The sequence below is a fragment of the Arvicola amphibius genome, chromosome 2, assembly GCF_903992535.2.
Source record: "Arvicola amphibius chromosome 2, mArvAmp1.2, whole genome shotgun sequence".
Taxonomy (NCBI): domain Eukaryota; kingdom Metazoa; phylum Chordata; class Mammalia; order Rodentia; family Cricetidae; genus Arvicola; species Arvicola amphibius.
In genome coordinates, this window is record NC_052048.2 from 57,726,028 (window position 1) to 57,867,069 (window position 141,042).

Sequence of the window (141,042 nt, forward strand, 5' to 3'; positions counted from 1 at the left end):
GTTCCCCATGCCTTGTAACTGTTTCTCAGGCATTCCTCTTGTCTGTCTTCAAGACCCTGGACTGGTCCGCTTTCAAGGAGGGAAATCGGTCAGTTCCTCTTTAGGAAGACAGCTAGCTTTTCTGAAAACATTTTACTGCGAACACTTTTCAAGCCTTAGACATACATAGTTTTAAAAAGAACTTTGTAGGGGCGTCCAGGCCCCCACACTGAGGGCTCTGTGAGGACAGCTGAAGAAGGAATGGCCGCAGAGGCCGCCTCGCACACCTGCCCAGCCTTGCATCACCCCCTTGGTCCATCTAATTTTTGAAATAAGCCTTTCGTCAGCCAACGATGTTAGGCTAAGATTAAACATTCTAAATCAGGTATCTCAGCAGGCAGAGACACTTGTCACCAAGACTGCTGACCTGAGTTTGAGCCCAGGAACCCACCGGGTAGAAGGACAAACTGGGCTCCTGTAAGTTGTTCTCTGTCCTCTACATGTGTGCCTAACTAAAAACAAAAATTTGTTTTAAATTTTCATATCAGGCCACATCTTCTAGGTGATTTTCTTTCTAACCTAAATAGCCTAGAGCCACAGCAGAGAACTTCTCATTACCAAGCTTGCTCTCCGGCTTCCGGGAGCTCAAGTACACATCATTGTTTTAAATAACTGCACAAGATCACAAGTTGAGCTCGTGGGAGTTAGGGTGTGTCTGGTTAACTGCTCTCACTGGTGTTGATAGGAAACCGGCTTAGTCTCACAGGGAGAAAGAATTTACTATGTAGCCAAATGAGTGCCCACTTCCACCTCGCCCCAGGAACAGAGACTCAGGTTACAGCCAAGGGGGGCGGGGCTCTGCTGTAGGCCTCAAATGCTCTCAGATGGAATTTAGGGGTCAGAACATTCCAATGAGAGTTACTTAACAATCACAAGAATGTTCCATCAATCACAGAAGTGATCAATAAATGGCTGTTTTCCAGGCTGGTGGGGGTGCACACCTTTAATCCCTGCAGAGGCAGGCTGATCTCTGTGAGTTCCGGGCTAGCCAGGTCTACAAAGCAAGTTCCAAGACAGACAGCCAGGACAGTTACACAGAGAAACCCTGTTTTGAAAAGCAAACAAGACAAAACAAAAGTCTGTTTCAAGGGCTGGTATTGCCCACCATAATTTGTTTCTAGCTCTGCAGCAATCCAGCTCTGGTTTGTAGAATGTTTAACATAGGCGTGGCTTCTAGGGACTTAGATTCATTCACACGGGTTCCTGTGAGGGATCCAGGGAGGCTCGGGATGAGCCTGCCGATACCAGGACTGGTAGCACCCTCGTTTGTTTCCTTCTCTTTGGGTGGCTTATTTTTCTAGATTCCTAAAAGTCCCGTGGTATAGAAGACAAGCCATTCCTAAAATATTTGTTTGAATGACTGAATTAATAAGCAGCACATCTCTTGGTTTGCTGACCCTCAAATCTGGTGCAGTTTTTTCAGGGTTTGTGTGTGTGTGTGTGTGTGTGTGTGGTTTGTCCAGCTATTCAGAGTGAAAAAAAGCTGAGGCCAGATTGTTGGAGATTCTAGAGCACAGTGCAAGGGCCTTCAGGTCCAGGGTGCTGGGAGCAACTTGTTTCTAAGGGGTATTTAACACCAGCTGCACAAAAAAACCCCACAGGGGACAAACCACATGCAGGGCCCACAATACTTTCTGCTTGGCACACCAGCTGCACAAAAAAACCCACGTAGGGGACAAACCACATGCAGGGCCCACAATACTTTCTGCTTGGCACACCAGCTGCACAAAAAAATCCACATAGGGGACAAACCACATGCAGGGCCCACAATACTTTCTGCTTGGTCCTCCCATGGCTGGATTACCCTGCAGAATACTACTGTCCAATCTGGTGTTTCAAGGATCCCCCACTCACTCAACTCCAGAGCAGCCTCTGCAAACCCACCCCTGGCCTTCCTGCCTAGTATCTATCTTTCTACTCAACGGGTGGCGCCAGTGACCTTCAGTAGAGCCAGAAGCTAAGAGGGATTATCTTTGACACATTCCTGGCCTGTAGACTGTTCGGGAGAACGACTCTAGACTCCCGCCCCAACTCCGAAGACCCCCTGAACATTCCCTGAGGAGCCAGGCTGCTGGGTGTGCCCCAGCTGCAGCAAACTCCTTAAGGATGGACTGGAGAATGGGGGTGGGGAGGTGGGCGGAGCGGAGACTGCTGGGTCAGTTGTTGCCCGGGCTGCAACAACCCAAACTTGGCTTCGCTCCTGGTGGTTGTCTCTTCCCCGTGTCGGTCTTTCGCTCTTTAGCAGCTACATTCCTGCACAGGACTCTGCGCCCGCCCTCCTTGGGTGCCCGGGCCCGCCTCCGGGGCTTTGTGACATCACAGCTCTTGTGAGAGTGGTTGCCTTGGCATTTTAAACGCAGTCCAGGATCAGAAGACTTGAGAACTCAGTCTGCAGACTGAAACTTCGGAGCGAGCCAGGTGTGCGCGCGGCTGGTGGGTGTGCGCCGGGCCTGGGTGGGGACTCCAGGCGGGGTGGTCATGGGGTGCCGGCCAGAGATCCAGCACCCTTTGCAAGACTCTTTTCCTCTTTTCCACGTCCTTTATGGCAGGCCTAATTTAAGCACTCTTCCCTTGTTGCTGCATTCTTGCTCCAGGGCATGGCGTGGCAGAAGCAGCTCAGAGTGTTAGGAGGCTGGCTATTTCCTCTTCTAAAGGGACTGAGGCAGGGAGGGAATAGCTCAAACTGCAAGTAACCCTGGGCTCCATCCCCAGCCCTTCCTAGCGATGGTTAGGAACTCTGGCTGAGCCTCTGCAGACAGGAAAACTTGTTTCTATTTGAAGAATGCCTAGGACACCGTCAGGGACTCTGACGGGTGGAATACAGGCCTCGTTTTCATGCAGCTTGCATTCTGGGAGAAATGGGCAATAAAAGCCTTTTAAGTGGTAACCACTTGAACCCATAAAGAAGAAAATGTAAGGTCATTACATGCACTGGTGCAGGAAAGGCTCCCACAGTGACATCTGAGCCTGAATTTAAAGAGCGAAGCCTCCACCCCACCCCCACCCCACCCCTAACCTCAGGTGAGAGGCTGCACAGAGGCCCCAGGCTGACCAAAGCTGACCAAATGGGTTCTAAGAACAGGAAGATCCTGGCGGCTGAGCTGTGCCCAGGCTGGGGATAGTGGATCCTACCAAACCTGGATACAGGGTTGTGTTAGGATAGGCAGTGGTAGGCCACATAGCGGAAATGCCAACTATTTTGTCAGGCCCTCAGGGTCAAGGTGGGCTGTGTGGGTTTGGAGACCACCCGCTCACATACGGTGTCTCTCCCCAGGCGAGAATCTCCTTCAGCTAAGGCCAAGTTTTGCTCACCGGTTGGTCCTCAGCCATGGCCTCTGAGGCAGAGTCCTCTGTGCTCCCTCTGAAAGTGGTCAATGACAGTAAGTACTGAGCTGGGTGGGGGCTCCCAGAGGTCAAAAGGAACCCTGGAGCCCGGGTTCGAAATCAACACCATGTATGATTCTTACGGCTGCTGTGATGCAGATCCACCAGGGACTGCATGGTTTAAACAGTAAAAGCCTGTTGCTCAGCTTCGGGGACTGTGAGTGGCAGGAAGATGGACAGGACTGGTGCCTTCTGATGTTTGGGAAAGACTCTGACCCAGGCCTCTCTGCCCTTGGCTTTAAGGGTACTACCCATTTCTGCCTCCACACTTCCGTAGTGTTCCTCCTGTGTGGGTCTGTGCCCCAGTGCCCCTTTTATTAGCACAGCGGACTTGGGCTTATGTCAGAATGTCTTCAACTTTTGCAAACACGTCTGCAATGACTTTATTTACAAGCAAGACCACATTCTAAGGTGCTGTGGAGATACAGACTTGAGTGAGCAGATTTGAAAGAAGACTTTGCAGACGGTTGCGTGTCAGGAGAGAAAACCAGAACAGAAGCAGGTCTCTCCACTTTCTTCTGCTGTGCTTGCTACGTTGAGCCTGGAGGAGGTCCCAGTATGGGTGAAATATCCCTTCTCAGGCCAAGTGACATGTGCGCTATAGGTGCTCACCCGGGGTGGCACCTAGGGAGGCAGTGAGGTGGACAGTGCCATCGTCCCTGTGTTCTCTGCTCCCTTCAGCTTTTAAATCCCAACTTAATGTGTTTTTTTGGCAAGTCCTCCGTGGTTCAAGCTTCAAAAGTGTATTTTTGCTCCCCCACACAGCTATTTGAAAGCCTACCCCCATCTCCCCAGGACGCTGTGGTGATGTGCAGAGACACCTCCAAGCAGAAACTTGTGCCCACAGTGTGTCCTTTCAAGCGCACAATAAAAATGCCCTTCTGCACTCTGCTTTTCCCATGAGCCCACACACTGAGCATTCTCAGGAGGGGTGGTGCATACCTGTAATTCCAGCACTGGGGCAAATCAGGCAAGAGGATCCGGAGTTTGAGGCCAGCCTGGGCTACATACTGAGATCCTGATGTAAAAAGCTATCAAAACAAAAAACAAACAAAAAAAAAAAACCGGAGACATTTCCTACTTTCCAGCAGATTCAGAATCCCACAGTGTGAGCGGAATGTGCTTTATCACCAGCTGCTGACAATGGGACACTTTGTGTATTTTTAAAAAACGAACTATTATGCGTACTTGCTCCCACAGGGATACTTACAGTCTCCCACCCCCATATTCACTATCTCTCTCCTCCTCTCTCTTGTCTGAAAGTATTTAAAAATAAAGGCTGAAATGGATGTCATCTTTCAACACAAAACAGTACAGGAAAACTCCACTATCACAAAAAGATGCCATCCTCCTATAGAGGGACCTGGGGCGGGGTTGTTAAGTTGGAGGCAATCCTGTAGCACTGAGGCAGGTGTTAGCTTGAAAGGCTTGAGGGTTGGGGAGTGTGAAGAAAACCAGGCCAGACCCGGGATTGGCTTGCCTAAGTCAGCTGGGAGGTCAGAGGGAGTCCAGAGCTGACCACACCTTCCTGTAGAGACTGGGAAGGACCACCCCACTGCCTCACAGGACCTCAGCAGCCAGCTAGTATAGGTCCCATTCCAGGGTACACGGTTGAGAATATCTAGCTTAGAACCTGACTCTCATGATAGAGGGTTTTTAACTAAATGGCCAAAATTATTTTCCTGGAAGCCAGGTTGTGGTGCAGGCCCCTATCTCTGTAAAGGGCCTCACTCATGGCCACCAGGCAGGTCAGATGGGCAGACCTCCCCTGGTGGGCAGGGCTGGGAGCAGCAGCTTCGTGAGGCAGTTCAGAGGAACCTGGCTTTCAGAGAGCACACTGCATCTTGGGTGTTGCAACCTGGCTGTCTCAGAAGGTTCACTACTGTAATAAGCACCATGACCAAAAGCAAGCTGGGGAAGAAAGGGTTTGTTCCTCTTACACTTCCAGGTACAGTCCATTGCTGAGGAAAGTCAGGGCAGGAACCTTGAGGCAGGAATTGATGCAGAGGCATGGAGAAGTACTACTTACTGGCTTGACCTTCATGACTTTCTCAACCTGCTTTCTTAGAGCACCCAGAACCACCTTCCTAGAGTGGTATCACCCACAACCCACATCAATAACTAATTCAGAAAATGCCATGTGGGCTGTAAGCTAGATCTTATGAAGCAATTTCTCAATCAAGGTTCCCTCTTCTCAGATGACTCTAGCTTGTGTCAAGTTGACATAAACCTAGTCAAGTCAGCTCACTAACCATCCAAAGTCAGCCTGTAACCACCGATAGACAAAGCTGGCCATCCACATGTGGCTCACAATGCCCTCCTGTCCACATATCCTGTGCGTCGTGGGTAATTGTGAGACCACAGCTGTTTCACACATCGGTACCAGGCCCCTGCTGGTGTCAGCCACGGTGCTGGTGAAAGAGGGGAGATGAGACATAGGTAATGCTTCTGAGTTTTGGGGAGGCAGCAGTAAGCAGCCCTCCCTCTTTGGGGGTACTATTCCTCTACTCTGTTCCTTAAATAGGACAGGAAACCATTCTCCCAGTGTCTGGGCACTGATGGCTCTTGGCTAGTGTTTTTAAAAATAAAATATAAAGTCAGGTGGTGGTGGCACACATCTTTGATCGCAGCACTTGGAAGGCAAAGGCAGGTGGGTCTCTGTAGTGATGGCTTTGGGCAGGCTTGTTTTTCGCCCTGCCCTGCTCCTGGCTGTCGGCTAGCTTGTGCCCCGAAATAACAACACACAAATTGTATTCTTTTAAATACTGCCTGGCCCATTATTTCAGCCTCTTACTCACATCTTGATTAACCCATATCTAATAATCTGTGTAGCACCACGAAATGGTGCCTTACCGGGAAGTTTCTAGCGTATGTCCATCTTGGGCTGGAGCTTCATTGCGTCTGGTTGTAGAGGCAGGGCAATTGTCTGAGCCATCAACCTCACTTCCTTCTTCCTGTTCTGTCTACTCCACCCACCTATTTTCTAACCTATTAGGCCAAGCAGTTTTCTTTATTAATTAACCAATGAAATCAACAGATTGATAGAAGACCCGCCTCCATCAGGTCTCTGTGAGTTTGAGGCCAACCTGGTATATGGGGTCTCTGTCTACTCTGCCCACATTGGAGCCCCCCCACCCCTCTCGGCCCCACCTCCACTGCAGCCTTCTGCTACTGTTGCACCAAGTCTAGAACAGGGCGCATCCTTGTATCTAAATCCAGAAAGGGAATGTGGCATTTTCACCAACTGTGCTTTCCTTCGGCAGTCCCTCATTTGCATGAAGGACTGCCTTGGTTGCACCAATAACAGCTTCCTCTTGACCACCAGGGGGCGCTCTGAGCGCTCAGGAGATTGGGCGGACCCAGAGTGGCTGTGGAGGCCTGTCTGCTGGTGGGTCCTCAGAGACAGGAGTGTGCAGAGCAGAGCCTGGGGCTGTGCAGTGGTGGCAGTGCAAGGGACCTGGGCCAATAGTGTTAACCTTGGTGATCCACAGAACCCATCGCAAAGTTGGGAAATGGTAAAAGACTGAAAATTCTCCCAGGGGTTGTGTGAATGAGCCATGGACATAGACTTTAAGTTGCATTAAAAGACACATAAAATAGACACTCTGAACCAATAAATGCAAAGACAACTGCACAGCTGACTTTGTCATCCAGGTCTACCCTCACTGTTCAAAACAAAACTGTCTCCCCAGCTCCAAGAACCAACATGAAATACCTGTTTATGGAAGAAGCCATGTTTAGACGGACTTTTCTCTCCGACCAGCCAGTTTCCAAATAACCACACTGAGACTTATTACTTATAGCTCAGGTTTGTTACTAGCTAGTAATTCTTAAATTTTAAATTAACTCATATTTCTTATCTACGCTCTGCCATGTTGCTTGTCACCTTTCCCCAGTACAGAAAGTTCATCTCCTACTTCCTCTGCATCTCCTCATGACTTCTGAGACTCCTCCTCCTCTTCATGGTCTCTTTATGTCTGCCAGCCCCACCTAACCTCTACCTGTTCAACTATTGGCCAGTCAGCTTTTTTATTAAGACAATCATAGTGATGTATATTTACACAGTATAAAGAAATATTCCATATTTCGCCCCTTTTGTTTAATTAAAAAGTAAGGTTTTTAACTTTAACATACTAAAACTATATATTAAAAAACAGGTAATATTACACCCTTCTGGGGTCTCTGATGGAGTTAAAAACTAAATAGACTTAAGGTTTTCCTTAGTTATAAGTTAAGGTAAATTAGGTATAAAACTTTAGACTTACAAAGATAAGATAGATAATAGAGTATTTTTTCTGTTTTTGCCAAAACTTGATACCTGCTTTTGTTGTATATAATTTTACTATTTTAAAGTTAAAACCTTTCTTTTTAATTAGACAAAAAAGGGAAATGGCTGTGGAATAATCCTTTTGTACACTGTGAAAATGTGTTGCTCTCATTGTTAATAAAGAGCTGACTGGTCAACAACTAGGCAGGAAGAGGTTAGGCGGGAGAGAAAAACTGAGGATGCTGGGAGGAGGGTGGAGTCACGAGGAGAGAGAGCAGAATGGGAAGTAGGTACTTGAGATGAACGAGCCTCAGGGCAGTGCATAGATTAACAGAAATGGGTTCATTTAAGTTATAAGAGCTGGCTGAAAATGAGTCTACGCTATCGGCTGAACACATATAGTTAATAATAAGTCTCTGTGTTATTTGGGAACAGGCTGGCGGGTCACCAGAATCTGTAACTCTGGTCTCAGAACACAGATTCTGGTGACCTGGAGTGACCCCATTGCCCTGGCTAGACGATACAACTAGTATCATCTGAAGGGAGAGAGCCTCAACTGAGAAAATGCCTCCATAAGATCCCGCTGTAAGGCATTTTCTTAACTAGAGATTGGTAAGTGAGGGCCCAGCCCATTGTGGGTGGTGCTGCTCCTGTACTGGTTGGTGTGGGAGGCCCTTCTGTATGTGTGTTGCTTTTATTGGTTAATGAATAAAGCCACCAACAACTGGTAGTCCTGGGTCCTATAAGAAAGCAGGATGAGCAAGTCAGTAAGCAGCATCCTTCATCCAGGTTCCTGCCCTGTTTAAGTTCCTATTCTGATTTTCTTCCTTAATGTACTATGATGTGGGACTGTGATGAAATAAACCGTTTCCTCCCAAGTTACTTTGGTCATGGTGTTTCATCATAGCAATAGAAACCCTAAGACACCCATTCTGCCATGAAAGTAGCTACATGGACATTTTTGTTTGAGATAGGGTCTTAACTGCCTTGTTACTCTTTGTAGACCAGTCTGTCCCTGAACTCAATGAACCTGCCTGCCTCAGTCTCCCAAGTACTGGGATCAAAAGTGTGTGCCTTTATGCCCAGCTCACATGAAACTTCTATAGTAAAGTGAGTCAGGAATCAGCGCAAGGGACAATAACTCGGGAGAGTGTGTAAAGGTGGTGGGCAGGTGAGCAAGTCTGCTGTCGGCTTCAGTTGTCTTACAGGGCCCATCACCTTAAGCGGGTGGGTGCTAGAATGTTCCTTAGAAACAAAGCTTCAACACAGGGGCTGTTCATCCCGGGCACTGATGACAGTCCCAAAGCAATGCTGGCTCCTGACCCGCATTCATCCCATCTGTCACGGAGGTTGACTGCATTTAGGACAAGCTTTTTCTTATCCTCAAGATTCAGCTATGTTGCAGCATCTTAGTGAAAAAGCAAGAGATGTCTGTGCATGCACAAAATATATTTTGCTTTTTAAAATATTTATTATTTTTATTTATGTATAAGTGTGTTTGTCACATGCATGCAGGTGTCTGGGAGGCCAGGAGAGGGCTTCCCTTGGAGCTGGAGTCACAGGTGGCAAAGAGCAGGGATCACTCTTAACTCTCAAGCTATCTCTACAGCCCTTAAAATGTTTTAATTCTTTGAGAATTTATGAGAATGTATTTTGACCATATTCATCCCAGATTCACCCCTTTCTGCTTCCTCAAATTAATGTACTCTAGAGAAAATTTAAAAAGATTTATTTGTTTGGATATTTTGCTTGCTTGTATGTACATGTGTGTGCCTGGTGCCCTCAGAGGCCAAAGAGGGTGTTGGATCCTTTGGGACTTGAATAGCAGATGGTTGTTAGCCACCATTTGGGTGCTGAGAACCGAATGTGGGTTCTCTGCAAGAGTAGTTGATGCTCTGAACTGCTAAAGCAAATTGCCAGCCCTCAAGTCTTCTTTTAAACCAGAGACACAGGAGATGTATCTATAGAGACTAGAGACACAGGAGATATACCTAGATAAACCAGAGATATAGAGGATATATCCAGATAAAGAGTTACCTAGATCAACTAGAAGGTATATCTAGATAAAGTAAACATACAGGAGATATATCTAGATAAACTAGGAGGTATATGTAGATAAATTAGAGATACAGGAGACATATTTAGATAAGCTAGAGATACAGCACCCTTGTGGGTCTGATGCCAGCTTAGGACACATAGTGAAGACTCTCTCACGGGGAAAATACCTCTGTTGAGCAGAAAGAATGGGTTAGGATGCTTCTCAACCATAAAATTGGAAACTTTTGACAATGTATATGGCTTTCTTTTTCAATTAAGAATGAAGATTTGAAGTACAGTTTTGAATTTTGTTCACTTTGTTGTGTTGTGTTTAGCGTTTAGCTTTTAGTATCTTCTATTTTTTATGACAGGATAATCAAATGTTACTACAGGAAATCTTCCCATAGACTCTAGGAAGTAGTCAGGAGGGAGCTCTGGGGAACACGGGATACTTCACCCCTCATCTGCCCCACCCTTTGCTGCAGTGAGACTGTACTCAGTCCTGTAGTATCCCAGGCTTCAGATTGAGTCTTCCTGTGCTCAGACACATTGCTGGGCCTCCAGGGCTCTGCTCACCCTTACCCTTCCACCTGGGACCATTCAGGCCCGACGTCCTCCATCATCCCTGACTTACCCCCACAGCTCAGTTCTACTCTCTTCTGGTTCCCCTGGCAGGGTTTGGGGCTCCAGGCTGCTGGAGTCCTGGTTGTCTTGGGAGGGACCTGCAAGGCTCTTTGCTGTGGGTGTCGGGTGACAAGGTCAGTAAAGCAGTTGGACCTCAATGCCTGAAGTCACCTGAAGAAAGATATCAACCAGCTTCAGGGAACTTGGCCCTTCACCTTAGGTTTCTTGTAACAGGCCAGGTAGCAAAACCCTTTCCAGGTGGGAGGGGGTGGGGCTTCCCAAGGAATGTGATGTTGACATTTCCATTCCGCCATGGGAGGAGCCAGTGGCACATTGCTTACAGGGAGATATCAAGGGGGCTGAGGGAAGGGAAGGCTTGAAGCAGCTGCCTCCTGCCAGTTTTCAGGGAAGGGATGCTCATGGCTTCATACAGTCTTACTTCTCAGCAAAGCCAGCATCCCCATCTCACTTGTAGACCTGGAGGCTCGGACAGGTGGCTAAGCTGGTGCCCTGAGCATCTGGAACCCAGCACCACCCTTGCTGTGTGTCCACGTCCCTCAGGGCCAGGACGTCATCGCTGTGGCTCTCACCTTGCTTTTGTGTCTCACCAGAAAGCACCCTGGAGTTCATGAACAACAGCTCCTCTTCCTTCCTTGAAGATAAAAAGAAACCTCAAAAGAAAAGCAAAGGTAGTTTCCCCAGCAGGGTGGATGAGGCGAAGCTTGGTCCCATTTCTAGGATGTGACAGGCTGGCCTCCAGGGCGCAGGGTGGAGTGGGACGTGTGGCCCCTTTCCTAGGGTGCGTCAGGTTGGTTTCCAATGTGCAGAGCAGAGGGGCGTGTTAATCTTCCTGTTAGGCAAAACTCAACAGAAACGTGAGGGTTGGCAGTGGGGTAATCAGTGGGCAATGAGTCATATCTGAGCTTCAAAACCCTGAGAAGGCATCCGGGTGACCAGGCCCTAAGTCTGTCTGTCTCACCAGAATTTTCAAATACAAGATTGTCTCATGGTCATGGAAGGGTTGATATGCACAGCCGTGTCTGACTCAAGGCCGGAAGGAACCCAAAAAGAGAAAACTCCCAGACCTTGTTTTCTATTGCTGAAAGAATGAGCCTCTTCCCTCAAAGCAACTAGGGAGAAAGGGCTTATCTTAGCTCCCAGCTCCAGGTCACAGTCCCTCATAGTAGGGGAGCCAAGGCAGTGGGAACTGAAAACTGCCAGTCAAGAGCAGCGAGGAATCAATGCAGGCTTGCAAGCCTGGAGCACAGTGCATCTTCCCCACTCTTGTTCAGTCCGGGTCCCAAACCCAAGGAATGGTGCTGCCCATGATGGGCTGCGTCTTCCCACATCAATTAATTCACTATAAACACGACCCTCTCATTACCTCAGCCTCAGATGGATAGGGCCATCCCAGTGGTCCCATTGAACAGTTCTGGCTCACATTCCATTGACCAAAACTCGGTGTGTCCGTAAGTGTGCAGAGGTCTTTGAAAGCAGACACACCCTTCCTCTCTCCCAGAGCTCTCTAACAGTCTGTACTACACCAGCACTCCTCTTGCCTTCCCCAGCTGTCCTGGACTTTCACACTGGATGGGGACCCGGGGGACCCTGTGTGCCATTCACCCCTCTGACTTCCTGGGCCCCTGGAACTCACACTAGGATCTGAATCAGTGTAGAGGAGAAAGGCATGACCAGCATGAGCCCCGGCTTGGGACCTGCTTCTGGTTCCCTGGATGGATTTCTGCCCATCTCCAGGAGTTGGCCTGGTCTGCACCCCACTTGCTCTACCCATAGGAAACCTGTTCAGTTCTATCACTTTTGGCCAGAGGCTCTGGCTTCCTTTCTCTGGGAATGGAGCCTTGCTGGGATTTTCACACCAGGCCGGAGGCAGATGGGTGAGACAGATGCCAGGCAGGAGACCAGCTCCCCTAAGATTAAACCACAGAGGCAAGTTTACTGGGCTTAAGGACCCAGGAGAAGATTCTGGTGTGGCTGGATTGAAGAACACTCAGTGGTGCTGTATCCCATGAGGAGTAGAAAGTCACAAGGACCCCGAGACGAACTATTTTTTCCTTCTCCAGGGCATGTGACTATAGCTGACCCCTCAAGTAACCCTTTCCACATGTCAGGGGATGTGGATTTCTTCTTGTTCAGAGAGCAGGAGCGGAATAAAGCTATCGCAGTAAGTATCTGGGCCTGGGTCGGCCTCTTCTGAGAAGCTTCCCTGCGCTCTGTTCCTCCTGTCTCAGGTAAATGCTTCCCTCCTCAACCCACTCAGTCCAGAGCGCTCGCTTTCCCTAGGAAGTCAAGAGCAGACCCTGCTTGGCTCTCCCACCATCGTCTCTGACTGGGCCTCAGTCAGGTGGCTTCCCCAGCTGCTCTCTACCTCTCCCACTTTCCCTGTGTGGAATGCCATTCTCGCCCAGCATTCTTCATGTCCTTCAAGGCCTGTCTCACATCTCACAGGTCCCCTCCTCTGGACTTCTCCCCTGCTTGGAATCCCACAGGGAGTGCCCCAACCCCCATCTTACCTGCATCCTAGCTTGTTGCCTCTTGTTTTAGTCATGTGACCTGGATCCAGGGCAGCCCTGGATCCCACAGGCCCAAAACAGAACAGCAGAACAAGCCCAGACAATGCAGTCCACCAACTGTACCCCTCCTTCACCTACTACACCCCTCCAACATCTGCTGCACCCCTCCCCCACCTGTTGCACCCCTCTCCCACCTGCTGCACCCTTCTTCCACTTGCCATACCCCTTCTCCTGTTGCGCCCGTTCTTTGCTGCACCCCTCCCCTACCTGCTGCACCCCTCCTCACTGCTGCACCCTCCTCCACCTACTACCCTCCTCACCGAGTACCACACCTTTGTACTCACCTGAGATTCTTCAGGATTATCAGATAATGGATTGTGGCAGCTGGTGGGTCCCAGCAGAAAACAGACTGATGCTGAGAATCTTTCTGAATGGGGAGACTTCATTGCAAAGCCTACAATGCTAGACAGCACTTGGGCTTGAGAGCTGCTATAGACAGGGAGTGTCTATAGATAGATCATGAGAGCTCCCTGTGGGTAGCACAGAGGATCAGGGCAGTGGAGCCAGCCAGTAAGCTTCCAGCCAGCTGACAGGACATCTCGCAGAGGGAAATACTAGCCTTTTGGAAATAGGTTTAAGTTTCCTAAACCTTTTCTCAGTTTTAGCAATTCTTGGCCTCAGTTAAAGGGGACTTTGGGTGAAGGGACAGGTGATCATCTCTTAGCCATGCTAGTACTGTTTGTTATTTGGCTGCACATTGAACTGGCACCTGTGTTTGGTATAGCTGCCTCTCCCCGGTCCCATCCTCAGGTGGTTATTGTCCTGTTCAACCCTAGAGGGTGTGTGCAAGAGCCCACAGCCTCTCTAAGAGCACCAACAACAGAGTGCTCAGCACAGGTGTATGTGTGAGTGTGTGCGTGTCTCCCTATGTGTGGGCCCCTTCAGCCTCTGGCATTAGATGAGAGGCACTGGAGACATGCATCTGACAAGACCCTGTCACCCCCCACAGGAACGTGAACAAAAGAAGATGCTGAGGGTGCACCAGAAGATGACATATGCATCCAAGGTGTCTGCCAAGCACACTAGCCTGCGCCGGGAGCTGCAGCTAGAAGAGGAGATGGAGGACCAGGAGCTGATGGCTGAGACCCGGCAGCTGCACACCTTCCGCAACAACACTGCCTGGAAGCTGTCCATGACCCAAGGTATAGCACCCCTACCTTGTGCAGGGGCAGGAATAAGGGATGATTAAGAAAGGCCCCCTCTCTCTCTGTGTCTGGCACCACATACCTTGAAGAGCTCTGTCTTGATGGGCCACAGTTCTAGGACATGCTGATCACATGGAGACTGCATGGTCTGCACCAGTAGAGCAAGCTCCGCTTGTAGAGGCTTAGGCCCACCCAACAACCAGCCAATCACAGGCAACGGGCAGTTCAACTACAGTGAGGAGGTCACAACTGAAACTTGACTTCCAGGTCTTGGTCATCTTGGTCACACTGCAGCATTTGATAGGTCATGGCCACCACTGGACTCCTCTCTCTATGCCAACCTCATGAGTTGTGGGGGTGCTATCATAAGAGAGGCCCAAGGCAGATAGTCACCAACCATGTGGAGCCTAGCAATCACCTCTCAGCATCCCAGGGGACAACTTCCTGGAGCCCCCTTGGTATCAGAACCCACAGTGATGTTCAAGTTATATTTATGCCCACCTGTATTCTCTAAGTCATCCATAGATCTATACATTGTAGACTCAATATGCATTCTATGTGGACAGTTGTTTGTAGTGACAAAGGAATTCTGTTTAACTGTTGTGCAAATATGATTCTCTTCCATATACTGATCCATTGGTTGAATCCAAGGAAGCACCACACAGATGTGGGAGGTTGGCTATATGCTGAGGGAGCCTTTTCTCCCCCTTTTTCAGACCCATCATCACTGTAACACCCTGGGTAGACAGCAGGACCCCAGCTTCCTCTGCGGACTGTCTTAGGTACCTAATTCCAGCCTGGGCTCCAGCCTCTCTCCCCTACTCACCTTCTGGGTCTTGTTGCAGATAAGAATATGGAGCCTGAAACATTGACTGACTATATGGAACAGAAGCGAAACATGTTCCTCCTCCAGGTGGGAATGGCTATATCCAGCTGAGGGTCTGTAGCTTGGCTCTAGCCCAGCCAGGTACCTTCATGCTCTGATGGTTCACAGTATACGGTGGCAATGAAGCGAAATGAAATCCAGCGGCTAGAAATGCTGGCAACCCGGGAGGAGAGGAGGCTGGAGAGAGCTGAGAAGTTCCTGGAGAAGGATGCAAACTTGTTTGACGAGTTCCTTAGGGAGAATGACCGCAGCTCAGTGCAGGCCATGCGACTGTGAGCCTTCAGGCCCTTGTGACCTTGCCAGTGAAAACCCACACCCGAACCAGGTCTACTCCAGTCTTACCTGGACCTGAACCTTGAGCCCTAGCCAGGCCCTGATTTCAACCTATGGTCTTTACCCCTAGCTGCACCCCTAGCTCCCCACCTGACTTTTCCCGAGGCCAAGGCAATGGCTTCATCCATTTCTGATTGATCTTTAATGATCCAGTAAATTGGCCTCCTGTTTCCCTAGGGCTGAGAAAGAGACCAAGATCAAGGTGGAGAAGATCATTGAGATCCGGGAACTTACAGCCCAGATCATGGCCATCAAAAGGTAGAGTACAGGGGGCACCTTTCTCTGTCACTTCACTGGACTCAAAGGTCACCTAGGACCACAAAGGCCTCTCAAGGACTCAAACTCTGTGGGAAGCTGTGGCCTGTTTTATGGGTGTTGATGAAGCTGAGACTCAGTGGCTCTCCTGAGGCCACACCATCAGGACACAGGACCATTGTGGTCCAGGCTGAGAGCAGCAGCCTTTATCTCCATGGATGAAGACCCTGTAGGTCACAGAGGGTCACAACTTAGGAAATCCTGACTGTTCTGGCTACTGAAGGGCAGGGTCCCTTCCCAGCTGCTTCTAGCTAGGACTTGGTGGCAGACACTGCCTAACTTTTTGCATTTCTCTCTGAGCCTAGTGAAATCTCCAAATTCGAAGATACTTTGCAGCATTACAAGATTTACAAGGATTTCCTGTACAAGCTGTCACCCAAGGACTGGTTAGAAGAGCAGGAGATGAAGCGCCAAGCTCTTAAAAAGGCCAAGGAGCCTGGGGAGCTCACCAAGGATGGCAGCATGGCCACCTTATTAGGGGAAAAAGGTAGGGCAAAGAGAAGGCTACCCCCCCCCCAAGGGTAGGTCCTGGTAGTGGTTTAGAGAACCTGTACCCAGCTTGAAGGAACCCTGTATGTATGGGGCCCCATCTGGTCCTTCCTTTCATGGCTGGCTCCACACATAGGAGTACCTACTTTGAACCCCCAGGAGCTCACAGTTCGAGCCTTCCCACAGGGACATGGGCTTTCCAGTCAAACCAAGGGCTCTCTCCCCAAGCATTTCTCTGCCTCTTCTTCTGGGCTGGGAGCCTGAATTACCATGGAAAGTCTGGGTCCAGCAATGGTCTGATGGGGTTTTCATTTGCTTCCTGTAGGGTCTAGCAAGAGCAAGACAGCCTTGCTGTGGAAAGGTATGACTGCTCCAGTCCAGAAGGGACCCATACCTCATGCCAGGGGCACATACAAACCTTTCCCTTTTTCCCCCAGAGGTTCAGAGCTTGAAGAAATCCCCAAAGCTTACACGGTCTGGGCATGCCCCATCCAGCACTCAGAGCCTCCCGCAGGTTGGCCAGCTCAGTCAACCAAGCCTGTTCAGTGAGCTGGACTCCAGACTGTGAGTGGTCTCCAGGGGCTGGGGGGAAGCAAAGACCATTAAAGGAGACAGCCAGGATGACAGGGTCACAGGGGAGGGGAAAGAAATTTCATGTGACTCTTGGGGAGGGTGAGGAGAGAGAAACCAGCTGAAGGTCACCCCATAAGGCTGCCCCAGGTGTCTGGTTCTTGCCCTGGGTTGACTGAGGTAGTCAGTAGCCCTAATGTGACAGCACAATAAAGGAGAGTGGAGGGGCTGTTCGTCAATGAAAGACATGTGCCAGGGGCAGGGCAGCTTTTCCTGTTTGTTGACTATCCCAGAAGGCTCAGCAAGGCCCCATATTTCAGAGTCCCAGAATATTGGATGCACAGTAAAAGCCTTGCAATTTGCAATGTAGTCTTGAGCCTGAGCCTAGGATCTGAGCCGAGGTGGTTCCAGGCAACATTATTGGTGGTGTATGGTGTAACAGCATGCACAGTGAAAAGTGCATGTGTGTACTCAGAATCAAGTCTGCCGTGAATGCACAATGCAACATGGGTGAGTGCTGTCCAAAACACTCCAGGTTAATTATACTTTTAATTACTTCTGGTCACTGCATGTCAGGAGACCTTTCACTGCTGCCCAGTTTCCCCCTCACATTTAACTACATATCCCCCCATGGGATTGGGACCCACAGTCTGAGAAGCTGGGAACTGGGTGGGGTGGTGGTGGTGTCCGCCTTTAATCCCAGCACTCAGGAGGCAAAGTCAGGTGGGTTCTGAGTTTGAGGCCAGCCTGGTCTACAGTATGCATTCTAGGACATCCAGGGCTACACAGAAAACCCTGTCTCAAAAAAGAAAACAAAACAAAAAGCGGGGCGCTAGGTGAACACAACTGGATGGACTGTGAACTACACAAGGTCACAGTTGAGAGGACCATATCCCTTTGGAGGTGGACTCAAAGCAGCGGGGCACAGCAGTCTCCTGAAGTTCCTTGAGCCAGTGACTGAGCTGAACTATGCACCTGTGTATCTCCATCTCCACCTCACATCCCTGGGCACCTGTCCCCAGATAACACACCTGTAGCTCCTGGGCAGTCCAGCTGGAATGGGTGGGGTCCACTGGGAAGTGCTGGAAAGCATATGGACGTGGCATCCACGCAGTGTGGTGGCAAAGTAGCCTCTGCATCCCTGTGAGCTGTCTCAGGACAGTCCCTGCCCTGTGTGGTGCTGCTTGCAGTCAGCTGGGAAGAGCTTGGTATGCCCAATGGCTATGAGTGAGGCAGGTAACCAGACCCAATCCAGGTGGCCTCGGAGAGGCACTCAAAACAAATGGTAAGTAGGAAGGTACGTATGATGTAAGTCACTTACAGAAGGTATAGATCAGGGCAGAGTAACCTAGTGGACCAAGAGAAGGTAGTCTTCTTCTAACTGGGGACTCATGGCTGAATTTTGAGTGTTTCTTGACTGTGGGACCTCGATGGGGGCTGGTGCAATATGGGGGAAGGGAGAGGTAGGGAACACGTTCCATACATGTCTTTAGTCCTTTGCACCCCCACCCCCGCCTCTTGCGGCCTAACTGGTCCAGGAGCTCTGATCCCACTGTCTGTCCTCAGGTCAAGCCCTACTGTGCCATCACAAGACGACACTGACAGCGATGGGGAGGTCTGTGGCAGGGCTTTCTCCTCTCTTGCACCCCCATCGAGTACTCTACACTGCTCCACCAGGCCCCGTCCTATACAGCACCATCTCTGCCTGCCCCTCACAGGAGCTGGCACTGTACTTCACTGAGCCCCAACAGCTCTTGGATGTCTTCACACAGTTAGAAGAACAGAACCTGTCCCTGATTCAGAACACGCAGGAGATGGAGGAGACCCTGGATGATCTGAACGTCACTCTGAAAAACACCCAGATCCGCATGTAGGTCGCCATGCTGCCCCCTTGCCACTCTCGCCCCCATTGCACTTCCTTGTATAGGGTCTGGGTAGGTACCACGATCTTGGAGCCACCTTCAGTCAGAAGGCAGCATTGTGGACCTCCCATTCCGCCCTTCTGCCATTAACCCAGGGCCTGGGAAGCCAGCCTTGCCATGTGGAAGGGCCCTCAGGCAGGCATGGTTTGGAAGGGACCAGAAGCTGGCCTTCAAGACACTTCAGCTATGGGGATGAATCAGAGGTCCTCACACCACACCCCTGGCCCCAAGATGTGAGGAGAGAAAGACGTGCTTTGCCAGGGACCTGCAGCATGTGGGTGGGCACCAAGTAGCAGAGGTACAGTTGTTGGGAAGGCACAGGGCCACCTGACTGGCTGGAGTCAGTCTGGGATGGGTGGGGCCTGGGAAGACAGGTCTGTCAAAGTCTGTCTAGCACAGCAAAGGACCAGGGCAATGGAAAGACCCTAGAGAAACCCAAGGTCCTAGATGTAGTCAACAAGGCAGCAGGGGAGGCGGGAGCTGGTCTCACTCCCACCGGGAGCTCACTGGATGCTCAGACTCATAATCCCCATTCCAGTTTCTTCCTCTGCTCATTCCAGAGCCCAAGGGGGCTGAGTATGGAAGGCTGGGCTGGGGTACTGGATGAGGGTATTGTTCAGGCTCATCCACCATGGCCCTAAACTCTGAGCAAATTTTCTGGGTGGGCCCAAGACCTGTAAGGGTCAGGCTGGGCCTCTTCACGGGAACTTGTGCTGGATGGCAGCGACGGCAGAAAGACCCACACACTGGCTAGTAGGAAATGCACGTGCTAGGCAGAAGACATGGTGAGTGATGTGAGGGGCAGGTGACATCAACTGAGAGGGAAGGCAGGAAAGCAGTGTGTGGCCCAGGCTTCTGCTGGGTACAGGGAGCAGCCAGCCACACAGAGGGCCAGCAAAGGCAGCTCAGGCAACAGAAGCAGCCAGGGCATAGGCCTCGACCCAGCTGAGACTTCAATGTCCAGACAGGGAGCCATGTTCCTCAAAACTCACCTTATTTGTCCAATATGGCTGCCTCCAGAATCAAGTGAAACTGCCAGCTATTAGGCAAAACTGCTTTCTGGAACCCTGGCAAGGACTGGAGACACAAGGAGATACTCTGGAGAGAGGCCAGGAACCTCTCAGCATCCCAGAGGATCTGCTCTCCCTCAACACAGCCATCCACACTGCCAGCAGGACACAGGTGACAGACAGCAGCTATCCCCCGGAACACCCACATGTGGTTTCTGAGTCACAGCTCATGAATTCAATTACCCTTTCTTGTGGGGAAAAAAATCAGAAAACAACTTCGGAGAAAGAAAAACAAAGAAATTGAATGGATAATAATTTAGCAAAAGAGCCTTAGATCCAGCTGGGTTAATAGATAATTCTACAAAATATTCAAGGGTTTAAGGGAATGGAGGACCTGTGTTTGATTCTCTTTCATATATTATATCTCAATCACACACACACACACACACCAGGTATCATTGTGGTGTGCATTTATAACTATGGTTTGGGATGGAAGGGACAGAGGATCCCTGGGACTTGCTGCCCAGCAAGCCTAGTTCATTGGCAAGCCCCAGGCAGTGAGAGACCTGTCTCAAAACACACACACACACACACACACACACACACAGAGAGAGAGAGAGAGAGAGAGAGAGAGAGAGAGAGAGGGAGGGAGGGAGGGAGGGAGGAGGGAGGGAGAGGGAGAGGGAGAGGGGGGGGAGAGAGAATACATTCACACAATTCACACATTTAAGGGAGAAATGATGATACTCTTCAGCCATCTCCAAAAGACAGAAGAGGAGGAAGCACTCCTAGCCTCCTATTGAGACCAGCACAGCCTTAATGACAAGCCAGACACAGACAGTTCAGGAGAGAGGGGTCCAGAACAGGGTGTTTTATCACTGTGGCTACAAAGACCTCAAGAAGAAGAAAACAAGTTGAATCCCAACAAGTGTGTAAAACGATACCATGGTTCACAAATTAGGAACAGAAAGGAATTTCAATTTGGTAAACATCACAAAATTCTACAAGCTAATGCTGTTAAGGGCAAGAGACTAGTGGCTTTTCCACTGACATCAGGTGCAAAGGGCGGGTAACTCCTCTTTCCGCACTCCTGGTTGGCAGAGCCTCCACTCTTCTATGCCTATGGTCTCAGGACAGAGCTCTGCCTACTAGGCCATGCCTAGTGGGAGCCAGGTGCTGAGGGAACTGTCTGACCCTGCAGGGACAGGGAGGTCAACCTGCTGAAGCAGTGGATCACCACCATGATGATATCAATCTCCAAGGAGGAGGAGTCAGCAGCAGAGCTGCAGCTCAAAGCCCGCGTTTTCCACTTCGGGGAGTATAAGGGTGACCAGCAGGTAGGGACAGGAGTGTCTCAGAGCAGGGCCCAGGCCCAGCACCTCGGGCCCTGCTCACGCTCTATGTTCTGTGTGCTTGGTGTGGCATGTGCCCCAGGAGTCTGCTCACCTACTCCCTCAGCTGCCTGCACTGCTTCCCAGACTCTCGATAGCAGGGACAAGGGCGGGCCAGGAGCTCAGCATGCTAGCACAGAATGTCATTTACTCACTCAGGTTTTAGCTCTTTCCAGGACTGCCCAGTGCCTTGTGTGGCAGACACCAGGTCAGGGGCCTGACTCCTGCCTGGTCAAGAGCTACTGGGCACTGGCTATGGCCAGGCCTAAGCCTTTTTGTCTGATGCTGCTCAATAATACCCACTCAATACCCACATAGCAGTTGCTACCTGCTTTCTCAGTGTCAGACAGGCTCAAGAGGGGTGAGCTCATCTACCTTGGGCCTCACAGAATGTGGTCCTGTGGGGAGCTGGGGTCAGTGCATGGCTCCCTGGAACAGGGACTGGGTCTCAATGGGCTTGCTGAAGAAGCTGGAGGAAGGGCTGGGATATGAGCTGAGTCAGAGCGTGAACACAGGAGCACTAGAGCTATTCTGGCCAAGAAAAGCAGGTACCATTGCTCCACCCCACTCTCTGAGCCCACACTGTGGCTGTTCCATCCCGGCTGGCAAGCAATGACTGCTGGTGTAGGCAGGCTGTCATGTGAGGGTGAGTGGGGCCTGCAGCCATGCCACACTGCTGGCCGACTGTCCCCAGGACAAGCTTTTGGAGAGCCTGAACCATAAGGTGCTGGATGTGTATCGGAAGTGTGTGGGCATGCAGCAGGAGGCCAACCTGGGCACAGTGCAGATGCTGACTGTGGTGGAGCACCAGCTGGATGAGCTGCTAGAGAATCTGGAAAGAGTGCCCCAGGTTAAGATTGAGCAGGCTGAGAAGGTCAAGGAGAGGGAGCGGCGCATGAGGTGAGCCACTGTGTCCAAACTTCTATGACTGCAGCTCTGGCTTGGGTGCAGGACGGTCGTCAGCATCCACCCTGGAGTTTCTTGACCAGAGAGATAGGCTCAGGTCTCTGTAATGTGAGGCCAGGCCTCTGTGGGTTCCAGAGGGCAGGGGACATGGGACACAACTATCTGCAAAATCTGTCTCTCCCAAGCATGGGGCCATTTCCTCTGAGGTCCCAGCACCTTAAGACTAATGTCCTAGCTAGGTGCCAAGGTGTAGGATTGTGGGCACAGGGACTGAAGACAAAGATGTGGATCTAGGGAAAGGTGCTTCTGGGGTGGGGGGATTGTGGTCTAAACCTTGGGTCATTCTCAAGTATGGCATTTACACCCCCTATCTGCCTTCGCCTGCAAGCTTTGGCTGATTTGTCCACGAATGACAGGAAGGGCAGAGGGGACATTTTCTACATATGGGAAGGCATGGACTGACCTAGAGTCTGATTGGGAAAAGGGGTTTCTCCTAGGCCTGGGCCCCTGTAAGCCACCTCTTGTCTCCAGGCTTCGTGAAGAGAAGGTCAGGATGCAGAAGGAGCTGCAGGAGGAGCGGTTGCAGCGGGCTCGAGCCAGGGCCCAAGCTGAAATAAAAAAGAAGGTGAGCGGTGACCCCAGGGCCACTCTAGGGTGTACCTCCTAGGCTCTCCAGCCTGAGCTCCCAGGCTTCCCTGAGGCAAATGACTTCCCTGAAGAAACAGACAGGTGCTTGCAGTGCCAAGCTGGAGTGGAATAGTCTCCAAAGCCAGGCACTTCTAGTGCCCTGTCCTAGGGCTGTCCTCACTAGGACCAATCTCCCAGATGTGCTATTCACACAGCCCCTGCCAGGTGCAGATGCTCAGCCACAGAACTCGCATCAACACCCAGTCTCCGGGTCCTGTTGCTCTGTCCACCTCGCAAACAGACCCCAGGTCAAGCAACTGCTTGTTAGGCCTGTGTCTTTGGGGTCTGAAGCCCTTGCCCCACAGAAAAAGAACTGTGGCATCCTTGTGCCTTTTTGATGTGACAGCAGAAAATCTGGCCCTGAAAGCAGGCCTGGGGCCAAGCATGGTCCCTGAGAGACAGGGGAGCTGGTGGGCGTCTACGAAACACGGCTGCCCATTTTATTGCTTGGGAAGATGAACACCATTAATAATAAGATAATACAAAACATCCCAGTGTTTAGTTCAGAAAGAAAGCTGAACACATAATTCCCTTCAGAAGATGCAGCTCATTAGGAGAAAGGGCATCCAGGCCATGATCAGGACTTAGATGGCAGGGAGAGCATTAGACAGAAACAGGACAATATATGGAGGTCTAAACCTAACAGGGCCTTAGCAGGAAGGGGAGGCTTTTCCTTCCTGGAGAGGAGCTTTATTAAGAGAAGGGTTTGGGGGCAGAGGGGAAGAGAGAGAGAGAGAACACATGCTGCCATGAGAAGGATGGCAGGGCAGAGGAGTCCCTTCAGAGAGCAGCCTTCAGAGAACTTCCCCAAGCAAATCCAAGAACAGAGGAGATAGCTAAGTTTTGGGAGGCTGGTAGACAGCTTCATATTACATGCTTGAGTTCAACATGTATGTGACAAAGAGCATGGAGGAGCTATGTGTTGGTTAGGACCGTCGGTCAAGGGTTGTTGCTGGACACAAAATGGACAGCTTAACTCAGAAAGAGGGACCACTGCCTTCTACAGGCTGACCCCTCATGTGTTCTGCCACACTGCAGGGTCTCCTGTGGAAGCCCTGAGCTAGGAAATACTTAACTCTTGCCCTTCAGAAAGTGTGCTCCGTGGAGCTGGCATGGTGACTGCTAGGCTGACCCACACTCCAGGTCCCTTTAACCACTGCCACCCTTGAGTGGCTGGTCTGCATGACCAGACTTTGCTGGCCCCTTCCTGAACCCTATGGCAGGGCATGTGGGCAGTACGACATCTACATAGGCAGCATAGGCTCACCATGTTTATTGCCCCCACAGAGAGGCAGGAGATTGGTATGCCGCTCCCGTCCACCCGTCATCAAAATAAAGGAGGTGTCCGAGCACATGATAGTGGACAAGGACAAGGAGGAGATGCTCTTCTTCTTCACCTAGCAGCAGAGCTGGCCAAGGGCTCAGGAAGAGGTCAGTAGTTAGTGAAGGCAGGGACTGCGAGCCTGAGGGACTAACTCCACCTCATGCTCTCCTGTCAGCCTCCTTACAGGAAATAAAACCATGTCTCTCGGGAGTCTGAGTGACCTGTTGAAGGAAGCCAAGAAACCCCTCTTTTGTTACTTCACCCAAAACGTGTTTGAGGGACAGAACACCATCCTGGTTCTCATCAGAGGTAGCTGGGAGAAACGCTCAAAACCTGTCCCCCAGGAGGGCAGGTGTTGTTTGCTCTCGGAGACAAAAGAACTGGTGGCTAGCTGGGCAGAAGGGGCAAGAATCTCAATACCATGCACATACCTTTAATGAAACCAGAGAAAAACCTTTGGTACATGACACACAAACACTTTTATTCATTTGTACTAAGAGTTGAGTGCGTGGCAGCAGGAAGCTCCAGTGCTCAGAACATGACAGCCCATCCTGTCACTTGGCAGACACACCCTGGAGGCTGTGGGAGAAGGAAGCTTCTCTGTGAGGTGGGCTCTGGAGGTAGGTGACAGTGGTACCAGGCTGCCCATGGAGTGGGGAGGGCCCTGATGACAGGTGGGCAAGTCCAGTCCCTACACTTGGGCCTATGATGCAGGAGAGACCTGTGGAAAGAAGCCTTCCCAAGTAGGATTCACAATCCTACTTGAGTAGGGAGCAGCACCTAGGCAGATGGCACCACAGAGCCATCCAGAGAAGACTCATGCCCAAACTCAGGACCCTCCCCAAATCCAAGAAACAAAGCAACTCAGATGGGGCAGAACCAAAACAGTATCTGAATAAGTACACACTCCAAAGGCCTAAGAAAAATGCATTTCTGTGTGACCCTGTATCCAGTCTTCACTAACAAATAAATATGTACAAGGCAATCATCTCCCCCGGGAAGACAGAATCACTGTGAAAACACACAAGGCCAAGGTCACATAATATCCTTATCTTCAACCTCAACCATAAAACACACCTATCATTCCAGCCCTACACATTAACATCCAGCATTCAGAACCTCACTGTAGAGACTGAAGACAAATTACTATTTACCAAGAATTCCAAATACAGAGTTTAGAAAAATGACTTTAAAAGTCTGAACTCTTCATTCCCAAAGTATGAGTCTAGAAAGAGGGTCTACTAGCAGGCCACTGGTGGGTGCCAGGCCACCCCAATTGCCTTTCAGACTAGCTGCCTGTGCAACCTGCCTCAGCCTGAATTTGGCTTCACCATGGCATACAGTGTAGTGAGACCAACACACCCACCAAGACCATCCTAGCAGGTGAGAAGCAGTCTGTCACACAAGATCTCAGAAAAGAACCAAATTTCTAGATGTCTCGGGCAAAATGTTAACACACTACAATAGAAGGCCCTGCCCAGACTTAGTGCAGAGACGCACCTGAGCAGGGAGCCGTGCTCCACCCACTTACTGCAGGAATCTTTTAATGTAACAAGTGCTACCCAGCTCAGGCCCATGGAGACCTGGGAAAGGCTGGAATGCAGACACATGGCATGGACACGGTGTCTATCTCACCGAGGGCAACCTGTGGAGGCAGTTTCAAAGAGTATGGCCCATACTGTCTCTTGCTGGACCAGAATGAAAGCACTTTTCATGCATGTATCCCAAAGTCTCAAAGAATCAGACTGAACTGCTGAGCAAAAGTCACATGAGATCTCCTGGTCCACACCACAATCATCCGAGGTCTTGAAACAGAGCCTGGAACATGTTCTTGTTTGCTCGGGCTGCTGTCACTGAAGGTCCTGCAGGTTGATGGTGCTTCCTGGTGCCTGCATACTCTCCAGCCCAGCAAACCCTCCAGGTGATGGAAGCACCTCCTGCAAAACCAAGCAGAAAAGTGAAGAGGGGTGGGGTAGGAGGAGAAGGAGAAGGCACAGCAAAGACTTATCCCATACTTTGTTCCTTCAGAGAACATTCTTTTGACCCCAGCACAAGGCAGAGACAAGCAGATCTCTGTGAGTTCTAGGCCAGCTACTCAGGGCTACATAGTGAGACCCTGCCTCAAAAACAAAATAAAACAAAACAAAACCAAAAATACCCAAAACAACAACAAAAAATGTGAACTCAGAACCATTATGCTTTCCCAGATTTTTTTCTAGGCTTACTGATGGGTCCATATATATTCAAGCACCCATGTACATTCCTGTAAAACAAAACAAAAACCAAAAAATCGAGATAATATCTGCTTATAGCCTGCAGGCAGTAGGCGGCCCATGCAGAGGGATGGCCATGGGTGGTACCCATCACTCTCCTGCTAGAATCCAGCACTCCTACTTTGGTCTTGTAGGCTTCAAGCTGTAGAGGGCAGGTCTCAGGTCACCAGTAGTTTGTACTTCCCTCCTTTATTGCCTCTTGCTCTCTTCGCCACCACCCCGTATCTTCTTCCTTCCTTTTCTGTGCTTTTTAGAGACAAATTCTTGCTATGTGGCTCAAGTGGCTTCAAATGTGCAGTTTTCCAACCCTTGTCTCCTGGTTAATGGGTATCATCTACATCTATCACGTCTGGCTCAGATTTCCTTTCTTTAGGACTAGTGTTCTGAGGGGCTTAGAACGGTACAAATGACATTTCTGAGGAAGGTCGGCAGTCTGAAAAGTGACTTTCACTCAGACCTAGAGCTGCACTGGTGGCTGCCCACTCTCAGCTTAACCACCCACCGACATAGCACAGCTACTGAACTTATCTGGGTGCATCTCACTCATGGGGAATTTTGAACTGGAGTGTGCAGTGGTCACAGGCACACTACGTTTCACCTGTTCTACAAACAGATACTGCAGTGTCATTCAAGCCTTATTTGAAGCCGTGACCCCATCTTTTCAAAGAAGTTCAAGGTGGCTGGACCTGACCAGCAACCCAGTGCATCTCCAGGACAAGTCTATGGCAGCTGCTAACCCACGCTATAGCCTCCTGACATGGGTAACCTGGGATGGATGTGTTCTACTGAGAAGAGCAAGGACTGTAGGCACCCAGACCTGGAGGACGTAGACAGGCAGATCCACGGTGAAGTAGGGGTGGAAGGCAGAGCGCTGAGGGCTGAGGGCCAGTGGCAAGCCTCCTTCACCTGAGGGGTCATCCTGGGGAGGCAACATCAAGAACTATCACACACTGGTAATCAGAAAGCAGAAGCATTGGCCCCTCCATATCTCTCACTTTGAATCCAGTCCAAAGTTCAGTTTAGTCTGGAATCTTCTGCTGCCTGACTCCCTATGTTTATTATTTATTTCAGCACTCAAAAACTGTTCCATGTCCCAACAGTACCACTCCTCCTATAGTATACTAAATTCTGTGTGGACGCCCTGGTACTTTCTCAAGCCCACGGGAAGGCCTTCTCTCTGTTCCCATCTTACCTATGGGCCAAACAGAGGCCTGAAAGCAGATGACCCAAGATGAGGCTGCCAGGTCCCCAGAAGCAAGTCAGGAAAGAATGGTTTTGCCTTCTCATAATGCATATTCAATCAGAGTTGCCTACCACCCCCAAACTGAGCACTCTGTTCTTAAGCACTCCATCCTCCCACTTCCCCAAGGACCTTCTAAGTGCTGTTTCCATCTCTGACAACAAAACTGAAGCTGAGGGCCAATTAGCTGTCAAAAGACAGATGAAGGAGTTATACCCAGGTGCACACACTTTCCAGTGGGCTCGTTTTCTGCCTGTGGTGGCACTTTTCTTACAACCTCTTCACCCTACACCCTGAGCCCTGGAAGTGCCTCTGCAAGCTGACCTGCACACTGCGGCTATACTACTTTGGGACAAGCCTTCCACCCTTTTCGCTGTCCCTATCTCTAGGAGTCCTTGATCTATCCCACAGTTTCAAGCTGTTCTACCATTGGGTCAAACTAGGAGGAAGGAACATGATTTTCAGCTCATTTCTCCACACAAGCCCAAGTCTCTGCCCACTAAACCCTCACATGTTTCTTTTTTGGTCTAGAACCCTTTCATTGCCTCTTTCCCCAGGCCACTCTTTGCCGCTCCCCCCTACCCCCCCATTTATCTGAGCCCTGCAGGCCCTTTACAGCCTTCTACCCCTGGTCCCACCTCTTTCCTTCATGGTTCTCTCCCAGATGGACCTTGCCTGTCTCTAAGCTCCACCCTCAGTCTCTGACAACTAGATTTGCACTGGCCTACTGGAGTTTCATCTACAGCCCTAAGTGGTGTGCACCATGCAGGTGTGTGCGACTGAGTCAGAATATAGCCAGATCTCTCAGCCTTCAAACCTCTTCCTTCCCCATTCCACCTCCTCAGAGGTCATCTTGGTAGTGCAGGTATGTATGGGGCCGCTGAGTGACTTGGCAGTGAGCTCCCATAGATGGCTGTCAAATAAAGGTCTGTCGAGCCCCCAAAGAGGTGACTCAGCCCTATCTTCAGTGAGCAACAAGAAAGCAGAAAAATCAAAAAGGCCCCACCACTTTCACATGAAAGCCTGTACCAGCTGCTGTGCAGGCAGTGGTGCCCAGAAGCACGGCCAGAGCAGTCTAAAGAGAGTTTATAGGAGAGTCTGGGTAGAGGTGGGGCAACATGAATATCAGCAGCTGTGAGGCTTACATATGGCCAGCATGGGCCGTCTCAGATGCCTCCAGCCTGCATAAAATGATCCCAAGCAGACCTTGGCAAGACAGAGGCACAAGCCATTACACCTCCAAGAGATGTGGGGAAGATGGACCAGGTTGAGGGGACTAGACACAGGGTAACATAGTGCCACAAACCTGATACGTCAGTCCTAACAAAGGCAAGGGCTTGCACAGATGCAGTGAGACAGGCTGGGAAGAAGAGAGAGGCTGGGGTTATTAAGATGGCTGGGACAGGACACAGGACTTGGAGCAGTTTACTGAAAGGGCAGCGGCCACCCCTCCACCATCTTGCCCCTGAAGACCTCAGCATTCACGTGCGTGGTTCCTACCTGCAGAACAGGGATCTGGACACACTGCAGACCAGCTGCAGGGGCTGGTGCTGGCATATTTCCACTGTGTACCATGAGGTTTCCACAGAAACAACTGTGCTGGCCTGAGTGGACATGAGGATGGCTGGCCATGCCACCTTTTATTTTCCCATGAGCAGTCTCAGATGTTCCTAAAACCAAGCAGATAAGAAAAGCACATCTAACAATGCTTCCCTGGCCGGGCTCTGGCCCTGACTGAGGATTTGTGAGGAAGAAGCTTCATGGTTCCCATCATCCTATACAGCTTCACTGACTTGAACATTGTTCCAAAGGAATTTTCATGAGGCAAGAGGTAAAACAGACAAACCAACCAGATTTTAATGGAAAACTTATCAAACCTATTATAATCATTTTGCCTGACAGAACCTGAATCTAGGTGCTCCTTCTCTGAAGGCCATGTCCCTAAACTCCCACAGCTCCTGGCAGGTAGAAAACTCAAAAGCTTTAGTACTCTGCACCCAAAGGTGTGCCATGGCAGCTGGCTTTGCCACCCAGCCTGGCCTTCTAGTTGCAGCAAGATTTCTTTTTCTTTTTTAAACATGGAGGTGGTGGTGGCACGCCTTTAATCTTAGCACTTGGGAGGCAGAGGCAGGCAGATCTCTGTAAGTTTTAGGCCAGCCTGGTAAACAAAGTGAGTTCCAGGACAGCCAGAGTTGTTACACAGAGAAATCCTACCTTGAAAAACCAAACCAAACCAAACTAAAAAAACAATAGCCCTCGGCAAGGCTCACGACTCCTGTGGACCTGCTTACCTCACTCCTGAAGGTCACCAGCACCTTGAGGTGTCCTGAGTATGTTGTACTCATGTTTGTGGCTGGTATGATACCTGGGGCCATAGGCAAAGGGCTTCCCTTTGCTTTTCTCACAGCCCACTTTCTAGGGCGAGGTGGGGGCGCTAAGGAACCATTTCTTAAAGTGCAAATATTAACTAGGTTGATGGACCAGGTGAGGAGAGCCCATGTTATAAGCAGAGACTAAGCTCTCCTCATTGCAGGAAGAGTGGTTCCACTACAGTTTCAACTCATCTGCCAGAGTCTCTGCCAAAATCCCTTGTTTATGCAGTTTTACTGCCTAAGTGCTCCCTCTGTTCATAGCAGATCAGGGTTGGGACTGGGTCTGTCAAAGCAAGAAGCTTCCAGTCACTGCTTCTTGAACATCTATACTATCTTACTCAGCTCCAGAACTATACACGTGAACTTTTATGCTTTTAAATTTCTTATTAACCCAGCATGCTTCTCTGGCATAAAAATAAGGACATAGCTGGTGTGTGCCGTGTGTGTGTGTGTATGTGTGTATTCTACACTGCATGTCCTAAGGTTTGCCTGGGTGTTTTTCAGTGTAGCTGTTACAAGGATAAGAGTGTAAGGAATTCATGTTTCCAGAGTATTCAATCCCAGTCATGCTGGACACCCACCTTGTTAAGCCAGGTGCTCACAGTGGCTTATCCTTTCCTTTGCCAACCTATATGACCTCCTATTTATCCTTCCCAGTGAACTTAAAACTGACAGGTGGATTTTTAACTATTTGGTTGTTGGAATTTGAGATTTTTTTTTAAAAAAAGAAACTGAGGAAAATAAGCCAATAATGTGACTTGAAAGCTTTCTGCCAAAAATCTGGCAGACCTTACCCTGCCTGTCCTTGTCACTGTGGCCCTGGAATGGCTTACTTTTGTCTTGTCATTACCATCTATTTCTCCACTATCTTATTTACTGTTTAACCGAAAAGCAAGGAGCTGAGTGACCCATCATAGTGCCACTCTTTCCCACAGGTGTCTTGAGACTACTCATGCTTTGTACTGAAGCCTTTCCAAGTTCAATGATATCATCATGATAAGCTATCACCATGCTCCTCTCCACCAACCTCTGCAAACCTCCCATCAGAGAGTCAAATACTGCCACGAAGTTGGTTGGATGTCTTTCCTAGATTCTCAGGGAATTGTCTTTGGCTGCTCTCTAATAAAAATTGTGATGGCTTCCCAGCACTAGGGAGTCGGAGGCAGGTGGATCTCTGTGAGTTCGAGGCCAGCCTGGTCTACAAGAGCTAGCTCCAGGAGAGGCTACAAAGCTACAGAGAAACCCTGTCTCAAACAAACAAACAAACAAACAAACAAAATGGCGATGGCCACTATGATTAGGGGGACATCTTGGGTTCTCAGTTAATTAAGGCCTGAAAGACTGTGACAGTTACTGATTGATTGTAGAAACATTATGGTTTTCCGGTCTTTGACATGGTCAATCATGCTGGCAGGCTGCCTAACTAACCAGGAGCCCCTTGAAACTCTAGGCAAGCCTTACCCACTCCTTACAGTCCACTTCAACCAAGGAAGGGCAGACATAGCACATGGCCTATGGGTTCGGGTAATCCTGGGACCAGTCTGCCTTAGATTCTAGTCCTGGTATTGATCCTCATTGGCTATTACTGCTTCATGTTCCAAGATCCTCATCCAGAAATGGAGATAACAGGACATATACCTTTCAGAGTTTTAGAGAGGACTAGGGGTTGGCTAATAGACACAATACAATGACTCAGAACCAGGCCAGGTGCACAGAAAACCTTAGATACGACAACTCTGTCAGGCTTTAATATGAAGGGTATTTTATACATACACTAAAAATAACTATTTGAAATATGCTTCATGGCTGAGTGATCTGTGTGTTTTATTACTCATTAGCAAGTATTTTCTGCATCTTCATTATGTGGTACAATGATACTTCCCCCAGTAAATCTATCATCAAAATGCAGTGGTAGCTGACGGTGCTTCATACCACTAGACCCAGCATTTAAGACAGGATAGTTTGGGACTACATAATGAGACCCTTTACAGTGTACCCTGTTCCCACCACCCCAGCAGTATGGAGACAACAATGGGGACAAGGACAGAAGATTTTCAGCCTTCATGTCCTTAGAGGCTACTACCCAGGCTCCCCCAGAACCTGATCCTGTGATCAGAGAGATGAGGCTCAGGTGGGTGGGAACCAGACAGGCTGCTGTTGTGTGGCAGGAACTATCTCCCTTGTCTGTTTCTTTGCACTGTTCCTCTTCTAGACTCTGGTGACACCATTTTTCTTGCTCCCTTCTCTTTGGTAGGGGGTAGTCCCTTAATGTTACGGTCACTCTGGATGTTTGCTTCTCAATGACTAGTGCCACTGTGCTCAAGTGGCTGCCTGCAATGATGCCTTTAGTTGTGGTTTGGAGAATGAAAGAGCTCAGGCTCAGAACAGAGATGACCAGAGCCCACCCAAGATCATTTACAGACACAGCCTGTAGAGAGCAGCCATTCAACAGTCCTCCAAGGCCAGTGCCTGAAAGAACTTTACCAAACTTAACACACAGAGAAGAGAGACTAGGCATAGCTGGAGCAGAGGCACCTGGCTAATGGACAAACCATGTGGTGACAGTGTAAAGTCTATACTCCACTTTGGTTCCCCAAAGCCACCTCAACTATAGGCCTGCACGTTCTAGGTGTGTGTGTGTGTGTGTGTGTGTGTGTGTGTGGCCCATAAGATGGGCCAAAGCTCCTGCAGCTAAATGACATTCCCATGAAATCCAAACCCAACTAGTGTTTTGCACTTAAACTTCCATGGAATTTTATAGATGTCACTAAATTCGCTCCTAGAAAGAGAAGTGTCAGCAGTGTGACTCCTGGGCTGACAGCAAACCTCTTCCTTCAAGGAGTCCCTTCTTCATTCATGATGGCAGCCAAAGGAGGGGGGGCAGAACCTGTGATACACATGCCCAAAGATACTTGTTTTAAAGTGAAAAGATTACAACGAAGGTAAGATCACTGACTCAAGCCTCAACTCAGCCACATGCACATGGCACAGCTACATAGTTCTCTGGCTATAGACTAGGCTTTGCTGGAACGAGTAGGTCACCCCAGGGCTACCAAAGCAATTGAGTGGAAAGCACATGCCTACCCTGGCTTCTTTCTCCTGCTTCTCTTGAAAGGGAATCACACATCTCTGTGTACTAATGACACCAGAGAGCTTGGGAAAGCTTCACAAGCCACTCAGAAGAAATGCCTACTCTACTGCTTGCTATTTTAATGTAAGTTTTAATTTCAGTTTTTAAAATTACAAAACTGATGTATTCTCAAATACAAAAAGTAGAAATGACCACAGTAAAATATTCAATCTTTCTTCACACCCAGTGTTGGGTGAGACCATCTATGCATGTGCATGTCTTACCTAACTTCTATTTCGATGTATATACACAGATGTCCATCCATACACCCATCGTTCTTATAGACTGACTCACCTAAAACATTCACAAAGTGTACGGTTTTGTTGTCATACATCTGGGTTGTAAATATTTTCTTATCAAAATTTTGGTAGAATAGCAGCTTGCAGATGGGCCCTTTACATGGACTCCTGATATCTTCATAAGCCAGACAGTAAGGTGCAGCTGCACATGTAATCATTACCCGGCTTTGTTATTTTCCTCTTGGAATCATCACCTAATGACCCTGTAGACACCCAGGTCATCTTCAAGAGGGCCTCCTTGGATGCCTATGCAGCCACTCTGGCAGTCTTCTGCAAACACTTGTTCATGGTAGTGCTTGCCACCTTGAGTTCTCATCAGATGTGGCTCTGGTCAAATCCGCTGACAAGAGTGTTTACCATGCCTCTGGTGCCTTGGGCCTCCTGCCAGCACATGTGTAACATGTGAAGAACCGCCTCCTTGCCTAGCCTGCCAAGGTGACCGTGGGACAAAACGGGTCCTTCTGTTACAGCAGGTAGAGCAGAGTGCAGTTAAGTTGCTGGCTGTTGTTACAGCGTTTTCAAAAGCCCTAAACCCTTTGCAATCCACAAAGGGTAGCATTCAGTTGTTAGAAGTACACAGGGTCACTTCTGCCACATGCAAGGATGCACCAGGCCCTGTTTCTGTGTCCTGGACTCCAGTTTGTGACTCTACCCATGATACACCATCATTCTTTCTCTGCTGGGCCATTGTGGTAGACATGTGACAGGCTTGAGCATTTAGTGTAGTCCCTTGCTTTCTTGAGCTTTCTCACCTCATTCTGTCCTCAAGCCTCCTTGGACTTCCAAGTCAGTGTCACCACCTGTGGGATAAGTGTCAGGCCTGTAACACTCCTTTTCCTCACATCCAGTTATAGGAGCCCCTACTTCTAGACAGGTCCCAACTCCCTCTCACTGTTTGGCCACCACTGACCCCTAGACACGTTGGCTTCAGTTGGATGGCCACAGAAATCCCTAGACATTCTTGTTTCCTTCCACGCATGACATTTGTCAGTTTATTGTAAAAAGAGCAGGTGGAATGGCCTTTCAAGACTTCATGTCCCTTTTCGACTGACCCTCGCAGTGAAGACCAGAGATGTGATCATGGCTTATAAAGGGTAACAGCTGGGTCACCTTAGTGCCTCCACTCTCCTTCTGCCTTGTTAGTCTCTAGTGAGGTCAGCCTGACTTCTCTTTGGACAGGCCAACCACACTGCAGTCTCATGCCCTCCCTAGATTGTCTGCCACCTGTTTCCATCCCTGTGGCACCTTCTCATCTCCAGGTTTTATCTTTTCTGATGCCCCTGTCTCCCCTATTGAGAACTGAAGTTCTTCTCAGATCCCTTCCTGGTTCTTTCTTCATTAATTTCATCATTTGATTTACCCAGCCTTTTCTCATCAGGTACTTCCATTCCACTCAATGGATTGGGCATCCACTGTTCCCCTTTCCCTGGTGTACTGGAGGGAGGAAACTACACCACCGGGAACAACCTAATTCTAACTTCCAGCTAACTTCTGTTGTCTTCTCCATGTAGGAGAATGTCTGCCTGCTTGTGAAATTTCCTCCTGCAGGGCTGCTGTGACCCTGCAACCACATTTCTTCACTGCTAACTGCTGCCCCTTAGAGAACTCCAGATGGCAGACATTCTTTAACTGGACATTCAATTATCTCCTTTTGCTAATTTTTTAGCTGAATCTCTTCGGCTTTTCAACAGTGGAGTAGTCTATAAATTATCACATCTCCTCCAAAGAATCCACCTTAGTTCTATTTTTGGTTTATTTTCAAGGCAAAACCAGAAGAACATAAACACCTATGGCAAGAATAGGAAAAAAAAGCTAGGCAGTGGTGGCGCATGCCTTTAATCCCAGCACCTGGGAGGCAGAGGCAGGTGAATCTCTTAATTTGAGGCCAGCCTGGTCTACAGAGCTAGTTCCAAGCCAGGCTCCAAAGTTAAAGAGAAATCCTGTCTTGAAAAACAAAAACAGAAGAGTAAGAATAGGAGTAACTCCCAAATGACCTGGGCACACCTGTGCCCTTGAAGCACAGCACTGAGTGGGTGCTGGCTGCTAGTCTCAAACTCACCATGTAGCTGAGGACAACTTTGAACCTGTCCCCACTTGAGTACTGGTTATGACAGATGTGTGACACCAGTCAGCAGAAATCATCATGAAATTTCTGTTTTCACCAGTGATGCCTAGTAATTTTTTAGGGAATACAACTTAAGATCTATTGAGGGCTGGAGAGATGGCTCAGTGGCTAGGAGCGCTTGCTATACAGCACTCGAGTCCAAGTTTGCATCCCCAGAGCCAACATCAACAACCTGGGCATGGCTGAACATGCCTGTAACCCTAGAAATGACAGGAGGGGAAGGCACAGAAACAGAATTGCTGGGCCTAGCTAGAAGACAAGAGGGCTAGCTCCAGGTTCAGTGAGAGGCCCATCTCAAGGAAATAAGGGAGTGAAAAGTATGGGATTGCTGATGTTCCCTCCTCTGGTCGTGCACAAACATACCTGTTGAGAAAACAGTAGGGCTCTGATTATGATCCACTCAGAGTTTCCAATCCCTGTTTAGTCAGAATATAGTAAATACAAGATGTTCCAGACGCTGTTTAGAACACTTTACCTATTATTTTTAAGGAAGCACCTATGGCCAGTCTGTGTGGTTGACAACCTTTGCTGTTCCTATCCTAGGTAGAGTACGGTAAGTAGCCAATTGCACAATAGACTGATGCATGCACCTTTTCCATGTTATAGTGTTCACATTTGTTTTTCAGAATGCTGTGCTGTTGCAAGTACTATAATGTACTATCACAGTGTGTGTGATATGTTTCTGTTTTCACTGACAGTGCAACTTTTCTTTTGTTGTTTTTCCTTGATTCAAAGTCATCAGAAATGGAAACCAATGGCCTGGATAGCTGTGTGCATTTAAGAACATGCTTTGTTCCACCCAAGTCAAAAGTTCCAACCTGAACAGATGGTTACACAGCACTGGTTGTTACGTGCTTGTTTTCCACCTTGTACATCCTTTTCTTAAGAGGTTGCCTGTGCACACATCTGTACCTATCTTCCAGCCACATCCCTGGTCTATACACAGCAAGAGTCATCAGTAGCTTATACTCCAAGTGTCCTATGGCTACAGTCTCATTTAATCTCCACAAGAGATCCAAATAAGTGTTGCTACTGTTCAAGGTATCAAACTAGATAACTCCATGGCTATCACTTTCTGTTGTATTAGGTATTTTTTTTATTCTACTACCCAACAGCTTAGCAGGCTTTATTTTGGCTTCCAAATGAATTTTACTTTGTAATTTATACAAATGGTTAGAAAACAAAGTCCTGCCAAGATTTTTCCCTATGAAGATGTTAGTTGTAATTTTCTTCATTCCTCATTTCATGTACTATGTCTACAAACATTGGGTACAGATTATAGTCTATCTAGTAAATCAACTTCATTAGCCACATGAATACACACCCTTCACAGCCTCACTGTTTCTGCTGTCTGCACACAAGTTATAAGAGTCATTTTCAGTACTGCTAGGCCTTTACTCATTCTCTCCCTAGGTTTCTACCATATTTCATTTTGCACCTGAGAGCTAAGCTTTCAGAATAAATATTCTTTAATTCTGCTGTGTAACACACGGACAACAACCTCTCCATGCTAACGTTACCCCTGCTTTGGGGTTTGTTATGAGTCACTGTTTGCCTTCCCATACATTTCCCTAAGGGTGTGCTTTGCTTAGATGTATTCAATCTTTGTCTCCTGGCATGCACTTAAGACTTGTTTATACTTTCAGAGTGAAACAGAGGCCTTCGGGTTTTGGTCACACCGTGCCTCTTTTCCTTTCCCTGCTCTTAAGCCACTGCTCACTGCTTACTATGTGCAAGGACCTAAATTCAGTCTCTAGTAATGACCTTCCTTCTCCAAAGGTATTCTCATATTGAGATTTCTTACACTGGCGATTCTGTTAGGAGCAGCTAAATGCCTGAGCTGAAGATGCCAGCAGTGCTCTTGTATTACTCTCAGCAGCAGCACACTGGGAGCAGCCTTGGATTTTAGACCACATATTTTCTGAGAATACACATGCAGAATGCCTAACATTTACAGTAATGATGTCTGTTTGTTAAAGCCACATACCGTGTAGTCATACTGGGATTCTGTGCTCAGACTTAAATACAATTCATAATCTCTCATCGCAATGTCAAAATGCGGATACCCCGGAAACCTAAATTTTCCCCTCAAACTTGTTGCCAAAATAGCAGCACAACCCTACCTGAGAAGCCATTTAGTCTGAGCTGATCTCACATAGAGGAATGTTTCACCTTCAAAAAATCGTAACATTCTGCATAGAGAACACAGCTTAGATTGATAAAAATGGTATTTACAAATATCTCCTAGCATGGTCACTGAGAACTTAGGGCATATAGTTCACTAGCAGCCAGCAGTCTTGGACCCACAACCTGGTTGTAAATACCAGTCTCCAGTAAATGAACCAGGGCTCTCTGGAGAACTGGTTGACTGCAGGCAGGGACAAGTACACGATATGATGAATTCAAGACAGGGTACATTGGAAGGGCACAAGAATACACTTTGAGGAACTCCCAACGGGCACAGCCAGGACACTCAGAGCCACAAAATCAACGCTAGCCATACTAGAACCTGAGTCTATGCCGAGAGTGATAGAGTGCATCAGTGAGTGGGGAGGGAAAGCATGTACCTGTAGAGAACCCTAATACAAATCACCTGCACAACATCAGGGTCATACTATCACAGCCAAGACTCATTGTCTAGTGTTATCTGTGGAAAACATGAGAAACAAGATATCTTCTGCACATAGTGAACAATTAGCTTTGCTGAGCTCCTGGAAGATGACCTAGAATGTCCTGCCTGTAAGCATGTTTTTGCTTCCTGGATAGAAAGATAGCTCTGTAGTTAAAAGCACAGGATGTTCTTGCAGAGGACCAAGTTTGATTCCCAGTACCCATTTGCTAGCTCATAATTACCTGCAACTCTAGTTCCAGGGGATATAATGCCATCTTTTGGCCTATAAGGGTACCAGGCACAGGGGTGGTACATGAACATACACACAAGTTGAGAACCAGCCCTGTCCCCCGCCCCTAAAATTAAAAACAAACAAAAAAAGAAGACTGTTATGTTTCCCTGGGGTACTTAAGCCATTTCAGAGAGCAAATGATAACAGTGTGATGTATAGTACAGTCCTGGGTCACAAACTGCCAACCCTACCTCTGGAGGTGCTGGGCCTTACATAACTGAGTCCCAATAAGCGCTGTAGATAGCATGCTTCAGGTGAGTTCTTCTGGTCACCAGCGCTGGAAAAAGTTCACGCTGTCCTCCTCACATAGACCCTGCTCTTGGTCTGATCCTGTCATTTCACTGCAGAACACTGACTGAGTACAAGAGCTTTCAGTGGGCTGTGAGCTCCAGAGAATGACCAAAGCTACGAGTATAGCTGGGGGCACACAACCGCAAAAATCTATGTCGTGTCAATACACTTATACCCAGCACAATGCACAAATACACATCACCTCCAGCTCTAAAAGAGCTGAACAACAAAAGAAGCCTTCTTTTGTCTAACAAAAGAAGGCTTCAGGAAATGCACATGGAGTCTGTCTGCAGGCCAAGGAACTGTATTCTTCAAAAGCATCATGACAGGTAAGAAGGGCCGAGTCCCTGACATGCCTGGAGACCATGAAGACCTGACAACAGAGCCCAGGTGGGAGACGGGACCTGGGGAACACCAGCTGAGAGTGAACGTCCCATGATTGTGACAGCAAACGCTCTCAGTAAGATTCACCAGGGCTACGGAGAGGATGCAAGGAGTGGCTGGGTGACATGATGGTGACACTACTATTGTGCACGGTCACCTGAGTCAGAAAGGGTCTGTAAGTGTGAACTTACAGTACATATTAGGAGAGGCACAAGTGGCTCCAAGGACTATTTAAAAGCGGGACTCTACATGGACTCCCTCCTGGCTGGTCACAGGATTTCAAGAGTGCTTTTTAAGAAAGACAGGTAGGTGGCAGAGATAATCCTTCACCCTGGCAGGGACATTTTGCTTCTTTTCACCCACAAAAGCCAGACACCTTGCAGATGCCACAGTTCTATTTCCCTTCAAAGTCTATAAAACATTTAAAATGAATACATGAAATGCTGTGATTGTCACAGAAGATGGCCAGAAACTACTACCAAAGACCTGATGCAGACTTAAGCACCTCAACTTTCTCCTATCAATTATATCTCAAGGTGAAGAACAAGAGGCCACTCTTTAGACAAATGCCCTAGCTAATAAGAGGAAGGCAGAACTATTATCACCTTCTCTGCAGACCCCAGGGATCTAATGGTGCTAGGTGCTAGTCACTAAAGGCTGCTATGAAACAGTTCAGGTGACTCCACAAAGAACCCAGCACCACTTCAAAGAGTTTTACTAACTCTCCTCTCCCTAAAGGAATCAATCAGATCAAGCCCCAAGATGTAATAGCTAATTTAGGGAAACACATAATGAGAGGAAGTGCTCAACTACACCAGTGAGGCAAGCTGCAAAAGCCACCTGAGCAGGCAGGACAGACCAACCCACACAGTACTCCACCAAACACGGGAGAGTAGGAGGGAGGGGAGGAGAGAGAGGGGGGGGGGGGGGGGGGGAGGGGGGGGGAGAGGGAAGAGAGAGCGGGGGGGGGAGAGGGGAGAGGGGGGAGAGAGAGAGAGGACAGAGAGAGAGAGAGGAGAGAGAGAGAGAGAGAGAGAGAGAGAGAGAGAGAGAGAGAGAGAGAGAGAGAGAGAGAGAGAGTATTTTGTGATGGAGATGAGAGAGGAAAACGTTATGGCTCTAAACCAGAAGAGTAGCTGCCAAGTACAGCCTCAAACTTCTCTGTGGATTCTAATGCCAACAGGTGTCAGCAGTGGGTATGGCATTTTAGACAACAAAAACCACATTTGCCAAATACCAATATTTTAAGGACTTTAAGTGTCTTTGATTTTTTAAAATGTCATACTGCAGTTGATAACCAAGTAATTAATCTCTGAAGATACTGCTCCAGCGTAGTGAGAGCAATAAATTTTGTACCTCAAGTCTAAAGCACTCCCTTTCCTCCAATTCCACAATTAATTATGACTGGGCTCAATAAAACCATCTGACTTTCTTAATGCATCTGGCTTGCATGTGATAATTTTTTTCTGCAGACCTCTATGTCCCCTTTTATTTTCCCTGCAAATTTCACACTACAAGTTTTGGATTCCTGCATCACAGAACTGTTCTTTCTAAGTCATAAGTGATACTGACAGGCATACTGGGAAACATCTGTCTGAAGAAAACTATTATTTTAAATCAGAGCTATGACTTAAGAACAGAAAGACATAAAATTGCATCAAGTAAGTTTAAGCAAATGTAAAGATGAATGATGCCTGAGAACACCAAAGAGCTCTGCTGACATTAAACAGGATTCACCAGTCTCCGTTCAGCACTGTACCTTCAACCCATGTGCAGAAGGGGCAGCACTTGAGACCACAGACACACGTGATACTCATGTGATACTGTTTTGTTTCGTTTTCTCATTCAGGTGAGCTGCTGCTCTTAAAGGATCAGGCTGATTCAACCAGAGACTTCTGTGCACAGGCTGCCTTCACACAGCTACCCTAGAAACAATGGTCGTCCTATCTCACGGTTTCTACCACAGGCCCAGGCCCCACTTAGCATCTAGCCACTCTCCTGCTTTCCTGACACCTGGCTGGCTTGACTCATTTATTCAGTAGCCTTCCAGAACTAACACTGTTTGAACCCTTCACTTTGCCAGAGCCTCTTTAGACCTGTCAAGCATGTTCAGACACGCCAGGGATTTGGTTACTACCTGTTTTCTAAGTTTATATAAAGCTAAGGAATTGATAAAAGGGCATTTTGAACATAGAAGACAAAGAACACAGAAACAACTGTTCTGTGTGCTTCCTCTGCCTGTGACTGTGACACAAGAAACCTTAGTCCCTTGCCCACCAGCACTGCAGCACACTCGGCCTCACCTTCATCGCTCCCAGTTCCTTTCTGCTTTTTTTTCTTGACTAGTTGAATGGCTCGGTAATCAGTTCTTGCTGAGCCCCCACTTTCCTGGGACCAAAGAAAAGTGTGTCAGTTGCTTGATCTAAACAGCAGAGGGAGGGTAGCAAGGGGACTAGAGAACCGAAGTATGCCTTGGGAATGTTTCAGAGCTCCAGGAATCAGTCACCAGCAAAGGCACGCGGGAAACCACATGTTCGATTGTTAGCACAGGAAAATGAACACAGCTTCATCATCTGGAAAAGTGAAGGTCATTCCTCCAAGGTCTAAATGCACTAAAATATTTTAGAGAGAGGCTGCTAAGCGCTGTACACTGCCCTGCTCCCTAAAACACGAGTCTTCTGACGCCAGGGTTATGTCACGGCAGCCCTGGGCAGTGTTGGCAGCAAGTGTCACACTGTCATATGCCAATATAGAAAGTGTCACTGAATTCAGCAAACTTATTGAGGTGTCAGAGAAACAGTATTCAAATAAGATATTTAAAAATTTGTAAACACTTAATAAGAAAAAGTTTCATTCTTAAACCTATAAGGAACAAAGGAAACCAGCCCTCCACAGCTCATGGTATACAGAAACCCATTCATAACATCATTCCCACTCAGAGAAGCAAGGGAGCCTAATGCCACAGCTAGCACGAGAACAAACAAGGGCAAGCCCAAGCTCTGCTGGCTCCTCCATCTCCACCCATAGCTGGCTCTGAGATACAGGAAGAACGGAGTGCCAGGGACAGGCTTCCCATGCACTGTGACCCGTGGTTACCTCCAGTCCCTGTCAAATCATCTGCTGTTCTTAGCTGTGGTAGCCTAAGCAGATGTTGGCAAGTATAGTTCTGCCACCAGCAAGCCAGACACCAGAAATGGAGAGACAGGCCGTGCTGCTCTCACATCGAGAGAAATCCAAGTTGGCTTCAGTAGGTTGGTTATTAGGTACCCTCATGCTTGTAGTAAGATGCATAAATCTTAACATGATAAATGTCAAAACAAAATTCAATCAGCATTACAAAGAAACCTGTATGATCATTTCCATCATAGACTGAGGAAAGTCAGACTCTTTCTAGGAATCTTTGAGTTATTTTAAATTAGATTATATTAAAGGTATAATTGATATAAATATAGAATAACTGTCCAGCATCAAAATTGGAGTATTGTTATAATCCTTCAAGAATGAAGGTTCAGGAACGACTGTTTAATTGTAATAAAAATATCCTGAGAACTTAAAATATTCTTTTAAGTTCTCACTGAGCTGTTAAGATGATTGATGCCAACACTGCTCTTCTAGGACTCATCACTGTGTGAAAAGCATGAACGTGAACATTTCAATAGTAGGAAATGCCTCAAGTTTTCTCAAGAAAACTATAAAATCACAGAACTCAAAAGAACCATAGAAACAATGTAGCCCAAACCCCTTATTTTAGAAATAATTGAGGATTTAAGGCTCAGATAGGTTAAGTGATATGCACAAAGCTGCAAGAATGTCAATTTCAGAATCAAGGTCAAAGTCAGGCTTCCAGACTACTGCCCAGGCTCCATCTGTCCTTCTGCACACCAGAAAGAACCGTCTGCATAGACAGGATTCATCCCAAACATGATCCAAGGTGCATTAGGGGAGTGAGATATTGGTGGTGATGGAATATAGTGCTTCATACCAAGTAGAGGCTGCCGGTGCCAGCACTGAGCTCTGAGTCCTTTTGAGCCCCTGGCCTCTCTGCAGAGCTGGACAGCATAGACTGGGATGGCTCATGGCTTTCTTCTGGCCCCTGGACCACATCTGGGACAGGAGGCAAGTCTTGTTCCACTTTTATTGGAACCAGCAGATCTGGGACTCTGGTAGTTTCTTGGGCAGTGCCTGAAGAGGTTGGTGCAGTGTCAGGTACTGTCAAGTTATTGCTGGGAGTCAAAGCTGGTGGGTCTTGATCCAAGTTCCTCACAGGCAGAGCCACCAGACAGCCTACTGCTCCTGTGCTCATGGCCTGAGAATCATCTGTACTGAAACTGCCTGGCTGGAGAACTGTGGCTGATGTCCCAAGAACAAGAGGACTGTCTAAACTTGGAGGCATATCACTGTGGGTCACCAGGACCAGGGGGTCCATGGGCCCTAAGGAGTTATTATTAGAAGGGAGATTTCCTCCCAGAGAGGAGCTCACAGAAGAGACATCAATGGTGAGGATCCCAGAGTTCAGGGCTTCATCTGACCCAGCTGTCGAACTGCCACTGTTAGCAGGTGTGTCAGAGAAAAGTGCTGCTAGATCTATGTTGGTGAGCTCGCTTTGGCCTGGGCTACTCAGTTCACTGCTGGGTGTGAGAGAACTTGGAGCTTCCAGCTGAGGTACAAGATCTGTGAAAGCAATGGATATTCCAGTTACTATTTGACAGATTGAGAAATCTTCTTCCTGCTTGATATACTAGAAGGCACCCCTTGAAGCAACACTGACTACCCTTTCGCTAGACCTTGCCACCTGGGTAAAGCAAGACCTAATGCTGGCATACAGTGAATAGCAGACACCAAAGGAAGGGCTGGCTTGACAACAGGTACTTCATTTAATACTTCATATCCTCAATTTGTGTTTATGTTCCAAAACCTGCCCTTCCTTCTATGCTGCACTAGCTAACCAAGGTTTCAATCCATCCCACAGCATGAAGCCTCTATAAGTCAGCTCTGATCCAAGTCTGGCTCTGGAGTTATTTCTGAAATTAGCTTCAGTCATCTCTGTAAAACTCTGTGCCCTGCTCCACATCTACTGTCATCCACAAGATGGTTTGAGTCCTCTGGGGTTAATCAAGGAGTAAAACCGGCTGTTTAGGCTGGGTTGAAAACTCCAGGTTTAGACAGATGTATGGAACTCAGAAAAGAGGACCTCTCGTCCGCTTCATTGCAGCCTCTGAACTGCCCCAGTGCCTGAAGCAGAGGAGGAGGATCTCAGCTGTTTCTTCCACATCAACTACAAGTTAACCACAAATGCATACTTTCTAAGCATGAAGGCTGGCTCAGAGTGCATAATGCACTTTTGTTGTTGTTGTTTTTTGAGATTCGCCTGTTTTTGCCTCCTAAGTGCTGGGATTAAAGGCGAGTTCCACCATGCATTTTTAACTCAAGCCTACAAAAGACATCTAGTCTAGACATAAAAAAACAGAAACCAAAGTCAGAATCTCTCTTTAGTTTTCGTATCAGAAAGTTTCGTTACCAATATCTTCATATCAATACAACATTCTGAGAGGAAATGGGAGTGATTCCTTCTAGAAAGTGAAGCAGATGACCCATTTCTTTCTCAAAATTAAAAACAAGTCAACAAACATACATCTTGATGATTATCTTCTTTGTAGAGAGTGATTTTGATGGAAGAAAAGATGCCCACTTACTCAAAAATCTCCAACCTAACATTTTATTAATTCCATAAATGTCAACCATAAATGGACATACTAGAGAAAAATCACTGTAGTGCTAATGGTTAGGACTGTGCCTTTGGGTGGCAAATAGATCCCAGTAAAGATCTGGCTTAAGCACTCCCTCTTGCTGTGACTTTGGCAAGTATTTCTACAGCAGGACCGGCGTGAAGCGAACTGAAACAGAAGCTGGCGGTCATCACACTGCCCTGAGTTCCTGGTCCTCTACTGACAATGGGCAAGAGGAATGCTAAATGAGTCAGTCGATGTATACAATAAACATGGGTCTGCTAACAGGGCCTCTCACCCATCCAGAGTTTAAGGAAAACTTCTGAAAGTAACCTGAATTAGCTAGCTTAGGGAAAGGGAGATACAGTTTAAGAAGGAATGTCACGCTGAGGCCTGTGGGGTCATACAGCACCAGTTCAGAGCTGGAGAGAAAGTGGTTGAGACCCTCTGGGAGGAAAGGTGATACCAACTGGGAATAGGCTAAATGGCAAACATGCTTCTCAGATCACAGTGAGGGGGAACTGGTTAGAAACATGTATGGCCTCTACCAATTACCATACCAATAGCAGAACCTACCTCATCCCAGAGAGAACTGTCTCTGTGAATACACTAGAGAGATGCAGACATTGCAGCCTCTCCTACATTTTTGATGTCCTGCATACAATTGTAGATAAGACCTAGAGGGGCAAGTTTCTAAGTGCTGTAGCACAGATGCTGAAGGTCAGGTCCTGCATGCTCAGCATCCTCCCCGCCACAAGCTCTTGACCACTATCATGAGGTCTCTCACACCCCAGCCCATTCCTGAGACACAACTTTGCTCTGGGCTTGGAGTGTTTCCTGCCCATCTTTACAACACAGTTCTCTGTGTAGGATCCCGCTATCTCCTAAGACCAGGAGGAAGACAGGACTCAGTGCTCAGGAACAGTGGACATGGTGAGACAGACTCAGAGGATGCAGTTACAGGGAAAAGGGTCCAGTTGCAGACAGGCTGATGGGAAGGACTTCACAGGCAAGGGCAAACCAAATACAAAGGGGCTGTGGTAAGATGCAAGTAGCAGGAGAGGAGAGAGTGCAAAAGTCCCATGGCTGTGTGGTAACCGGTAACCCACAGCTCCAAATTCATGGTTTACACATGACTGAGTGGTGAGAGGAGAGGCACCATCCTGTTCTCTCATGCTCAGACATATACATTTTTGCAACTCTCAGGGGCCACAGTCACAGACCTTGGCGCCGGCTGTGCTGCCGCACCACATGTGCCTTCATGCTGTGCTTAGAGGTGAAGAGTCGGTTGCAGCTGGACACTGGGCAGCGGCTTTTCGGAGCACCCACATCCTGCAGGTGTTTCTTAGAATGAATGTACAGACTGCTTCGAGCCGAGAACCTGGCACAGCACCCTGGAATAGAGAGGAGAACAAGAGTTACATCTGAGGATGAACAAGGATACTTCCTAACTACATTAAAATGATATGTACTGGTAAGACAGCTCAAAAGGGAGGTGTTTGCAGCCAATTCTGGTGACTTGAGTTTGATTTCCAGGACTCACATAAAGATGAAAGGAAGAGACCAACTCTACAAAGTTGTCCTCTGACCTCCACATATACACTGTGACCACTGTGCCACATGTACCTCCCACACCCACAATTGCAATTAAGAATCACGTGTCAACTAGTTTTATGTCAACCTGATACAAGCTAGAATAATCTGAGAGGAGGGAACCACATAATAAAATACCTCCACAAAATCAGGCTATAGGTAAGCCTGTCAAGCATTTTTTTAAATTAGTGTTTGATATGGGAGGGCCCAGACCATTGTGGGTGGTATCACTCTGGGCTGGTAGTCGTAGACGCTATATGAAAGCAGGATGAACAAGCCATGAGTAGCCAGCCAATATGCAGCACTCCTCTGTGGCCTCTTCATCAGCTCCAACCTCCAGGTTCCTGTACAACTTGAGTTCTTTCTTTGGCTTCCTCTAATAGACTGTGACTCAGTATATGTAAACCAAATAAACCCTTTACCCTCAAGCTGCTTTTGGTTATGGTGTTTCATCACAGCAATAGCAAACCCTTAGCTAAGACAGAAATTAAACCAATGGGGAATTACAACTCAATCGATGCAGGATGACAAAGGGCTCAGATCTTTCAAGAATAAAGGTATGGGTCACTTAAGGATAAAAAAACAAAACATTAAAACAACAACAAAAACAAGACCTGATGGGTGCTTGTTGAGGATGAAGCAAATACAGAATGCGTAGCAGAAGAAGGTAGCAATAACTACTAATGCCACGTGACCAGTTGCAAAACTGAGGATGATAATTGACATGTGTTTCTGTCACATTTTGTTAAGAATGTATTGTAAAGATATTTGCGTTTTCTTTCCTAGATTTCTTTATCATGTTATATAACACAATTGAGGTGTCAGTGGTTATCATATGTAAGTTACAAGATATTAAAGAATGTCCCTTAAGGGACATTACCAGCTAGTCTAAGATATATAATGTGTTAGCAGTTTTAGGAGTAATTATGGCCTGGTTATTGATTTCATTTGGAAATGAAACCTCTTAATGACTTAAGGAGATATGATTGTGTACCAAGTTGACAAGGAATGAATTTGTGATAGCTAACCTTGGTTGTCAACTTGACTACATGTAGAATTAACTAAACACTTGTGAGGGATTTTTTTTGATTTGAGGTCAGAAGACCCACCCTAAATCTGGGCCACATTTTCTGGTGGCAGCCTATATAAAAGGACACAGAACATGAACGTTTTTGTCTTTTGCCTGCTTACCCTCACCATCCCTGGCAAGTTTATCTATTCTGACGCCAAGGCATTCCTTCACTGGCATTAGAGACTTCTTTGGGATTCCAATGTATACTGATGACTAGCTGAAACATCCAGCCTTGTAGACTGAACGATTCTTGAACTTTACTTAAGGAGACAGTCACTACTGGAACTAGCTGGACTACAGCCTGTAAGTCACTCTAATAAACCCCCTTTTAAAATCAATCAATCAATCAATCAATCAATCTATCATCTGTCTGTCTATCTATGTATAGAAAGAAAGAGAAAGAGAGAGAGGGGGGAACCACTCCAGCAATTCTGTTCTAGAGAACCCCGACTAATACAAAGCATGACACTATGTTCTCAAGCACTGGCCTGTGACAAGTGACATATATCAAATACCCTAGGAGGAGCACACGGGATAAAGGAAAAATTATAAAGGAATAAGCAGATCACGAATTGGTCAGTCTAAGACATGCGACCAGATCAAACTCACTCTGTTTCTTCCATCTACTGCTCAGAGTTAAGTCAAAACAACTTCTCCAAAGTTTAGTTGCAAAAATGTATAATCATCTCTGTTAAGCAATTACCCCCCCCCAAAAAAAAGTAATGCTACAGTTCTAGGGATTGGAACTATCTCATCTCAACACATGACCAAAAGGCAACCCAAGCTATTTCACCTCTGTGCAGCTCAGAAACTGAGCAAATGTCTCTAGGTCACAGGTACAAGTGGAGCTCAACTCACTTACACATCAGATCTGGATTCAAATGCTGGAAGGCATACACATTTATGATTGCCTTACCTTAATCTCTGACTGCCTGTCATGTTGGTGCTCTATCCCTTCACAGACCCAGAAAGGGGAGACAGAGTTGAGGCTTGTGAGTTGGCTGAGCATGTAGGTATTAAGTCAGAATAAAAGGCAGAACAAGATCAGTGCTGAAATAATAACTGCTGTAGAAACAGCTTCTGAGAAGATTGAGACACAGGTGCCTGGGCAAGGTGGGTGACTCTGCCCCTGGGGAGTGATGGGACAAGGCCTGGACTAGAAAGGTGTAAAAGTCCAGGGAGCTGCCCAGCTAAGGCTGTTTGCATGCAACCCTCACTTGCTCCATGGCTATGGACAAATTTCTGACCCTTTGCAGAGCAGCTTTTCCTTGTCTGTAAAATGAGATGCATGGGGTCAAGATAAGGAACAGACTTAGAGCTTGTTTAGAAACATGTTTGAAGTTTCATGTGAGAATGAAGTCCCAAACTGCACAGAGATAGCCAGGGTCCTTCCTCTTATGGCTCGATTTTTCCTTAAATAGCCCTCTTGGAGGTCCTGGGCACTGGCACTGCCCACCACCTTGAAGATGTGCCCGATGTCACTCTCAACACAGGACCTAGCTTCACTTAGTTCAGTAGGAAGGGGTTCTGGAGTCTCTGCACCAGGCTCAATGGCCTTGTGCAGAGGCCTTGACCAAACTCTGCTACTCTTCTCTCTGCTGAGGCTGGTTATCTTAATGGCTCAAAGCTCCTTGAGAACTTCAAAAACAAATGTTCTCTCTTTAACAGTGAACTTCTGTCCTTTCTTCTCCCACCAATCACCTCCAGAAGAGCTGTAAAAATAAGCAGTCCCCTGCCCCCTGATCAGCAACTCTGCCTGAGTTACCCTACTAAAACTTGCCCACCAACACCAAATGGCACTAGTGGGCCTCAGCATTCTGAGGCCATTGGCGTTGGCCCTCCACAGACATCCTTCTGGCTTAGCACCCTGCCTAGAGCTCCCACCAGGGCAGCCTTCCCACTGCTCTACCACTGTATGTGGCTCTCCTCCTAGGCTTAAAATATAGGAAACAAAACTCCATCTAATAGCAATCACTACAATCATCAGAACTGACAAGTATCAACGCTTTTACAAGCTTTTAAAGTTTTAATTAGTTGAATCTCTCCAAGAACCCTATAAGGTTTTATTTACTTTATGGATAGGAAAAGAGGCACAGAGCTTTAAGCTGCTAATCCCAAGACCTCTCTGAGCCAGACAAATGGCAGACTCAGGACTAGAATCCAGTATTCACACTTACTTTTTTTTTTTTTTTTTTGGAGACAGGGTTTCTCTGTAGTTTTGGAGCCTGTCCTGGAACTAGCTCTTGTAAACCAGGCTGGTCTCGAACTCACAGAGATCCACCTGCCTCTGCCTTCCGAGTGCTAAGATTTAAGGCGTGCACCACCACTACCTGGCGAATTTACACTTTCAATTGCTTGAGAATTCCATCCACTTGCAGGGTTTATGCAAGGACCTGCACGCCACCTGCCTCACTTGTAGTTCAGCCTGTTCTAAGCCAGCAGCAGACACACAGTCTGCTGAGTACCTTAAGTCAAGCTGATGGTATAGTTTATCATTTTATGTACTATATAACCAAACTCTTCTCCCCTCCCAATCTCAGCTGAGACACTGATCTCAGCTACTGTCCCTCCCTCATCCAGGTCCAAATCATTACAGCATGCTCTGACTTCTGTCTTTGCTGTTGATAGAATTCTCTTCTTTTGAGCTGCCAGCCCCCAGCCCAGGGTAACTGCAGTGCCTCTCCACAGACCAGACTAGGCTTTGTCTCCAAGTGAACGGCTGTGAATTCTCCCTGTTTCCAACAGCCATCCTTTAACATCTAAGTTAGCTCTTCCTCCTGAAGCTGACCAGGACATTCACACTCCCTCAAGAGCAGTATGGATAAAGGGTGGACATCTCACAGCAGCTTATATGCTCCTATTTATCTGTCCACACTCACAGTTAGTATGCTGATAAGGAGAACTTGATCATACCATTTGTATCATGTTCAGTATGCTGTAAGAACTGGTGCTGGCTTTAAGTGGTCTTTATTATCCTTCTCCAGCTAAGATAACTAAAGTCCACAGATTTAGCTGAGGCCATCAATTTAGGGCCCATCTGATTCACCCTGGACTGCTCCTTCCTTAGTGAACAGCAGGGTTGGCATGAAGGGTCATACAAATTTTTGGCAAATAAATTACACTTTAGCATTTTAAAGAAAAAAAGCCTGTGCTAGCTACTTTTATGTCAACTTGACACAAGTTAGTCTTTTTGAAAAGGGAACTTCAATTGAGAAGAATGTCTCCACATGATTGGTCTGTGGTTATATCTGAGGTTTTTTTTTTGATTTATGATTGACGTGGCAGGATCAAACTCACTGTGCGTGGTAATATTCCTCAGCCTGTAGTCCTGGGTGCTATAAGAAAACCGGCTGAGCAAGCCATGGAAGCAAGCCAGTAACTAGAACTACCAGAACTACCCCATGGCCTCTACTTTAGCTTCAGCCACCAGGTCCCTCTTTGAGTTCCTGCCCTGATTTTCTTTGATGATGGACTATAACATAGAAGTATAAGCTGAAACATACTCCAAGTTACTTTTCGTGATGGTGTTTCATCACAGCAATAGAAACCCTAACTAAGACAAAGCCTCAGCAATATCCTTATTAAAAAAACAAAACAAAACAAAACAAAAAAACAGACAGGCCGGGCGGTGGTGGCGCACGCCTTTAATCCCAGTACTCGGGAGGCAGAGGCAGGCGGATCTCTGTGAGTTCGAGGCAGACCTACTTTGTAAGAGCTAGTTCCAGGACAGTTAGAACTGTTACACAGAGAAACCCTAGTTTGGGAAAAAAAAAAAAAAAATCAGACAGACTTTATTTCTGTCCAGGTGCAATAAGACTAGTTACTTGTCATTTAGTGAGCCCAAGCTATGTGCCAAACTACATATAAAGAAGCATTCTTCTCCTCACTTCACCGGTTCCTCATAATCACCAAGTTAAACAGGTAGTGGAACTAGAACCGCAGACTGAGTGGCAGGGCAGAAGGCAAACATGTACCTCTTCCAATACACTCTTAAGACAATGTGCATGCACTTCCAACCAACCAAATAAATACAGTGCTGTGTGGAGCCCACGTGTGATTCAGTTTCCATCTGGAGTCAATTCTGACTTAAAGAAGTCATTTGAGTTCAAGCTTGCCTGTTCTGCTTTTTCCAATAACCTTGACGGCTGTGAGAGACTTTTGATTTAGCCAATCGAAAGAGCATTTTGCCTATGAAAAGAACACTCTATCTAGTAGAAAGAACGCTGCAGATGCCAAACCTCAGGAACATCATGTAAGGCTGCTTCCGAGCAGCAAGCAAAAGTCAGATAGGAGGCTGCTCACTCAAGGACAGGAATGGTCTTATGGTTAGATACTGCCTGACTGTGCTGTGTTTTGTTCTGCTTTTGTATATAAGCAGGCTCTGAAATAAATTTGAAACTGGCCAGAGTAAGCTGGCAGTTCCCTGAATCTATCCTGTGTTTTGTGTCTCAATAATTTCTCTCAGTCTAACATTTCTTTAGCCTCAGTGACCCCTCCTAGGCACACCCTGCTGATTTCTGTCAAGAGTGGAGTGGGCTTCAACAATGCTGTGACTGGCAATTATCTTAGTGCTTCTGCAACTCAAACATAGCTCAACATGAGTGTTGGTGTGGCACTTTGTCTACAGCTAAATCGACATTTTAAATGCTACCTTCCACGGGGCACTCGAATGGCTTTGTTCCCAGGTGGGTGATACTGTGGCCCTTCAGATGTTCTGCTCTAGTGAATGACTTGCCACAGCCTTCCACAGGGCAGGTGAACCTCCGGTCATCGTCGTGTTTCCTGAAACAAAAATGAAGGAACAATTACTACTCACAGATTCACAGGAATGAGGCTTTAGACACAGAAACAGCATGCTCTCTCCATTCAGAACCATCAGTGCATTTCAGAATGTGCACATAGAGTTTGTCTGTGGCTGCCACATAATCAGAAACTCAACTTTGATAATTAAGGTGGCCCCATAGCCAGACACAGAACAATTAATGCTACAACAATCTAGAACTAGGTGAGTCCCAAAGGAGTGAATGCAGCAATCTAAATTGTTTAGAAGTATCTACGGTCTATGTGCTTCCCAAGCCACAGATGGCCAGAAGACAGACAGACAGACAGACAGACAGACAGACAGACACAGAGATGGGGGGAAGCAAGAGTGTGCCTGGCAACAGTGAGAAAGAATCCTCTTAAGTCAACTTAGAAAGACCGTTTTTTTCTAAGTAACATTTTTGCTCTGAGCACCTCAGATTCCAGTCATGCAAACCGACATGGGCCACCCATCCCCTTTGTATAATACTAATCTTGGAGCTGTGACCATGATGGAATGAACAACATATTGAACATCACAGGTACACAGACCCCAAATGTCAATATCACTACCAAAAGTTTGTAAGAACATGAAAAAAAGTATTTCTAAAACATCTAAGAGGGAAAAAATGTAATTGTATGACAGTATGCTAAGTAAAGGAATCCAAACCTAACAGGAAACAACTGCTATCAAGTAAGATTCTTAGTGCTTTCCTTACAGTTTTCTGATTTTCTACAACACTGACACTGAGCTCCATTTTAAACAGTCTGAAATCTGTAAGTGATTCACTCAAAGTGTTCTATCACACATACTTCATGTGCTTTCAGAACCTAAATAACAAAATGTAAGGTTTACCTTTTGTGCCTTAGAAGTTTGGACATACTAGTGAAGGTCCAGCCACAACTGTCTGAGTCACAAATAAATGGTCTTTCACCTTGTAAAAGAAAAAAGTGACACAGTGTAACTATGAGCACAACAGCCAGCGCAAAGCATGGGTCCACACTGTGGTGCACCCTCTAGGCTCATACCTGTATGACTTCGCAGGTGAATTTTCAGTCGACAGGCTTTGTCATACTGTTTATTGCATCCAGGAAAGGAGCAGGAAAAGAGCTCTTGTTCCCTGAAGTGGGCTCGGTTATGGGAAAACAGGGCACTCACTGTGATGAATGTCTTCTCACAGCCTGAGTGAAGAAAGCACAAGCTCAGCTCATAGGATGACAAAAGCACACAGGGCAGCTGACACTGTCCACAGCCTGGAGCACATTCACAATGAGCAGACAAAGACATGACTCGCAAACCATCTCTGCAAAGCCCTGCCCACCAATATTTAGCTTTCTAGAAGCTACAGTAGGGGTAGCACACACAGGCCACTTGCTGCAGTTATGTGGAGATGGCACAAGTCATTAAGAGTCCTCCAAACACAGCCTTGGCCAGGCAGTTCTGCAGCCAATCTGCATAAACTATGTGCCTCTTCCATAAATTCAGTTGGCAATGCTGTCTGAGTGAAACCCACGAAATCAGCAGGACAAAACTCACTAATGATCAAGAGTTAGTCTTGGACAGCTCTGCAGGGCTGCAACCATCCCACTAGCTAAGATTTTCTATCCCACTGGGGGATACTACATCCTCCACACTTGTCAATTTCCTCCAGCCTCTGCAATGGGCAGCCCCACATCTTATCTGTTTTCTCTTTTTCTTTCATCCATTTCCTCAGGTTCTTGTCATATTCACCTCCAACCGCATAGACCCACCCAACCCCACCCCACTAACCCAAGCAACCTACACCCCAGCAATTCCTACATCAATACTTCTTTGACAGAAATATTCGGTGTTCAAACAGGGTGGAAAATAAAAAGCTGAAAGATGTTTAGGAGCTATCTTTGTTGAAGCTCTTCCTCAGAGTCCCTAAAATGCTATCACTGTGGCTGTGAAGCACTGCACAACCCTGAATAAAAGCAGCCCAGGGAATCTCTGCCCCATCCAAAAGTCCTCTTCCATACTTAGCTTCAATCTGTTCCCTTTGCTACATAGGATGCAACTGATTAGGCTGATCTGAACATTAGCATTCTCTGCCTTAGCAACAGCCCTCATCACCCCCAATCAACTGCCATGCTCTTTTATCCTGCCTCTGTGATCTTTTACCTGAAGCCCCCCAACATTCCCACCACCACTTCCTGGCTCATGTTGTCAAAAGAATCCCTCCTTGACTGGACACTTACTGGTGCTCTCCAGCCCCTCTCCCAGCTTCTACGGAAACCCAACTGATCAGCCAACAAAAAACCCTCAGTGGCACCTCATGCTTTTATGTGAATCCCTGTCCTTCACACAGTACAGCACACAGATTTTCAATCAGGCTGTATCAGATAGTCTGTGGGCACGTAAGAATACAATACCAGACTCTGTTGCTAAACCCTACATATGAGCATACTCTATAATGTGTATTATTAAAACAGTGTGTATACATGTCCCAGAAACTAAGAAGTCTGACAAAAATAAAGCATAGAAGACACAAAAACCATTTGTGCCACACACCTGATGGTGGCTGCAGAGGTTCACCCTGGTGAAGGAGCATCACTCTGTATAATACTGGGACGGACAAGGTATCCCTGGGGGCTCTGTGCCTGCTAACTCGTGGGCCTTTCTTTCACAGAGGCTGGAGAGGGTCCAGAGAAACACTAACACGTACTGCCATCCTCTCAGTAATTTAAGGAGACATACTTGGCCTTATGAGTCTTTGATCTACTAGTATATTCTAATAAACTTGAGTAGGTTGAGAAAAAGTCCCAATTCAACTCTGAGAAGCAGTCATTTTCAGAAGAAGCATCTTAACAAAGGGTTTGTGGCCTCTGCCAGGGACAGCTGTGACTATGCTTGCCACTTCGCTGTAGGAACCCAAGGCTTCACATCTAACTACCTGGAAGGAACGTGAACACAAACACGGGAGTGTTTCTTTGCACGCTCCCCACTTAGATTAGGGCATCCCCAGGTAAACCCTGCCCAGACAGGCACAGAGCTTGGCCCCTGGTCCCGACACCGGCTGGTTCCGCCCGCCCCCGCAGGTCCGCGGCTCGCGCTCACCGGGAAAATCACACTTGTAGGGGCGCTCGGGCTCGAAGTGGCTGCGCTGGTGGGAGCTGAGTTTGGCGTGTGTGGGGAAGCGCTCGGCGCACACCTCGCACTTGAACAGGCTCTCCTGCTCGTGGCCCTTCATGTGCGCCTTGAGGTTGTACACCGTGGTGAACTTCTTGCCGCAGCCCCCCACCGGGCAGCCAAAGGGCCGCAGCTTGTCGTGCGACTGCAGGTGTCGCTTGAGCTTGTAGGAGGTGGTGAAGGCCCAGCCGCAGCCATCCAGCGGGCACTTGAAGGGCCGCCGGCCCTGGAGGCTGCCGTGCGTCAGCAGGTGCACCTTCAACTGGTGCTTCTTGGCGAAGCTCAGCGCGCACTGCGGTTCCGGGCAGCGGTAGGCTGGAGAGCCAGCCCCGGCGGCCACCGCTCCGCGGCGGACCACGGAAGCGCTCGAGGGTTCTGGGCCCGGGGTGGTCGCGGGATGCAGGCTCGGGGCGACCGGCGCGGGCGCGGGGGCCAGCGTGAAGACGCCGCGGTCGAAGCGCACCAGGAGGTCCTGGTTATGGATGGTGACGGTGCCCGCCAGAGCCGCGCCGGGGGCGGCGGCCGGGACCTGCTCCGGGGGACTCGCGCAGGGACCCGGCTCGGCCTCCTCCTGCCCGTGGGCGTCAGTCGCGCGCGGCACTTCCAGCAGTACCACGAAGGAGTCGCCGCCGTCCTCGGAGGGCGGCAGGCTCGGCCCCGGCCCTGGGGCCTCCTCCTGACGCGGCCCGGGCCCGCCATCTTCCGGGCCCCTCAGTAGCAGCAGGCGGCGGCGCCCGGGGCCCGCACCGAGGGACGGCCCCGCGCCGCGGCGAAGTCGGCTTGGCCCACCGCCATGTTGGTCTCCCCGCGCGACCGGGGCGGCGAGCATGGCCGGGATGTCCATCTTAGGCCCAGCTGAGGCCTCCGAGCCACAGCCTCCAGAGAAGAGCCGCCCGGCCCTGCCAGGCATGCGCGCGACGCCAAGAGTCCGCCCCGCCACCCCTCAGGGAGTCTCTGTCAAAGCTCCGCGTAGAGTAAGGCCCTGAGTCGCATCTCGGGCTGCGCGTGCGCAAGAGCCGTGGGCGTGGCGCGCGAGGGCTGTCGGGACTGTAGTCACGAGGGAGCTGGGGGGGGGTGTGGTACGGGGCGGGGCTTCCAACTTCTGTGTACTTTGGTGTGAGTTCCAGCTTGAGGAAAGAGGGTCTTTAGCCTTTGGTTCTTCCTTTTGCTACTGGGTAACACAGAGGAATAAAAACTAATCCCAGCTCGTAAGAGTTCCTCGTGCCCTCTGTGCTTTGAAAATATGAGCTAATTCAATCCGTGATTGCCAGGTGTGAGGAAACAGATGTCAGGTTTATCTGCAGCCACATGGTTCAGAACTTGCAGGCAGGCTTTGAACCTCTGCACTTTGCTTGACATCTTCTCCATGACCTCGCTGAAGTGCACACCTACTTGGTACTACCGGATTACAGCCCTTGCTTGTCCCTGTAGCAGGTCCTGATAGGATCCCTGCCTATACCACCAAGGGCATTCTCTTGTTGCCTTGACACAGAGTTAGCCTACTACTAACTTGCTAGTTGTTCCCTGGACTCTGCTGCCTTACTTCTCCCATATGGATTTGCCCGGAGTCCCTTCATTTCTCTCATCACCACCCAAATTCAAACCTATTTCATTTCTAGGTCTCAACTAAGGGGCCAGTCTTCAGCCTCCCTTCACTCAACTGCCTCCCACCCAGTCCATTTTCTGCAGGGAAGGCTTTAGTCTTATGAAGGTGAAAATACTATTAAAACCTTACCAACTTGCCCTTTGCACCCACACTGATTTATCCCCATTTCCCACCAACCTGTCCCATTACTATGCAAGGCTATGCCACTCCCCCTGTATCTACTCCAAGAGGGATGGAAATATGTCCATGCATAAACTACATGAATATTCACAGTAGCCTTAGTTACAACTCGCCAGTGGAAATAACCCAATTTTTCATCATCAGATGAATATATGTTTATACAGTGGAATATTTTTGAACCATAACATAAAATATTGCAAGTCATATCATGCCCAAACCAAGAAAAACATTTCAGTTTTGAAAGGAGATGTGTTATAATAATGACATGTATAGGAAATGTTCAGAAGAGCTAAGTCCATCAGACAGTAGATTAGTGGCCACTGGTGACTGCGGGGGAGATGGGGAATTAGGATTAACTTCTAATAGTGATGGGTGCTCTGTGGAGCGAAAGGTTTCTCCATTAGATGTGCTCACTGAACAGCATATATGATATACAAAACTACTAACGACAAACTTGACAGCAATGTCTCTTTTGTATGCTTCAATTAAAAAAAGAATGTTTAAAAGTCAACACTGAAATTGGAATATCCCATTTGTTTGTATGAGAGAGCATTAGAGTTATCTGTGCATGTGCTTATATACTCTGAAAAAAATTTCTAGAATGATCCTTGATGCCACTTCAGTGGTGGGGTGGAGTACAAGGCTTTTAGTACACCCTAGATTCTTATTGGCATTGAGTTTATTATTTAGTTGTGGTGTGTGTGTGTGTGTGTGTGTGATGCGTGTGTGTGCCCATAGTAGGTGGGGGTCGGAGGACAGTTCACAGCAGTCAGTTTATCCTTCCATCATGCAGGCATGGTACATGAACATACACACAAGTTGAGAACCAGCCCTGCCCTCCCCCACCAAGATTAAAAACAAACAAATTAAAAAAGAAGACTGTTATGTTTCCCTGGGGGTACTTAAGCCATTTCAGAGAGCAAATGATAACAGTGTGATGTATAGTACAGTCCTGGGTCACAAACTGCCAACCCTACCTCTGGAGGTGCTGGGCCTTACATAACTGAGTCCCAATAAGCGCTGTAGATAGCATGCTTCAGGTGAGTTCTTCTGGTCACCAGCGCTGGAAAAAGTTCACGCTGTCCTCCTCACATAGACCCTGCTCTTGGTCTGATCCTGTCATTTCACTGCAGAACACTGACTGAGTACAAGAGCTTTCTGTGGGCTGTGAGCTCCAGAGAATGACCGAAGCTACGAGTATAGCTGGGGGCACACAACCGCAAAAATCTATGTCGTGTCAATACACTTATACCCAGCACAATGCACAAATGCACATCACCTCCAGCTCTAAAAGAGCTGAACTTCAGTCTAACAAAAGAAGGCTTCAGGAAATGCACATGGAGAGTCTGTCTGCAGGCCAAGGAACTGTATTCTTCAAAAGCATCATGACAGGTAAGAAGGGCCAAGTGCCTGACATGCCTGGAGACCAGGAAGACCTGACAACAGAGCCCAGGTGGGAGTCTGCTTTGGCCCAGGCAGAGACGGGACTTGGGGAACACCAGCTGAGAGTGAATGTCCCATGATTGTGACAGCAAACGCTGTCAGTAACAGATTCACCAGGGCTACGGAGAGGATGCAAGGAGTGGCTGGGTGACTTGATGGTGACACTACTATTTTTTTTTTTTTTTTGGTTTTTCAAGACAGGGTTTCTCTGCAGCTTTTTTAGAGCCTGTCCTGGAACTAGCTCTTGTAGACCAGGCTGGCCTCGAACTCACAGAGATCCGCCTGCCTCTGCCTCCTGAGTGCTGGGATTAAAGGCGTGCGCCACCACCGCCCGGCTTGACACTACCATTGTGCACGGTCACCTGAGGCAGAAAGGGTCAATAAAAGATGAAAGAAAATGTGCTGGAAAGCAGCGGCTAGCATTATTCTACGTTCTCTGCTGTTTCAAGAGTGTCTCAGTAACTTTTAGGATGTCTGTTATGGGGTGCATTCAGTCTCCTGGGTTTTCAAGGAGCCATCTTACTGATCCTGCACTGCTCACTCTCCTCTGGTTCTCTAGGCCTCCTGAGCCAGGTCTCTGAAGAATACTGTTCTTCTTCTGCCATCCCTTCCAGGTTGTGGTGCCTTTCAGGTCCTGGCTCAGAGACCCTGATCTCTCAATGAAGGATGTCTGGCTTCACACCTACTTTTCAATGTAGGAAAATTCTTGTTTTATGCAAGAAATATAGATCAAGCTAACAGCTTATTCAAAAGGGTGTTGGGAAGTGGTGGAACCTTTAGAGGTAGAGCTGGTGGTAGGTCTTTGGGGTATTCGGGACATGCCCTTGGGGGGCTCTAGGACTTGGGTCCAAACTTTCCTTCTTTGCTTCCTGGCTCATAGTGTAAGCATTCTCTTCTGTCATGTGCTCCCTGCCATTGCCATTTGACTCTGCTGCCAGAGCAATGCCACTTCTTGATCTTGGGTGGGGACCTCCAGAAGTGTCAGCCACAACACCCTTTTCCCTTTGTATGTTAATTGCTTTGCATGTTTGATTACAGTAACATCATTAATAAAGCATCTTTTTGTGTTTGTATGAGACTGAATTACATTTTCCTAAAACTAGGTGTCTCCTTAAGTCTAGAAGGAAGCGGCGGGGCTGTGTCCCGCCACCCGGCAGCCGGCTAGCTTTACACCCGAAATAATTACACGGAAACTGTATTCTTTTAAACACTGCCTGGCCCATTATCTGTAGCCTCTTATTGGTTAATTCTCACATCTTCCTTTAACCCATATTTAGTAATCCGTGTAGCACCATGAGGTGTGGCTTACCAGGAGAGATCTTAACCTGCGTCCATCTCAGAGAGGAGAATCATGGTGACTGCATATCGCGACTGCCTGAAGCATCTGCCCACTCCTTCTTCCCACAATTCTGTTCTGTCTACTCCGCATACCTAATTTTCTGTCTCTTAAAGGGCCAAGGCAGTTTTCTTTATTAATTAACCAATGAAAGTAACATAGACAGATAACTCTCCTCCATCACTTAAGTCTAAATAACTGCACAGGAAAGCCATTGGTTACTCTTGACAGTGAAGTAGGACTACCAAACCCAATTCTTTCAGTTCTGCTCCCATCATGGTCTATCCTGGATGGGGGTTGCTGGAGGACCCTGATGTCCTCTGTATGGCACTCTGGGGAAGACAAACGGTTCCTTCTTTCTGGTCTTAAACCAGTATGAGCCAAACATGACAGACAGTCTCACAACAGTACAACTTTTCTGGAGCCAGGCCAGTGCTCTCGAAGGTCTTTCTCTTCCTTTTCTCTCATCTACCTTTGGGTTTTCCTCATAGCCCTGGTTCAGTTTAGGGGACAACAGGCCTATGGTACCCACAGCAGGAGATCTGGCTTGGTGAAGGTTGAAGAGAGGGCACAGGGCAACAAGGTGGTGGGAGGGGCTCTGAAAGCTGAGGTTTGGGGGAGGTATGAGGCACTATAAAGTAGTAATAACTTCTAGAGGAAGGCCTAAGGAAGCACAGCTACCCAATTCTCTTTGCCAGGGCCCCTGCTCCAGAGGCAAGCCTGGTGTAGATCTGGTTGGTCATTCTGAGAAAGGTGTAAGATTCCAGCTTTAAGTCAATGCAACTCCTGCAGGATTCCAGATCCCAAACAGACACCCAGGAACCTCAAGAAGTAGTTGGTTTTGTTTTTCAGATTCACACAGCTGGCCTGGAAAGTGTCTTCTCTCCATATGTCCCAGCACCTGGCCACCTTGCTCAGACACGGTGCTGCCCACTCCGCTTGCCCAGTTTAAGCCACACACTTGCCTCTACTTTATTCTTTATTTCCTGCCTGTCCTCCCATACTCAGCATCAAGGACCTAGTGTGGGTGGGATGGGCGGATGGCTAGGAGAGCGCTGTAGGGACAGTGTTGGACAAGAGACTGAAGAGCACTCTGAGAATGTCACAGAGAGTCCCAGAAGACTGCTGCCAGATTAGTCAGCATTCGAGGTTTCTTCCCATCCAAGCTGGAGTCCACTCTACCTCAGGTTTAAGGACCTTCACATAAACGAGACGCGCCCTCTGTCGCAGGGCTCTCAAGCCACTGGTCAAAGACAAGTGCTTCCACCTTGTAGGCTTCTGCGGTTCACTGTGTGGGACACTAGGAGCACTAGGCTGGGATGCAGTTGGCGGGGGAGGGCAGTGATCTGAGAGGGGAGGACAGAGGGAAGGGGGACCTCAAGAGGATCTCAGCTCTTCTCAGGGCCGCAGGGCCTGCTGTAGCACTTGTTCATCTGCCACCTCGTGGGGAAGCGTCACCACTAGGCCATTGTTCTCCTGCATTGTCTGGCAGATGATCTCATAGGCCTTGGGGTTCCCAGACCAGCAGCGCCGTGCCACCTGCAGAAGCCGAGGACAAAGCATTGCTATCAACATCACTGGGCTCTCCACATGGTATCCTGGCTCCCAAACTTTATGCCCTCTGCCTGGGGATTTCAGAACCTCCTTTGTATCTGCCAGGCTCAGAATCCCTGCTCTCTCTTATCTGGAACAGCTAACTAATTTACCTTATTTTCAATCTGAAACCAGGTATTATTCTGGCCAGCTCTTTTCACACCTCTAAGAACGACCTGGCCTTTATAGAGGACACCCCCCTGGGTAGAACAAGTTTATCCCTGACACCCATCCTTTCCCCTTTCAGAACCCTCACCATCAGCTACACGATCCCTTCCTAGCCCACTTCCTCTCTAATACCTGGGCTGTCCTAAGTCGTGACTATAGCACCTCTCCATCTATCTGCCACCCACCAATTCTAACCTCCTCTGGCCTATATCTACACCACTGATAGTGAGGGCTCCTGGGAGGGAGCCCCATCAAGACTCACTCCAACTCTAGTGTCAGGATGTAGACCCCCCCCTTGTTGAAGTGCTGAAGCTTAGTCGTTCCTGGTGAGTGGCCCTACCAGAGGCTCTTCCCTCCCCCCCCTCCCGCCTCTGGGTACAACCTCAGTCATTTAGAGCTACTGTCATCACTCTGGTCCTTTGCCCTGGAATCCCTCTGCGGTTTGCTCATACCTTAAATACCTTTCCTCATCGTCACCTGACTTCTGACCTCAGGTCAACTCTTCTGGGCTGCCTGTGACGAGGTTTGGGAGAGGAATCTGCCCCTCCCCCCGCCCAGATGCTGTTAGTACAAAGATGGGTCATAGTAGCAGGATGAAAAGCCCATCGAGCTTTGGAAATGTGTTCGTTGGCTGCCTTCGAAGGTGACAGTGAGGGCTGGAGTAGCTGGGGTACAGCACCTGCCTGACGTGGGCAATGGCCACCCAGGCAGCAAAAAGGAACAGCAATACAAAGCAGGGAAAGATGTGGGAGGTGATGTATGCTGTGAATATGTTTTATTGCCATGGATTAATAAAGAAGCTAGCTACTTTCGGTCAACGGCTTAACAGAATATAGCCAGGCTGGAAGATGTGTGTGTGTCTGTGTGTGTGTGTGTATATATATATATATATATATATATATATATATGTATGTATGTATGTATGTATATATACATATATGTGTGTGTATGTATGTGCGTACACATATATGTGTGTGTATGTATGTGCGTACACATATATGTATATATGTATGTATATATACATACATATGTGTGTGTGTATGTATGTATGTATGTTATGGGAGTCAGTGAGAAGCCATGTAGCCATCTGCCAAAGATAGACATGCTGGAACCTTGCCCATAAACCATGAGCCTTGTGGTAAAGTATAAAATAATAGAAATGGGTTAAATTAAGATATGATCCAGCTAAAAAGACACTTAAGCTATTGGCCAAACAGTATTGCAAATGATATAGTTTCTGTGTGTTTATTACGGGACCGGGCCGGATGGAAACCTCTTCCAACAATGGGCCTTAAGAGGGAGATCATGAGGTCAGGGCACAGCAATATGACAGAGCTCGACATGCCCGAGGCCCTGAGTTCCATCCCAGTCCCCAAAGAGTGAAGCCTCAACACCAGTATAAGGGGTGCTTTGGTGCCTCAACACCAGTATAGGGGGTGCTTTGGTGGAAGGGCTGAGTCTGCCAGGGTCCAGCTGCATTTATAGAAGCTAGAGTTCAGGGTGAGACCAGAGACAAGAAGACCCAAAGAAAAGTGTGGAAATAGTTGGGAAGGGATGGTGCAAAGGGAACCCTGGGGTCTGGAGAGATGGCTCAGCAGTTAAGAGCACTAGCTGCTCTTCCACAGGACCTAGGTTCAGTTCCCAGCACCCACATGGTGGCTCACAGCCATCAGTATCTCTACTTCTATAGGACCTGATGCCCCTTTCTGACCTCTGAGGGCACCAGGCACATACATAGTGCACAAATATGCAGACACACTCATATACATAAAATCAAATAAAAATAAATAAATTCTTAAGAAAGAGGGAGCCCTGGAAGGGCTGGAAAGGGAGTAAAGGCTCTTACAGAATTGCAGCCCAGACTTCCAACCTGGAGACGGAGCCACGGAGAAGAAGGGGGAGCGAGAAGCTGAGGAGTTCTGGGGGACTTACACCATTGGAGACATCCCAGCTGAGCATCATCCTGGCTTTCTGCTCAGCCTGTGAGGTCCCATCTAGCACAAGGCCAAATCCCCCATTGATCACCTCGCCCCTGCAAGAGACAAAGGGGTTCCCAGTTCGCTCCCTGTGTAGAATTGTTTAGAGCAGACATCATGCAAGGTTTCAGGCATTGACCTGAGAAGATATCAGCTTTGGGGGAGCCTTGTTCCATTGGCCTCTACATCACAGAGCCATGTGGTCAGCAGAACAGAGTGGCAACATCCTGGCTTCTCAGCCAGTTATGCTTCTGAGCTGGTAATGGTCCACTTCATGTATACTTCCAAGACCTTCTCTATACCACGGTCTGCTCAATGCCTGTTTGTCCACTGGGATGGGAAGCAATCATTCTCATTGTACCCAGGGTTTTGTACATGCTAGACAAGTGATCCAGTACTGAGCTACACCCCAGTCTGGGACAGTGCTCTGAGAATGGAGGGAGGTTGCTTCTCAGGACCCTCTGAAGTGGCCATAAAGAGTGTATGGGCATGCAGGAAGGTTACTTGGCACACAAGATGCCATGCCACAGGTGGGCTGCTAATGACCCAGACTCACTGACTGCCCCGAGACTGCCTGTGTTAACTGATCTCTGAAATGTTCCTGTGACACATGAAGTCTACCCCCTTGCAATCCTTTCCTATAGAAAGAGAACAGAGATGCCTTTGCTAAGGTACAATCTCTCACACTCAGTGACTTGGCCAAATGACCCTGTCCTCAGTGACTTGGCCAAATGACACATCCGGGAGCACAGGGAGCTGCAGCCAACTCTTGTTCTCACTAAGCATGACCAATGGACACACGGCACGAAGGCAGTGACTAAGCAGATGCTCCAAAAGAGGGACCGTGAGGAGGCTGAGGTCATGGAGTGCACTCCAATTGACACAGAGTTAGGGGAGGTAACCCTGCACAGAGAAGAACCTGTCCACAGGAGACAGCCCAGGAAGGGAAGAAGCAAGTCAAGAAGCCTGAGGACAAACAGCTCACACACACAGATTCCTGCCAAATGAGGAAGAAACCAAAGCCACAGAACTGGGTGTGACTTGTCGTTGGAGAAGCAACAAGTGAGAGCCGTGTTCCTCAACTCTTTATGCAATAGTGCTAGAAGCCAGGACTTCCCTCATCCTCCCTAGTAAATACCTAGCCTGCCTGCTGCTTTTGTTTTGTGAGGCTTTGGACAAATTTCAGCCTCTGTTACAGTCACGGTTGTCCCCTCCCATGCACCCCACAACCAGGGAGCTCTTGTCTGCGCTGTTCTCCAGCTAGGACATGCACTATGGTCACATTTTCCATTAATTAAAGCCACCTGACAGGGCTGCAGCTTGGAATTCCAGGCTTGGTGGGCATGAGGCCAAGCGGGTCATCTGAATACTCTGGAGAGCTGGTTAATGGGAGGAATTGGCTCTTCAGGACAAAGGCTGGCCTGGATCCAGCTCATACTGGCTCAGGTCTTCTCCCTCTCTGAGACCACAGCAGCCAGGGCTCCAGTTTTAGCCTGCTCTGGGGATCCCAGACAGGAAGCTTCCCCAGCAGAGGCAAATCGTCTGTGCCTCAGTCTCCTCATCTGTAAAAGCCTATGCCCTTTCTTTGATTCTGTGAGAGGGAAGATTGAAAGGGCTCAGCAAATGATGCTGCATTGTCCGTGTCTGATGAACCTAAGTTTATACTCTCGGCGGGAGCGGAATGGCCAATGCCAATCAGAATGAAACCCCACAGTCCGGATTTTCAATGTCCTCTTGAGGGCGGTGGTAGGGCTTCATGGGAGGTCTTCAGATCACTGAGAATGGGCCCTTGCAGGACCACATGGGATCCCAGTTTCTTCTTCTTTTCCCTGTCATGGATGACTGGCTCTGTCCCCACCCCTAGAGGCTCCTGCCATGCTGTGCTGCCTAAAACAGTGTGGCCGACTGACTGTGAAACCGTGAATCAGATAAACCTTTCCACTCTACAAGCTAGAGACCACTTTTGTTACAGGCAAGAACAATGACTAACACGGAGGCCATCATGGAGTTCTTAATGACCCTGCCCTGGTGCTGGATGGAAAGGGACCTGTGTGAACATAACTGTGAGCTGGGGAGAGCGGGGAGCCTAGAACCTGCTGTCCTGGCAGCCATGGGCTCCCACTCTTTGAAGTCAAATAGTTATGGTGGAATTGGAATGTAGAAATGAACATGGCTGTTGCTCATGCTAGCCTTTGTGTCCTATATGATAGGTGTGGGCCAAACTGCTGGAGTTGCTTTATAGAAGTCTCCCTCTCTGTTCCTCCATCCTCCACACCCCAACATACTGACCCTCTGGTTCCCAGTTCGCATGAGGACTGCATTTGCATTAAGCCCTCAATAGAACAAGTTGCCAGGGATCTAAGTCCAAGAACCTTAGGCCCCTGGACCTGTATCTGTCCCAAGAGGTCCCCACAGTCTCCATACCAGCCCACAGCCTGCTCTCTGACACCTTCTTACCAGCCCACACCCCCTCCATTGTGAAGAGCAACCCAGGTGGCACCACGACAGGCATCTCCCACGAAGTTCTGCACAGCCATGTCTGTAGAAACAGGGCAAGCATGATACATCATCCCTTGCACTAGGTGGTCTGGGGGCCAGATAGACTCATGCTGCTTCTTGGGACTGCAGAACAGTGTGACAGTGGACAAGTGGGGACAGAGACAGGGGAGTCTGGAAGCAGGAAGCAAGAGAAACTGACGAAGCCTGCCATACCTATTATCTGTCCCTACTGCCATACTCTCTTGCACTAAATGCCCATTCATGCCTAGGGCAGGCATTGCAAATGAATGATGCTTCTTGACTCCATCAGAGAAGTGAGGGCCCCATGTTGGCTGCTGGGCAGGTATTTAAGAGGCCCAGTGGGTGTGCTGCCCCTTTCAGTACTGTCAGCCCTCCACTAAGTATTACTTTTGCTTCAGATAAGGCTCTCCAGAGAAACCCAGAAGTTTTAGATGACTTCAGATGGCTCAGTCTTTTAGATGACTTAGAGAAAAATTTGTTTATTATCACACTATTCTACCCAGGAGGTATTCCTAGCCAACATTTTTCTTTTGGAACGGGCCATGTATAAAGCTGCAAGAGCTCCATCTGAGCATGCTTAGTTGTGAGGTGTCTTTCTATAAGAACCTGTATGAGTTTTCCCAATGAAGAACCTCTGGCTTCCTTTGTCTGTTGCTTTGGCCGTGGTGCCAGTGCTTCCCCATGGGCTACAGGTAATTAGCTAGCACCTCTTATTTCCTCAGCTGCTTTGCTGCACCAGGGACAAGCCCAGCATGACACGGCAGCCATGTACCCAGCAGACTATGGAGCCAGGCCCCCAGGGGAAGCAAGGCCCCAGCTGGTAGCCTTCTAAGCATCTAGCATGTTGTGAACAGGTGCGAGGAGGTCAGTGACTGTTGTCACTTTGCCACCCTGGAGACACAGGCATAAGACTGCAGCTTCCTCTTGTAGCTCTTTATCCACCTCCCAAACTTTTCACCCCAGTTCTCACAGAGATCAGGGAACCTAGGCTCTCCCTGGTGCTGGGTGAGGAAGAGGAGGAGGAGGGAGGAAAAGAGCATGCAGCCTATAATCTAGAAGACAGGGAATTTAATTCCTCCCTTTGAGATGGGGTCTCTGTGTTACCCAGGCTGCTTCTAATTTTTTATTTATTTTCATTTTTTATTTTATTTTATTTTTTGCTTTTTCAAGACAGGTTTCTCTGTGTGGCTTTTTTTTTTTTTTTGTTTCGTTTTATTCCCCCTGAGACATGGTTTCTCTGTGTGACCTTGGAGCCTGTCCTGGAACTCACTTGTTCCAGGACAGGGTGGCCTCAAACTCACAGAGATCCACCTGCCTCTGCCTCCCAAGTGCTGGGATTAAAGGCGTGTGCCACCGCCACCCGGCTACTGTTTCTAATTCTTAAGCTCAAGCTCCCTGTGCCACTCAGCTGCCAGAGGTGCTGGGACTAAGGATGCACATCTCCTCAGCTGGCTAATACTAAGGGACAATGATCCTTTCGTTTATCTTACCTGCACAGAAGGCAGAACCATCATAAATATTGGAAGTCTCCCTGAAGGGGCTGTCAGTCCCACTCACATCATGGTGGTCACGGCTCAGGACCACTGGGGCCTGTAGGGGACAGGGAAGGGCATATCAGTCAGTAGTGTCTGCCAGGCTTGTTGGCATGAGGCAGAGGATGAGAGTGGGGCCACTCCAGACACCATTTGGATTTTTCCCCTTAAAAATAGACCCAGTCTTAGAAATAATAGAATAAAGGGGTAAATTATTGCATCTACTTTTAAACTAAAAAGCAACTACTAATATTTTACCTAAGTATGGATTTTTATATATTGATACAAATTTAAGGTTATTTTTGTTATAACATACTGTATATATGTTTTTACTTTTGTATAATATATTGTGCCTATGCAGCTCATTTTAAAATGTAAAGTTCTGGTTCTTGAAATTTATTACAAACTATTTAGGGTAGTTAAGAAATGCAAGTTAGTAGTTAATTATCTATATACAATCAAACTTGTAGTCATGTTAGGTATATTTTCGAAGTCAAACAGATATATTTTAGATAGATAGGTGACCTTCAAACATTTCAGAGACATACAGAACATGTCATTAAGATGTTGTAATAATATAAGGCTTTTTATGACAATGAGATTTGTCTGCCCCTGCCAGCACCAATCTACTTCAGAGATGTAGCTAGCCTTCCCAACCATTGACAGTAGTTCTTGGAAATTTAGAGGCTCACCAAATATGATGCAACATGCTCGAGGACACTACAAAACTCAGAATGTCCCAGCTGCCCTTGCCCTTCATGAGCAGGCCATGCTGTGCCTATGACTTCATCTCTGCCATGGAATTGTTTTCCAGCACCTCTAGTCATTCAGGGTTCAGCTGAATGCTAGAACTTCAGGATGGCCTGTCCTGACCAACCATGGATCTTCAGCTCACCTGGCTCATGTTTTCCCATGCTTCATGGCACCTGTAAACACCTCCTAGCTCATACCTGCAGTCAGGTAAGCATCCCCTAGCTCATACCTGCAGTCAGGTGTCATCTCTCTTTATTACAGCAGATCCAAGCTGGAACTTCCCTGCTGTGTCCCCCCAAAAGGCACCAGCACAGTAGAACTATCAAACCAGTGAACGGAAGCGGGAGAGTGATAGCTTGGATGTGAGCAGGAGCTTCTCAGCAGCACCCCCTCCAATGGGCTTCTGGGAAGCATCCTAAAGAGCTCAGGATGTTATTCTTGCTGTGGTGCCACCCTGGGCTCTGACCCTGAGCCATCTGCAGGGATGGCCTTCCACACTTCACACCTTTCTTTAGTTCACTTTACCTCTGAGTAACACTCCCAGTGCTTCTGACAGAGTAGTGCCACCAGGAACAGAACACAAGTCCCCAAAACAAGAAGGAAAGGAGCAAACGACTTCTTTCAGAACATGAGCTCAGGGTTCTGGGTCCCCAGAGGAGAGAGAGAAGTAAGCAAACCTGGGTACATTTGTCACTGTTTGAACAAGATCATTCAGAAAAGATGTGAGGAATTATTTTTGTGGACCGTGACTTATTTGATCCTCACACTTACGTGGGGCCTATCAGCACACTATTCTTCCTACAGAATAGAGAAACTCTGGGTCAGAGTAGCCTGACTTGCCCAGGTCACAGCAAAAGAAACACTGTCAGGACTTGTGTTTGAACAAGGCTGCTCACTCTTTTTCTCTAGTTCCCTCGTCACAATGACACATGATCAGGGTTGGGGTTCTAGGAGGATGTTAGGCCCTCCATGCTCTCCCCTCCCCCTTGCCTCTCAAACAGGGCCTGGTTTTCAGGGCAGCTCTTATCTAGGCCCCTCTGCTTATCTGCTGCACCAAGTCCAAGGCCTTCAAGGAACCAGTACACCTACCAGGGAACTCAGCCAGGGGAGGGCAAAAGCTCCCTGTTACTAGGTCAGGGTGCTGGTGGGAGCAGCTTTCTTGGAAGCCTGAAGAGGTGGGGAGGGCAGACTTGAGTATGAGCAGGAGGTCCGAGTTGGGAAGCCCCCAAGCAGAGCCTGGGTGATAAGGTGTCTCTGAAGCCGCCTTGAAGCACCACAGGTGATCTCACTCACCTTGATCTTCCCACTGGCGATGGCCTGGTTGATGGCCACAGCAATGGCCACACGTCCTTTCTGGTCTGAGTACAGGATCCTCGCCTGGGAGCCCACCACCTACAGAGGAGAGAATGAGAAAGCCCCCAGCCAAAAGCAAGCATCCCAGCTAGCGGCATGGGAAGATGTGAGTGATACTATAGCCCCATTACCCGGTCAACTCCAGCTGCCGGCTCTTCTAGGGAGAGCTCAGAGGACCCTGCAATGCTCGGAAATGCTAAAGTATGGGACCCTTGCGCACCTCTCTCATCAAGCCCATTATACACCACGTTGGTGGGCCAATGCATGGCCACACATTGACTTTTCTTGAGGTCAGGGCCACCTCATTCTCTTCTATGTCCTTTTCCTTAGGGTCCATTCCTGAAGGCGCCCAGAGACTGACTCCATGCGTACCACGCAGGATTCCTATTGTGGACCCTGCCCCTTTGAGCCTCTTTCACATCAGGACCACCAATGTGAGACTTGATCAAGCCTGGCTTACTGAGAGTACTGACCCCACAGTCCAGAGCTGAGTCCCCAGGAAGATACCGCATTCTTGTCACAAGCTTGATCACACGGATGAGGAAACAGACTCAGACAAACTGGTAACCTCCCTATAGGTTGGCGCTTGGATCTCATGCGCTTGTGCTGCGCCTCTGTGAGGGAATGCCAGCGAGTCATTTCTTAGCCCCATGGCTCTTAACCAGGATGCTACTTGCAGTGGCTACAGGTAATTTTGGTGTGTGGACCAAATAGAGATTAATCCAGACCCCCTGCGTTCCCCCACCCCCCAGGTGTAGGTGTCTGCATAGCCGTGAGTATGGCGGCATCATTCACAAGAGCAAGCGGTAGAAACAACACGGGTGTCCAGGGTGGAAGCAACACGGGTGTCCAGTAGCTGAAGCACAGACAGGCAAAAGGTAGTCTATCCTTGTGATGGAAGAACACCTGGATTAGAGCGTCTGCCCCTGCAGATTCAAATAGCTGCCCATCAAGAAAGTTCAGCAAGTTTGGGTCTGATGGCACATGCCTTTCATCTCAGCACTCAGGAAGCAGAAGCAAGTCGATTTCTGTGAGTTTGAGGTTAGTCTGGGCTATAGAGTGAGTTCCAGGACAGCCAGGCTGCATAGTAAGATCCCATCATTTAAAAAGTTCAGGAAAAGGGTTAGGGGAGATACTGCAGTGCATAAAATGTTTTTTTTTAAAATGAAGGTATGAGGACCAGAGTTCATATCCCCAGCACCCATGAAAAAGATGGGCAGTCCACCTGTAATCTCGGGGTTCAGTAGGCTGAGATGGAATCCCTGGAGCAGCCTAGCTAGTTAAACAGAGAGTTCTGTGTTCAGCAAGAGAACCTGCCTCAGTACATAAGTGGAGGGTAGTCAAGGACGATACTCAGTGTCAACCTCTGGCTCCAGACACAGACATAAAAGCACATGAATCAACACACACATGTTCCCATACATGTAAACATACATACACAAATGCATGCCACACATAAACATATGAAAGAAGAAAAGGACATTCATGAAAAACCATCCCACTTATATTGAATGCGCATGTACTTTTTTCTTGTGACTATCTCGTAAGTGACTCAATATTTAATGTTTGCATTGCTTCTACCTTGTCTTAGGTCTAAGAAGTCATCCAGAAGTGATGTAAGGCATGTGGAGGGCCTGTGTAGGTTCTGGGCCAACACAAGGTCATGTATACTAAGGATCTGAGTGGGCTGTGGTATCCACCGGTATCTGGAAACCAACCCTCCACTTCAGATATAGAGGGAAAACTGTAACGTTGTAGTCTTGGGAAGACAGAGGATTCTCACGCAAGCTGCACAGAAAGCCCTTGAGACATGCCAGCTGGAACCTGCCTATCGGGATAGACAAGTACTGCCCTGTCCCGCTCTTAAAGGGGTCTCCTAGGGCTGGGAGGGAGGTTAGTGTTTACTAGAAACAGAGTTTCAGGTGCAAGATGAGAAAGTTCTGGAAATGGTTGTCAAGGGCAGCAGGACATCCCTAAATGGGCTTCACACTCTAGGGCTGCACCCTGAAAATGCTTAGGTGAGGATCATAAGATTTATGCATATTTATATATGTCTTGCTGCAATTTAAAAAATGCCTCCTCCCCAAATGTTGGTAGTGTCTGGCTGAAAAACCACAGTATCACTAAAGAAAGTGTTGCATGTTTTCCCCTCCTACCTGAGGATCTGGCCCAAACTGCAAAAGGTGGCAAAGGATAGGCAATGTGGACACTAAAGTCTTACTGAGCTCAGAGTTAGCCCTGGCAGTGGGGTCAGTAACCTCCTGGGGTCTAGCAAATGCAAATGGCTTTAGTTACTACGGATGCCTTCAGGGTTTTTTGTTTGTTTGTTTTAACCTGCAAGTGTGAATCCATGCTGTGAGGTGTTCAGATTTCTTGGGGGAAATGAGGAAGAACTGGTATAAAATGGCTTGTGGTGGTTAATCTTCATTGAGAATCTGACTGGATTTATAATGGCTGTAGAAACACATGTGTAGCACACTAGGACGAGTTTAGGAAAGGCTAACTGAAGAAGGAAGACTTCTAAGGTGAGCAGCACCATCTCCTTGACTACAAAAAGCAGGAAACAAGCTGAACGATCTTCCTCTGCCTTCTGGCAGTGGATACAGTGTGGCCAGCTGCCTCGAATTCCTGTCTCTATAGCTTCCTGGCTGTGAAACAATGAACCATAATAAATGTTGTCCCTCCAGTGGCTTCTGGTCAGGTATTTGGTCACAGCACTGAGAAGGACAGCGAACACAACTGCCAAGTTTATCAAGAACGTCATAGATAAAAGGAATCGCCAGCTTTCAAGAGAAAGATCACTTCCACTCAAAGGTGGACATCGCGTTCTGCTTGCTGGCCTGTGACATGTGCAGCTGACTTTGAACCCACCCCTCGTAGCAGCCCTAGACAGCTGCATCCCTGCTGCTAGCTCTGCCTCTCCTCCCCTCGCCTCCCTGGATGGCTTGTGTATTCTGTCTGTAGCACTCCCTCTACTCTGTCTCCAGCCCAGGCTCCCTGGCTTGGACTTGGATCATAGAGACTGAGAATGGCATATGGGGGTTTCATGGAGACACACATGCAAAATATAGCCCTAGGATGGGATGGGCCATGATGGGGACAGTTTCCTTCTGGCCCTGAGACCTCTGGCCAGGGACCTGCTGGTGAGCAAAGTCATGTGTGGACCAAATGTTTCTTCTTTATTTAATTTCCACAGTCCTCCCATCATCTCTAGCCTGGGCCTGCTGGCTGTTTTCTGTCATTAGACACCTTTCTGATCAACCATCTGTTCTCCTACAGGTGATGTCCTTCACTGTTGTCCTCAGTTCTGGGCCTGACAGAGCTGTGTGGGGGGGGGGGGGGGGGGAGGGGGGGGGGGGGGGGGGGGGGGCGAAGGATCACAGAGGCCCCCTGCAAGCCAGCATCACTGCCTCCAAGTCATAGATGGAGGCTGAGCTAGTCACTCAGGGCATTTACTTGGGAGTGCCACTGAACCAGCTCAGGTGCCTGAGCTCTCACCTCCTACAGGAACTACAGAGACTGTTTGTGGAGTGACTGGATAAAGGATGACCTTGTTAGCTGCTTCAGAGCCCCAAGCCACCCTTCTTATCCATTAAAAAAAATCAGTAAAATACACTGTCCTGGCTAGTTTTGTGTCAACTTGACACAAGCTGGAACTATCTGAAAGGGGGGAGTTTCAGCTGAGAAAATGCTTTCATAAGATCCAGAAGTAGGGCATTTTCTTAGTGATTGATGGGGAAGGGCCCAGCCCATTGTGGGTGGTGCTATCTCTGGGCTGGTGGTCCTGAGCTCGCAGGTTAAGCAAGCTTTGATGAGCAAACCAATAAGCAGCACCCCTCCATGGCCTCTGCATCAGCTCTTGCCTCCAGGGTCCTGCCCTGTTTGAATTTCTGTCCTGACTTCCTTCAGTGATGGACTCCAACATTAATGGAAGTGTAACCCAAATAAACCTTTCCCTCCCCAACTTGATTTTAGTCATGGTGTTTCATCACAACAATAGGAACCCTAGCTAAGATATGCAGATAACATAAATTTGACTACCTTAATAATGTTTAGCATGCTGCTTGGTGGCATGAAGCACCTCACAGTGCTGTGCAGCTGGCCCCACCATCCGGCTCCAGGACCTTTTCATTCTCCCAAGCCAAAACTCTGTCCTCAGGAAACACTGACTCCGCACACTCTCCCCAGCCCTGGTACATACCCTGCCACTTCCCTGCTTATGGCTTGCCTACTCTAGGGGCTGCATGTGGGTGGCATCTTGCAAGGGTTTGTCCTTCTGTGACTGGTTTATTTCTCTTAACATCATATCCTTCAGTTTTACCCAGGTGCCAGTGACTGGCAGAATGCCTTTACAGGTTGCTTTATACAGAGAGACATTTTGTTGATCCATTTGTGGGCCAAGAGCCCTTTGGATTGCCTTGGCATTTTAGTTACAGTATCTATAGCACCCTAAATAGGTTCCAGTCCTGTCAGGGTCATTACATAACCCTGTAATGACTAGATTACATTGCTTTACACTCCCACCAACATTGTCTAAGGTTTCCAGTTTCTCCATGTTGCTACCCAGACACCCTTTTACAAGTTATCCACACACCCTTTTACAAACTCTTTCCTGGATAAGGTGGCTGCCATGATGCTGCTGTCAGCAGTAACACTAATGCAGGGTCTGCATCTTCTCAGGGCATTCAAGATGGGTGCTGAGACCTTTATGACTGCATCCTCTTTCTGGGCAGTTTCTTGACAGTTCAGCCTCAATCATGCCTCTGCAGTACCATCTTCCCCCAAGCCAAGCTCTTACCAGCCGGTGCTTGGCAGCTTCCCGGATCCAGCGGATGTTATCCATATACTGTAGCTTAACTGATGCCTTCACTGCAAGGAGAAAGAGGAGGGATATCTTAGGCCCTGGAAGCTGCTGCCTAGGGGCCCTAGCTCTCTTTTCTGCTGGATATTTCCCACAGGTATCTGGAGACCTTGAGTGATGCTCCCCACACTAGCCATTCAGCATCTGGGAAACAGTGCAGCGATAACATGAACTAACGTATGGGCCTGTGCAGCCCACGGCTGATGCATTCATTCCCTCAAAGACAGCTATTGAGCACCAATTGCGAACCAGCCACTGAGCCAGGCACAGGCACAAGAATGCCAGTTGGCTGTGAAGAAGAGTGTGAGGAACTGGTTACTGGGGTGATGCTTTAGAGGATGCTGGTTACTGGGGTGATTGATGCATTAGGGGATAAAGGTTCCTTAAGAAAGGGAAGGTCAGAGTCCTCAATGCTGAGAAGCTCTGTAGGTATGGAATTACAGAGGGAACAGCCAGCACAAAGGCCCGGAAGTGGGACTCCTTGGCCTATTCCAGGAGGAGGCAAGAGGAGGAGGCGACAACAGGTCTGAGCAGCTCATGAGAACAGACTGGTGATGTGGGAGCTGAGCACAGAGAACATCGATATCTTACTTAAAGAAACTCCCTTTTTGAAAACTATATTCGGGGTGAAGGTGCACTTGAACTCATCCCTGTTTGTTACTCTATGGTCCTGTGCTGTGCTCTGTGCCTTGGAGGTCCTCAGCATCGTCTGCTTTGCCTGGCAGAAGCTCCTGAAGTGTTCCTGCTCGGCAAGGGCAGGTCACATTGTAGCTGGATACTGGCTGTGCTGAAGATTCTTAGCCATAGCATTTGGAGGTGTGATAGCACCTGGCTTCTCTATGGAGCACTGGGTGGTAGACACCCAGCTGACACCCAGTTGTGTCTGCTTAGGCCCAGGCAGCTGTTCTGAGCTAGAGAAGCTGGGAAGGCAATGGGCCAGATTTCCCAATATAAAACCCCAGCTAGTTCCTTTAGCTTGGTCTGGCCTCCTCTTTGCACTTGACCGACAATGTCAAGTACATTAGAAAGGACAATGTGCTTCAAGAAAACAGAATAGACATGTAGACACAGGAAGACCACAGCTACCTAGCCAGGAGGCAGTGCAAAACCTCTGCATCTATGATCAAGATGAGCTCAGGGGTCCAGTGCTCAGAGAAGTTGAGCATTAGGTGGATGACAACAGGCCCTGGTGTGGGGGTGACATGCTCACAAAAGGCAGCTGAAGTGAATGAGGAATTCTCCTGAAATGAATCAAACAAGGCCAATGCTCAAGTGCTTCCCTCCCCCATTCACGGAGCCCGGGGCCTGCAGGAAGAGCAGCTGGGTCAGAGAGGCCAGCAGCTTATCAACATCCAGCAAATCCTGGGGATTGTGGGCCCAGTTGCTAGCCTGTGGCACCGCTGGAGGATGATGGGACCTTTCAGAGGAGGGAGGAAGTGAGATCATTGGGGGTGTAGCCTTAGAGAAGAAGTTGGCGTTATTTTTCCCTTTGACTCCCAGGGGTGTTCCACTCCAAAATAATGGGACCATCTGACCACTGTTGAAGCCTTTGAAGCCAAGAACCAAAAGGAAACTTCCCCAATTTAAGAAGAGGGCTGGCTCACTCAGGTGTTTGTCACAGTGACATATAGCTTGTCAGCACAGGTCCTTGTGCTTTGTTTGCAACCAGCAGAGATGGAGGCAGAGGTAAGCACAGGGCTGGGGGTGGGGGCAGAACCCGATACATGGATGGGCTTCATGCTCTGAACAGCTTTGAGAGAGGAAAGTCCGAAAGTGTTTTAGGTCCCCTGCAGTCCGAAGATTTATGCAGAACATGACACTAGCCACCAGTTGTCCTACAGAAGCAGGGGATTTGGGAGACCAACCACTCTTGAGTACCAACCACCCAGAAGTATCACCTCCGTCTGCAATGGCTTTCTCCAGCACAGATGTGGCCAGATGATCAGTGACAGCCAGGTCCTGGGGGTCCCCTGATGTGCATACCCAGCGGAAGGGCCCAAAGCCCTGGGAGAATATGTCCCTGCAAGGACAAATGTCTCTTTAGCCACAACCTCCTGGGCTGCCTGCACCTTTCTTGCTGAGCTAGGGAGTGGCGTGTAGGCATGCCTAGGGGAGATGGGCAGCAACCAGAATGAACTCAAAACAGTTGGCTTCTAAGCAAAAAGTCTTAGCAATAAGGACATCCTTGCTCCTCTGCCTCCTCCTTGCACTCTGCTCCCATCTTTTAACTTGTACCACTTCACTTCTCCAGCAGCTGGAGCCGGAAATGGAACAGAGACAGACAGATGTTTTCTCCAACTGCTCTTAGAAAGACTACACAAAAAGCAATCATCTGAAGTAAATAGCTGAGAAAAGTAGGTGAATGTGTTGACCCGGCCTGGCCTTCCGTGGTGACTCAGCTTCTGAGGCAGTTGAAGTGGGGCAGAGGGATGCTATAACCTCGGGCCATACTAACTCCATACTTGTCAAGCACAGCTGAGCACATCCCTGCTATCTCTTTCCTGCTTCTCTTCTCTGAGGAAAACCCAGCCACTCTGGACCCCAGTGTCCTAGCCCACCCTTGGTTCTGCTTCCACCCACAGTAGTATAGCTCAGAAGACAAAGTCTGCCTCTCCGGACTCCATCCTGAGATGTCTTACATTCTTCTCTCGCTCCCTCTGTACACACAGACCTGTGAGACTAAAAGTCCACACTCCTTGATTGGTCTACCTTGGCCCTGCTTCCTGCTGGGTCCCTTACTCCCCTATTTCTCTTGGGCTGCTGGCCCTTCTCAGACCTGCCTTGAACAACCAGATGGCACAAGACCTTCAAGCCACTGTAGGTCTTGGTCTTCAGGATTAAATCATCGTCCTGGCTTCCTGGCCACATAACTTAGGAAAATGAGTGGATACATGGCAGGGTGGTGTGCACAGAGAGTGACCATGGCTGTCAGGCCCCTTGGTTCCCTGTTCTCTCACTGAGGCTCTGCCGAAGCCCCCTCTGCACTTGTGTGTTATGTGGAAATGCTGTGATCACTGTGTGCTTACTTCCCAGCTGGGTGAGGTCTCAGCACACAGCCCTGTGGTGATCAGTGTTGCAGGCCCTTCCAGCTGGAAAGGCCAGGTCCTGAGTCCGGAGAGGATCAGAAAAAGTACTAGACACCCCAAAATAGAACCTCTACCACTTACCCCATAATGTGCTGGACATAGGAGGGGTAGCGGAACTCTGTCTTGTTGGCTCCTTTCTTCTGTACATCTGCTCCTGTAGAGTCACCCGTCTGTGTGAGCACCCATGACCACACAGACAGTGACTTAAACAAGGGGCCCTGGGAAAGTCTGGGAACAAAGTCTCAAGATTTTTCCTTAGGCAAAAAAGAGGCGACAAGCAGAGTGCAGCCCTGGATGGTATACCGACATCTGTGTGGTCTAGGTGTAGGTTATGGATGTATCGGCCCACAGACTCAGTGTCAGCCCCAGAGCCACCACCCAGAGGACTCTGTCACACTAGGTCTACAAGTGGCCCTGCAAATGGCTTTGAAAAAAAAGGCCTGGAAGGAGACAGTTTCTTGTGGACTCTGGGCCTTTTATATTTTTAAAATGTAAAGAGACGTTGAGGCCCAGAGAAGCCTGGTTGCCTGGCAGGACCAGCTTCAAGAAGGATGACCATGTAGCTGAGCTTTGAGTATGAAACAGGGAGAAAAGAGTTTACCCAGGTATGCTCACCCAGGTATGCACACACAGGTATGCTCACCCAGGTATGCTCACTCAGGTATGCTCACTCAGGTATGCTCACACAGGTATGTATGCTCACATAGGTACGTTCACACAGATATGCTCACACAGGTACACACACACAGGTACGCATACACAGGTATGTTCACACAGGTATGCTCACACAGGCCTCCAGACACCACTTGTCCAGTTTCCCCTTCTGCCTACCTGCTCTCTGAGCCTCCAAGAGAAAGGCGTTACCATAGTCCCAAAAGAAGAACTTCTCCTGGGCCAACCTGTTGATGGCCGAGACATGCCTCCTCAGGCTGTAACAAACAGGTGATTAGTCCTGGCATGTCCTCCAGCTCCGCAGTCCCACCCCATCAAGCTTCCCAAGGCCTTCTAAGCCCAGTGCCAAAACGTCTCTGTCTCCATGCGAACCAGCCTCCCCTAGCTCACTGTGACTGCTCCCATTGCCACTGATTCCCGTGTCTAGTCAAAACCCCAAAGCCCTCAACACCTCCTGTTTTGTAGTGCCCCCCAAACCAACATTCTTCATTGGAACCCTGGGTCCAATGTGTCAGACAATGGTACTGTGGGTATCCTAGTGTGTACTCAGCACAGACATGTAAGCTGCCCTAGGAATCTGACAAATATCAATTCAGTTTTTCCCATCATCCCCCAAAGTAACATGTCCACGATCCCCCCTGAAAGAAGGAAGCCAAGGCTCAGAACGGCTAGGATCTTGTAGACTCTGCTGTCCAGCCCTGAGCACCCCTTCCTGTCACCCACCTTTCCTGAACCAGGTGCTTGAAGGCAGCTGGGTTGGAGGACATGAGGCTCTGGGCCTCTGAGAAGCTGAGCTGCACAGGGTAGTAGCCGCCATTGAATGGGTTGTGACAGGACGTCTGGTCTGACCCCAGATCCACCAAGAGCTCCCCTGTGGTGTCCAGTTCATGGACCAGGCGCTCCCTGGGGAAGCGGTGGGGTGGTCAGAGCAGGGCCCGCAAGCATGGGTTGGAGGAGGGCCAGCCAGCAGAAACGCAGCCCACATCTCCACCCACACACCCCGCAGGTAATGTCTGCTTTCTCCTTTGCAAAGTGCACAGGCAGAAAGGCTATGCAGGTCTGGATGAGGATGATGGCCTTCCCAGGAAGGACAGAGCTGAGGTTCAGAGCTTGTGGCTTGAAAGCACTTAGTAGCACCCCGAGGTACCACTTACCAAAGATCCACCACGTTGCCGTGGTAGCCAAGGCTGAGAACCTCCTTCTTTTTCCTTGCTTCCCTAGAAGGACAAAAGAGCAGAACAGACGACCCACGCCTGTGCCCAGCTGCCCTGGATGGAGCTGCTCTGCCTCCATACACGAAGTTCAATGCGGGCCAAATGTGGCAGGCATAGGAGGCCACCTAGGGCCTGCGTGTGAACGTGGCCTTGTGTGAGATAGTGGGACTGTGTGAGAGTGAGTGGATGTGAGTGTGTGGAGCTGTGCGTGACTGGAGACCTGTGCATGAGTGTGGGCCTCTGTGGCTATGGGCCCATGTTGACTATGCACATGTGTATGTGTGTAAGTATGGGCCTGTGCGTAACTGTGGGCCTCTGTATGAGTCTGTGTACAAGTGGGCCTGAATGGGCCTGTGTGAGCTTGGACCTGACTGAGTGTGGACCTGGAGGCATGTGCTAGGGTGAGGTGTGTTCTCTCATATCCCATGATAACAAGGAAAGGAAGAGCACAGGCTGGAATGCCCCAGTTGGCTGAGCTGATCTGCAGCGGTTACTGTAAAACAGGTATCTCAACCCTAATCGGCTCTTCATAGAACTCACTTATGGGGTGGGGCATGGAAGTGATAGGATTTACTAATGATGATTACAAAATTATTTGGAAAAATAGAAATAGAAAAGGGGATGAATATAATTAAGCCAGGTAGGGTAACACACCTGCAATTCTAGTACTAGGGAAGGAAGTGTGAGAGAGTGTCAAGTTCAGAGCCCCATGGCTTCCCACAAGCCAGCTGCAATAATCCCTGGGAAAGGGTCTTTCCAGAGACCTCTCCCATGATGCTTCACAGTGGAACTGCTAGATGGCACCTGTGACCAGACACCAGGCACTGAACGGCCCTAGCCACACTTTCTCCCCTGCTTCCAATGCCTGGGTTCAAGTGCTCTGAGTCCCACGCAGCCAACTGTACCTGAGTCTCACAATGCAATGGTCCAAGCTGTCAGTCACCTCCATCAGCCAGCCTTGCCGGTGGCGTTTTACAAGTGCATCTTTGTCAACCTGAGGTCACAATATACATATAGGCCGTCCATTACATCTCCAGTGAACAACCTCATGAGCCACCACACACACCCTACCCCACTTTCATGATGCAGCCTCAGGGCTGTCATGACAGCCAATGGGAAAAGGGGAAGGGGCTTCTGTGAGACATGATTTTCCTGCTGAGATAGACAGCTAGAGCAGACATAGCTCTTCTCATTTCTTTCTGTTTTGAATGTGGATGGCCTGACTGGCTAGTGCAGAGATTTTTATCTCCATGAGAGAAGCCCAGGAGAATCTAGAGGAGCTAGCACTGAAATCATTGAGCTGCTGAACCAATACTAATATTGTCAGTAACATGAGAAAAATAACTCTCACTCATGTAAGCTGCTACAGTTGCCCTGTTACCCGCAGCCCAACACAGTCCTAGCAAAGCTCAGACAAGCACAACACAGGTAGTGCCAACTAAGCTGAATTTCATGGTGTGTCCCCAAGACTTAGCTCAAAGTTCCTCCCTTCTGCTGCTCCCTGCTTCCCTCCTTGATCTTGGCATCTTCCAAACAGATGTGAGAGCCACAAGCCCCCGTGCACACCTCTGTGAAGGAGCAGTTTGTCTGCCCCCTCCATCCAGTGCCAACTGCTAAAGCTGGGGGAGGGGCACTCTATACTAATTTAATTCACAAATATTTATTCTGTCATCTAGGTTCTTCATCTAGAAGGGACACTGGAAGCAATGGTTGTACACACACTGTTAAAGCTTCATGGGTTGGAAGTTAGTGGGCATAGAAAATGGAGGGTGGTGGGCACTGTGCAAGCAGAACCCATCTGTTGCCATAGGAACCTCACCAGAGAGGTGGCATAAGGCTTTGTGGAGGAGGTGATGGGATTTGGTGAAAGAAATCAAGAAGGGAGTGGAGTGTGGGAAGAGAGGAAAGGTGTGGATGGCAGAGAAGGAAGAGAGAGAAGTAAAGGGAGGGGGAGGATGAATGAATGAGTCAGGGAGTTCTGAGGGATGGGCAGAAGCTCCCCAGCTTACCTCTGCTATCACCCCAATGCATCCGACGATGGCTGCAGCCTTGGCTTGAGCCCCACTCATCCCTCCAAGCCCGGAGGTGACGAAGACCTTCCCGGCCAAGTCCTCGAGGCCCAGGTACCGCCGACCAGCATTCAGCACAGTGAGCTGTAGGCAGGTGAGGCAGGGTGCTTATTGTCCCCTCCTGGCAGATCCACCTGCAGGGATCCGCCACTCATGTGTGCCCATCTCTCACCACAGTGCCATGGACGATTCCCTGGGGACCAATGTAGCAGTAGCTGCCCGCTGTCATCTGGCCATACCTGAGCAGGGAAGAAATGGGCAGCGCTTAGGAACTTTAGACTAAACCTCAAAGGTTCTCCTGTGTTCTCCTCCGTTATAACAAGTGGAAGAACTAGAGATCATTATGTTAACCAGAATAAGCCAGAGTCAGTCAGAAAGACAAACTTCCCATATTCTCTCTTATATGTAGTGTGCATGTGTGTGTGTGTGTGTGTGTGTGTGTGTGTGTGTGTGTGTGTGTGTGCTGAAAAGTAGAAAGAAGACTATGAGGGGGAGGAGATCTGAAAGGGAAGAAACAAGAATGCATGTGTCACAAAAGCAGGAGGGGGACTGCGTAGGGAATAAAGGGGACTAACAAGAGGGAGAGACAGACATCAGGGAATAGTCAGGAAGATGAGTAAGAAATATCTAAAATGGGACTGAAGAGAAAGCTCAGTGGTTAGGAGCACTGGTTGTTCTTGCAGAGGACCCAGCTTTGGTTCCCAGCACCCACATAGCAGCTCACAGTTGTACAAAGTTCCAGTTCCAGGGGATTGAACACCCTCTTCTTGCCTCCATGGGCATTGCATTCATGTAGTACACAGACAGATACACAGACAAACATTCACACATGTAAAATAAAATCAAAACTTAAGAAAATCACTAAAATGACATACATGTATAAAAATGTCACAGTGAAACCCATTTCTCTGTGTTCCAACCAAAATATTTTAAAAGCTAAAGTAAAAATAAAAAGGTAAGGATATAATAAGCTAGAGTCTCCTGTCCCCTCCTGCCTACCAGTATTTTCCAGCCATATTTTATTCCTCTAAAATCTGTCATACAATTAATTTAAAAAAATCAGCATGAGGATGATTGGGCTAGGCAGAGCAAGACTGGGCATGGCCCAGCAGGCCTGCACTACATGCTCGTGTCTACTTAGTCTCTCACAAAGGCATTCGCAGGAAATTTATCAGCAGTGGTCAATATCAGAAGCCATTGAAATGCCCACACGTGGAGCGGGGAGACAATGAACTGTGATGTAAGAACTGGATGAGAAAGGAGGATATGATGTGTCCCCTGGCACACGTGACCCAGCGAAAGTGTTGGACATGGGAAAGCATGTTCTGCAAGATTCCATTCGGGTGACATCCAGTAGGCTTAACTGTGAGGCGTCTTCAAATGGGAGCTGATCCTTGGCACTGGACACATGGCAAGGCCATAGCAGTGAACACATGCTTGTGAGAATCCTTACGCTTACACACCAGATCCACAGCTGGCATACTGAGAGAGGTTTGCTGTTGAGTTCTTGTTTGAGTGAGTCTGGGCGCCATTCTGAAGGTGTTGCTTTAGTACCTTGTCCCCCACAGCCTGCCCTTGGGTTTTTTCCACATCAGCACAGGCATTACTGGTCACCGCTTCACAACAGATGGCATTCAGAGCCATGGTTCTCTCCGCCCTTCCGGGAAGACTGTCTTATTTTCTATGTCAATGAATGAATAATTGCAGTGGTGTGACCTCCTGTGACCTCCCTCCACCTGTGGGCTGTGTCCACAGGGCAGCAAGCAGGCAGGAAGGCTGTGAGGTCATGAGACACAGATATTTCTTTTTTTTTTTTTTTTTTTTTTTTTTTTGGTTTTTCGAGACAGGGTTTCTCTGCAGCTTTTTTAGAGCCTGTCCTGGAACTAGCTCTTGTAGACCAGGCTGGCCTCGAACTCACAGAGATCCGCCTGCCTCTGCCTCCCGAGTGCTGGGATTAAAGGCATGCGCCACCACCGCCCGGCTGAGACACAGATATTTCTAATATTAACATATGCCATCGAATTTCCAGTGATATCACCAGCACTGCCTGAGTGTGGCCATTGCCATTGCTGGATAATTAGCGAACATTGTTTTGGGCAGTGTAATGGGGACAGTAGCATTTGCTGCTAGCTTAATTGCACTCTTTGCTGAAGACTAAGAGTCTCTCAAGGTCTCTCTGCTGCTTGTTTTTCAAAGCCAAGTTTATTAGGACCTGGCCCTATTAGATTCCTGCCTGCCAGTGGCTTTCCCCAGTCCTTTCTTTCCTCTGATTGGAGGCTACATTGTCACAAGCCTATGAATGAATATCAGGTCTACCACACAAACACATAATACATCTGACCATCCAGAACCTTTGTTTTCTTTTCCAAAAACAGAGATATGGAAGCATGGTACACACCTGTAGTCTTGGCACTCAGAAGTCTGAGACAGAAAGATCATGAATTCTTGCTTCTAGAAAGACACTGTCTCAAAAAGATAAGCAAGCAAAAAGGACACCTTGTCCCTTCTCTTAAAAGACTGCATAAGTATCACAAACACAAGAAGACCATGTTGGCAAAAAAAAGACATCATCTAAAGATGATGAAACTCACTATGAAGCCCCGGGGGTCAGCTCTCTAAGGAGCTCTGGCATTATGTGAATATCCCAGTCCTGCAGGTAGTTCCTGTCATTTGATAGTCTCACACAGTCCACCATGACAGGACCTATGAATGTCCCCTCTGCCGACACTTTAACCAACAGCCTGAGTCTGCTCCCCCATCCTTCCACATGGAAGCACATAGATCTGCCTGCGTGCTTTCCTGTGCCACTCTGATGGCAGGAAGCTTTTGGTATCCAGGTCTTAGTCTCCTTACACAGTAAACTTGACCCATCTCTGCTGTAGTTCCCACCTTTGCTCTGTACTGAGGATTGAACCCAGGACCTCATGCATGCTAGGCAAGAGCTCTATCACTGAGCTATAGCCCCAGCTTTTCTTTGAAAAACATACATTTTCCCTAAATGAGGAAAAAAAACTAGCCAAGGCTATTTTTGAACTCACACTGTGTCCCAGCTAGGCCTTAGAATCCCCCTGCTACAGCCTCCCAAGGGGATCGGTGATAGGCACGTGCCACCAGGCCTGATTTCTATTCTTTTTGCAGTCAGTGTCCCCACAGTTTCCTGTAGCAATCCCTCAGCGCCACAGGCAGACAAGCTCTGACATTTGTAGCTCTGTCATTTTTGGAATTTAATCCACACCTGTGAAATAGGACTGTGGGGACAATCCCAAGGCCATGGTGGGCCAGGATGTGCTTCCTCAGCCCTCTGATCTAAGGCTGCTTCCACTGGAGCAGAAAGTTTCCAGGCCCAATAACATCAGCAAGACTCAGAGGCAGGTTATAGCCAGCAGCAGAGTGATTAGTTTTTCTGAGGCCCTGTTTTTCCTGTTTCAGAAGACTGGTAAATCCAGGGTACATGGTGGTGGTGGTGGTGGTGGTGGTGGTGGTGGTGGTGGTGGTGGTGGTGGTGGTGGTGGTGTGGTGGTGGTGGTGGTGGTGGTGGTGGTGGTGGTGGTGGTGGTGGTGGTGGTGGTGGTGGGCTGTGCTGCAGTTACACTATAGTCTTTCACCAGGAGGCTAAGTCGTTGGCTCCCCATTCTGAATTCTGCAGATTCCATTTTATGTGGTGTTTCCCTGAGTGATGATCCCAGAGGTCTACAAAGATGTGAATATCAGAGCCCCCCTCTGTGCCATGCTAAAGTCTGAAAGCCTTGCATTAAGGGTCACGGTGCCTCTGACTATCACAGAAGAGAGTGAATTGCTGGGCCTGTGCTCCACAAACAGACTCCATGCTGTATTGCCAATGGGGAAAGGCAAAGTACAGACACTACTGTGATGGTCTTGACCCCTAGCCCAGAGTCCACGGGCATGAAGGATGTTTGGAGATACAGGAAACACGGTCCCCTGGGGGCCCATGTGGGACAGGCTTTCCTTACTCAGAGCAATTCCTCTTGTGACATTTGATGAAACCTTTAGATGCAGAGCCTGGGTTAGCTTTACAGAACACCGGAAGCTTTCATCGTCTGTCAGGGTCCAGGAAGCTCTTCAGGTTGCTGATAAAGTCCTGTACCTGGTGAGTCACATGGCTGCATGGTTCGTCAGAGCACATTCCACCGGGCACAGGGATGAGTGTGTCTTGTGGGAGAATCGTCCCTCAGAATCCTTTCAAGGAACAGGTTCCAAGACACCCCCTAGCAGACTCCTAAGTCCTCTGACACTTACAACCTGCGTGTCAAACTGCCCACATCTATCTGCGCAGAACCTGTATAGTTCACGTCATGCAAGTGCTGTGTAGGTGGCTATGGTAACCACACTTGTTGCTCAGGGGACAAAAGCAAGAAAATACCTGTGTCTGGTTAGTGTGGAATTTGATTACAAACATTTCCAATTAGCAGCTTGTTGACTGAACATGTAGATATAAAAGAGACCCAAAACAAAGAACAAATCCCAGTCAGCTATATCTGCAATGGATTTTTGAGTTCATCCAAAGCCAAGGTGAATGGATGGATGGATGGATGGATGGATGGATGGATGGATGGATGGAAGGATGGATGGATCAAGGGGCAGATAGACAGACATGCTATCTATAGCAAGAAGTTGTACTTTTTTGGATTGCTTTTTTTAGACATAGGGTCTCTCTATTATGTAGCTCTGGCTGTCCTGGAACTTGTTATTGTAGATGAGGCTGGCCTTGAGCTCACAGAGATCCATTTTCCTTTGTGAAGGCTGGGATTGAAGGTGTGTGCCAGCATGCTCTGAAAATTGTTTCACTTCTTCTTTCTCATTAATAAAACCACCTTGTTCTAACCATACAGAAGTTCTCTGAGCTGTTTAGAGTATAGAACTGGGCAAGTGTTCGTGTGTCTTCCTTGAACCAGCTGTATGATGTTTTTACTTGTGGGCCAATTTCCTGTATGTCTGGGATTACTCATAATAAAATCTTTGAAACAATGGAATCCAAAATTGCATATTTCTTTGGTTATGTGTCTATAGAAAACAGTAAGCATTTACCCAAAGCTATCAGCATGCCGAGGTGTGAGAATGCAGTGATTTTTCCCAGGGTAGTAAGCATTCCCTGAAATCAGACTTAACACAGGCATGTTGTCTTCTCAGAAATGCAACCAAAGGCAGACAGCACAGCTGTGAGCTAACACTGCGACTTACATGGTCACCCCCAGGGCAAACAGCTTCTCATACTCTGTCCTGGAGGAGTAGTTGGGAATGACCTAGAAGAAAGGAAGGGACCACGTGTGAGTGGTGCAGGGCCACCTGGATCTCCTCCTCAACCACAGCATCCCCTTTCCCAAGCCTGGCTCTGGGTAGGCACCGTGCCTGCTGCCTCAGACTCACCATCCCGTTGGTGATGACCAATCGTGGGGCACCAGGGCTGCTGGGGAAGAGGCCCAGCGGGTGTCCACTGTACATGACCAGAGTCTGTTCTTCAGTCATCTTCGACAAGTAGGACATGGTCAGCCAGAACTGTATGGACAGGGCACATGAAGGACTCTGTAAGTGAACTGGCACCTGCATGGAACCCCATACCCCACACTCAGACCCAGGGATTCCTGCAGGTCTCGGCTGATCCATCTAGTGACTTCGTTGGCCTAGATCCTCCTTAACCTCCAGGGTCTCCTGGTACCTCCCATAGTACCACTCTATCCCTTCTTAAAGTGAAGCATCTCCGGGCGATTGCCAGCGCTGAATCATCAGGCATCAAGTAGAGCCATGGACCACTCAGTGCCTTCCAGGCCACCGTACCTGAGCCCAGTTGCTGAACACCTGCCCGTTTCCTCCATAGGTCACCAGCTCCTGTGGAAACTGGAAAAGATGTGGCATCATCTGAGATTGGGCTGTGGACAGAGAGGAGCAGGACCCCTACCTGCAGCTGTACTCAAAGGAGCAATGACGTAGCAGCAAGGCAAGAAGCCTGAAGAGTCCCATAGCATCCACCAGCCATGCAGGTGACTGAACATGGCTGACCAAGTGACATACATCCTCCACGTCAAGATTCCATGTAAAAGGGGAACATGAGGGATCTCATTAATAATGTTAATATATACTGTGATGAACTATTATTAAGTCTTTTTATTTTCAGGTGGCCATTAGAAAGTTAAAATTATGGGTGCATTTTTATTTTATTTTTTTTTTTTTGGTTTTTCGAGACAGGGTTTCTCTGTGGCTTTGGAGCCTGTCCTGGAACTAGCTCTTGTAGACCAGGCTGGTCTCGAACTCACAGAGATCCGCCTGCCTCTGCCTCCCGAGTGCTGGGATTAAAGGCGTGCGCCACCACCGCCCGGCTTATGGGTGCATTTATATAAACACATTGTTATTTTATATTTATTTCCTGCTTTTGATTTTGCCCTACGGTTACAGAGAAAGGTCCAGGGACTGGCCTTGTGCCAGCGTTATAAGTGCATTAAAGGCTTATTAGCAGTACTCAGGATCTCAGGGCACGTTTCTCTGGACTATGCTGGCTTCGGTTTCCCTGTCATTACCTGGGCCACGGCAGGGTCCAGGTTGTTCATGATCATGTGCATGATGGCTGCAGCTGCTCGTGTCCGGCATGGGTACTGATCGATTGGGTAGGCCCTGCAAGGGGAAGACCCACATCAGGAAACAAGAGAACCCCCCGCCCAGGCCTTCCATCCCACTAAGATGCTGCTCTGGCCGAGCTGACAAGGCACCTGAGAGAAGTCAGGTGAAGCACAGGGCAAGGGGAGCAGCAGGGTCACCAGGTGCTAGGGGACTTGAGTTCCTGCATGCCCAGAGCAGGAAGTCCAGTCCCCTCCCATCACTGTCCCCCTCTACTGCAAGCCTGGGAGGAATCTGGCTACAAACAAAAAAAAAAAAAAACTGATGGCTGCTTTCCAGAGTCCTCAACCTGTGGGTATTCAGTCATTTGTTCTTTTGTTCGCTCATCAGACACCCCTGGGCAGCAAGTCCATGGCAGGTGGCAGAAGGTGCAGAGGTGGAGAAGGGCAATGGCTCCTGTCTCATGGGGGACATGAGACTCCCTGGGCCATTTAGAGCAAGCCTGGGTTCTGACATGTTCAGAACGATCGTTCTCTATGACACCAGCTGCAGCATCCAAAATGCAGATTCCCAGCTCTGCTTCAGGGCTGCTGAGTTTCAAGTCCAGTGTTCTGTGCTTTCACAAGACTTCCCATGATGCTGTGCATGCCACAGTGCAAGAACATCAGCAGGGAGCACGACAGACTTGAAGTCATTGACGGCCACTCCCCATCCCGTCCTCTACTCTCACCAACTCTTCCCTGAAGAGCAAAAGACACAGTATCCCAGGGAGCCTTCGTGCTTCAGAGCCAGTGCAGGACTGAACGCATGATGGGGTGCATGAATCTGATAAGAACCCCATCCTCTGGCCAGGCAGCTCCAGGTGCCCCCAAAAGACACCTCACTACCTACTTTCTCTGACCAGGGGTGTTGACTCACTGTGCCACCGCCATACGTGTCCCAGCTCAGACAGACTGACCTCCTCTTTAGCCATGGATTCCCTGAGGCTTCTGACTTCTGCACACCCTTATTTGAAGCCAAGCCCACAAGCGCTCACCTCATCTCAATGCTGGGGCAGAACCGGTACATGTAGATGTGTCCAAACTGTCGTAGCTCCTGGGCAAACTCCTGGGCCAATAGTTTCTGCACATCAGGTGGGAAGTAGCGCAGGGCATTCCTGAGAGCCAGCTGGGGAGGAAGGGGGTGAGAGGTGGTGGGCTAAGGGCCCTGAGGCACCCGGATTGACTCTGCTCCACTCAGGAACTGGTTGAACCACTCTGAGAACATCTGCTTCCCTTCCCTGTTGGCCGCTGGCCCCTTTAATGAAGGCAGACCTTCATTAAAGCTTTCCTTTCTTGGTCCCATCTTCCTCTGGGGCTGCATACTCAGGAGGAAAGCAGAAAGCCACTGTGAGCCTAGAGAGGCATCTAGCTTGGAAAATGGTCCAGAGGCTGCATTCTGGGACAGGCAGACTTGGGCAGTGTGCATAGCTGATATGGTAGCCACTATAATGACCCCACTGTGTCCACAATCTCATTCACCAACTTGCATGTTGCTTTACAAGGTGAAAGGCAGCTTTTACAAAAACTTGGTTAAGGACCCGAGACTGTTTTGGAGTCCAAGTGAAAAGTCCCATAATCGTAAAGGTTCTTGTAAGAGAACAAGGACCATCTAGTATCAGAAGAGATTTGAGGACCAAGCTGAGTGTCAGTGCGACGTGATGCAGATTTGAGGATGCAGTGTTGTTAGAGATAAAGCTGTATGCACAGAGGATTTTCCCAACAGCACTTTTGTGTCCTGCTTCCCCCTTTATTGTCTTGGTAAAGTGGAGTGATGTTAGGGCCTACCTCCTAAGTACTAATGAACTGGCATACTTAGTTTGGTATTGGGCTCACCTATGGACTCTGTGAGCACCAGATCACAGAACTGTTAGTTGTCACACTCATAGACCTCCACCCTGCACTGTGCTGCCTGGGGTCTCTTAAAAACTGCTTATTCTATCTTGGCATGGAAGGAGTCTTGTTAAGCACCAAGCCATGGCCTTACTCAAAAACCTTCACAGGTCTCACTGCCTATCTGGTGACACCAAGTGGCCTTGGCATTCTGGGTCTTCTCCAGTCATGCGGCACCCAACTCTTTAACATCTGCTCTCAGCTCTGCTTGCATGAGGTCCCCTCCAACTTCCACACTTGGGAAGGTCCATCTCTGCCTTTCCACGCACTATTTTCCTTGTCTCCAAATAGGCCTCCTTTCCATTCTAGAAACCTTGTCCAAGCTGCCATAATCACTTCTGCCAAAAAGTCCCCATAGGTCTCTTGTAAGATATGGGGTTGGCTTCTTAATAAATATTCTTGTCCATGAATTCAACGAACACATGCTGGTGTTGCTGGAACCTAAAGATCATCCCAAGGGAGTTCCACACTTAAGCTCAGATGGTGTGTTGGCAAAGACAGGTATGAAGATCCACCATGGGAAAGGGCCCTCAGGAGAGTGTGTTAATAGATAGGCATTAAGGCCCACCATAGTGAAGGGTTCGGCTGTGGCATTTAATGGCCAGCACAGTGCAGTGGATGAGGCCCGATTTGGGGCAAAAGATTGATATGGGATGCCCTTCTGTATGCTGTGAATATTTCTTGCTTTTATTGGTTGATGAATAAAGCTGCTTTGGCCTGTGGCAGGACAGAAAGTAGTTAGGTAAGAAATCTAAACAGAGATAAAAGGGAAAAAGAAGGCAGAGTCAGGGAGACACCAGCAGCTGCCAGGGAAGCAAGATGTGGGGTAACAAGCCACGAGATTCATGATAAATTATAGAATAACAGAAATGGGTTAATTTAAGTCATAAGAGCTAGTTAATAATAAGCCTGAGCTAATAGTTCAAACAGTTTGTAATTAATATTAAGCCTCAGAGTGGTTATTCGGGAACTGGAGGGTGGGAGAAAAACCTCCAGTTACAAAAGGTCTGGTGTAGGAGGGTCTTCTTTCTATGTGTTGTTTCATTAGTTGAATAAAGAAAACTGCATTGGCCATTTGATAGGGCAAAACTTAGATAGGCGGAGTAGACAGAACAGAATGCTGGGAGAAAGGAGGCAGAGACAGAGAGCTGCCCACCATGAAGCTGCCAGGTCAGACATGCTGAATCTTTCCCAGTAAGCCAAGAGCTTGTGGTGACATACAGATTATTAGAAATGGGTTGAATCAAGATGTGAGAGTTAGCCAATAAGAGGCTAGAACTAATGGGCCAGGCGGTAATTTATTTAATACAATTTCTGTGTGATTATTTCAGGGGTTAAGCTAGCTGGGATGCGACCTGCTCCTCCAACTACAAAGGTCACTGAGAGAAACTGCACACAGGGGAGGCAGTATACAAGAAAGTCCTTCCAACAGAACTGCTCATGTTGTGAGACACACTGTGGAGGTTGAGCAAGCCTGTGCTGATTGTACTAGCTAAAGTGTACTAGGCAGCACTCCTTACTTAAATAGAGAGCTACCAAAGAAAAGCAGGGAGCGAAGGCCCCAGTCTACCCAAACAATGGCAGAATAGAATAGCATGTAAAAGAGGAAACAAGAGAGAACTTGAAGTATGCATACCTGAGCATACTTGTGCACATACAAGAACACACATATTGACACATGCAAGCACACTCTCTCTCTCTCTCACACACACACACACACACACACACACACCATTGAAAGCAAGTAGATAAAAGAGAAGCTGTTACTCGTTTGGGGACTCCATCCGAGAAGGATGACTTAACCTTTCCGTACTCTAACTCCATGGATCTGCAAGTCACCTTTCCTTTAAGGATGCTGCATCCTTCGAACACATGGGTATAGCATACTGTACTATGGTCCTGTAGCACCTGTACCGTGTGTACTATGTTACTACACCTGTAGCATACCGCCTGCACTACAGGACAGTTCAGATAGGGGCTGGAGATTGAAACTCACAGAGACAGAGACATGGGCCATCCTTGAATTCCCCAAGAATGCCATCTTCACTGTGTTTCAGAGCAGCTTGTATAGTGCCTTCCCTGACCAATGGCCACGCCCTAGCTCTTGGGATCCTTCAGCTGCAAGCCACCAGAAACCACTCCCCTGCCTTGTGCTCAGAGCAGCTGCAAACACAGGAAAACAAGTCGTTTTGCTCAGTGCAGCTGCAAGCATAGAAAACAAGTTGCTTACAGGGAATTCAGGGTCTGAGTGTCCACAGTCCCCAACACATGGGGACATACAGGAATGAAACTGAAGGGGTCCAATCTCTCGGTTCCTGTCTGCCGTTCTGCCACCACAAATCACCGTGAAAGCTGATCACTGTCATCCAGCCACAAGCATGTCAACAGAGCCCCACAGGTGGCAGAGTCTTTCCAGTTTTTGTGGCTGAGCATCAGTGCAGGGAGGTGCCCAAGAGAGGGGGAACATTAACCACAACAGAGAAGTGAGCTCAGTAGAATTAGACAGGGCAAGTAAAAAGGCAGCCCCCCCCACTCTTGTCTTTCCTTTCTCCAGCACTAGCCCCAGCTTGCCTGTCATCACCCTCGGTTACTTTGCGGCCCTCACTCCTAGCTCTGGTCCATCAGTGTCCTACCCCAGCAGCTCGTACACACACTCCTTGCCTGTGGGCAGCTTGGAGAAAGCTCGGGGTGGTCTCCCCTAGGACAGCAGTCTCTGGGTGAGGGCGAGGGTGGGCTCCTCACTCAGCCTTCATACTTCTGTGTCTTTCAGAAAAGCAGCCCCCCTCCCGCCCGCCATGGTTCAGGGACTTGTTTCAGTCTGACAGCTTGGACAGTTCTTGGGCCTCAATCCTTTGGGCAAAGAGAGCCACCAGGTGAGGCCCTCCCTGAGCTGTCAGCCCTCCCAGAGCTGCTGTGTCCTCTATGGAGAACCGCAGGCCCTGGGAGGCTTGGGCAAGGGACGAAGAAAAAAAATGGGACATAAGTCACCTAGTCACTCAGTTTCACATGAACCGGGCAAGGTTCATGTGAAGTTGCTGAGCTAGGGCCACTTCACACCCTGCCTCTTCCTCTTCCTCACTAGAGGTGGCCACAGCACCACCACAAACTGTTTGGATGACCTTGAACCCCTGTGTTCTCATTGGGAAGTGGAGAGCCCAATTCCAAGCCTAAGGTAACTCCAGGGTGGCTTCACCTGAGGAATATCAGGTGACAGTCCATGACACATCCCTTCACTCTTCTCTGGGAAATGACAGGGACAGGGTGGGCAACTAAGGTGTAGACAGAAGGGGTACCCAGACACCCTGACCATCTAAAAGATATCAAGGGGCCCCAAGCCCTGGGGGCCTGGGTAGCAATTCTCACCTGCTCTTCTGCAGGGCTGAGGTTGGGAGTCCTGACTGGAGCGTGTGGCACACCAGCCCAGCGACCCCGGTTCTCGGGGAGGGGTCGTAGGGGCAAGCCAGAACACAGTTCCTGGAGGCTGGACATGGCTGCAGAGACCGAGGTGGAGGTCGGCACGAAGTGACTGGGCAGTCAGGAGCAAGCAAGGTGGGGACAGACAACCCCAGGGCCACCTCCTCCAGTCCCTCATTGGGTGCAGAGAAAGCACAAAGGGCAGGTCATTTGGATCACTGGCTGGTAGGCAGGCTGCCTGAATGTTACTGGGAGGAGAAGCTCCTATCAAATTAGACAGAGTTTCAGATGCTTGGTGGGCTCTGAGGGTGAGGTTTCCTCAGTCTTAGGGGATGCCACAGAGGTGGCAATGTTGGAATGTGTCTTGATAATGGGGGGTCATGTGACATTGAATCTAGCTCTACAGAAGCCAGTCCCTTGTACCCCCTCCCTGACATTTGAGCACAAAGGGACCAGATGATAGGTGTGGTAACAGCTCTCCATGCCCCCAGCATCCCCTAATCATTAACAACTCGGCAAGAAAGCCATCCTCATCATGCTGGCATTGGACCAGAGGCCAGTGCTGGGTGTCACTCCCCTCTCTCTAGCCAGGAAGGGCCCACCATTGAGTCCCAGTGGTCCTGGTAAGTGACCACTCCTGGCCAGCCTTGTGGCCTTTACCCTGTCCCTGTGTACACAGGTGGGTGGTGACCAACTCCTCCCTCTGCAGAAGAAGGTCATGACACCCAGCCTTAGGCAGAGTGGGAAGGTGACCCGCTGGCTAGTTTGAGCAGCACACAAGGTGACTGACCCTTACCGTGGTCCTCAGAGCTCAAGTCTAACTAACCGACGAGGAAAATGAAGCCAGAGAGGCAAGGCGACTCTAGCTGGTTGTGAGTGAAGTGCAGATTGGAGCCTGGGACCCCACATTTGGACGGAGACACCATTGAAGTAACTCCTGCCCTTAAGTGTCCAGTGTGCAGAACAGGGTGGTGTGAGGTGTTAACAAGGTGTGGTACAGCAGTGTGAGAAAAATAGATTGGTTCTGAAGCCCTTGAGGCTGGGGACACCGGGGAACTCTTGCCTCTAATGCCCTCTGACTTCCAGTTCACAAATCTTGTGGAATTCCAGGTGACAAGGGTATTTTTGATTTCAGTACTCTAGAGAGTCAGCTCCGGGACTCCTGGACAGCCCTGGAAGTCACTTGTTTATCAGGAAACTTTCTACTCCTGGACCCAGGGAGGGGAGGGGGAAGGTGTTGATTGTGACTGTGTAAGGAATCCCAGGGGGTCCCTAAGGAAAGGCCCCTACCATCAAGACACCAGAGATTCTTAGAGTCCAAAGAAGTCAGTGTGTGTGTGGGGGGGGGAGGGGTCTGCGCCTCTCACACCCTCCCCTACAGCACCTTCTTCCCAGTTGACATCTGAATCCTTTGTGGTAGTTGGAGAATAATGTAACATGCTACCCTGATTGTAGCAGGTTCTGACTTGGGTGCTGGGCAGTCCATTTACCCTTGAGTTTCAATCTTAGGCCACAGGAACCCCAGTTTATAGCCAGTCAACCAAAGTACAGGTCACTGTCTTGCTCGTGAGTAGCATCTAAAATGGAGCAGCTTTGGAGACTGAGACCCCAGTTGTAGGGTGTGGCATGTGCTCCAGGTAGGTGGGTTCAGGATTGCCTGTTGGCATCTGCTTGGGAACTGATGGTAGGGAAGCAAACCTCACATTCGTTCCCTTGTGCACGATGTTAGGCAGAGTTGGAGATGGAGAAAAGTTTCTTTCATGCTGGGTCCCTAGTGCCTCCTGCTGGAGTCCTCAGTGCCTCCCACAGGGAGGTCTCCTAGTTTCCACCTAGGACCCTGATCTTACAGGCTCAGGTGACCAAGCACCACCACCTTGTACCAGGTACTGTTGTAGGCTGGGACCAGACTGAATGAGGCAGGGCTCCCTTGGCAGTACCAGCCTCGGTCCTCCCTTCTGCAAACCGGAGCACTAAGGACCCCAATTCCAGAAGCTGCACACACTTCTCTCTGCACCAGAGTTAAACTGGTTCTGGTGCCTAAAGCCTCTTCTCACATCAGGCAGAAAAGGGCTGCAGGTTTGATTAGCCTCAACTCCTTGGCCCTTGGGGAGGTGGAGGGGGGCAGAAATAGCCCCATGAGCAGCAACCCACCATCTGTCAGTTCTAGAAGGCCTTCTCCCAGGCAGCATTGCTTTGTACCTGACTGAATGACCTCTGTTCTCTGTTCCGATTCCCCTCCCCCTAACAGAGACTGTCAATAATCTGTCTGCCCTGATCTCAGGAGAAAGTCAGAAACTCTGTTTGTGAAATCTGATTTTTAAATGTTTGTAATCAATTCATGAATTTTTAATATTCTCCCCAAGAAGAGGGGTGGACAGCCTCAAAGTCAGCATCCTGACTGGGCTGTTCAGGATGTCATCACTGGGGAGACAGATGGGCACATGGGGTACCTGTGCCGGCTCACAACTGCATGTGAATCTCCTCCAAGAATAAGTTAGTCAGAAAATAAACCTTGTAAACATTTTAAAGGAATGAGGGGCTTGCATAGGTTGAACACAGCAGTGTGCTAGGCTTGAGCCCCCAACCACCCTGCTCACTAGCTGTGTGTCTTGGTCCCTCTGGGTCTCCATAAATGAAAGGATGGTTGGCCCTTCGGATCCACATCTGAAGATATTTCTAAAGTTGGCCCTGTATGGACCTGTGTCTATGTTTATCCTGACTATGGGTCCTCCAGAACAGTCTAAAGTCTAGTTGTACAATGATGGCATTGTATTAGATATAAGGCATCCAGGGATGACTGGATGCAAATGGGGGACTTCACAGGTTACATGCTTCTCTATAACATGTAAGGTAAGGACTGCAGTATCTGCAGGTTCCAGCACCATGGACACAAAGGGATGACCCTAACAACACTAATATCACATAGATGTGGCTGGGAGTGGAATGACCTCATACATGAAGGGCCCTGAAGGTGCTGCATGTGTAATCAGCACCATAATGAGGTGTGGGCACCTTTTTCATTGATACCTGAGCTAAAGGACTTCATCTCCAGAGACAGCTTCGACCTCTTGCTAGCCCCAACCTCCCTGACCAACACAGATACTGAGAGGCACAAACAGCACCCAGAAATCTCATCTGTCAGATTTGCAGTTTAGAATCACATACCGGAGGATCTGAGGAGCTGTCCTGCTTCTCACTTCACTCCTTCACCAGCACCTACCCCAAAGCCTCCTTACTAATCATTTAATATCAGAGACAGAATTAAATCAGATCCTCAAATTCTCAGGCGTGTATCTGTGTGAGGTGGAAATCCAGTCCTGTCATTGGAACCTCAGTGGTTCCAGAGAGCTAAAATAAATCAGGCTAGGTCAGAGGCAGGCCACACAGCCAGGGAGTCATGTTCTGTGGTCCTAGGGTTCTAGACCTCTGGGTAAGAATAGCCATGTATATCACGTAAGACCACGAGCCATCAAATGTGCTCCTTGGCAGACTTCCAGCTGATAGCCCTTTGTTGCTATCTGACTGCAATAGCATGGGATTCCTGAAGGAAGCATACAGCCGGGACCCTTCCCAAGGTCTTGAGCCACAACACTGAAGCGGTTTTTGGAGGCTGCTAAATTTCAAGACAATCTGTTACTTGGCTATAATTGACCCTCACTTCAGGATCTTCACAGAAGGCAGAAGGAAGCTTTTTCACAGAGCTACCAGGGATCTGGGCCTGGAGGCAGGCATCTACACACAGGTTCCAGGACTTCAAATCTTCCTAGTGGTCTCTAGGGACTCCCAATTCTAGGAACAGTGGGCTGAATTGTTCTCAATTTTGGTCACTAGGTGGCAGCCTAGAAGGCCAAACCACTGAAGACTGGAAGGCTATACCAAGTCCTGGGAATGGATGTCTGAGGACCTGTGTGAATTTGGGTAAGATTTGGGGTAAGATAGGTATTGTGGGTGATCCAGTGTCCTTGGGTTCTGGGCTGGGTTGGAAGAAAGTAGGCGTTCCTGAAGATGGGTAACCCTGAGAAGAATGAGTTCAGTGTGAGGTGAATTCCTACCCAGCACGGTAGAACCATCATGGCTGTTTGAAGCTAAATGTATAACGGTTATTTGTTTCATAGTCTTCATTAATAGACGATAGATCACTGCTATAAGAGGCAGCAATTAGGATTATTGAATACTAGTACCAAGTCCTTTCACGACACTTGCTGCACCTGAGACTTTTCAAACATTTCAGCATCTCATTGAACTGTGAGGTTCATATTACCTCCATTGTATGGGAACTGAGACACAGGTGGCGGTTAAGACACTAGTGTTGGGTGCAGCTCCTCGCCCAACACACTCAAGGCTAGATGCTGACTCAGGCATACCTTTCCTGCACACACAGGGCCAGCTGCTTGCTTGGGTTTCCTAAGAGGCTGGCTTCAGGGCAGCAAGACTGTCAGGCCAAGTGCAATCCCCAGTCCACAGGCCTGGTTGGTTGTCTTTCTCTTCTAATTCTTTTCATTTTGTGGCATCAGGATGTAGCTCGGGGCTTCACAGTTTAGGAAAGCCCTCTATCACTAAGCCACACTCCCAGCCCTTTATCCGTCAAGAGTTGGACTTCACTCTGGTGTCTCTCTACAGCTCAACCCCCTGTGCCTGTAGCAGCTGCCGATGAGGCAGGATAGGGCTAGTGCTCAGGAAGACATGATACCCCTTACTTCTCCTCAAGGCTGGACAAGTCCTGCGTAAACTGGGAGCTGAGCAGACCTGAAGACACATAAAAAGAGAGGCTCCAAGGTAGGCTTGGAAGAAGGGAAAACCATTCCTAACTGATTCTGGCGTGGAGCAGGGACTATCACGGACAGGTACCACATTTGTGAGCTTGTGGTTCAGTCCAGCCCTCTGACCTCTGCCATTAAGAAAAACAGGAGATGCTACCCGGGAGGTGCCTGCCTTCTCCACTTCACTATTTGACAAGCTTCTGGGCCTTGAGAGGATGACGGCATCCCAGAGCAAGCTGTAACAGGTGAAGCCCGGTCAGAGATGGGCTCCCTCACATATTCCCTGCCTTGCACACCTTTGACTATGTCCTGCGTTGTGGTGCTGCCCACCGCCCTTCCCACCTGAAATGTGGGCCCCTGGGGCACTGGCCAGGAGCCAGACACTTTAGTTAAGGCAGCTGCAAGGAGGTCCCCACTGTAAATCACCCTTTAATGCTTACTCTTTTTTTTCCTTTAAAGAAGTTAAGATCCTGGGCCCTGGAAGATTTGTGATACCAGTTGTTATTTGCTCCTTCCCTGGTAGCAAGGCCTTTTAGTCCAACCTGTCCTCATGGTTCCTGGTCACCTTGAACTCTCTTTGGACACCTGGGGAAACTGAGCTCTGACTTCAGCTGCTGGATCCCAAAGCACTTCCTGGTTCCTGATCCACAGTCTCAGTCACCGCTGTTTCAAACAGCTTGTGCAGGATACAGAACTTTGGCCCACCATCAGTGTTTGGAAAATCAACATGACTCTTGGGTAGAGGGGGAGTCTTTTCCCTGGTACCTGTGCTATGATTGGTGCAAACCCAGTCCTTAATTTACAGGAAGGGCTGTGCCCTGATTGGTGTAGGCATTGCTTGCCACACTTTCATTCTGAATCAGCTCATGATCACTTGCGTTGTCAGATCTGGGGCTTTCTCCAAAGTGATCTTCCCCAGAGAGGGAATGGAGAGGCTGCTCTGGAGAACAGAGTCTTCATAGGCAAGACCAGTGAAAGTTGAGAGGGGACAAGAAATTGAGAGGAGAAGATACCGAGCCTCAACTGCAGAGGGTTCCAGCACCCTGAGTCTGAAAACTGTGACGTTTGTCAATACTGAGGGTTAAGAGTCCCAAAGCCTGGGGACAGATCTGTCACACCCAGGGTTACAATAGCTGCTCAGTACTAGGGGTTAAAGCCCAGGGCTGAGCATCCAGCCTGAGCACCTGGAGCCTGAGTTTCTGACCAACAGGGCTTTGGCTCTCACCACCCAAGCTGCAGCCTCTGGCTCTGCTTGTTTGGTCCTTCGGCCTGGGGCACCTGTACCTGACAGTTTCTCCACTCCTAATTCCCACCCACACAGGGTAGAGGACCCTAATGATTAGTAACAGGGCTAGACGCTGCATCTCACTGTCCTGGGTTCCAGTTTCACTCATTCAGTTGGCTAGAGCACGCGCCTACTGCTAGACAGGAAGGAGCGCCAGATGACACTTCTGGGCGGGTCCTAGGCTAAGTTCAGGACTGGGCGTGTCCTGGGTCTCAGCTGCGCGGTGAGAGAACGCACTGGACGGCCGTCGCCTGCCACGCGTGGGGCACAGTATGGGGAGGCGCTCCTGCTGCCGGTGGCGCTTGCAGGTGGTAGCAAGTCTGGGCGCTGCGCTCCTGTTACTGTGCGCTCTCCTCCTTCTGCGTCCCGGTGAGTGCGCATTGGCGGGTGCCTTCGCTTTGGGGCTCCACTTGCTGGAGCGCCTCCTGGTTCGACCAGGCACCTACCCTTGTTCCCAGCTGGGTGGAAGGCAGGCGCCTTCCACTCCCCAAAGGGTTTTTTTTCGCGTCGCTGGCTGGCGAGGTGACTATTGTTTGGGTCAGGTTGTGATGATGGTGGAGCATATAAACCAGTCCAGGGGTATACTGTCAGTGTCCCCACTCTCTGAGCCTCGAGAGTCATCTCGCGCTGCCACTTCGGGATGTCTGTCCCTATCTGAGACCCCGCTGAGTCCCTACATCCACCAAAGAACTGTACAGCTCTATGCAGGCCCGGGGGTACAGGATCCACGACCTGCTCGTAACAGTTTCTACCAGGCATGTGGTTTCACTCCGAGTGAGCTCAGGTCTCCTCAGATCTTCTGATGGACAATTCACTCTACAAGACTGAGGGCAGAGGCCAGAGGTAGAGGGGCTGGGGGTGCCTAGGCTATGTTTGTGACCGTCTGCCCATCTTTATGTGTCTATGGACTCTGCTCCCTCCCTGACAGCCTCATACCCTAGGGTGGACAGCGGCATTAGTTGGTAGTGACTTAGGACAAGGGAAAACTGTTTTCTGGATGGTACTTATCCATGGAGGGACCCAGCGGCTAACCTGGTAGATTGGAGGTCACTCAGAAAGCTTAACCTGCTACCTGTCCCCTGCCAGGGCCTCAGCAGTCTCATCTATGGAATAGGTGCTGACTCCATCCTTATCAGGTTTTTGGGAGGGTGAGTTTGAATGTTATAGTAGATAGTGCTTACCCCCCACCCCCAGCCCTTTCATCATGTTGGCTTCATCCTTAGGGAATTCCTGGGATGGAGACCAGGGTTGGGCTGGGGTACAGGTGAACAGAACTGGGGAGGCCTAAGGAGTAGTCACCAGGCCCACGCCTACCCACTCTGCCAATTAACAACCTCTCCATGAACAGACACAAGTGGCTGTGCCTGGACACCTCCGGAAGCCGCCCCCTCAGGAAGTCTTCCTCCCCTTATCGAGGACCTGAAGATGAATGGTTATCCCTGTATAGGTGCTTCCTCATGTCTACATTGTCCCCTGACACAGTCTGGGGTGTGGTCCCAGTGTCTGCTGTGGCCACAGTCTCTGTCCACCCTGTCATTCATTGTAGACAAATGTTTACCCAATCCTGGGCCACAGTGGCTCAGGTCCCTCAGTGCTCAACTCTGGTCTGGGGTATGAGGGCCCTGGGGAGTGTCTGTAGAGGAGCGTATGTCTTGGTGGCTCTCAGTGTGTCTTCACGCCTCTTGGGACATATCTCTCCTGCCAGCCCCTCCAGTCAGGTCTGAGAAAAGAAACAACCACTGCCCTGGGCTCCCTCCTCGCCCGCAGGATCTGGAGGGGAGGGGTGCGGATGGGGGGGGGGGGGGAGAAGTATAAACACCTTTGCTCAGGTGGGGCTGCAGGCTACCGTGGTCACCCCAGCTGGCCTCATGCTACCTGACTTGGGAAGTCCCTGCTCACCCTGGCCTCATTCCCCGTAGTCTGAGATGGGTCTCTGAGCTTCCTCAGTGGCCGCCCCTGCCTCCCAGTCTCTCCAGATGCTCACACCCCGCTGGGGTAGGTTTCCAGCGGCTAACTTTTCAGACTTCCTTGGGCCCTCACAAGCCAATTCCACCTCGTATTCTAGAGATAGCTCCCCAATTCAGGAAAGAAAAGTGTGCTTATGGTAGGCCCTGGCTGGGAGACAGTGGAAAGGTTTGGTCCTGCTGCAGGGGATAGGGTCCCGCTGTCCCAGGCTTCAAGGGGACATGCCCATTTTTGCACCCAATTCCGGGTCATCAGGGGCTTATGGGAAGAAATTTATGAGTGAATGAGGGATCAGGGCCCAGGAGAATCCCAGTGCCATAACCCAGCTGAGAGACCGAGCTGAGACCTGTCCCCTCCTGCTTCAGGGAATGAGATGTCACTGTCACCATCTGATGGGCAATGGAACACTGAACAGGGTCACAGGCCTGGGTTCTAGCTTCCCTGGGGAATCTCACTGGCCTCTTTCCAGTAGGAAACTTATTCTGGTCCCCCTGCCCCAGGATCTGCTACCAACACTGGCTCAGATCCCAGGGTCAGAGAGAAGGTAGCATGGTGGAGTGGGACAGTGGCCTAAGACACTTCTGTCCCCAGCATGCCACCCTTCCCCGTGGGGTTCCAGTGGTGGTGCCATCTCCAGGCCCCCTCTGTCCTTTGCCCCCTCGACCTGAGCCTGGTGCCTGGTTTCCCCGATGCCCAAACCTCTAACCAGGTCTGCTGAAAATGTTGCCACTGTCTAGGAGCAGAACTTATAGGCGTCCCACCTCACAGAGTTGTGTTTTGACACTAAACCCCCAGGTCTCCACGTCATCAACTCTTAGATACACACTGAGAGGTGGGGCTAGGGTGCTTTGATCTGTCAAATGGGAGGGCAGAGGAGTCTCAGAACCCCTCAGCCTAAATGTCAGACTGGTAACAAAAGGAGAGGGAGTGGCTGTCGGGATGGGGCTCACAAGAGGCTCACCAGGTCCAACTGGAGTCCAGAGCTCAGGAGACTCTTGGAGAAATGTTCTCTGATAGGTCACTCGGCTCAAGTAAGAGCAGGGAGGCAACTAAGGTCAGGGGGAAAGAAGTGACCTCCTTAAGCCAAGAGATGTGGGGGCAGGATTTGAATCCTACAGCCCAGAGTCAGGGGAAGGGGTACATGGGGGGAGATGGGACATCACCCCCCCCCCCACAGGGTCTTCATGATAGCTCCATTGCTGTTCTAGAATGTATGTTTGTATGGCTTTGCTCCTTTGCCATCCTCGCCTGGGATGGTGGCTTTTAATTTCCACTTTACAAAGCAAAGATACTTGGCATAGACTTTGATGGAAGCATAGAACTTGATTATATGGGAAACTGAATGAACTGGTTAGTTTTTTTTGTCTCCTTGACACAGCTAAGGGTCATTTGGGAAGAAAAAAACCCCTGTAGTCCAGTAGGTGGGGGCATTTTCTTGATTAATGATTGATATGGAGGGTCCAAGGCACTGTGGGCGGTACCACCTCTGGACAGGTAGTCCTGGATGTATAAGAAAGCATGCTGAGCAGGCCGTGGGGAGCAAGTCAGTAAACTGTTCCTCCATGGCCTCTCCTGTAGTCCCCGACTCTAGGTTCCTGCTTGAGTGACTTCCCTCAGTGATGGCACATAAACTATGATGAAATAAACCCCTTCCTCCCCAAGCTGCTTTTGGTCATGGTGTTTTGTCACAGTAACCGAAAGCAAATTAGGACAGAAATAAGCGCTACCAGTGGGGTTTGGATCCACAAGGACATGTGTCCACCGGAGGCGTTGAAGGCCTGTGCACCATGTGTGGTGCCGGGCTGGTGCATAGGAAAAGTGGTGGGCAAAAGCTAGAGAGGGGCTGTGAGCAGAGCCCAGTTCTCAGCCTTGAACGGCCGGTTAGGAGGTGAGGTATTCTCCCGTCTCTAAATAGTCCCTGGCACCGGAAGAGGTCTAAGTAATACAGGACAGCAGCACCGTTCCCTTAATTACACCCAGGAACACCAGCCCAGGGTTGGCACTGCCCACAGTGAGCTGGGCCCTTTCACATCGATCATTTGAAAATGCACTATGAGCCAAGCTGGTAGGGGCATTTTTTTCTCAGCTGAGGTTTCCTCTTCCTAAATGACTTTAGCTTGTGTCAACTCGACATGACGCTATCCAGCAGCATGACTGAAGATGTTTTCTGCCCTGCTCAGTGGGACACAGTCAGCAAGAGGCTTCTACCCTCGACAGGACCTGGACTCTGATGTGAGACAAACCAGTAGCAAGTGTCACCCCCACCCCAGGCTCAGTACTGGAGACTACAGTGGGGTTCCTTCATGGTAGGCGAATGTCATGTGTGCTACCAGTGAGCTGTATTCGTAGCTTCCGAGTCCATCCTCCTTAATCTTAGGTTTCTGAGCCAGGGTTTCAATATTTGCCTGGGATAGCTGGGTGCTCCGAGCTGTACTTAGACTTGTGATCCTCCTGCTCGAGCCATGTAAGTAGCTGGGATCACAGGCGGGCACCACGAAGCAGGGCTTCTGCATGGCTTTTGAGGTGACCCGCATGGGATAAGCAGTAGGTTGGCAGGATAGTTTCCTGTTGCTCCCAAGCCACGAGGGCTGATAGTTAAGAGGCAATGTGGACACACGGTGATGGCTGGTCAAATAGGAATTTCCTCACAGCAGTCGGCTTGTAAAAGTCAATGAATAGAGTTTAAATATAACCGGAGAGAGGCAGAATGGACTTTCTTCCTGTGAAGAGCTTGTCCAATGTATCCCTCTCTCCCGTCAGGGTAACCACAAAAAAGAATGCCCCTGACACTGGATTGCAGAGCTCCCCAAAAGCATTTTTTTTTTTGGTGGGGGAGGTTTGAGCGGAGCCAGCAGACCCAAGGCTCTGACCTAGCTCTTGCTGGTGCTTGTTTTGGTTAGTCTTGCAACATGGCAGTGAGAACTTATTAACCAGGATGTGGCTGTTGCAATCTGCCCTGGGCTGGACTCCCACCCCACTCCCATCCCCCAAAGCAACCGGGTCTGGGGCATGGGGCTTTCTGCTGAGAACCGAGGTTAACTTTCTTAGAGTTTTTGTGATGTTTCAGCCCACAAGTTCCCAAGAGGGAGTGCCCTGCTGTATTTCACCCTCTGTGACATTGTGTGCTCATCCCTCCCCACCATGGTGGGCGCTTCTTGTTAGTAAAGCAGAGCTTGAGGACCTTGTGGATCCCTAGAATGTGCGGGATGAGCAGGAGCCCAACAAGTGGAAGCCTGGACCTTAGCAGTGCAGACGCTGGGACCTGAGGTGTAGCCTGTCTTTGAAGTCAGCAGCCTTGACAGTTTCTGGCCTTGTAACTGTCAGTTTCCCCATCTAGTAAGTGGGAAAGTAGCAGTGTCCACCTGACAGGATGACACAGGTCAGTTTCATACAGCACAGTTACATAGAGTCCTGTGTCACCTGCCCTTGTGTAGACACAGGATGCCGGGCAAAGCCCTCTGCTGAGGCCTGCGGTGCTTTCACCAGGATTTTCTTCCACCCTTCAGGGGCCCTGAGTCCACCCAAGACAGGGCACCAAAAGTTCTGGTGGGCCTCACTTTGGTGTCCCGGCCTGCCTGGACAATCAGCATGTTCCTGCCTGACACAGGCCTGTTTCCATCCCAGAGGCCTGCTCTGGTCTCCTTCCAAAGTATCGTTGCTTCTGGGCTCCCCGAGTCCACACTATTGTCTCCCAGCTGCAGTCCAGCGCTATCCCCATCTCTCTCCTGCTGTTGGCACTCCATCTGTTCCTTTTCTTTCCCTTTCTCTCTCTCCTAAGGCAGGGTAGTTGTTAGCTTTCCTGATGCTTGGGGTTAGGGGAAGTCTTAGTTCTGCTGAGCCCCCCCACCCCGCCTTGGCTATGCAAACCTGCTGCCTCCTCTGTATTCTGTTTTATGTGTCTTAGAGAAGGGAGGGACCACAGCTGGGAGCAGGTCAAGCAAGCCTGGCGGTGAAGGTGCTGGGGCTCCATGTGGCCCTGTTTGTAGCCTCAGTTGTCCTTAGTGGGTTGGACCCATGGACTATAAGGGCAACCCTTTCTGATAAACGTGTGTGCACACTCATGCATGTGGACATGTGTGCGAGAAACACACACACACACACACACACACACACACATCCCTTCTACAGCCAGCCTGTCCTTAACAAGCCTGGAGACCTGGACTCTTCATTGGCAGGGTGGAGAGAGCCTGGCCCTGTAATCTGTGACCACAGCTATTCTGGGAACCCTGGGTGCCTGTCCTCTACCCACAGACCTTTGGCATCTGTTGTGGGACCCACTCTTAGACAGCTGTGGTCTGGCCAGGAAATGGAAGGCCTTGGGCAAGGAGTGGCTTCTGGAAGGATAGGAACCTTCAAAGAAGGCTGTGGGTCAAATGACTGTGGTGTGGTCCCTCCAGGCTACTCTCCCTACCCTTCCCACAGACCTAGAGGGAACTATGGCTCCCCAGTGGTCCCCCAGTTGCTTGCTGAGGCTCTAAGAAGACCTTATCACTGGGTGGCCTAGAGTGACACCTCTAACCTGCAGAGTGATGAGGACACTCTTCTCCCCTGCTGTTGAGAGATGTTACTCTGGCATGCTGCAACCCTGCTCAGACGCTGATACTAGCTGCTTTATTTAGCCACAGCTTATAATTAGTGGTGCTCGCCTTTCCTGGCAGCTCACTCACCAATGAAGGTGCTGTTCTATCAAAAAGGCAACAGGACCAGAGATCCTTCCCTGAGTATAGTCTGGAGAAGTTCAAGGACTGGGTCCATGGGCATCTTCAAGACAGGCTTCCTCCATGAGCCCTGGTTCATGCCCCACTCATTCTATGAACACACACACATGGCTTGGGGTGTGCAGACAGCCCTATAGTCTTAAAGACACCGAAGAATGCAAGATAAAAATGTAGACAGTGTCCCTGTCCAGTTCTGGAAATAGGTAAAGCTGCATTTATCAGGAGCAGCATCCACACCCTGGGCCATGCACATGCTTCCGGGGGCTTTCATGATGCCTCAGATAGCGTGGTGCCCTCGCTCTGGATGCTCATACCAGAGAGCAGGCAGGCTCCTTTTCCTCTTGTTCCCTGTTTTTGCCACTTCCCAGTGGTGGAGGATAGGGCACAAAGGTAGGAATGATCCCAAGGACACTGCCTTACCAGTGCCTACCATTTACCAAACCCCCAGGAGGAAGAGAAGACACAAGAAGAAAATAAGTCACATAAGGGAGTTAAATGTGTCTTAGGGGTACTGGCCAAACCATACCTTGTCCAAAACCAGCAGTGATCTCTGTCTTTGTGCCCTTCAGCATTTAAAAACAAAGCCCTGGGCTCCAGCTTGTTTGGAGGAGTGAGGAAGAGTCCCCTACAACTGTTGCACGACCTGGACCAGGTAAGTGATTGGGATGCCCTCTACCTCCTGGACAGGAAGTCACAGCCTCTTGTATACCTGCTGTCATAGGCTCTGTCCAGTGTGCACAATGGGGCTTCCTGTGTAGTCTGAAAGTCTAATTTTCTTACTCATTATCCCTCCCACCACACCCAAGGCCTGTGCTTGTTCTGTGTGATGCACTGCAGATACAGGGAAGTAAAACAGACCCATGTCTGTCAGAGGGGACCAGTGAAGAGATGGTTATTAAGGTATGCCTGTCCCAGGGGACCAGCAACAGATGGTCATTAAGCTATGTCTGTCTCAGGAGTTCAAGTAGATGGTCATTAAGTTCCCAAAGTTTAGTAATATGGCACAACAAGGGGATGTTCAGAGGATCCTCCTATGTACACACCCAATCATCTCCAAGCAGATGAAGCAAGTGGCCCTACTGGGATTGCACACAGCCTGGTCTGTGGGGCTCTGGGTGCAGCCAGGTTTCCGAGACACTCCTGGTAGAGAACAGGATCTTCCCAGAGCCTACAGACCCTGTGGCCATGTGAACTTGGCATGCTCACAAAGAATGGTGAAAGTTCAGGGCAGCACACATCTCCTCACCCAGACCCTGGTCTTCCAGATGGGACTGGTCCTGCTTCCAGGCAGGATCTAGGATGTACATTGTAAGGAGTCTTATTCTGTCCTGCCAGCCAGTTCCCAAATAATGGCACAGAGACTGACTAGTTTTTATAACAACTCATTTATATTAATCTACATTATACCTCGTGATGTTACCTCTCTTCTACCTTGCACCTTTTCCCTCTCTTGTGTCTCCTGGAGCCTCCTGCATGCCTAGATTCCTCCTGTTTCTTTCTCTCCCAGGAAATACAACCCATACCTCCTGCCTAGCTCTTGACCATTCAGCTTTTGTTACACCAATCACAGCAATACACCTTCACTCAGTATATCTCACAACAGTGCATTTTAACTCTTCCAAAATATCTCCTTCTGGAATTCAAGTTGTGTGCCTCTGCTTGTCCACCTTTCTGCTTTAGCTCTCCTTCGGAAATGCAAGCAAAATGACTGACACAGGACCCCCATATTACATCACTGACTCTCTCCCTCCTACTCTAAAGCTCACCCCAGCCTGTGGATTCTGGGACTCTGGCAGCACTTGAAAGAAAAGAAAAAGTAGCCCTCTGCCCATCCTTTCTGCAATAGAAAAAAACGTGCCCCTCTGCCCATCCTTTCTGAAGTAGTTTGTTTTCTTCCCTCCCTCATGAAACACAAAGTTCACGCCACTTCATGAATCATGAACTACGTTAAAAAGTCCCAGAAACACACTGGCGCCTGTGGGCACATGCCCACAGACTCCTGTGCCACCGGCATCCATGATCTCATGCCCGAGGCTGGGGATCTACCATTTCTGCTTCTGGCATGGCCTCTGAGCTGGAGATATTCTGAAGGCTTTTGACCTTCTGAGAAATAACTCAGTGTAAATTTGCTCTTTTGAAATGACTGACTCAGTGGTTTTTATATTTTACATGTGTTCTCACTACTGTCTAATTCCAGAACACTTATTATCCCAAGAGAGACTATGATTATATTGCGGCCATTCCTCTTCCTTCTCTTCTAGCCCCTGACAACCACCAATCCACTTCCTGTCTGTAGATTACCTGTTCTGATCATCCCATAGAAAAGGAATATATGACTTATGACTATGCTGTTAGTTCCAGCACTTGGTAGGCAGAGGCAGGAGGATCTCTGTGAGTTCAAGGCCGGCTTGGTTTACATCACAAGTTCCAGGATAGTTAGGGCTACCCTGTATCAAAAAAGAATCATGCAATAGTTACCTTTTAGTCTGGCTTCTTCCACCCAGCACAACGCTGTCAAGGTTCCTCTATAGCATTTGTCATACTTCCATTCCATTTAATGGCTGCATAATATTCTGCTATGGATATGCCATATACTATTTACCCATTTGTCAGATGATGGATATTTAAGATGTGTCCATGTTTTTGCCAACAGGAATAATGCTGCTATGAGCATTCATATACAAGCTTTTTGTGTGCCTGTGGTTTTAGCTGTTTGGCAACTCTGAGCTCTGGGTAGGCAGGTGGGAAGAGCAGTAAATGTGCCACGTGGTGTTATAGCCCTCACTCAGGCCTAGGTAGCAGGACCTAAAGTCCTGCTAATGCTGCTGCTCCTATGTCAGTGCAGGAAGTCGGGACTTCTGGACCCTTTACTCGAGCCAGCATCACTGAGCCAGAATCACTGAGCCAGCAGCACAGTGCTTAGGCTTGCATTCGAGACTCCTGACCCCAAACACCTGCCAGCCTTCCAAAATTTTCCAGGAAGCAGGGCATGCATGCTCCCCTTCTCTGGCTCTTTAAGCCTTCTGCTTCTTCAACCCCAGCTCTCCAGCCTCTCTGTGGAGCCAGGGGAAGCAGCTGTGTTCTCAAGATGTAAGTGTTCAAGGTGGCTGTTTGGCTGTCGTCCTTTTAGTTAGGAGATCCAGGGGACGTCCAGTGACTACTAACTAGGTACCCAAACTCCTCATTCTCCCCAAGTCTTTGATTATTTTCAGAAAAATGAACAGCAGAAGGACGGTACAGTTATCATCATCACTAAGAGTAACTTTAATGGATTTTTAACAGCACCCTACACCCTAGTGATTGCCCTTCCTCCATCTCAAACCATGGAGGTGGAATGGTGGTGGGGTAGTCTTAGAGATGAGGACCCTATTGAATAAATTTGAAGGGGCACTCTGTAAGCACAACTTGGGTCTTTGCATGACCGAGGCAGGCTAAGTGGACCATACCCATGGTCCTCTGAATAGGACCTAACTCATAGTGCTATACTGTGGTTGGCATACAGGAAGTGCTAGATAAATGATGGTGGCTTGTTCCCCCTCCCCCAGAGGATAGATGGGCAGGGAAAAGGTTACACTTCCTGTCAAAGCACTGAGATTAAAATTTGCTGATGACAAGATGGAGCCATGGCTCAGCATTAAGAGCACTCACTGCTTGTAGAGAACCCAGGTTCGATTCCCAGCATCCACATGGTAGCTCATTTCCATTTATAATTCCAGTTCCAGGGGTATCCGATGCCCTCTTCTGGCCTCTTTAGGCACTGCACGTATATGATACACAAATGTACAGGAAGGCAAAAATACCCATACGCATAAAAGGAAAACTTTGCTGGGAGGAAAAACGAGTCAAGGTCCAAAGAAATTTGTCCATCCACTAATACAGAATAAGTAACACACATAAAAACCCACATCCTGCAAATACCTGAATGGCAGCTGCCAAGGGATGGGTATGCTTCAAGTCTAGCCAGGGCCCAGCCTTTCTGTTGTCCTTGCTGGAGTGGATGAAGTGGGAAGGACATAATGGGGGAGCAGAAATTAAACCCACAGTAGAGGACAGATCGTCTATTGGTCTATGTGTTCCCGCGGCTATATGCTGTGGGCCCTGTCCTCGGCCATCCTTTGACCAGCTTACCCAGTCCTGTAAAAGACTCATTCTCGGCAATCCTAGTGTACACACAGTGCCCAGCACACCTGGTTCCTCACATCCTTCCCGCCTCAGCAGTTAGACTGCATTTCCTCCAAACCCAGGGCAGATTCAGGCCCCAGACCAAGCAGAGACTGGTGACACCTCTGGAATTCCAGTTTCCAGTAGGGGGGTCCCTTGCTTGAGTCCCTGGGCACATGGCATCTGTGCAGCCTCGGCTTGAAGCCTGCTGCACTCTGACACTTGACCCTGCCTGCTTCTGTCCCTTGTCGCCTGCAGGGTCAGCGTTCCGTGATGGCCGAGGTGCACCAGCAGCGGCGCCAGCTGCTACACCGAGCCTGCAGCCGCCACACACGACGCCAGCGCCTGCTGCAGCCAGAGGACCTGCGGCACGTGCTGGTGGACGACACGCACAGGCTGCTGTACTGCTATGTGCCCAAGGTGGCCTGCACCAACTGGAAGCGCGTGCTGCTGGCGCTGCGTGGCCGTGGGGACCCGGGCTCCATCCCTGCGCACGAGGCGCATGCGCCTGGCCTGCTGCCCTCGCTGGCTGACTTTGCGCCTGCCGAGGTCAACCGGAGGCTTCGCGACTACCTGGCCTTTCTCTTCGTGCGCGAGCCCTTCGAGCGCCTGGCCTCGGCCTACCGCAACAAGCTGGCGCGGCCACACAGCGCTGCCTTCCAGCAGCGCTATGGCACACGCATCGTGCGCCGCCTACGACCACACGCACAGCCCGATGCGCTGGCCCGCGGCCACGACGTGCGTTTTGCCGAGTTCCTGGCCTACCTGCTCGACCCGCGCACGCGCCGCCAGGAGCCCTTCAACGAACACTGGGAGCGCGCGCACGCGCTGTGCCACCCGTGCCTAGTGCGCTATGACGTAGTGGGCAAGTTTGAGACGTTGGCAGATGACGCAGCCTTTGTGCTGGACCTGGTTGGTGAGCCCGGCCTGCGCTTTCCTGCTCCACCACGGAGGCCTGAGAAGAACCCTATGCGTGACCAGGCCCGGCGCCTCTTTCAGGACATCAGTCCCTTCTATCAGCGCCGCCTCTTTGACCTCTATAAGATGGACTTTCTGCTCTTTAACTATTCCGCCCCCTCCTACCTGCGGCTGCATTAGGGATGCTGGGTGTCTAGAGGGCCTGTGACTGCTGTGACCAAGCCGCCACCAGGAGGTCTATAGAATGAGCCTCTGGTGTGGATTGGAGAACTATTCGCATTCCGTACTCAGTGGGCCTGCGGAGATCCTGGACACAGGCCACACTCACACTGACTGGGTTGGGCACAGCTCAGGTGACAGTTCTGGCTGGCCTCTTCTGCCTTTGGTTTGGCAGGTGGCAGGTTTCTTTCCAGGACCCCAATGTTTGTTTGGTTTGGTTTGGTGGCGTTTTGGTTGTGAGAGGCCAATCTCAGTCATGTCTAGGCAGAGCCTGCCCATGCTGCTACAGACAGAATGCCAGGGTTTGGTTCAGAGTGGTCTGAGGTCCTGCCCTGGGCCTTCCTGTCTTCACACAGACTGGCAAGGGCAGACATGGCCAGAGAGAAGCTATGCCCTGGCCATCCTGGGGAGGTGTGTCACCATGCACTGCCTGGGAGTCACTGTGAGCAGCCTGCCCGGTTGGCAGCCACAGAACGGCAGAGCAGTGCTGTCCACCTCTGTTTGGCTGGTCACCCTTTGATCTCATTGGAAGATTCCAGGTCTTCCCGTGTCCTCAGAGGCCAGGATGCAACATGGTGGCAGTTTTTCCAGCGGGTACGCCGGGGCGCTGGCCTGGTCATGGTTTTTAAATAAATATGTTTTGTTACATTTTTCACTTTGGGGAGTTTCTCTGCTTCATTGGGCCGTTTACCTGCCTGATCTTGGGCAACTCGGTGTCTCTGAGCCTCAGTTTCTTCTGCAGCTGAGTGGCGCCAGAATGCGCGGTTGCAGGCAGATCAGAGGAAAGTGGGCATGGAACCCAGGTCACCTCCACAGCAGCGCTCAGGTGGGCGACGGTGGCAGCCAGAGGGCGGCTGGAGTTCGAGAGACGCCAAGAATAACCAACGGGCAGCAGAAACGGTGGAGAGGAGACAATGGATGGGAGAGAGGACCAAGAGAAATGACTGTGAAGATAGGGGGTGGGGCGGGGCTCACTTATTGTTGGAGCGAAGGATTCTGACACCCGTGGCCTGTCAGGAAGCTGTGACACTGACAGCAGGCATTGCCTACTGTCTGCTCTCTGCCACCTGCTGCTCCTGCTGTTCACTGTTGCCAGAAGCTGCTAGAGTCGGGCTGCTGGCTAAAGTTCAGGGATATGACCCCTCCCCCTGACCTGAGCATGTGAAGCCCCTAGTCTTTGGCTTCTACAGCCTGGAACAACAGGGCCCTGGCTCTCAGGATTTAAACTGCAGCCTCTGGCTGTGCCAGTGCAGCTCTTGAACCTTAGGCACTGAAGGGTCGGGACTGCCAGCGCTGCAGTTTCTCTTCTCTCGCTCGGAGTTCTGTCTAGGTACAGTAGGACCTCAGGCAGCTGCCTGAGAGCAGGCAAAGTGAGACCCCCATCCGTGGGGTGCAGAGGAGCCCTGGGGTCTACCTGCTCAGCCACTCACCCCTGGCCTTTTTCCATGCTGGGTTCTCCCTCACAGGAACTTGCCTGAGGCCTTCAGAGCAGCCGGCCAGTGAGCAGCCAAAGGCCGGCGCAGGACTCTGGTTTCTGTGGATCTTGGAAGGAATTGCCACTGCTGCTGCTGGCTGTATGAATCCTGGCCCCAAGACTGCTCTTCTCCCCACTGGAGGAACGTGGAGAGCCCAGAGCCTGGTATCTTTCCCAGGAACCCAAGACCATAGCTCTGCCCTTCCAACCAAACTATGGAGCGAGAGGCTGGGACCCATGGTCACACCAGTCCTCACCCACCCTCTGGGCTCGTATGCCCCGGCCCTCACTCTGTGACAGATCACTGGGTGCTCAGCTGGTTCACACCTGTTTATCACTCACCCTAGTTCCCAGCTCAGCTCAACTTCCACAGAGCCCCTGATGGAGCCTGTTTGCTGAAACTGACACCCAGCTCTAATGCCACACGCCCAGGTGTGTCGCATCCAGATGCATTGAGGTACACGCTGCCACCTTCAGTGCTGTGCACGCTGCTGCTAATCACACTCATGCCCTCTAATGAGGCAGCGACTGTTATGCTCCCTACAGACGTCCCCTCACATGCCAACATGTCCCCTTTTGGGCAACACACACACACATGCACACACACATTTTTAACATACACAAGACAGCTTCTCACATACTTCGATGCTTTAAAATTATTTCTATACTAAGCCAGCCGGTGGTGGTGCATGCCTTTAATCCCAGCACTCGGGAGGCAAAGGCAGGTGGATCTCTATGAGTATAAGGCCAGCCTGGTCTACAAGAGCTAGTTACAGGACAGGCCCAAAACTACACAGAGAAACCCTGTCTCAAAAAAATATTTCTATACCTTATAGATCTTTCCAAATCAATACATAGTTGCTCCTTTTTAATGGCTACCTAAGATTGTAGGTGTAGCTGTGAGCACCGGTGATGCCTACTATCAGGTGTTTAATTGGCTTCGTACTCTTGCTATTCCCAGAAAGCAGAATGACTACTGTTATTGTCCCAGTACCTTGGCTTATGTGCGCATGTATCTGGATAAAGTTCTAGAAGTGTCATTTGCTCTTTTGAATCTTTACTCCAAGGCCTCCTGATTAAATATTATACCCATTTTTAAAATGGGAAACTTGAGGCAAATTGATCAGTCCAGGCAGAAGCGGACTGCAAAATCTGCAAAGTTTATTGGTGCTGTGCGATTTTTGCGTGTGGGCCACTCCTGGTTTTTGGTGGGCTACAAAGATCTTTGTGGCAGCTGCGTGGAGCAGAGAGAAGGTGGCTGAGAAAGGAGCCATGGAGAGTGGATGTTCTAGGGAAAGCTCTCAGATGGCCCTGAAGCACCACTGGTGTAGGGCTGGTCAGCACTGGCCTTCTGAGGAGCCAGCTTGCTAAGGTCTTGTCTAGGGAAACGGAGGTGCAGTAATTTAAGTTCCCAGAGGTTACACAGTGGAGGATGCGGAGGCTGTGAGCAGCAACTGAATGGTGGCGACGATGTAAAGTCCGGAGCTCCAAACCTAGAGAAGCCACATGGAACCACACCTGACCCAGGGAATCCTGCAGGTCCAACCAGCCAGGGCAGACAGGACCATATCTGGGAGGGCTTTTGAAGGATGTCTCCAGCCAGGCCAGGCCCAGGCCCATATGCAGCCTCTGTAGCTAATGACTGCCAAAGAGGCACAGGAACTCTCCTCTTGCTCCCTGCTCATTCAGCCTTGGAAATCCAAGTTAGACACAGCAGATTTTGAATGCTTCATGGGCCTCAGGGTGTACCCTAGTTCTGCCCATCCACTGAAGGAGCTTTGTTGGTTGATAAGCTCAGCTAAGTCATGGTTATTTTTCTTCTGTAGTTACCACCATCTGAGACCTAGCTCATCTCGAGACTGTCCTCAATGTGAGACTGGTCCCTCCCACCTGTGACTGGCTCCTCTTACCTCCTGGCCTGAGGCTGGGTCCTTGCTCTCTCCCCACCCCTTATGGTACCTGCAAATGCAGTCCCCTACACTGGGCTTCTCCTTCAAGGTCCCTGTTCCTCTTTTTTCTTGCTCCTCCTCCTTTCTCTGTGCCCTGGGCCCCACAGCTGGCCTTCTTGACTGGACTCCCAGAAAGAAGCAGGCACAGGTTGAGAGCTAGAGGGCTGCACAGGGCTGGGGTTTCTCCACTTGCACCCTACTCCTCTGTTCTAATGTAGTGGGTTGGGCAGTCTCAACATGCATTTCCTAGCTGCTGAGCCCTGGCTGCTCCTCCTGCTCGGGGAAGAACTAATTTCTCACAGTGTTTGGACTGATGCATTGAGGTAGGACTGGGGGTCAGGGTACCGTTTGCCAGTTGGCCTGGATGGAGTCCCTCAGGATGGAGCAGCCTGTCTACCATGCCTGTGTACAGGCAGCACTTACAGTCTGGTGGAGTCTCTTGCTTCCTGCACCTCTGTTTAGGATGGAGCACTGTAGTCACATGTCTGCTGACTCTCTGAGAGGGCCTGTCCAAAGGTGACTGAGGTTTCCCTGGATAGGGTGGGTGATGTTGATGAGATATTTGTCTGTGTGTGGCCATTGAGGGCAGCCAAGTACAGAACTTACCCTGGGAGGGGAATGGACCGCGTTGGCAACAGTTTCTTCTGTAAGGGCAGCTGGTCCTTCAGCGACGCTTTGCTCTTAGCCTTCCAAGACTGTGGGGAATCTGGGCTGGGCTCCATCAACCATGATAACCTAGAAGGGCCCTTGAGTGGTTAAGTCCTGCAGCCAGCCGCCCACAGGAGGTCATACCTGGGCCTTCCTATGTGTCTGGCCTCATTCCCAGTGATTTACAAAACCTTCGTTCCACCCTTTGGCTTCCCTGGCCTGGGACAGCTGGTGAAGAAGGGAGGGCCAGATTGTTGGCCACAGCACAGTGTTTCTAGGGGCTCCATGGACTAGAGTCTTTCTCTCCTTCTGGCTCCAGTTCCTCAGAGCACCTGTGTCTGGGAACCTCGGAGCAATGTGGGGGCTGCGACAGGGCTCAGTCCTACGTGTCTGGGCATCTTGTACCTGTAAGGAAACTTCTTGATGAGCTTCTCCTGCGTCTTGATTTTGTGTCTCTTACACTGGAGGGGCTTCGTGAGGCCTCTCGATTCCATCACAGACAGGGTCAGGCTGTGTCCTCCTCAGTCATGGCTAGAAAACAAGAGGAAGCTGCCAGAGCAGAGGCAAGAGTAGGAGGTCGCACATCGTATCTGTGGAGTTCATTTGACTTCTCCACTGGTGGAGAACATTGTTATTGCCCCACTTTTCATGGAAAGGGAAGCAGGAGCCACAGCAGGTGAACTGCTTTGCTTGCATCCACCCAAGAAAAACAGGAACGCTGCACTTCCAGAATAGCCCAGACAATCCTGAATAGCCCAGATGATCCAGAATAGCCCAGACAATCCAGAATAGCCCAGACAATCCTGAATAGCCCAGATGATCCAGAATAGCCCAGATGATCCAGAATAGCCCAGACAATCCAGAATAGCCCAGACAATCCAGAATAGCCCTACAATCCTAAATAGCCCAGATAATCCTGAATAGCCCAGTCAATCCTGAATAGCCAGGGTGTCAGGAGTTCCTTCCAGCCCAGTGCCATCCATTCTCAGGATGGCCCTGTCAGCTGCTGCTTCTTCTAGGGCAGGGACCACTGCAGAGTCCAGGGAACCTTTTGACCCCATGACACCCATCCCAGGCATGTCTACCGGCATCTTACAACAGTAACTGTAACATTGCTAAGGGGCATGGGACTGTCCACACAGGCTAGTGGAGCTCACCAAGGCAGCTTCACTTAAATCTTGAATGTGGATTAGGACTTGGATCACAAAGCCCTAAAATTGCTCCTGTCCAGGCAGTTGTAAGAGGGAGAGCTGCTGTGGCCCCATGGACTCCGATGCCACACTCAGAAACCTTGATCAGATGGAGGCCAAGGTCTGGGGTGTTCTGGGAGCAAGCAAACTAGCAGAGCTGCACATTGGCACACAGGCTTAGGTGACACCACAGGACTTGATTCTGACCATGGTTCTGTGTGCCAGGGTACCATGGGAGCCATAACCCCATGACTTAGGGCTAACAGGGCCCACAGGCCCATTGGAAGGTCAGAAGCCTCTGAGGTCACAATCAGTGACAGGGTAGCTGCTGACATCTCTCACAGCAGCTGAGGGCAAGTATATCAACACAGGAGATCTGCTGGGGAATATGATCTTGCTAACTAAGGGGGGAAGGGAAGGAGGGAGAGAGAGGGGGGAGAAGAAGAAGGAGAGACAGAGGGAGAGAGGGAGACAGAGAGGGAGATGGAGAAGGAGAGAGGGAGAGAGGGAGAGGGAGAGGGAGAGAGGGAGAGGGAGAGAGGGAGAGAGGGAGAGAAAGGAAAGAAACTGAAGAGGAGCCAGGCAGCAAGACGGGCTGAGAGGTCTGGGGATTTGGTCAGTGCTGTCAGGAGATGCCCAAGAGTCTGGAAAGCCAAATGGGCTGTTTCTGGTGACTCAATAAGGGTTATCAGGAGCTTGATTCCCAGGAGGCTGCTCAAATCCTTAAGCCTAGATTTAGGCTTTCTCCCCTGTCTCCTCTGGGCCAGAAGAGCCTCCCAGCTTCTTAGACAAGTGTCTTGAAGGGAACAACAGCAGGAAAGCCAGGTGAGGGCACTGAGAGTTTGAACAGAAGACACTGCTTCTTCACTGGGATCACCTTACAGTGGCTGGGGTTGGCAGAGTGGTCTCAAAGTACAGAGAGCCAGATGAGAACACAGCCCTTACAGTCTGGTGGTTCAGACTCTCCCAAAAGGCTCAGGTGCCTTTTGGTCCCCAGCTGATGGATCCAATCACGAGAGGCTATTAGATCATGAGAGCTCTGAAGTGATCCAAGGGTTAGCTCACTGATGAATTCATGATTTGATGGTATCAATGGGGAAGGATAGTGGGAACAGAAGCTGGGCCTTGTTTTGAGGAAATAGGCCACTTGGAGTGGCATTTGTGTTCACAGCAATGGTAACCCTAATTAAGACCAAACTTGGTGCTAGGAGTGGGGTTTGCTGTGAGAGGCCTGACCATGTCTTCTGGGAAGGACTGTGGAAGGACTGTGGAACTTTGGACTAGAAAACTACTGAGTGTTGAGTTCTCAGCGGGCTGTTGTGTAGGAGCTTGGAAGATAGTGTTAGGAGCAGTGTGGATGATGGGAGCCTAGTGTGAAGTTCCAGAGGGAAGCAAAGACTCTGTGTGTATGAAGAATCAGCTGGGGCTGAAGAGTCAGCAGGGCTTTAACAAGAGATTGGCGCCACTGAAGTGAAACCTTTGCTTTACTGGGACAAGTGATGCTGGTTAGCTGGATCTGAGAAGTGAGCAGTGATTAAGAAAAGACCTGTGGTGGCAAATGCCTTTAACCCCAGCACTCAGGAGGCAAAGGCAAGTGGAGCTCTGTGAGTTCTAGGTCAGCCTGGGCTACAAGAGCTAGTTCCAGGATAGGCCCCGGAGTTACAGAGAAACCTTGTCCCCAAAAACAAAAACAAAAACAAAAAAACAAAAAAAAAAAAAAAAGAAAGAAAAGAAGAGAAAAGAAAGAAAAAAAAAGAAAAAAAAGAAAGAAAAGGCCAGCATCACCAAGGTGAAATCTTGGTAGTGTAAGGCTCACCCAGGTGGTACTGTTTGTGAAGGCCTGAAGGGGTCATGAAGAGCAGCTGGGCTTGGCACCATGAAGAAAGCCCAGGAGAGGCTGCACTTTTCTGCATCAGTTTCTTTATTCTTGTGCTGTTCTCCTGTTCTGAAGTTTCCAGTTTATATACACACGCAAAACAAAGACTATTCTGAGCTTGGACTCCCTTTATCTTTGAAGGTCCCTAATGTGATCTAGGTGAAAGACTCCTTTCCTGACCGCATGTCCTGCCAAATGGAAGATAGCTGCAGGGAGGTGGCTTCTAAGGCATCTCAGGGAACAAAGTGGAGAACCAAGATTATTGACTGTGTGACTAAATTTCCCACTAGAGGTGGGGAGAAATGACCCAACATACCAGTACATGGGAAAGATTGTGCCTAATGATTCATACTCTGCTGAATCTCGCACCAAGGGAGAGTGCTTATGGCTTCACAAGAGATCCACTGTGACAGTCGATGTGCAAAAGGAAGTGGACCCAGCGCTATGCGAGCTGGGTTTGCCTCCATCAGAGCACATTTATTCTGGTGGATCAGCCTTCTGCCTTATCAGCTGCAATCTCACTGCATGATTGCTGCAGACCGCAGCAACCTCATGAAACTGAAAAGCTGCCGTATGACAAAGGACACTATTATTAGGACAAAGTGGCGGCCATAGAATAGTAAAAGATCTTTACAAATTTGTGCATCTAATAGAGGACTAATGTCTAAAATTTATAAAGAACTGAAAGAACTGGACACCAAGAAAACAAATAACCTAATTAAAATGACACACAAAACAAAACAGTTTTGAAAAGATGGAACACAAATTTCTGAGTAACACTTAAGAAATGTTCAACATTCTTGGTTATTAGAGAAATGCAAATAAGATCTTTGAGATTTCATCGAATACTACTTAAAATGGCTAAAATCAATAAAACAAATGACAGTTCATGATGGCAAAATGTAGGGGTAAGAGGAACATCCATTGCCATTGGGAGTGCAAACTTGTACAGCCATCGTGGAAATCAGTGTGGTGGTTCCTCAGGAAGCTGGGAATAGATCTACCTCAAGATCCAGCTATACCACTCTTAAGCATATATCCAGCCAAAGGACTCTACATCCTACTGCAGAGACACTTGCTCATCCGTGTTCATTACTGCTCTATTCATAACAGCCAGAAAATGGAAATAACCCAGATGTTCATAAACAGATGAATAGATAAAGAAAATGTGGTACATTTACACAATGGAATATTGCTCAGCCGTTGAATAAAAAGAATCATGAAAATTTCAGGTGAATGGATGGATCTAGAAAAAAATCATTCTGAGTGAGATAGGTAACTCAGACCCAATACAACAAATATGGTATGTATTCCTTTATATGTAGATGATAGCTTTTAAGCCTTTGATAGGAATGTTATTGCTTGAATAATCAGAGTTTGGGTATAATGTAAGGGACTAGGTAGGGGTATCTTCCAAGGAAAGGGAAATAGGATACATAGTTATGGAGACATGGGAAGGGGACTGGAATGGGAGGATTAAACAGAAAGGAGGGAGGAAGTGTGGGGTAGGGGAAGAAATATGGTGAGGGACAGTTAATACTCTAGGCCATTGGAGAGGTCATATGGAAACCTCCTACAGTAGAAGCTTCTTTATGTATATGAAAGAAATCTAAATGAAATCGCCAAATAACAGTGGAGACAAAGCCCCCAATGGACATCTTTCACCTCCAAATGAAACCTCCAGTGCCATAAATGTATTACATCTAATTGAGTTGTTATGTAACAAACAACTCAGGTTGTTGATTGTTTGGTTGTTGTTTGCTTGCTTGATTGCCAAGGCTATTGGTTGCTCTCTATAAACTGATGGTAAAGCCATATTGCTGCAGACAACACCTACATATCTCATTGAACACGGAGAAGTTGAACTGGTGTCTACTTAGAGCCTTCACCCCTACTGACTAGTGTTCATGGTACTGGAAGGTAGTCTACATGCTACCAGAGGAGAAAACTAAACATTAGCACAGCTACAAACCCTTCCATCTACAATGGTTGTAGAAGTTAACTCGATTTGGGAAATAACCAGGCTAGCTAAAAGATAAACAATTATATTTTTACTTATTATAAGGGGAAGGACTCACAAAACAGGAACGAGAAGTACAAGCTCAGCTGTGCCTCGAGGGAACCACACAGAGAGAGAGAGCACCTGGGTCATGAGCCCATTTCTCTCCGGGCCCCAGAAAGCCATACCCTAACTTGGTCCCACCTCTTGATGATAATTGGTTAACAAAGCTTCCCCATCAAATGGTGAGCCGGCTGCATGATATGATGATGAACAATGGCACAAAAGTTGTGGGAGGCTCCAAGTTCACTATCTGATCACATTTAAGGCCCACTCATCCAAGCCCACTATCTGATCGCATTTAAGGCCCGCTCCATGATGTGGAACCCATGTCTGACACTGCTTGTGTGGCCAAGAATCTGAGACTAGATAATCATACACATGGAGGAAAACCAAATGCTACTGTCGTGCTACAGGAACGTAGCAAATGACTCCTAATGACATTCTGTTACATCCGTGATCAGTATGCTACTCATCCATCATCAGAGACACTTCCTCCTGCAGTAGATGGGAACAAATACAGAGACTCAGAACTGGAAAATGTGCTGAAAGTGAGAAACTGTAAGTGTCAGGAGGGATGAAGACATCAAGCAAACAGTGTCTTTCAGACACAACAGGACTGACTGATATACATATAAACCCCCAGAGACTGTAACAGTGTGCACAGGTTTGTACCTGTACAAACCTGTGCTGAGAGGGGAAGTAGACATGAACCCCCATCCCAAACCTAGAAGCTATCACCACTGACAGCTGCTCACAATGGACACAATTCGTTTTCTTCAACGGCGTTTTACTGGATATACAAACCACACTTAAGGGAGGCCCCATGTCTATCAGCAGATGGCCAACCCAAGCAAATTCAATTCTATGGTAGTTCTGGAGATTTTTTTTGCCTCATATGATTGTTTTTGTTTCTTTTCTTTACCTTACTGAACCTTTGTTGTGGAATATTAATTTAACTAGGCAAAGATGTGCTACTTTTGTTCATGCTGCATTTGTTCAATTGTGCACAGATGCGTTGATTTGTGTCATCTTGCCTGCCTAAGGTACCTGATTGGTCTAATCAAAAGCTGAATGGCCAATAGGCAGGAAAAGGATAGGTGGGGCTGCCAGAAAGAGAGACTGAATAGGTGGAGAAATCCAGACTCAAGAAGAACCAGAGGACTGAGAGAGAAAAGGAGGAGGGGAGCATGAGGGGGACACCAGAGTAAGAAACCAGCCACATGCCAGCCAGCAGACATAGAGAGGCAGTGACAGTAAGATTAACAGAAGAAAGGTAGCAGTCCTGAAGGCCAAAGGATATAAGTAGAAACAGGTTAGTTTAAGTTAAAAGAACTAGCCAGAAATGTGCCTAAGCTAGGCTGAGCATTCAAAACCAATCTCCGTGTCATGATGTGAAAACTGGTCGGTGGCCTAAAAGAAAAAAGTCTGGCACAGTCTTTTGCTTATATATTATGGTTTTGATTATGTGATTTTTATGGGGTGTGTTTTGCTTATATATTATGGTTTTGATTATGTGATTTTTATGGTGTGTGCGTGTGTACATGCATGCATGTGTTTATGTTTCTCATACTTTTCTTTATAATTTTCTATTTCTTTGTTTTTGTTTTGTTTTACTGTGGCTCATTTTTTACTGTTCGTTTGCCATACATAAAGAAGGTGAGGACTTGTAATGGGGTGGGGATTGGGAAGGGGATAGGGATTGGGAAGGGGGTGGGGAGTGGGAAGGGTATGGGAGCAGATCAGGGAACAGAAGCTGTGATCAGAATATAATGTATGGAAAAAGTATTTTCAATAAAAACATAAAATGTAGGAGGGAAAATTAAAAAATACATAGACATCAACAACACACATAAAAATAAGCAAAATATCCAAGGCTCTGAGCTTGTATCTAGGCCTTACCATGTAAGGAGTTAGTAGGGACTAGGCAGTTATGGAAGAGGCCATAGGGAGAGAAAGAAACTTCTCACACGATGGATGGACCATAAATGAAGAGAACAGACAACACTCCTGCTTGGGAGCTGGGATTATCTCAGAGTCAAGGAGCATCCTGGTCAAGGAGATGAAGTAATGGGAGAGGGAAGGAGGGAACAGAGAAAGGAAAAGGGGATCCAAAGAGGGAAAGTCCAGGGGCCCTACAAAAGACTAACCCAGAGTCCACAGGATAGTCTACCAGCTCTGGAGACTCCAGCCTTCTCGACAGAGAACATTCTGCCTTTTGCTTTCTGACCCAGTAAAGAGCTCTTTGACCTTTCTAAGCCTCTGGGTGTCTAGTTCTTCCTTTGCCTCCGGGAAGAACCTGGACTCCTGGCAGCTGCTCTATGGCACCGGCACCTGTGACAACCGGACTTGAGCTGCCCTGACACGGAATCCACTGACTGTTTACTCGGGGACCCCTCTCTAGTACCCCTAGGTCTTCTCTTGGAAGCCTCTCAAAGTCCCCTGAGAGACAAGAGTCCACCAATCTCTGTCCAGAGCAAGGGCAAAGAGCCAGCATCCAGACTAGAAAGGGAGAAGAGGTCTGTGTATTCAAGCAGCTGTTCCTTTAAAGATAGGGCCAGGAGTACTGAAGCCTCCTTCCTGCCTAGGGATCATCAGTCAAGAGACTCCTGACTTTAACCTACTTAGAAAACAAACAAACCAAAAACCCCTGTCCAGGCACCTTCCAGAGTGGAAGAGTGGTCTTCAATGTTGAAGGGGTACACACCTCAATGGTTTGAAGGAGCTCTTCTCCCTCCCCCCTCCAGGGGTTTGGGGATGTTTGCAACTTAACTCATCATTCCTACTTGTTTTTAACCCATTGGCTTATTTGCCATATACCTAATTTAAAAAAAAATTCACAGAAAAGAAAGTAAAGGCAAATGGGCAAATAACCTGTGAGCAGCAGGACCACTAAAGTGGTCTCCAGACTTGATCCAACCCCTATGTGCTACGCAGGAGGCAGTCTCAGCCAGGCTAGTGATTCCGGACTTCCCTGACAGCATTCAGCTGAAATGTAGGTTGATTGACAAGAACCTTTGTTCATCTGTGTGGCTTGGGAGTCCACCAGTGGGCCACCCAGCAAATAGGATTTCATCTTGAGATTGAGACTATAACGTGGTCATCCAACTCTAACTACACAACTCAAATTTGTGCTGTGTGTGTGTGTGTGCGCGCGTGTGTGTGTGCATGCTTGTGTGAACTGTGGAGTTTTCTGACATAGGAATGGCCTGTATGTGGCCTTAGTCACACAATAAGGCTTCTTATTTTCCCCTCCCGCATCCCATCAAGTTAGATGAAGACATCAGAAGGCCAGAAGCTGTTTCCTGTGAGTTGGGGTGGGGTGGTGTGGGATCAAGCAGAACTCCAGACAGCTTTTTCTGGAATCCTGAGCACTGTGCCTGTATACTCCAGTATCCTTACTCCCCACTAGAAAGATAAGACCGTCTGGCACCTCACTCTGAGGTGTTTGTCTGGAGGCCAAGTTTGCCACAGTCTTTACCTGATGCTTCACCTGTGAGATTGTATACACTGGACAATGTGGGATGGAGCATGGCAGACTCTGTGTCCTGCTGTGTGGAGCAGCTGGTAGCAGGAAGAAGCCTCCCACTTTAACTCTTGTCTGTGGCCAGAGCCCATTGAGCAGGAGGCAGGCCCAAGGCCATCCTGCAGTAGGGTTGCTGAGAAGTCACTCCTGTGGAGCACTGGAGCAGGACTTTAGAGATGCCTCTGAAGGCAGTTGTCATGCATAGCCCCTCTGGTCACTGGGCAGCTGACTGTGGGCTCCCGGTCACCTTTGGTGGAGGTTCTGATCATACTCCCCAAGGTCTTTCTCAGAATAACATCTGTTCCAGGCAGGTCACTTCCTGGCCTGGGCCCTTCTCCTCCCACCTTCAGCTGTCTGGGTCAGGCCTGGGACCCTGGCCATGTGACTTCCCTAGGGCCCTGCTCTGGGCCCTTGCTGCAATCTGTCCTCCAGTCTCCAACTAATAATACAATATTTGCAGGGACAAGGCAGGGCTCAGCTAGAAGGAGGGATCCCACAACTGGGACAGCAAGCCCTACTTTGGACCCCACCCAGGCCAGCCCTCCTCTGCCTTTGCAGGCTCCCAACCACATCCTTGAATCTCTCAAGCCATTTAGCATTCAGTATCTGCCAAAATCTTGGCCCCTCCAATCCAGGCAGCACCTGGAGCTGGTATGATCAGAAGATTGGTCTGTGTCTCCTGCTTTATGGAGATGCTGTTCTCTGGAGGAACAGACAGCTCTTGGAAGGGAGAGGTACAAACCCATCCCAGACACACTGAGAACCTACTGGTGAGGCCACTCTGTGTTTTACTTTTCTGATTTGAAATACAGATGAAAACAACTCCATCTCTAGTAGTTGTGAGGGTTAAATCATAGTGTAGACACACTGATCCTGCTGTCTGGATGCTGCATGGGTCAGGTGAGATACAATGCCCTGGAGAGCAGTACTCAGACACTGGAACTTATAATGGTTGGCGGGGAGGAGGGAGCTCTAGGAGATCGTCACTAGTGTGGAGAACTTGTTAATGTTAAGAGCTCTGGAGTCGGTCATCATGGATAGAAAGTCTCTGTTACAGAATGATGGAGCCCATTCCTCATCTCTCAGATGGGGAGGGCAGTACTTATTTCCCAGGGGTTGTGGGATTAAGGGAGTAAGGGATCCTAGGTGCTTTGTTCCTAGTGATAGCTCCCTAAGTAACCAGATGAGGTCTGACTTTGTGTATGCTCACCCAGAGGATACCCTGCAGGAATCTGTGGGCCTGGTCCATGGCGGTCATGTCAAAACAGATGTCTGTAAGCGAGGACGTGTGACTGTTGTCAAACAAACGTGTGATGAGCAACTATCCGTTACTCTGATGACAAAGATGCTCTCTGGGTTGACTGAGCATAAAAACTACGTTTCCCATCACTCTTTTCAGGTTGAAGGAGCCATGATGGTTCTTGCCCTTGGAACCTCGTGGAAGCCACGACTTGGGTCATCCTCCTTCCCATGCCCCTCTGAGCTCTCAAGTAAGATTATGGGATGGAAACAGGAGCACTCTGGTCCATGATGGCCTGGTGAGTACCATGGCAGCCTGCATTGCCCACCTTGGGGCTTATTTTTCCAAAGGAGGAAAAGGGCTCAGTTTTGGTTTGTTTTCCCTAGGGAAGGGCCACCAAGCATTCCATTTCCTCATTGCCCTCCATTTCATTCTTAGTCCAGACTGTAAGAGCTCTAGGCCCAGAGGACTAGTGTCCTAGATCATTAACTCCCTCCTCAGGTCCCTGAGGCTGGGATGGAGGCACCACCTGCTCAGCCCTCGCCTGAGTCCTGTCCAGGCTGCTCTAGCCCCTCAGAAGGCTCACATGCAGAGTTTGTCTCTCCTCTAGGTGCCAGTGCCCAAGCCCAGGATCCCCAGGCTCCCATGGCTCTCCTGAGCACTGTCTATAGATCCGGAAAATGCTGCTCGGAGTTTCCACACTGCTCTCTTTTGCCGGGGCAGCTGGGCAGGGAGCAGGCGTTGACTTCCCATCTATAAAGCAGAGTTGTACAACTAAGAAAGACCAAAATAACTCAGATAGGGAAAGCCAAGGTCAGGATGGTGACAGTGCCTTCAAATAAGCCAGAAGCAGGATGACATGTCCAGGAGGGGCATGACAGAGCTGGGCATTGAAGCCAAGTCCAGCAGCAGAGAGTTTGGGGTGGGCATGGAAGAAGCGTAAGGGACTGGCGATCCATCTCCGTCTGGACAGAGAGAGCAGGTGCTAAGATCGATCAGAACATGCAGTCCAAGTGTTTTTTAGTGTCCATTGTCTTGGGGACATCTTGAGACAGGTGTGCATTAACTGTGTGAAGTTAATAACTGTTTTAATCCACTCGAATTTGTATTCCAGCAAGAATAAGTTCCACACATTAAACTGTAACACCAGCACACTCAGTATGATCTTTGAGTGCTATTTTTCTTTTCCTCCCTCCCTTCCACCTCCCTTTTGGCCTCCCTCCTACCCTCACCCTCATCTCCTCATTCTCATCCTCTCCTCCTTCCATATTTATGTCTATACACATCTCTGGAATAATGCTTAGTACAAATTTGGGGGTGGAAGTTGTAATGATTCCTTTTTTGCTTCAATTCTGTAGTATATATAGCTTTAATTATTTTTAAACTTTTTAATTTATTAAAAATTGTATTAATAATTTCCACCTCCTCCCCTCTTCCAATTTCCCTCCCCTCTCCCACCCTCCCTCCCCCTACCTCTCCAGTCCAAAGAGCAATCAGGGTTCCCTGCCCTGTGGGAAGTCCAAGGTCCTCCCACCTCCATCCAGGTATAGGAAGGTGAGCATCCAAACAGGCTAGACCCCCCCCCCCCCAAGCCAGTATATGCAGTAGGATTAAAACCCAGTGCCATGGTCCTTGGATTCTCAGTCATCCCTCATTGTCCTTCACATTCAGAGAGTCCGGTTTGATCACATGCTCCATCAGTCCCAGCCCAGCTGGCCTTGGTGAGCTCCCATTAGATCAGCCCCACCGTCTAAATGGGTGGACGCACCCCTCATGGTCCTGACTTCCCTGCTCATGTTCTCCCTCCTTCTGCTCCTCATTTGGACCTTGGGAGCTCAGTCTGGTGCTCCAATGTGGGTCTCTGTCTCTATCTCCATCCATCGCCAGATGAAGGTTCTATGGTGATATGCAAGATATTCATCAGTATGGCTACAGGATAGGGACGTTTCAGGCTCCCTTTCCTCAGCTGTCCAAGGACATGTCCTTGGACACCTGGGAACCCCTCTAGAGTCAAGTCTCTTATCAACCCAAAAATGGCTTCCTTAATTAAGATATAAACTTCCTTGCTCCCGTATCCACCCTTCCTCCATCCCAACCGTCCCATTCCCCCAAGCTCTCCCCATCCTCCCTTTCTCACTTTTCTCTCCCCATGTCCACTTACCCCCACCCCACCCCCACCCCCAAGCTCCCAATTATTGCCTGGCAATCTTGTCTACTTCCATTATCCAGGAGGATAACTATATGTTTTTCTTCAGGTTCACCTTCTTGTTTAGCTTCTCTGGGATCACAAATTATAGGCTCAATGTAAATGGCCAAAAGACACTTAAGGTCATGCTCAACCTCCTTAGCAATCAGGGAAATGCAAATCAAAACAACTTTGAGATACCATCTTACACCTGTCAGAATGACTAAAATCAAAAACACCAATGATAGCCTTTGCTGGAGAGGATGTGGTGTAAGGGGAACACTCATCCATTGCTGGTGGGAATGCAAACTTGTGCAACCACTTTGGAAAGCAGTGTGGCGGTTTCTCAGGAAATTCGGAATCAACCTACCTCAGGATCCGGCAATACCACTCTTGGGAATATACCCAAAAGATGCCCTATCATACTACAAAAGCATTTGTTCAACTATGTTCATAGCGGCATTATTTGTAATATCCATAACCTGGAAACAACCTAGATGCCCCTCAATGGAAGAATGGATAAAGAAAGTGTGGAATATATACGCACTAGAGTACTACGCAGCGGTAAAAAACAATGACATCTTGAATTTTGCATGCAAATGGATGGAAATAGAAAACACTATCCTGAGTGAGGTAACCCAGACCCAAAAAGATGAATATGGTATGTACTCACTTATAAGTGAATTCTAGCCATAAATAAAGGACATTGAGCCTATAATTCGTGATCCTAGAGAAGCTAATTATAAGAAGGTGAACCCAAAGAAAAACATATAGTTATCTTCCTGGATAATGGAAGTAGACAAGATTGCCAGGCAATAATTTTAACTTTTTATAAATATATTTTATCTTATATGTTCTTTTCCCACATTTTATTAGTTCTTTGAGAATTGATTACAATTTATTTTTATCATATTCATTTCCCTCCCCCTCACTCTTCCCAGATCCAGCCCTCCCCTTCCCACTTAACCATGCGACCTCTTTTTTAAATAAAAGTTATTTTGTGTGTATGGATGTTTTACTTGTATGCTTGTCTGTGCATTCCATGTTTCTGATACCCAAAGTGTCCCCGCGGAACTGGAGTTACAGTTTGGAATCACTATATGAGTGCTGAGACTTGAACCTGGGTCCTCGAGAACATCAGTCAGTTCTCTTAACCACTGAGCCATCTCTCCTGCCCCTCTCTGTTTTGTTTTTAAAGCCATCAAGCAAAATCTGTGCTGCCCATACACTCTTAGCTGTCTGGTGTTCCTTCTATTGGTTGACCTGCCAGGGGCTATACCATTAAAGAAAACTGACTCTTCTTGTTCCAACAGCTGTCAATCACCAAGGTCCTCAGCTAGTGCTGGGACTCCATGCCTAGCTTCCCTCCCCATACTAGGATTTTGTCTAGTTTAAGCTTTCGAGGTCTTGTGCATGTCTCCACCTACTGCAAAAAGAATGAGCGTTGAGAGATGAGGATTGAGTGGAGCACTACTCTATGGATATAGCAAGAAATTGATTTAATAAGTCCCTTTATCATATTTAGAAATTAATTTAATATGCCTCCTTATCATATTTATGAATTGCTTCAATATGCCCCTTTAGCATATTTAGGAATTGATTTAATATGCCCCTTTAGCATAGTATTAGATTCTCCCTTAGAGCCTATGACTTATCTACCTACAGGCTCTTTAGGCATGAGAATTGTGCTAGGTATAGGTTTCAACTTGTGGAGCGGACATGAGTCCAATCATAAAGTGACTGGTTACTGCCGTGACACTTGTGACATAATTTTACCAGTGGGCAGGTCTTCCTGGCCCGTCTATTGTGGTTTACAGGGTTCACAGCTGTATAAAATTAGTGATTATCTCCTATGGTCATGTGCATAAGTCATGTGCATAGCCCTTTCCAAAACCAAGGGAGGTAGTAGGGAGTCAGCAGAGACGAAACTCCCACGTGTATCACGTTTCATTATCAACTCATCAGCTGATGGACATCTAGGCCGTTTGCATTTTGAGGCAGTGTAAATAGAGCAGCAATGAACCTGAACGAGCAAGCATCTCCACCGTAGGACAAAAAGTCCTTTGGGTATATACCCAAGAGTCATATCGCTGGCTCATGTGGTATACATATTTTTAATTCAAAAGATTTTACTTTGCAGTGCTAGATGGCATGTAACTCACTACGTAGACCAGGTTGGTCTCAGACTCACAGAGATCCGCCCGCCTCTGCCTCCTGACTGCTAGGATTAAAGGCGTGCACCACCATGTTCTGCTACTTCCAGCTTTTTCTGCTACTTTTTGTGGATCCTCCTCACTTATTTCCACAGTGTACACGAGTCTGTACTCCCACCAACAGAGACCAAGTGTTTCCCCTTTCTCACACCTCACCTCAAGGACAGATATTGCCTTAGGGTAAAAGTATACAAGAAGATACTACGAGAAAATTGAACAAAGATATAAGCAGGCATAGCTGTTCTAGTATTTGAAAAATGATAGATTTCAAGTCAAAACTAATCAGGACAGGGAAGGACACTACATATACATTAAAGAAAAGAGTCCATCAACAGGGCATCACAATCCTAAATGCACTAAGCACAGGGACAACCAGTTTCATAAAAGAGACACTAGTAGATCTAAAACCACAGATTGATCCCAACACAATAATAGTAGTTGATAAGTATTGGATCCCCGATTACTGGGTTCCTCCACTGCTGATGCAATAATCCAAATCAAAACAAATTAGCAAATCCAGATTTAATAAACAGGGCAGTGCAAAGCAGAGCACTTCCCGGTGACTCCCAGGAAGGCAGGTGAGAGACCATAAGAGCGCACAGGAGGTCTATGGGCCCCTGTCTTAAATAGCCTTGAGCAGTTTCAGAGGAGGAGCTGCTGAAGACAGGCTTTCTCAGGGGGTGGGGTCTGAAATGGGAGGTGTGGGCCTGGGCGGAGCTTCTCAACAGCAGTGATTTCAATACCTGACTCTAACTAATAGGCAGATCACCCCATCCCCAAAATATATAAAACAAAGTAATAAAAGAACATATGTGGAGTTAAGCAGTATCATAAATCAAATGGATCTAACATATTTACAGAAAATCCCACCCAAACACCACAGAGTACATTCTTCTTAGTAACCCGTAAAACTTTCTCTAAAACTGACTGCGTATTAGGACAAAAGGCAAATCTCCACAAATACAGGAAAAACGGAAGTCTCATTCTCCATCGTATCTGACCCAAATAAAGCTGGATATCAAAAGAAACACAAATTACAGAAAGTACACAAACTTATGGGAACTCAGTAACACAGTACTTAACGAAAAATAGGCCAAGATTGAAGTAAAGTAGGAAACAAGAAAATTCCTAGAATTGAATTAAAACAAAATTACAACACATCGGATTCTACGAGACGCAATGAAATAGCACTAAGAGGAAGGAGTACAACACTAAGTGCCTACTCAGACAAATAAAATGAGATCTCTCAAATTAATAATGATGTGCCCGGAGACATCTAATGAGACAATCTTTTAATGAGATTAAAATCTCCCAGCCAAAAAAGCTTAAAGCCAGAGGCATTTGATGTAGAACTCTACGAGATTATTAAAGAAGAGCTAACACCAGTACACCTCAAATTATTCCATAATAGAAATGAAGGAATATTTACAAATTAATTTTTACAAATCTGGTATTAACATGATACCAAAACCAAAGACCCAACACAACATTATAGACCAATACCTTTGATGATTATAGACGCAAAAATTCTCAACAAATACTAACAAACTAAATGCAAGAACACATCAAAAAGTTTATCTGCCATGACCAACTCAGCTTCATTTCAGAGATGCAGGGATAGTTCAACATATATACGTCAATAAACGTAATTCACCACATGACTCATGTCCAGAACCACATGATCATCTCATTAGATGCAAAAACGTCTTTGATAAAATGCAACATCCCTTCACAATAAAAGTACTGAAGAATCCAGAGATACAGAGGATGTGTCTCACAGACTACATCTTGGAAAAAATTCAAAAAATTTACACTAAAAACAGAAGCAAGACTAAGTTGTTCACTTTGTCCCCTCAATGCACTTGCCCCTGTTCAATACAGGACATGCAGGCATTACTAAACAAGTAAAGTAAGAGAAAGAAATGAAAGGGATACAAATATGAAAAAAGTAAAAATATCCTCATTTGGAGACAATATGACCCTACATATAACTCGAATTCTTTATAATTGCTTCCGGCATATTTATAAAATAATTCAACACATTTCCAGATATTCTGTAGTCTACACTGTAGGACAGGGACACTGGATTGCTGGACAAACAAGCTCCTGGCCTAGCATGGCTTGCACAGTTCTGAGATCGCCTGGGTCCTTCTCTGGTGACGTCCATGCTCTTCCCTCTGTCTGTAAAATCCTTTCCTCCCCGCTTTCCTCCAAATTGCTACTCCTTTCACACTAGCTCAAGTGACACATTTCCTGACCCATACATCAGGCCAATCAGACCCCCTCTGGAGCCTGAGAATCTGAGCGGTGACAGAGAGACAGCAGAAGGCTCAGCGTGCACTCGCAGGAGGCGGTGCCCAGGGAACACTGTTCAGGGGTTGGCACCAAGTTCACATGGTGCAGTCCAGCTTCTGCTATTGACCTTGACCCTGGGACTTCCCTTAACCCAAACCTCAAGTCGGTTTCCTGTGCTTGCTTGAGTACCCTTCTGCTGTCCTGACTTCCAGTGTTGAGTCTGTGCTGCAAGAGGGTTGTTGCAGGATGGATTGAGGTTACCCAAAGGTTGTTATGAGAGGGCCAGTATAGGACATTTTGCAGATAGAAAAGACTGGCCAGAGCTGAGAGGACGACCCCAAGTTTGGATGTGAGAGTCCAGGTTCTCTCAGTTGTTGGCAACTCCATGACAACTGGCCTGTGTATTCTTTCTAGAAGGAGCTCCCAGGGAGGCTGGTGTGTGTGTGTGTGGGGGGGGGGGGGAGGTGGGCTTGGTTGACTGAAGAGGAGACAGACAGAAGCAGTATTAGCTAGTCTGAGCTCTGCTTGATGCGATTCTGACTGTGTCCAGCAGCACCATGCAAAAGAGGCAGACAGACAAGAGATTCCAAGATGGAACACCTGAAGGATGAGTGAGTAGGCGCAGGCTGTAAAAGAACAGGAGAGACAGGCAGGACTAGACAGGTGAGCAGGGCTATGCGACAGGGTTAAGGGAGGGGCTCAGCAGAAGTATTGGTTGTTTTCTGGACAGGCAGAAGGAATGGTCAGAGCTAAGATAGGAGGGCCTGACGGTGGGCGGAGCTAAGAGGCGGGCGGGGTGGGGGAAGGGATTGGCAGAGCTAAAGGATGGGAAAAGGAAATGATGGACTGAAGGGTTGGAGGAGACGGTTGAGCCAGCTAAAGAATGGGCGGGGCGAAGTGCTGAGCCTGATGGGTAGAGGGAACTGAGAAGATAGATAAGTGGGGGTGAGCGGGGGGGGGGGGGTCAGTTGGTTGAGGCAGCATGCTCTTCAGGTGGCTTAGCCTCCTAAAGGCATCTGGCTGACCGACCTCTTGTCTGCTCATTGGAGCTGTGGACCTGAAGGGAAATGTGCAGGACACTGAGGGGTGGAGGCTGCAAAGTCCCTTGAACTAGCAACTGGGATTGGGTGGCTGCCCTTCAGTCACACGGTCACGTGAGCGAAGCTGCTGGGATGAGGGGGGGGGAAACGGCGCTGACATCACGTGGTCATCTGGAGAGACCATTGGAACCCGCGGCTGACAGTCATCTGAGCAGCAGAACCAGTTTGGTGGATGTCACACGCGCCTCTTCCACAGCCCAGGCTGCGGGAGACAGCGTCTTCTGTATGTCTTTTCCGTGTTTGGATCGTCTATAAAAAGGATGGTATCGGTTTCCCACCCGCTAGACCGGTGTCTCTGTTAGAAACAGAGTCGCAGGCACAGCCTTCCAGGTGACTCTTGTGAGAGAGAGCAGACTGGTCTGACCCAAGAATCACAGGGTGACAGCGTGGGCTCAGACCCCATGAGAAGTCAGGTTGTTTTCACTGTAGAGTTATTCTACAAGTCACATGCCATCTCACTGCCAGAAACGCATGGCTCTGATGGGGTCTCCATCAGGAGCTGGTCTCGCCTACTTCTTCATTGCACCATCCCACCCCTCTCTCTAAATTTCCAGAACACTTAGGTATTCACCCCTCCCTGTGTGAACTGCTGTGCATTTTATTCCTTTTTAAAACTGCTGACCTCCCATGTGACACTAGGTGGCGCCAGAATGTGCGTACTTAAGGCTTTGGCTGACGCTCCCTTTCACATTGGCCTGCTGGTCCACTGGCTTGGTTACCGGAACTTTTAGAAAGACCCTGACATTAATAAGCAGCCTATACTTTTAGTGCAGCTGTCAGTGAACACTGTGAAATTAACTTTCTAGATACGAAAACGGAGGAATCATCAAAGGATTCAGTCACCAGCATGCTTCAGTACAACGGAGCCAACCACTCAGTTTCTTTCAGAAACCTGGTGAGGGTCTGAGTTCCCTTCTGGCTTTCCTATGGCTACTGTTGCTGGGATGTTTGGGGAACTCCTCAAACACCCAGAAAAAGGTGTTTCTTTCCTTCTGTTGGCTCTGATTTTTGAAAGCCATGTAACAGAATTCACTCAGAATTTCTCCACCAAAACTACATTATTTTCTACCCAAGCTGCTATTAAGGAAAAACCAGATCCTCCCTGTTCTTGTTTCTCAGCAAAATGTCTTATAAGTCAAATGTGTGAGGTTTCATTTTTCTCCCCATTCTTAGTTATATTCTTCCTAGGTGTGTGTGTGTGTGTGTGTGTGTGTGTGTGTGTGTGAAATTTCTATGCTTCACAAACTAGAGTGTCCATCATTACCAGCTGAGAAGGCATGGTGGCTGGAGCACCAGGCTCACCCATCACATTGTGACTGGAGCACCAGGCTAGCCCATTACATTGTTGCTGTAGCACCAGGCTAGCCCATTACATTGTTGCTGGAGCACCAGGTTAGCCCATCACATTGTGACTGGAGCACCAGGCTAGCCCATCACATTGTTGCTGGAGCACTAGGCTAGCCTATCACATTGTTGCTGGAGCACCAGGTTAGCTCATCACATTGTTGCTGGAGCACCAGGCTATCCCATCACATCATCGTATTGGACACCTGGAAGCAGAGAAGGTGAATGTACCTGTGCTTGCTCTCAGCTGCTCTCTCCTCTGTTCTGCAGATCCGGATCCCTTGCCCACAGGATGGCGGCAGCCGTAGAAGGAGGGTTCTCCTAGCTCAGTTAATGAATCAAGATAAACTCCCACAGACAAGCTCACAGGCCAACCTGATCTAGAGTCACTGAGACCCAACCCTACATGATTCTAGAGTGTTGTAGATGGAGCGGCGGGGCTGCGTACTGCCACCCGGCTAGCTTTACACCCGAAATAATTACACGAAAACTGTATTCTTTTAAACACTGCCTGGCCCATTCGTTTCAGCCTCTTATTGGCTAATTAACCCATATTTAGTAATCCATGTAGCACCACGAGGTGGTCGCTTACCAGGAGAGATCTTAACCTGCGTCCATCTCGGAGAGAAGAGGCATGGCCACTGCCTATGGTGACTGCCTGAAGCGTCTGCCTGACTCGGCTTTCTTTGTCCCACAATTCTGTTCTGTCTACTCCGCCTACCTAATTTTCTGACCTATTAAAGGGGCCAAGGCAGTTTCTTTATTAACCAATGAAAGTAACACATAGACACTCCTCCATCAGAGTGTGTCAAGTTGAAAAAACTAACCTCCATGCCTTGTCAGCTTGACATAAAAACACACCACTTCTGCCACTTTCCCCAAGTGCTCATTTTATTATTAATAATTTTTCATTTATTTTACTATACCACAGTTTCCTCTCCCTTCCCCACCTCCTGCTTATTCCCTATCCACTCCTCCTTCTATCAGAAAGGGACAGGCCTCCCATGGGCATCAACAAAGCATGGCATATCAAGTTGAGGCAAGTTCAAGCCCCTCCCTCTGCATCAAGATTGGGCAAGGCACCACAGCACAAGAAATAGGTTCCAAAAAACCAGCCTATGTGCCAGGGACAGAACCTGATCCCACTGCTAGGGGTCCCACAAACAGACCAACCTACACAGCTGTCACCCACATGCAGAGGGCCTAGGTCGGTCCCATACAGTCTCCCGAGCTGTCGGTTCAGAGTCCACGAGCTCCAAATGCTCATGTGCATCTCATGACATAAAATATACTCCAGGTTTAAAAGTCCCCACCATCTTTAAAATTCCAATGCTTTAAAAGCCCAAGGCCTCTTGACTGTGAGTTCCTATAAAAATTAAGAACAAGTTATATACTTCCAATGTAAATGGCACAGCGTAAACATTGTTGTTTCCAAATAGAAGAATCAGGGCATAAAGTAACATGCCAGGCCCAGGCTAAAATGCAGCAGGGAAACACCAAATCCTACGGCTCCATGTACAGCATTAGGACTCATAGTGTAACAGGCTGGGCTTAAGAAGCTTGGTAGCCCCACTCTGACAACTCTGCCACCTGTAGCACACAGACTTTTGTTCCTAATCTGGCTCCAGTCCTCTCTTCAGACACCGAGAGAAACAATTAATAAATGGGACCTCCTGAAACTGAAAAGCTTCTGTAAAGCAAAGGACACGGTCAACAAGATCTTCACTAACCCCACATCAGACAGAGGTCTGATCTCCAAAATATACAAAGAACTCAAGAAATTGGTCCTCAAAAGAACACATAATCCAATAAAAAAAAATAGAGTACAGACCTAAACAGAGAACTCTCAACAGAGGAACTCAAATGGCTGAAAGACACTTAAGGAAATGCTCAACATCCTTAGTCATCAGAGAAATGCAAATCAAAACAACTCTGAGATTCCATCTTTCACCTGTAAGAATAGCCAAGATTAAAAACACCGATGGCAACTTATGCTGGAGAGGATGTGGGGTAAAGGGAACATTCCTGCATTGCTGGTGGGCGTGCAATCTGGTACAGCCCCTTTGGATATCAGTGTGGTGATTTCTCAGAAAATTAAGAAACAACCTTCCTCAAGACCCAGCAATCCCACTTTTGGGTATATACCCAAAAGATGCTCAATCGTGCCACAAGGACGTGTGCTCAACGATGTTCCTAGCAGCACTGTTTGTCATAGCCAGAATCTGGAAACAACCTAAATGCAACTCAACCAAAGAATGGATAAGGAAAATATGGTATATTTACAAAATGGAGTACTACACAGCAGAAAAAAATTACGTCTTGAAATTTGCAGGCAAATGGATGGATATAGAAAACATATTGAGTGAGGTAACCCAGACCCAGAAAGACAAATATCATATGGACTCACTCATAAATGGCTTTTAGACATAAAATAAAGGGCTGAGGTGCTCACAGGCAGATGGAGCCTAGCTGAGGCTGAGGCCATGCCTGAGCTGGACTCCAGTCCCTGAGGAGCAGGAACCGCCAGCCTCATCCACACGATGATGACAGGAAGAGGCTGCGCTTCGTCTGAGTGGAGCGATATGCACTGTGCTTCCATATCCTGTGCAGACCTGGTGCACACTCCTGCACCGTGGACTCAGGAGAGGGAGGCGGGAGCTTACTTAGTTCAAGAGCAGCCTGAGACACAGAGACCTTGTCAAGAAAAGCAGCCATTTTAGGGAGTCGCTCAAGTAGTCAGGTATTAGAATGAGAAAACAACACATTACTGTTTGATAGCAAATGTATTTAGTGCTGTTTCCATTCCACGTCACCAGAAGGATCGACTGACCTTTCTTTTGCCTACATCAGAGCAGCTGCTTACATAGCTTGTCTAACTGCATCACCACAGCTTCTCACGCTTTTCTTTCATCTCACCCGGCACTGCATCCCGTCTCCTGGACAACAGAGGATGGTGTGGGTTCCTCCCGGCTGCTGTGCACTGTTTCCATGTGGGTTCATTCCTGTTCTGCCTTGCAGCCTCTGGCTCCTTCATCTCAGTTTCCATCTTTGTTGAAAGTACTTTAGCTGGTTTATAGGATGACGCAATCTCAGTTTCAAGTTGTAATCCTGACCAGAATTCAGTTTTACATTTGCCGACAATGCCTCTCCTGAAAATTCTGTGTTGACATTGCTCTTATGAACATTCTGATCATAAGTGTGGCCATCACCTGAGATTCCGTTTGATACCAGTCTTTCCTGATTTTTGACTGAGTCCCCTGAGAAGCAGACACCTCATTTTGAGGATCTTGATACCTTTTTAACCCAATAGCAAAACCTTCATCTGCACCACCTAATTTCTGTCCTTCTGCCAGTGTTTTTAGAGCAGAGGCTAACTTTTTTCATGGTACTCACCATGAAGGGGTTCACAGTAGAATTATTTGGATTGAGTTCAAAAGTCTTTTTCACATAGGCAGTAGCATTAGATTGTTCACCAAGAAGAATGTGACATAAGCTCTTTGACAGCCTCTCACTCCAAAGCCAGAGTTGGCTCCTCTAATACCACATGGGGTCCTGATTAATTGGAGCTTCAGAGAAAAATCTGTTAAAAACTTCTGGGTCACTGTAGGTCCTGCTGCACCACCACTATCCCTAAGACTGCAGGGGTTCTCAAACTGTGGATCATGACACCTTAGGGTCACATATCAGATATCCTCAATATATGATAATTACATTATGATTCATAACAGTAGCAAAATTACAGTTAAGATGTAGCAACTAAACAATGTTATGGTTGGTATCACCACAACATGAGGAACAGTGTTAAAGGATGGCAGCATGAGGAAGGTTGAGAAATCACTGTCTAGGAATCACTGAAAATTTCTAGCAAACGATACTTGAATACAACACTTCTCAATGTTTGAAGTTAATGCAGTCATAATGGAAGGAAAGATTCGTAACTTCCAGAGAGAATTGTAATCCTAGGAGGAACCAAAGTAAATATGAGAAACAAAGACTGTACATTTACAGAGTCAAGTTGCCCATAGATGGGCCTGGGAAGGATGGAAACTCTAGAAGACAGCTACAGAGAACTTCCGAGCAAGGTAGCAAGTGACCATTGCCGGGAAGGGAGGATTAAATGGAAGCTTTTGAATATGAGGGGAGAGTAAGTTGTTGAAGAAGCTTTAAATGCACGTAATCAGGTACGGTTCATCTGGGAAGGAAGAAGCCCACAGTCTGTTACTACTGGGAAAGCAGGGCCACCACAGTCCAGCTTCATCCTGAACCCTGCATTACTCTGCCTGTAGCAGACCATACTTCTGCCTTACACTGTGGCATGATGTGTCACATTGGTCACCCATTTACATGTAGTACTCTGTCCCCACACAGTCCCTGGGGCGCTGTGAGATGGGGATATGCAGGTGAGACTACTGTTTGGAGGAGAAGCAGGAGAGGTCTGAACACACATGCCAGGTTCCTAATGCTTGGTGTGTGGTTACAGGCAGGAGGGTCCACCTCTCCAGGTCTTCATTTTCATGTGTGTGTGTGTGTGTGTGTGTGTGTGTGTGTGTGTGTGTGTGTGTGTGTGTGTGTGTGTGTGAGGGAGAGATGTAGGCATGTGTGTGTTTGTGGGCCTGGGGACTCTCTCTTGTGTGCATGTGGAAACCAGAGGTCATCTTCAGGTCTCATCTATTTCTCTCCACCCCGTTTGTTGAGACCAGGTCTCTTGTTGAACCCGAGAGTCATTGTTTCAGCTAGACTAGTGGGGCAGTGAGGTCCCCTCTTGGAGCTTGGATTACAAGCATGTGCTTACATGCCCGACCTTTACTTGTGTGTTGGGGATCTGACCTCTGAACCTTATGCATGTATAATAACTATTTTATCCAGTGAGTCATCTTCCAACCCATTCCTGATGTTAATACACCACTCCATCTGCATTAATACCAAAGATTAAGGAAAATGGATGGTATAGAGTACTCATGCCCGGACCCTACCACCTCTGAATTAAATAAATGCTGCCGTGAGTAGCAAGACATTCACAGATGCTGGGTTTCATAGAAGCTTTGCGATGTCCTAGAGTGTAGCCATTCATACTTGTTAATGGCCAGAGCTCTGGGATCTGTCAGCAAGGTATGAAGTCTCCTATGTTATATAATGATGGAGGCATGAACAGATCCGCAGCCTGTCAGAGCCCCATTACTCATCTGTCAGAGAGGAGGGCAGCAATTACCCCAGGGTGTTGTGGAGTTAAGCAAACAGTAGATATTAGGTGCTTTGCACCCAGTGAGTGCTCCCCAAGTAGTCCTGGGGAGGTCTGACTTTGTGTTTTCTGACAGAGGACACCGTGCAGGAATCTGTGTGTCTGGTCCATGGAAACACTGTAAAGGATGTCTGTGAGAGTGTCCGTGTGGCTGTTATCACTGCAGACAAAACTGTGATGAGATATATCAGTTATTGAAATGATAGAGCTGCTCTCAGTCTTTGGCTCAGCATAAATCTACATTTCCCAATACCCTTTGCAAGTTAGAAAAGGCATGAGTGTTCTGGCCAGTGCTAACTAGCCCGAGGCCAATGGACGTTGGGTTCTCTTCATTTCCCTGCCCCAGCATTACTCTTGACATTTTAGTGCTTTTAGTGGTTAAATCCCATTTCATTTTGTTGACATGTGACCTGTTGTCAGGTCACATGACTCGTTAAATATGGAGAAAGCACATGTAACATAATCTTTTGCCAGCTTATCTGCACCCATCAGCCAATGTTTGAGTCATTTTGTTCAGTAAATCCTAAAGACTGGTAATATACAAGTATAAACAGTGACTTTTCCAGGTCTAGAATATGAGTTTAGCATTGGCACATTTCTGTGAATTGGTCTTTTAAAACATTAAGTGACACACAGTACTTCACATAGTCACCTATGTGAAACCCATATGTAATAGGATTTGTTATTTGACTTCATGTCTAATGTAAAAGCACATCTCAAGCCCATGGCTTTATGGCATTGGCTAATATCAAAGGTTTTCTTGTCTGATCTGCTCTTTACATTTGGAGTTTTGCATTCACAGGAAACTTCGTCAGGAGCTCGCAACACTGGAGCTGCCTGTGTGGCTGAGCAGAACATGGCACTGGCAGCATCTCCAGGAAGGAGTTCACTTTCCCAGGAGTGATTGATAGCAAGACTTGAACCAGAGAAAGATCTTCAAATGAATGTTTGGGACATGTTTGTCACAAGAGTTTATTATTGAACAATTACATTGGTGTGTTCAGATTCTAGTCACTTTTTAACTTTAGAGAGAATATTTTGTGTCTCTCTGTGTGTGTGCATGTGTGTGTTTATGTCTGTGAATATAGGCACCTATGTTTCATAGTCTGAAGAGGTCAGAGTTTA

The 141,042-nt window shown here is 48.6% G+C and overlaps 5 protein-coding genes across 13 annotated transcripts; 2 read left to right on the forward strand and 3 right to left on the reverse strand.

The window, feature by feature from the left end:
* The first annotated feature begins 3,367 nt into the window (after positions 1-3,367).
* Cfap100 (cilia and flagella associated protein 100) lies at positions 3,368-23,997 on the forward strand. Its single transcript, XM_042054527.1, has 19 exons — positions 3,368-3,419; positions 5,168-5,371; positions 10,272-10,485; positions 10,586-10,822; positions 10,913-11,040; positions 12,433-12,533; positions 13,892-14,084; positions 14,933-15,000; positions 15,082-15,245; positions 15,484-15,564; positions 15,927-16,108; positions 16,436-16,471; positions 16,548-16,674; positions 18,247-18,295; positions 18,399-18,550; positions 20,814-20,949; positions 21,698-21,903; positions 22,441-22,534; positions 23,884-23,997. Exons 1-19 carry the CDS (start codon positions 3,368-3,370, stop codon positions 23,995-23,997), a joined length of 2,538 nt encoding a protein of 845 aa, XP_041910461.1.
* Positions 23,998-24,380: 383 nt separating this feature from the next.
* Zxdc (ZXD family zinc finger C) lies at positions 24,381-56,271 on the reverse strand. 6 transcript variants are annotated; one of them, XM_038318383.2, is made up of 11 exons: positions 55,208-56,271; positions 53,158-53,310; positions 52,985-53,063; positions 51,980-52,110; positions 45,887-46,057; positions 42,920-43,608; positions 41,241-41,325; positions 28,934-29,103; positions 28,740-28,793; positions 27,011-27,112; positions 24,381-25,857 (listed from the first exon to the last, which is right to left on the reverse strand). In XM_038318383.2, the coding sequence occupies exons 1-11, from the start codon at positions 56,187-56,189 to the stop codon at positions 25,771-25,773; spliced, it is 2,703 nt and encodes a 900-aa protein (XP_038174311.1). In that variant the 5' UTR covers positions 56,190-56,271; the 3' UTR covers positions 24,381-25,770. The 6 variants fall into 6 exon arrangements, with proteins under 6 accessions (XP_038174311.1, XP_038174312.1, XP_038174314.1 ...); XM_038318384.2 differs by lacking the exon at positions 28,740-28,793; XM_038318388.1 differs by lacking the exons at positions 24,381-25,857; positions 27,011-27,112; positions 28,740-28,793; positions 28,934-29,103 and adding exons at positions 35,685-35,722; positions 37,483-37,551.
* Positions 56,272-60,810: 4,539 nt separating this feature from the next.
* On the reverse strand, positions 60,811-93,689 carry Uroc1 (urocanate hydratase 1). Of its 2 annotated transcripts, XM_038318738.2 has the most exons (20): positions 93,503-93,688; positions 89,245-89,375; positions 88,172-88,265; positions 87,435-87,494; positions 87,027-87,155; positions 86,841-86,902; positions 81,814-81,880; positions 81,582-81,725; positions 80,478-80,566; positions 79,513-79,575; positions 79,082-79,261; positions 78,518-78,615; positions 77,768-77,840; positions 76,499-76,620; positions 74,538-74,608; positions 69,680-69,778; positions 67,592-67,691; positions 66,039-66,120; positions 63,538-63,637; positions 60,811-61,383 (listed from the first exon to the last, which is right to left on the reverse strand). In XM_038318738.2, the coding sequence occupies exons 1-20, from the start codon at positions 93,626-93,628 to the stop codon at positions 61,243-61,245; spliced, it is 2,031 nt and encodes a 676-aa protein (XP_038174666.1). In that variant the 5' UTR covers positions 93,629-93,688; the 3' UTR covers positions 60,811-61,242. The 2 variants fall into 2 exon arrangements, 1 of the variants encoding a protein (XP_038174666.1); XR_005284263.1 differs by lacking the exon at positions 66,039-66,120 and having other exon boundaries at positions 61,335-61,383; positions 93,503-93,689.
* Positions 93,185-112,234, forward strand: Chst13 (carbohydrate sulfotransferase 13). 3 transcript variants are annotated; one of them, XM_038318740.1, is made up of 5 exons: positions 93,185-93,311; positions 97,385-97,471; positions 98,174-98,329; positions 106,851-106,933; positions 110,701-112,234. In XM_038318740.1, the coding sequence occupies exon 5, from the start codon at positions 110,716-110,718 to the stop codon at positions 111,538-111,540; it is 825 nt and encodes a 274-aa protein (XP_038174668.1). In that variant the 5' UTR covers positions 93,185-93,311; positions 97,385-97,471; positions 98,174-98,329; positions 106,851-106,933; positions 110,701-110,715; the 3' UTR covers positions 111,541-112,234. The 3 variants fall into 3 exon arrangements, with proteins under 3 accessions (XP_038174668.1, XP_038174667.1, XP_038174669.1); XM_038318739.1 differs by lacking the exons at positions 93,185-93,311; positions 97,385-97,471; positions 98,174-98,329 and adding an exon at positions 98,776-99,967; XM_038318741.1 differs by lacking the exons at positions 93,185-93,311; positions 97,385-97,471; positions 98,174-98,329 and adding an exon at positions 101,415-103,869.
* Positions 112,235-113,408: 1,174 nt separating this feature from the next.
* Positions 113,409-116,144, reverse strand: C2H3orf22 (chromosome 2 C3orf22 homolog). The gene is made up of 4 exons (XM_038319290.2): positions 116,056-116,144; positions 115,609-115,737; positions 114,374-114,546; positions 113,409-113,626 (listed from the first exon to the last, which is right to left on the reverse strand). Exons 1-4 carry the CDS (start codon positions 116,142-116,144, stop codon positions 113,409-113,411), a joined length of 609 nt encoding a protein of 202 aa, XP_038175218.2.
* Between the last annotated feature and the right edge of the window lie 24,898 nt (positions 116,145-141,042).

Bases quoted from the DNA above. Each gene is read 5' to 3' on its own strand.
- Cfap100 (XM_042054527.1), top strand. From the start codon at position 3,368: ATGGCCTCTGAGGCAGAGTCCTCTGTGCTCCCTCTGAAAGTGGTCAAT. The intron at 14,085-14,932 runs GTATAGCACCCC...GTCTTGTTGCAG, and splicing joins GAAGCTGTCCATGACCCAAG to ATAAGAATATGGAGCCTGAA. The intron at 18,551-20,813 runs GTAGGTCGCCAT...CTGACCCTGCAG, and splicing joins AAAAACACCCAGATCCGCAT to GGACAGGGAGGTCAACCTGC.
- Zxdc (XM_038318383.2), bottom strand. From the start codon at position 56,189: ATGCCTGGCAGGGCCGGGCGGCTCTTCTCTGGAGGCTGTGGCTCGGAG. The intron at 29,104-41,240 runs GTGAGGCCGAGT...GCTTGGTTTTAG, and splicing joins AGGAACTGGGAGCGATGAAG to GAACATCTGAGACTGCTCAT. The intron at 28,794-28,933 runs GTAGGAACCACG...TCTTCTTCCCAG, and splicing joins TCCAGATCCCTGTTCTGCAG to CCTGTCTCACTGCATCTGTG.
- Uroc1 (XM_038318738.2), bottom strand. From the start codon at position 93,628: ATGTCCAGCCTCCAGGAACTGTGTTCTGGCTTGCCCCTACGACCCCTC. The intron at 81,726-81,813 runs GTGAGAGATGGG...ACCTGCCTACAG, and splicing joins GAATCGTCCATGGCACTGTG to CTCACTGTGCTGAATGCTGG. The intron at 79,262-79,512 runs GTAAGTGGTACC...CCGCTTCCCCAG, and splicing joins GGCAACGTGGTGGATCTTTG to GGAGCGCCTGGTCCATGAAC.
- Chst13 (XM_038318739.1), top strand. From the start codon at position 99,871: ATGGGGAGGCGCTCCTGCTGCCGGTGGCGCTTGCAGGTGGTAGCAAGT. The intron at 99,968-106,850 runs GTGAGTGCGCAT...TGTGCCCTTCAG, and splicing joins TCTCCTCCTTCTGCGTCCCG to CATTTAAAAACAAAGCCCTG. The intron at 106,934-110,700 runs GTAAGTGATTGG...TGTCGCCTGCAG, and splicing joins TGTTGCACGACCTGGACCAG to GGTCAGCGTTCCGTGATGGC.
- C2H3orf22 (XM_038319290.2), bottom strand. From the start codon at position 116,144: ATGGAATCGAGAGGCCTCACGAAGCCCCTCCAGTGTAAGAGACACAAA. The intron at 114,547-115,608 runs GTAAGTTCTGTA...TGGCTTCTCTAG, and splicing joins CGGTCCATTCCCCTCCCAGG to GTTTGGAGCTCCGGACTTTA. The intron at 113,627-114,373 runs GTGCTTCAGGGC...GTTGCCCAAAAG, and splicing joins TGACCAGCCCTACACCAGTG to GGGACATGTTGGCATGTGAG.